The sequence below is a fragment of the Argiope bruennichi genome, chromosome X1 (assembly GCF_947563725.1).
Source record: "Argiope bruennichi chromosome X1, qqArgBrue1.1, whole genome shotgun sequence".
In the NCBI taxonomy this organism is placed as follows: domain Eukaryota; kingdom Metazoa; phylum Arthropoda; class Arachnida; order Araneae; family Araneidae; genus Argiope; species Argiope bruennichi.
In genome coordinates this window covers 117845205-117989383 of record NC_079162.1, presented here as the reverse complement: position 1 = coordinate 117989383, position 144179 = coordinate 117845205, and the positions used below count along the sequence as shown (strand labels likewise).

Sequence of the window (144179 nt, the reverse complement as noted above, 5' to 3'; positions counted from 1 at the left end):
TCAAATTTCTCACATGGATTTTTCAAAAACAGAGCAAGTTTCTAGAAATTACTTTCATTGTAGTTTGTTACGTTAAAGTTAATTATATACAATTAAGATTTATTCAGATTATTGCATTAAATATTATCTAAAGTGCAAATATATATTTAAAAGAATATTTTTTAACACTCGTTTGTCGACTAATTTTAACATGTTATTTTTTATGAGAGGCCTCAACCAGTTCTCTTCAGTTATTGATAAAAATATAATATGTCATAGCTAAACTGAAAGCGAGTATAAACAGTGAGAACTAATCTTCGTATTTTTATTTAACTTATAGGGATATTTTAGCTTATAGGATTTAATTTCAAAACGATACTCCCTCTTCCCTATCACCTCATTTAAAGTTATAAACAAAATCTTCCTACTTTATATATTGCCACACATTCTTATTTGAAGTCATAATTTTAATTGTTTATCTAATGTATGTACAATTTTTCTCCTAATAGTTAGCTTAATAACTGCTACACGAATATTAATTTAAAAATTTATTGCCTTGTATATTTAAAACCATGTTCAGAAAACAAAGCAAACAGATGTTCCTATGTATCATCGATATGAGAAATACTGAATTCAAGACTTGCTTACAATGAAAATTTTGTAACACTGTGCCTATTGATTGTAAACACACATAGCCATGACCTCCTTTCCCATATCAAATGATTTAAATAAAAAAAAAAGCGAATAAATAAAATCGAGTCATGTAGGTCACGAGAGCTCCGCGCTTTCTTTTTTTAACTAAGTAGCATCCGTTGAAAGTATTTTTACTATTTTCTTTTAATCTGCGGGAGAGATGAAAGCTTATGATTCCAGGATTTCTTATTCAATTTTTTTCTGAGATGAAAACAAATTTATTTTTTAACTACGAGTGATTTTTCTAAGTAAAAAGAAAAAAGTATTTAAAATTTTTGTTTGACAATTTTTTTTTCATTCAATATAAGCCAATATTGGTAGAGTTAAAAAAATTAATGGATTTATTCATCTTTATTTTCAGTTGAACACTTTTATTTAACATGTTTTGTTTCGTGTTTGTAAAGGCAGAATTTTCTAATTTATTTTTCCTCTCATTATTTCCACATTTTTCCTGTAGCACTAGAGTTTTTGAAATTGTACTTACTCGTGCATTCTCAATAACATTGTTTTATATTAATATTTTCAAAATTTATTTATCAGTTATCGATTAATTCAAGTTGAATTTTGATTCTATATACGGGGACACATTTAGAAGTGAATTCGAACAAAAAAAAAGCTGATTGATTTCTAGATTGTGTATTGTTTATAATGAAGAATAATAAATAAAAGATTAAACAGTCGAAAATAATTAAATTAAAAAGAAAAACCGATGGAATATTCTTAGTTTACTAAAACAGTGGAATTGCAAAATATTGCTGTAGTGCTAGAATTTGAAAGAATAAGACAGTACAAGAGGAATAAAAAGAAGGTTGTAAAATAGAAATGCGAAATATTTTTAACCCTTTCCTGTCGGTTGATTTAGCACTATCGGGATAATTAACAGTTGTGATCACTTAAACTCAGTTTGCACTTGCATGTTTTTTAATGAAATCATGATTCGGATAGAAATGAATAATAAATGATTTTTATTAATTAATCCAGATGAAATTAATTAATCTTTAATAAATGCTGACTCAATCTGGGTGAAATGAATAATTTTATGCACGGATTATATAATTGTTTTTTCAGTTCTTATTTTTTTTTCCTTTTAAAAACAAATAATTTGAGATGGAGAGAGTTGAAAATCAATTATACGCAGATGAATGAAGATAAAAGGATGCCGTTTACACAAAAAGAATGAGATAAAATCGGATTATTTTTATCATGAAACAGCAGTTAATTGGTAGCATAGTTCACAATTTAAATGATCATCCGATGATTCTGCAGCTCTGAGAGCGATTTATTGCATGATATAAGACAAAAATTGGAGGGATACTTTCTCACAGTAGTAACACAATATTTCTATGTGCTCATGCTCTATCACACTATCAGAAGAGTTACTTTATCCTTAGAACGATATGGCTTCTCGTCTGATAGCAGTGTTTCTTAATGGAGGATGACACATTAAACATTTGCAAGATGCTTTCTTATCCTTTGAAGCGTATTGTTCCACAAATCCCAAATCCATATGGTGATTTAGATGGTAAGCTAAGGGATCAATAAATTCTGATTTTGGGTCAAAATAAAATCCTATTCCTTTTCCACTCTTTTTGTGGAAATAACATCTTTCTATCTTGGTTCATTTATCCTTCCCACGGAGCATTTCAGACATGGAAAGGAGAGGTTTTCGGATAAGTAAGCAGGTTCTAGCTTGCCTGAAGGATATACTAATGGTAATGTGATTGCATTGGCCACATCTCGATGGCGGTCCATACCTCCTGCGAGAATATCTGATTCATGGACCGGTTATGGTAATTTCGTAACTGAGCCCAGTAATCGTGCTACTATTCGAAGCGGTGGGACGCGTGCTAGGATGGGATGAACACTGTAAATCTTCATTCACTTACGAATTATTGATTTTTAAATTTGTTCCAAATTTCTAAATCAGCAGTATAATTATGAGTATAAAGATGCTGAATTAACTTAGGGTTGTATTTGGAATTGAGAGTACAAACAACTTAAGAAATTCTAGCGAAATTGCGTATATACAGATGCTAAATTTACTCTTAGGGTTACATTTGGAATCAACTGAAGTATACTCAAATATTTTGAGTGCAAGAAAATATGTTTTTTCATATACAAGCAATGACTCTTTAATAGACTAATTCCATATGACAGCATATTTTTAAAATCTAGTTATTTATTCATGAAAGCTAAATATTAATAATTTTTTTTCTAACTTAGTAAGAAATTTTAATAAAATTATTGTTCTGCGGGTTTAACAGTTTAATTGGAGTCGCATATGAATTATTGTGACTAATGATTTTGCTATTTTAGAATACAAATCAAACGTTTAATCAAACTATCTTAAGAAGTGAGCTAAAATATTTTTTTTAAATTCAGATGATATTAAAGGATATGCTGTATCTCTTTAATCGCTGCTGTTGAAAAATTTTGATTAGAATCTGAAGTAGATCAGATAAGGAAATATGTTTTCACCTCCGGTTTCTCTGGTTGAAAGATCTTAGTGATAAAAGTAATGCATGTGTAATACAAAACTGATAGCTTTGCTGACTTGTGGTCCGATGTGCCAATTTTGAAACAAAAAAATTAAAAGGAATTAAAATAGATTCCTATTTAGTGTAATAAATGATTCACTAGTTAACTATTTTTATAAAATTATATATGGTATACACGACATTTATACTATATTTTGATATCGAATAAAAGTCAGTCTAGAATGCAATAACTTCAGACCCCATGCAGTATAATGCTAAGAGGTCTCCCCAAATATAATATACTCTCCAATAAAAGTCTTATCTCCCCCCCCCCGTAAAATATTGTAGACTTTAGGTAAGGCCACAAATGCCTTGCATGATATTGGTGAACCTTATTTAAGAAATATAGATGTTTGGCATGACTAATACTTTTACTGAATCTATCGTGCGAAAATGTATTTCGGATGCCTTCCCCTCCCCGACCGATTATAACCAAGATCTGACACGGAATTATAGTCGTAATCATAAGATTACATACCGAATTTCATTGATTTCAGTCGGAGTGTTTATGAGTTATTGCGTTTGCATACATACTAAAGTACAGACCAACAGCCGGTCAGATTTTGAACAGATTTTGTTCAAAAATTGATAACAGTTTAAAGTTCAGATGCTAAATCTGTATAGAGGATTCTATCTATCTAGCTCTATATGCTTTGAAGTTATCGCATTCATTTGTACTTGAATAGCCAAACAGATAGACTTCCTATGAATGGATTTCCTTTAAAATTTGACAGAAATTAACAAATTTGGTCTTAAGTCAATACGCCAAATTTTATCCGTCTGGCTCAAAACGTTTTGAAATAATAACGTTCATCGACAGACAGATTTGATACGAAAATTGTGTTTTTCAAACTCAAGGAGGTCTGAAATATAGAGATCCGGCAAAATCCGAGTTCGAATTTTTCAACGATTATAGTACTCTCTCATATACGAGAAAGTAAAACATTTCACAGTAATCGCAGTGTTGTGGTGATTTTTATTTTATATCATATTTCATTTGAATTCATTATGTAAAAAAATACTTAAAAAAATCATCTTTTGTTTGTTGCCAAAAAAAATTAGATTATATTTTCTTTCGCTTAACGCGCGCATTACATATTTAGACTGAAACTAACCCTCAAATATTTGTTGTAAAATAGGAAGAAACGGCTTCTGTTTAAATACTGGGTTTTGGAACATCCCAAACAAGAAACCCAAGCTTTATCACATATTATCTTGGTGTTTCAAGGGAAATCTGCCCACATTTGTGTACCAGTCAATAATTTTAGATCGATTCCTTAAAGGAAAAGTATCTATTACAAAGACTCTCATAAAGTGAATTCGGTAAAATCAGATAAGGTGGAAATGCCGTGTATAGAGATATAATAATTAAAGAATAGTAAAAATTTTATTATTGAAAATAGATGATTCAAATTAGGCAAGTTATCTCACCGTCATGATGAACAACTTTTGTATTAAAAATCTTTCGATAGTTGCAGTCTTTTAGATTCTAGGTTCAAAGAATAATTGATATTCAAAGCCCATCTTCGATTGCTTTTTAACCTAAGCATATGACACCTAGTTGAAAAATTTTCATGTAGGTATTTTCATGTTTCCGTTCCACCGTCTTTCATCCAATTTTGATGGTTTCTTAAACTTATTACTCGATTATCGTTATTTTTCGTTAAAAAAATTGTGATAATCTAATATTTTGAACAAAAAGAGTGCCATTCTTCTTCGATCAAAACTAACACTGAATATCACCCTTATGTCATAACGATAATCCGCCGATCAACAAGTGCGCCTAACTAGAGGAAGCAATTGGTTAATTAAAAAATTCAAAGGTTCATAACTTAGTCAAGTTCGGTCGCAAAAGAGTGGTTTTTTGTTCAAAATGTTAGAATGTCAAAAATACTCTACTAAATATGACTGATAATACAGAGTGGATTTTTAAAAATTTATTTGTAGTGTTTTCAACAACACATTTATTGAATAAAATAGCATGAAATATAAATCCTCGCGTTCTTTAAAGAATTTTCCTATTTAGAAGTATTTTATTATTTCTAACGGTTGAGAAATTAGCTACTGAGATACGTTTAGATTCCAGATTCTCTATATTTAACATAAGTATACTAATAAGCTATTCTTGTTTAAAATATAACGTTATGAAAATTATTTAAAAATACTCTATTATACTATACCTCTATATTATACCTCTTTATACTATATTTTATACTCTTTTTAATATAATTTAAATATTATTTCGCCAGTTAAAAAATCGATCATTTTTTAAACATTTTAGGTTATGCATGGCCGGCGTCCTGGCATAGGGGTAGCGCGTCTTCCACGTGATCTGGGCGTCCCGGGTTCGAGTCCCGGTTTGGGCATGGTTGTTCTTCTGTTGTTCTATCTGTGAGATGTGTGAATGTGCCCTCCTGTAAAAAGGGGTTGTGCAAGCGAATGAGTGATGCTTGAGTAGCAAAGTCGTACTCTTGGCCCTAGTTGGCGCTGCTATAAAAAATAAGAGACGTCCCCCTCAGGCTTAAATCGCTGTCTTCGTAACAGCGGGCTTGTCAGTGGCAAGTGCCATAAAAAACAAACAAACAGGTTATGCATGTGAATATCCAAGCATCGAATGTAGGAATTTTAATTTTCTTATAGTTTCAAAATCCTTGCATCACCCCTGAATTAGGAGGCAGTAAATTGTTTAAATAAAATATTAAAATTAAAGATTTTCGAAGCTAAATCTTTAGAACTACAAATTCTTGACGAATTTGATTTCTTTTTACACCAATAAGCCTCAAGTATATTTAATTCATATAATATGTAACCTAACTAGATTTCAGTCATGAAACCTATTTCAAGAAATTAAATTCAACATACTATACACAATTCTTTTTGCAATTCTTCTTCCTGTAGATGGACTGAATATAAGTAAGATAGTTCATTCGAATTAATGAAAAAAAAATCTATTTATAAAAATGATATTCAACAAGCTAATATTTTAGAATCGTTCCTAATTCTCAATATCTTTGAATTTAATCCTTTTATAAGAACTGCTACTTAGAAAGATCTTTTCGAGGATTTTTCGTCAATATTCGCTATTTGAAAAAGTTTTCTGTGATCAATTTTATTGAAATGACCTTGGAAGAATATTGAGCAAATTATATTTATTAGCAAATTATATGCTGTCGAAAATTAACTGAGTGTAATGAGATGTTTTCAAACAGCTTTTCCTGTAACGCAAAACCTAATGAATCGACTTATGCACAGTCAATAAGTCAAGACGTTAAATAAAAATGCATTAAATCTGTTAAAAACAGACAAAATACAGTGCAGACAGAGGAGGGAGATATTATAATTAATGCCAGTATTTTAACCAGTTAACTGTTTTTGACAAATATACTCGTCATGGAAAAAGTACAACATTTTGCTTTATCACGAGTTTATTCGTCAGTAGTCAGTAGTGACAATTTGCAGTTTGAATTGCAATATTAGTAAAAACAGAACATATTCTTAAATTTCAAGATGTTTAAAAATTTTGAGGCAGAGTCAAAATCAAAGGAGCAAATAAAAGATTATTAATAATTATTATAAGAAAAACCCACATATAATACGAACTGTTTTTCTTAAATGCATCGCTGTATTGTATAAGTCATCCCAGAAGCAATAAGCAACCATAAATTGTTTTAGACTATTCAATAAGTGGCGCATCTGGTAATAAAAACTGGAATGATGATCCTGTTGTATCCTTTTAACATGTTTTCAAGAGGCGGCATTTTTTATGGCTCATATAGAAAAAAAATGTACATTAGTTTAAATAAATAAATGTGATTATTGAAATTAAAAAATTAAAGTCATTTCATTACTACATATTTCATATTACGCATATTCTGTGTTTAACGAGTATACTCGTCATCGCTAAATTTTTGCGCCACAATTTAGATGCGCATTTTTCGAAGAGGTCGAAACAATTATCTGGTTAAGGAATTACTGAGGTTAATAAAGTTAACAAATAATTAGAAAATATAAAAATGTTCAATTCTCGAGTAATTGGTCTCTTTTCAAGATGATCATTTTTGGATTTTTTAAAAATTTATTTATAAATAATATAAATTAAAATTTGATAAATGTATTGCTAGAATTTTTGAGGAATAGAAATATTTCCGTAGACCAGAGTTTTTCCTCCTCATATTATTATTAAACACAACTGTTTGAACTGGTTCAACCAAATAAATATGATAAATTTCTTCAAGTTAAAATCTCAACATATTAGATGCACGATTAATCTGCATTTCTTCAAAATGAAAACGACCCAGAGTTTTTTAAACTACTATCATTCATAATTTGCTTAGAAAAGTGTCGCGTGTTTTATATAGACAGATGCTAACAGTTTTCATAAGCAGTAATATCTCTAAAAAATACATATATTGTCAATGAATGATGACTTGAATCTTACTTATATTAATAACTAGGTCTAATTTTTTATATTACCTCATGCGGAAATTAACAGTTAAGCTCTAATGCACCTAGATATCATACGCATGCGCAACTGTTTGTGCTCAATCTCTTGACAACATAGTTTTCGTTCTTTTCTTAAAATCAATATCTAGTAATAAAGTCTGGAAGATAGTAGTGCTTAACATGATTTTAAAATTGTAATTTATATACATGAGGTATTGAAATGAAGAGAAATTTAAAGTTTTATTTTAAAATTATTGCTGTGCTGGAATGTTTGTGACGCAGTGTACATTGCACATGAGTATTGGTTAATTTTCTTAATAGAAGCACAACTGTAGTTTTACCTAGTTTCCGTTTTATATTTTAAAAAATATAAATGATTTATTAAATAATCTAAAAATTATGTTCCTGAAATTCTAGATACTCCTATTTGCCGTACTTAATGACCTTAGTGGCCAATGATATTTTTTTCATTATTTACGCACATGTAAAGAGCACTTAGCGTAGCGATTAATGAGATCGAAACCTTATCTTGTTCGTGTTTATGTATTCAGATAAAAATTCCCGCCAAAAGATAAAGGATCATATTTATGGATCGAAACTGGATAAGATAATCCAACTCTTGAGAACTTCCTTATCTTGATATCATTACTAACCAGATTCAATTGCTGTTTCTTTCGTGAGCAACATAAAGTTACGAGTCAAAAACTTAGTAACATCCTTTATCTTATTTTACACTTTTTTTAAAATGAAGAAACCTTATTTTTTCCCTTTTACTTTCTCGTATAAGTATACAAAAAGAGCGTATTATAATTGGAAAATATATTTATCGTCCATTTTTAATTGAATCGCTACGTTTTAGATCTTATTTTTGAGAAACATTTTTGGAATTTTGTTATGTATTAGTCTGAGCACAGTAACTCAAAAATACAATAATCTAAACTAATGAAATTTGGTATGCAACCGTTACACCAAAAACTGTAGATGTCTCTCAAAATTCAGATGAAATTTGTTTATGATGAATCGTTATGTGTACTCAGAATTACACGAAATAAAGCAATGAAATCTGGCGTATTTTTTTATTACTAGAGTTTGTAAGTTTGCATCAGATTTTGAATCAAATGTTAACTGTATCAGCCAGTTCGTTCACGAGTTTGTGAATCATATAATTCACGAACAGAACGAATTGAATGAGTGAATTTTAATATGCGATCTCATAAAAATGATGTAGATGTGTGTCTAAAAGTGGACTAAATCTGTTAAACAGTCGATAGCATTTTGTGTCTGTCCGTTCGTATGAGAACACTGCAACACAGAAAGCAAAAAGCAAATTTTGACCTCGGTATCAATATCAAATTTTAACCCTAATGATGAGTTAAGAGGTTCAAAATGCATAATTACTATATCTATTATATTTTATATACACTATTACACTAAACATAAAACGTGCTGTATTGTGTAAATACACGAGAAAGTCAGGAGAGGAAGACACACTTTTGCAAGTTTATAACCCTTATTTTTTTACTTTTATCCATACAAAATATAGAGAAAGTAACGCAATCGTCAAAAAAAAAAAAAAAAATCGAACTCCAGATTTTGACGTATCTCCACGTTTTAGACCTTTGTCAATTCGAAGAACACATTTTTGGGAAATGTCTGTCTGTTTCTCTGTAAATACGATAAATCAAAAACGCTTTGAACTCGGTGGATGAAATTTTGTATATGGTCTTTACATCAAATGTGAAGATTTCTATCGAATTTTGAGCAAAATTTATTCAGAGGAAGTCTGTGTGTCCGGCTGTTTGAATATAAATTACAGATTAACTACAAAAGGAAGAGAGCTAACAGATTTAAGATCTATATAGTAGACACCTATCAAATGAGAGCGAAACCAAACACGGGGTTGAACGTCTGTCGGTCTGTACTTTCAGAAGCATGTAAACATAATAACTCAAAAACGCAATGACTTACATGTATAAAATGACCCCCTGGGGGCACCTCGAAATGAGGATGAGATGCTTCCTGCATGGTGGTTGGATCTCGCCACCCTGGAGGGTACACTAATAGGTGGGGGATCTGACTCCTCCCATCGATGACGGGACGTACTGCCATCGGGGAGGGTTATACCGTGGCCGGTGACGGCCCTTAGGACTCAACCACAGTTCCCGCCAATGTTGCTGTTGCGGCGGTCCGGTCATTCAGTTTTATGGTTTAAATCCGTGTGCCTTCGTGGCGGGTCGGAGAGTTAGATGGTTGACTTACATGTATAAAATTCAGTATGCAATTTTGAGACTGCAATTTTTGTTCTGTGTCAAATTTTGATTTCAGTTGGTTGGGAAAAAAACGCTTCTGAAACACAAATTCATCTTTATTAGAGAGTACGCGAGAAAGTTTTGTGGAGACCTCTCCTGCTGGTTTGTAAATACTTTTCGATTAATATATACTTATATATTTCTTTAAGATTCAAATGGTATAGATAACAAAAATTCGAATCTGAAATCTTAAAGATACCCCCATCAAATTAATTACTTGGAGATGGACCAAACAACTTCATTTTCTAATTAGATTTATTTTTACACATTTATTTATTTTGACTTGTTTCAAGTTTGTTAAGATGAAATGTCATAATCCATTTTTCATTCTTTGATATGCTAGAGCTTTAAACTTTATACACTTGTATTTTCTTGATGATAGTACATTATTTGATTATTTACAGAAATTAATTATCAGTTAATAGATTAATTAAAATTTTTATTCCATTCTATTTTCCTCCATCTAGTAGAGATTTTAAGAAAAGTAGTTTTCAAGAATTCATAACTTTTATAATAATGAACTATATATTAAAATAAATAATAATAATAATAATAATTCTTGTTTACGCAAACAAGAATACACATATTTCTAAAATACATTAATAAAAGAGCATGTTTAAAAATTGCATATTTATTATCACTATCACATATTTATTGAAACTTTATTTTTATTTTATTGAACCGCGTAAGTAATTTTCTTTCTTAATTAGGCACAAAAAAGTTAATTCATATAATAACCTTATTTATAAACATTTATTAGACAATAAGTAATAAGCCAACCAAAAAGATTTGGTAAAACAATTCATTAAAAAAACTATATCCCCATATACAATCAAGATAACTATATTGGCCAGTATACTAATTGAGAGTTCTTTGTCATCTGATATAGTGACGCATCGGCTGAAGCATAATGCACAAAGAATTATGTTCAACACTCAGTCGAAACTCATATGTGTGCACATGAGAATCGATTTCCATATTAATTTAATTGGTGCTGAATCCAAGAAAATCGACTTCCTCTCACATCGCTAGGTTGGCTAGTAAAGTTTAATGTAACAAAAACCTAATGGGAATATACTACAACAAATGCAATGAGACATAACAAAACGCCATCCTGCAACCCCAGTGCCTATAACACTGAGTTATCTAACCAGTTGGATGAGCACAAGATGGAAGAAAAAGGACAAAACAAAAATAAAAAAGAAGATGCGACAAACCATCTACGGGATCACCACAAAGAATCCCATCGGAGTCGCATCCTGGATAGCTATATTTAATGTTTCAACAAAGTAATAATTGAATGAAGGAAACAAAAATATGTAAAAGCACAAATGGTGACAATATGTTGAACTTACAGAGAAACGTTGATATTTGCAGACACAACCTCTATACTTTTTTCAGACCGTTAGCCGTGGGTAAACTAAATAGAGATTACTAATTCATAAACTGAAAAATGATAAAAATTGATAATTAACATTGTAAACATCTATATTACATATATAAACATAAATAAACATTGTATATAGAATCAGAACTCTGCAGCTATTATCTAGGTCATGTGGTTTTGATTTCTGTTTTCCTTTGTGTGAGAGAGATTAGTTGGTTTTGCGGGACATCACAGTTACGAGGGAAGAACTTAAACTGATATTGATGAGTGACATTTTGGTCTTAGCTATTCAATAGTCTTGAAGAGTTCTTGGCATTTGTAAATGATTTACTGTACTGAAATTTCATTTGAAATTTGAAATAAAGCGCAGGTATATGAGAAATAAATATTTTAAAAGAAGCAAGTATTCTTTAATTGGTGAATTATAAAGTCGACAACGATTTCATTTAAATAGAATTTAAAACAGACATATGGAAATTCAAAAATAAGTAAAATATCAAAACACGTGTTAAATTTGTCCGTTTAAATCGAATGCCTGAAGAAAATATTTGGACAAAATGTAAGAAACATAACATGAGTCGCCTCTTTTTAGGCGGAAGTTTTTGTTTCTCTTTGAGCAGTGTAAGAATTCTCGCTGTTTATTTCTAAGAATATTAATTAAACTTATATTGACTAAGCGTAGGTCCTTATACTGATGAATTATGACTAATTGATAATTGCTGTAGATTAATATCAGGTTGTAGAGCCATTTATTATTTAAACACTATTAAAAAAAATTGATAGTTATTCTATCTTCGATATCGCTGGAAAAATCACTTCTGGATCTGTGTTTATTAGATACAGATAATCTTTATTTTTTCTTTCATAAATTTTTCATCCTAGTAATACTACTGTGTTGAGAGAGTTATAACTATCAGAGTTGACAGAGTTATAATTAGTTTTATGAAGTTAGTGCATCATATCACTTTCTTTATTGGTTTTATTGTTATAGGGATAGAGTTTAACACGCTATAATTTGTGAACTATTGAAATGATTTTATATTGAAGGTTTGATCATTTGCGCAAAAATTTTATTGAAAAAAAGTGAAAGACTATCAAAAAGTAAGTTTCCAAGTGCCTTGAAATGATACATTCTGAAGATACTATAGACAAATGCGATGTTATTTTTTATTAAGAGTTTTGTTGTAGAGACAGTTGTTTGTAGGCATAACATGGCTATTGCTTTTAAAAAAAATAAAGAAATAAGTAAAAGAAAATGAATGATCCAGTAATACGAATTAATAATTTCGTATTTATAGACTTTAGGTTTCTTCCATTATCATAAATTCCTCACCCTCATTCCGGTTCCTAAATATCTACGATACGTTAAATGAAGCATGTGCTTGGATATAAGCAAGTCAAAACTTAAAAATTAAATGATTGAAGTTAGATTCCTGTAAATTCACTTTTTTTATTGATTAAAAATATTCCGCCATTAGAGTCTAGCAAAATATTCCATCATTAGAGTCTAGCAAAATATTCCATCATTAGAGTCTAGCAAAATATTCCATCATTACAATTTAGCAAAATATTCCATCATTACAATTTAGCAAAATATTCCATCATTACAATTTAGCAAAATATTCCATCATTACAATCTAGTAAAGTATTCCATCATTACAATTTAGCAAAATATTCCATCATTACAATTTAGCAAAATATTCCATCATTACAATCTAGCAAAATATTCATATCAGTGTCGTGGAAAAATTAAATACTTCAATACGACAGCTTCAATAATTTGAAAATCAAAAAAAATTTCTAACCTCGGATTATTTTTAATCGCTATTTAGATGTATCGATTGTTAATAGATCCAATTATTTCTGCAACAAAGCAAATTTCTTATATCCAGTTCTATAGAAGGATAATATAATTCAAATCAATCAATATTAATATAATAACATTGATTTCCACGGATATAAGTGGGACGTAATTTCTACATTGTCTAACGCAAGATGGTAAAGATAACACACTTTTTGTTTTAGTTTATATAAAATTATGAAAAATTATTTTAAGGCGATAAAAATTTTAAGGACACCCCCAGAGCAATACATTTTTTGTTAGATTGATAATGTAAATCGAAGATCGTAAATATTTTCACATTTTATTCACCTTTATTTCTATTATTATTACAAAGAACTGTAATGTACTAGAATATGGACTTTAATGATACTAGTATTATAAAGGAGTTCTAGTAGACGCAAACAAGTTAATAGTATTTAGGGTTCGAAAATTTTTGAGCTTGAGCAGTAAATTCCTCTAACTCAAAATTTTATATATTTATTATAAAGGCAAACATATACTGGACTTTTTATTTTTACAAAATTTCATCGTACCATTCCTGTAGCAATTCTTGGATATTTTTTGTTTAGTAAGATAAACGTCTCGTGTTGAAGCTACTAGAGATTTTTTTTGAGAAGGACCTACAAATTTAGATCCTTGGTTAGATGATGTTGTAATATATACATTTAATAATACATTTAAGTGTGTATATATACATTTACCTAATATACTGTGTAATATACATACCTAATAATGTATGCCTAATAATGTACATACCTAATTAATGTGTATATATACATACCTAATATATACATTTAAGTGTGAAGCCCATTTTCAAATCTTTCACGCCTTTCTAACGTGAAGATGTTTAACCCTTGATGAAAGAAGCAGTATGCCCTAGGCCCACATACATGGCAGACTTTCAGAGAAATTGGGCCTCTATTCCCCATCGTCTTTATTATATTTAGTTTCTGCAGTATAAATACATTTAGAAAATTTTTCTTTAACCTAAATAGGTTTCAGCTAATATTTGTCAGGGAAAAATTCATGAGAAAATTGGATTAGAATTTAGGAAAAAACTCAATTTAAACAAAGAAACACGATACTGCTGGTATTAGATGAAATATTGAAATAATTTTTTTTAAATTCTGTGTTGTGTGGGCAGTTTATTCCATTTTGAGAAATTGTATAGTTGACTCAGTCACTGTCGAACATACTGATCATATTTTGTAAAAGGGAAAGAAACAACATTCATTTGATATTTTTCCGATTGTTATCTGCAAAATTATCATAAAATAAACAGAAAAATATACTGGAAAAAAGTTAAGAAATACATAAAGATCCAAAAATTCTTAAATTCATTACAAATTAGAGATTAAAGTGAGTTGGGCGTGTATTCAGAATGGATGATTACAGAACCCCGAAGACGCTTTTTTCCGGGAGGGTAGACTAAACCAGCTGGTATCCGAAAAAGAGACAAGCCCAAAATTAGATACAGAGACCACCTGAAAAAGACCTGAAAATCTTAAAAAGTTATGAATAAGAAAGCTTAAGCGAAAAACGACAGAAAGTTCTGAAGAAGGCCAATGCCCCCTCCTCAAAGCTGTCGAGCCCGTGAAGAAAAATTATCTACGCTGTGATCGCTTAAAATTCTTTATTATGACTTAATTGTCAGTGAGGGGGGAAAAAAAAAGAGTAAAATGACATGCAAAAAATAAATAATAAAACACAAAGATTTTTTGATAGATGAAGTATTTTCTTACGAAGATTACGATAGATGAAGTATTTTTTAATTTTACAATACGTTACCATAAACAAAAATAAGTGAAGTTGATATCTTTTTGGACCTAAATAATCGTTTGCTATGCTTATTCTTCGGACATAATTTATCAATAAAATGATGTTTGAAGGTTATGGAGATAATTAGGATTAAAAACTGTACATTGAAGTAATACTTATTTTTTATTTAATTTGGAAGGAATGTGCGACCGGAACCTACGGACCTATTTTGCGAAAATGTATTTTTTAATCTTGAGAAACTGAGTACTTAATGCATAAGGCTGTAAGAAGCAGATAGTAAAAAATTTAAACATTTTAAAAGTTTATAAGAAAACAGTCGCTTTTCGCTACTTTTCTTAACCACTTTTAACCAGTTAACTGTTTTGATCTTTTCAGAAAATACGTATCTAAATTGTGTCGCAAGAATTTAGCGATGTCGCTACTTATTACTCCTGACGAATAAACTCGTCATAACGAAAATATTGCACTTTTTCCATGACGAGTATACTCGTCAAAAACAGTTAACTGGTTAAGAGTCGTTCTGAAGTGGAAGATATCGATCAATTTTATGAACTTTTTTTCCCTTATTATATTTCTCACCAACTAGCAACTTTTCTGTGGTATCGTACCATGAAAAAAAAAAATTTTTTTTCGGCCCACCCTAATATACACATAAAATTGAATAAATATTTTTGTTTACAGATGGGAAAGGAATATTTTTTCATAAGAAACTGGACAACGATCTAACAATAATAATAATAATAATAAAGCGCGAAAGTTAAAATTTGATAATAATTCAATAGGAGAAAATTGTTCTTTAAGTTAATGAACTCCGCGTTCAATTTCTAAGAATTTTATATCTATTTCTAATTCCGATCTCGATAATAATAATAAAAAAGACTAAAAAAAAAAAAAAAAAAAAAAACTGAAAACGAGCTTTACATTTCAAAGCAAATTCAGAACAACAATATAACAAGCGTGACAAATTTTGTAACGACAATTTAAGGAAGAATCTTCCAAAAACGACGAAAAGAAAGAGCCCATTCTGCGTTAAAATGCCAATGCCTTTTTAAGTTCCTTCGAGACGCTAATCCCAACCTTGTTAGTGCAGAGGGAAACCTGGTTCTTAGCGACTGAATGCAGTGATGCTTCCGCCCAAGAAGCCTTAAAAGGCAACTGATATCCAGGCTGTGGGCGACTTAACTTTCTAGGCAATCATTCGTAGGAGGCGAGATAGCAAGTGACCTCGAATTGCATAACGCTCGTTACACAACCGCCTTTCGACACCCTCATATCCGCTCCACTCCAGCCAATTTATCGCTCCCCGGGGTAATTAGACCTCCGAATTGAGACTCAGCAATTTCATTTACACTCACCAGGACAGAGGAAATTGCGAGTAATTCCTTCATGAGAACGCATTTACCCCCCTCCCCACCAGAATATCAACGGTATTTCCCCCCTTCCCTAGCATTTTTTTCTTAGAGTCAATTCATTGACAAATTTGGGTGTTTTTTCATAATAAAATTATTTAGTTTTATTATTGAATTGTAACGGCGGCTTTAATTTGAAATATTTCATTGAAATTTTACAAATATATTTATTGGTTTAAATACATTTCAGTTTGTCATGAATGAATGCTTACTATTCGTGGTTTGTTACTTTATAAAGATGCACCCTTAGTGTGTACGATTTTTTTTTTATTAACCTTTATTTACAGAATTATTTTACAATCAATTTTTTAAATTTATTTTTGAACCATGAATTAAATTTTGGTTCAAAATAAAGCCAGTAAGTAGAAAAAAACTTTAATCAAAATAATTTAATTAAATTAATATTAAAAGGTTTTTAATGTTATTTTTAGTTGATATCTAACTGCTTTCCGTTGGAAATATGTTCTTCGTGTTCTTTCAAATACTGTTAAAAAAAATAGTCATATTGTGAAGATACCAGCCGGATTTAAAGAGTACTTTAAAGTATCACCTGTAAATAAAGGGTTAAACATCGATAGAGTAGAAGGGGGGGGCAGAATATTTTTATAGCCGAAATGGATTAATGAACTGAAAAATATAAAAAAATTCAGTGATAAAGCACCTGTTGAGAAGCAAACCGTACAAGTACATTCATGCATAGAAACACCCTGAAAATTTAGCATTCAATAATGACAAACTAAAGTACACTAAAATCAAAATAATTTATTTGTAAAATTTCAATAAAATATATCAAATTAAGTTGACTGTTACTGTACAATAATCAACCCAAATTATTTTATAAGAAAAACAGTTTTATATAAAAGTTATTAAATGGCTTTCATACTTTTAACACGCTTTTGGATTGGCGGAGCCTGTGCAAATTAGATAAATAAATCGCATTGTAACATTTGAAGTATTAGACATATTAACCCAATATAATAAATGGGAGCTCTATATTTCGAAAGACACTTTACATCTGATTAAACCTTTCCTAAGTTTATCAGGGACATCAGTGAAACTCTAGGATACGAGTGATCCATAATTTTTATTTGAATACCAAGAGCACGTTTTCGTGATATGAATAAAATAACAAATATGGGTGATTTATGATGAAATTATTTAGGCTCAAAATCGTACTAGGATATCTCTGAACTTCAGTCAATTTAATTTAAATGACTTCACGGACTTTAGATCTAATATAACACTGTTTAATGTTGACATGGAGATTCTTGAAATACCAAGATATAGTTTGAGCATGTTTTCTTGATATGAATAAAATAAAAATCTGAGTATTTTAGGATGAAACTATTTGTGTTTACAGCCGTGAAGTCAGTATAACTATAACCATCTTCAGACGATTATATTATTTATTTTAATCAAGTATATCGTCTTAAAATAGTTACTTAGTTTCTTAACACGATTTACTTGATTAAGCTCAAAAAGTCTACGATTTCAAATAGGACTGTAAATATAATATAACCCTTATTAATGTTGTCACTGGAATCGTACAGTCCAAAGATTCAAAAGATGTTTTTTTAGTACATGATCATACATTTTTTTTTTTTTTTGTCTGATTCAAATGACATATTTGGATGCTTAGTAATAAACTTGTGCTCATTGTTGAATAAAAAAGAGTAGATTATGGATAGATACAACATTCCTAATGAGACCTGGTGTTTTCAAAAACAGCCTGTAAATGAGCGGTTCTACGCCTTTTACGAATCGTGATCACATTTTGTATGTGAGTTCTTATGATGATACTTTGTCAATGATTTTTTTGTAGAATTTTGACCCTCTGTTTAAGAATTCTAAAATTTTCTATAAATAATTTCAAAATTACTTTCTACTTTCAAAACATTTTGTCTATTTTTAAGGATTGTATTTTAATTTTGCATCAATATAATGCATCTTTTCTTATTTTGGTTTCAAATTTTTTTTTAACCTTTTACTGGTATCATCGATCACATCCTTTTGCTATTTTATGTCTTTCTAAATTGGCATACCCCGCACAAAAAAAATTATTCCTCTATTATATTCACTGGCAATAATTTATACCATTAATAATATTTTTTTTTTTGTATTAAGACATTCAATGCAAACTGAAATCTAGATTTTATCAGTGTTTCCAAAACAGTAATCCAAGAGAATTAGTATGTGAATTATTTCTGACAATAAATAATTTAAATAAAAATTGCACGATTTCAAGAATTAAGTAATCGCCATTATAAACTAATTATTCACTTTGAAATGGGTTTTTAATAATTATTTTAAAGATTAGTAATTTCACTTGTCTATATTGTATATTTCAGAGGTATATATAATATACCTCTAATATATCATTTGATATATACCAGTTGTGTTGTCATTTGATATATTACTGATATATACCAGTAATGTATCAAATGACAACACAAAATCTTTTTAATTAAATTCTTGGAATTATAGCACCTTTTTTAAAAATATTTTTTTCTTCTTTTCGGACCACATTAACGCACATACGGATAGGTAACTATTGTGACAAAAACCTAACGTACTATAAAATTAAAATCATGTCTAAATTTCTGAAAACAGTTCTAAAAAAAAAATTAGAGGTGGATGATAAAGTTAAAAAAATAATAATAAAAGAATTCTATCGATCAGATTTATTACAAAAATTTATCATGTTAAACAGGAAATGCTTTGGAACTTATTTAAGAAAACTGTAACAGGGACTTGTAAATTCTAATTCAATAGTTATACACGAATAGAAAGACAAACTATAGAATATCAAAGGGGAAATCTGTTTTTGCATTATTCATATAAAGTAATATTCATTTAAATTTTAATTTGATTTTCTTACTTTTTATTTATGTATAATTCATTAAAATTACATGGATAGAAATAGTAAATTAATTTAACCCAGCCATGTAACATCCCATTTAACGCAACAAGAGGGTTATTTTGGAAGGGTTATTTGGAACCCACATGAAGAGGTCGGCTCTTCTCCAAATTTCCACGCCACACGTGCGTGAGGAGGTTTGACCTTTATATATTTTTAAGATTTAATGTACTCCAGACCTACATACACAAAGTGCATTAAATTGAAATAGGTCTCGAATTCGTGGTCTTCGATCTCAAAGCCGATATCTTAATATTAGGTCACAGAAATTCCTATGTCCTATCCAAATCGTGCTATAGCAAGTATATGTTTGCCTAAATATATTTCAGAAATGTATTATACTATTTTAAAAATAACAATATTAGTGGAAGGAAAAAACCCAAGTCTCACGAATAATTTACTCTTTTGCACTAAGATGGTGAATCTGACTTATCATGCCTGAAAGTGCATTATTGCCAATTTTTCTCCAAAATTTTTATTAATTTTGAGAGAGCTGTAAACCAATACTGAGAAGTAGAAATAGCCTTTTATATGTTGTTGCTATAAAGTTAAAATATGTTGCCTATGGCAATTTTTGAGGTATTAACCCCTTCACATACAATGACGAGTTTGATTCGCAGATGAAATCGCTGCATTTTTAATTTTAAATCTGCAATTAAGTGAAAATATCGAGTCATTTAAAATTGAAAAAATCATTTAAAAGCGTTACAATAACTAATGTCACTATATTATTATAGGAATTAAAATAATAAATGTTCCAAATAAGATGTGTCATCTAATTAGTAAGTTAAGGAAATTCGTAGATTAAAGGTTAAGAAGCAAAGAATCAAACTTTGGAACTAAATCCAAACACAGATTTTAGAAGCGAAAGTTATCTTCATTTATGTCTCTAAATAAGAAGTTCGAAATAGAATATTGATGAGAAAGCATCCCAAACCAACGCTAATCCGAAAATGTGGAACCCGTCTGACTACGCCTCTCAGTCAGACAGACGAATTCCACATTTCCACATTTCTGTCATTAATGGGCGTCACTGGCGTGGGGGTAACGTCTCAATCCCAAATAAATTATGATGAATTCCTATGATGTATGACAGATACAGGTCTCCTTCAATATCTTAGATTAATCTGAAGAGCTTTTAATACTGATAAAAAGCTGGCGGAAGGTTTTAGTTTCTATAAAGTAGAAATTTTTAAAGTTCGAACACTTTTTTTTATTTTTTCGTAAACGAAGTATAGAGTAAAATAATCAAAAAATTATATCTCTAGATTTGACGAATCTCCACGTTTGACTTCCCAGATTTCGAAAAACAAATTTTTGGAATAAGTCTATCTGTTTGTCCGTCTGTTTGTGACAGATAACTCAAAAACACGCTTTCAGCTAGACAAAAGAAATTTGGTGTATTGTCTTTACCTCACATCTGGAGATTTTTATAAATTTTGAGAAAAATTTATTAAGTGACAGTCTCCCTGTCCAGCTGTTTGAATATGATTTAACACAATAGCTATGAATAAAGAGAGCTAGATGGATAAAATTCGGCGCACAGATTTAATATTTATATCGTAGACACCTATCAAATTTTGAGCCAAATCCAAAAAGGGGTGGAGCGTCTTGTCTATACTTTCAGGAGTATGTAAACGTGATAACTCAAAAACTCAATGACTTAAATATATCAAATATATGTGATTTTGTGACTTCAATTGTAGTTCTGTGTCAGATTTTGGTTTCAACCGTTTGGGAAAAAACACGTCTGAAATATAAATTCACCTTTGTCAGTGAGTATGAGAGAAAGTTTTCGGCAGATCACTCTCTCTGGGGTGTTTTGTTTTTTTTTAGTTAATATTAGCTTTTTTCTTTAAAGATGGACAAACGATTGATGTTTAAAAACAAAATTATCCATCACAGGAATACACTTTGTGAATGTTGAGATATCTTTGCTTCATTATAACTCATGGAAATGCATACTGGTGTGACGAATTTCTGCTGCTGACCTTGATTTGACTTAGTAGATAATGTTACATTTTCACCATAAAAAGAGAGGTTACTTTGAAATTCCGCCTTCTTTCAAACGCAAGCGTAAAGAAATCAGAATATTTCTTTACGCTTGAGGGGCCTAAAAGGGATTTTCTGTTCAAGATACCTCCTACCATAGGCTTAATTTTGTATCATATATTAACAAAAAATAATTGTGATTTTTACTGGTTTTGGAATATTTTCTGTTAGTCTTCTTAACAAACTAGTGCGAGTGGTTTCCCTATAACTTTATCGCATATTTTCTAAAAAAAAAGGTGTTATCTTCCTCCCTTCCCAAATAAAATTGCAGATCTTGTGCAAAGCCATGAATTCCAAGAGTGCTCCGATTTTTATTTTCAGAATCCCAAATATGACAGTTTTGTACTTCATAGTAAAGTACAGTAAAGAAAGCCGATACTTGTGTATTAATTGCTGGTATTGGCGAATTATGGTTACGAAATATAGATCTTTGGCATGAATCGAGCATTTTCACTGCATCTTTGCGATCTTTGGTGATCATGGCTGAAACTAAACACAAGCATTAATAAATAGAATATATATTTGGCCTCCTTTTTTTCCAGACCGAATGAAAACCAAAATTCAACACAGAAATACAGTCGTAATCACAAAACCGAATTTCACTTACTAAAGTTAGTGTTTTTGAGTTATTTTCTTAATATGCATGCAAAAATACATACCGACAAACGGTCAACCCTTCGATAGATTTGGTTCAAAATTGTGAGATTAAATTTTCATTTACCTAAGTTGCAGCATAGCCAAATATGGCTCTTGCGCCAGAATCCACCAAAAAAACCAAAAAAAAAAACCATTTACCTAAGTTTTTACGTTTTTGAATTATCGCATTTGCATGCATTTAAAAGTACAAGGTATGAGACGGTCAACCACTTGATGGATTTGGTACCAAATTTGATACGGTCTATATTACGGTTAGTTATGAACTTCCACACGAATTTCACTGAGTTAATTATTTAATTATTTCTTGGCAGCTCACTGTAAATTCTTCCCTCAGTCTCATCAAATTCATGACATTAATTCCTTTATTTAGAGACTCATTTTTGATGATATTCTTGAACATTTCTTGCAACAACAAAAAATGGCGATCAGTGTTGCTGCTGAGAATTTTTTTTTCTCTCCAGCTATATTCTAATAAAAGGGTTGCTTATGGCAATTTTCAGTGTCATGAACTACAACAAGTATACATGGAATTTACACACTAACATGGTCGATGCCCTTAGAATTATTACACACGACACTCTGACAATAACCACGATATCACGCTGTGTAAATGTAGATAAGAGTTTATTGCAATCCTTATATTGTTTCTATTAATTATTCCAGGTCATCTGGAGCACTCCCAGACTTTAAAGTTCAAACTCACAGTCAGGTTACACAAAAGAAGTAATGATATTGGCGCCCGACTAGGGCAAAGGTTGAGGGAAAGAGGAGCAAAAATATCCTTTTATAAAGAGTTAGATTGGTATGATCTGCTGTGTAAATAAAAAGGATTAAAAAATAAACTTTAAAGGGCTGAATAAAAATTTAGAATAAATCAAATCTTTTAGAAACTGCGCACAATTTGTAATTTATTTACTGTTGCGATGCGCTTAATTTGTTGTGTGCAGTATTTCCCATTAATATATTTCATTAAAGCATTAGCTTTCAAGAATATATCTTTTTTATTAACCTGTTTTCAAAGTAACAGAATTCTCACACCCATGTAACAAATAATTATACCAAATAATTTTCTGAGGAAAAAAATCACAAATAGAATGAAAATAAACAAAAATGTAACTTAGAGGGGGTGGTCAGTTGTGACAGTTTCCACCGAGTACTCAGAATCTCCTCGGTACGGCACTGACAGCGTTCTTGAATTGGGTATACAACATTTGCACGACATGATCGATGGCATAAAATGCTTTGTAAATATTACATATCTTTTTTTGACTGGAAATCTCTCTCCCTTTTTGGAAGTAATACAGCATAAGTTGTCAAATATTCTCATTTTGTCTCTGTATTTTATCCTACAGAAGACCGCAAAGATTGTTTGTAAATTACAGGTACTTTACACTGAAATGTAACCAAAACTGGTCACTAACTATTTGACATAGACTTGTTCCACATCTATCTAAGTCTTTCTCTTCCGCAATGTGGTAATTTGGATAGACTAAATAAGAAGGGATTTTTACTACTACTAAATTTGTTGCTCAAGACCTGAATAGATTTAATCAAGTCTTTTTCATCCATGCCTGAATTTATATCATACCCTAGTGATTTGGTAGAAGGTGTAAGGTTTTCATCCCAGTTTCAATACTCTCTGATGTGCAACAATGCTGAGCGCTATTCTTTAGCGAATAATGAATTCTTTGTAAAATTGATAAATCAAGGATAGAACTCTATAACTTGATGTAGCTGCATGATAATTATGTATAATTGGAGTTAAAATATTATACTGTAAGATTGTAAACAGTTCTTTTTTGGAATAACTGATGATTTTGTTTACAATAAAATGTCTTTCGTCACAAATTCTTGTTTTTAGGTATTATAATTTGGCATTGAAAGAAATATGTGAAAAAAATCTGCGTAAATATTATGCCACATACGGGTTAGATTTCGTTCAGAATAAAGTCATTAATAACCCCATTTAAAGCACTTTTTAAAGACTTTTAATGACTCTTTAATCATTAGAGATTTTATATTAACTAAATTAAAGATTAACATCAGAGATCTTATATTATCTAAATTAGAGTTAACATTAGGGATCTTATATTATCTAAATTAGAGATTACCATCAGACATTTTATATTAAATAGAACCCAGTTATCATCAGTGTAGGGCCGTTTACCATATTGACACCATTGACCGCCGACTCATGTAATAAATAGATTTGATATGATTTTAAAGAGCACGAAAAGGAAATGTTAAGGATTAAGGATTAAAAAGGATTAATTAGTGAGCGCTAATATTAAATGATGACAATTATATTAAAATAAAATGTAAAAAACAGTGGTTTCGTTAAAATAAAAAATTTTAGAATTCCTCAAGTGAATTCGTGGCATAGCATATAAAGGCGTCTAGTTATTATACTTTTCTTCGATCTCTCTTGCTGTTTGTCGTTTTAAGTACAATTGCAGTTAAATTAACATATTTTATGCTGCACATACTATTTACGTTATGCGGGGAAAGATTTTTATATGAAAAAATCTTATACAAGTTGACGTTCAGTTTTAAATATCATAATGGTTATTTTAGGACTAATTTTCTAACCTTGAATCGCGATTATACATATTTGGTAGCATAAAATGAAATAAAAATTTTGTTACTCTGTCTTCCCGGAATTCCTTAAGAATGTTATTTGAGCATCTACACTGCGTTGCATGCCTCATGATATTGAAGAGATAATAATGATATCTCTTATTCTTCCTAAAAGCGACAGAAAGATGTAAAAAAAAAAAAAAATCATTTTCATTTTCAAATTAGGAAAAAAACTGTTTCGATTTGCTTCATGAATAAAAAACAGCTGGAATGGTCTCACAAAACCTTTCTCCCATACTCTCTAATAAAAGTGCTATCTCAGGAAACGCCTTACATGGTATTGGTGTAAAATAGATCTGAAATATTAATCTTTGGCAGGAATTTAGCATTTTACTGAATATATCGTGCGATCTGTGGCGATTTTTTTCATGATTAATTCCTGGCATAGTATCCGAAAATCGAATTAGTGTTTTAGACGCGTTTTTTTTCCCCAACCGATTGAAATAAAACTTTGACACATAACTACACTTGTTGTCACAAAATCCCATACCAAATTTCATATATTTAAGTCAATGCGTTTTGAGTTACTATGTTTACATGTTTCTGAAAGTACAGACCGACAGACGATCAACCCTTTGTTGGATTTCACTCAAAATTTGAAAGATTTGAACACTATAGATGCTAAATCTGTTTACCGAATTTTATCCATCTAGCTCTCTTCGTTTTGCAGTCGTGTTAACTTAAATTTTAAAAATCGGACAGACACACTTCCATTGAATGGTATTTGATCAAAATTTGATAGAAATTTAAAAATTTAGTGTAAAAACAGTATAAGAATTTTCATCCGTCAAGCTCAAAGCGTTTTTGAGTTATCTTTGTCCCAGGCAGACATTTTCGAACAATGTGTTCTTCGAACTCTTGGAAGTCTAAAACGGGGAGATTCGTCACAATCTCGAGTTCGAAATTTTTGACGATTACAGTACTTTCTCTGTATTTCATATATGTGAAAGTAAAAATGCTCGATTCAAGCAAAAGATCCATATTTCTCAACTAGTGTTCGTCAGTGCTGGTAAGGCATTCGCAACCTTATCCGAGGTTCACACTTTTATGCAATTGAAGGGGATAAGACCTTTATATGAGAATATGCGAGAAAGTTTCTGGGTGATAACTCCAGCCGATGTCAGTGTTGTTTTCTAACGTATGCTTACTTTAACTACAACCGTATTTAAAAAAAAGTAAACCAAAATTTTTCAAAGTGTTACTATTTATTCCCTACATCGATTAGTTGCAAAGTGAGTTGCTAAGTTATATCATTCTTGAATCCGTAGAATGTAACGTTACGAGAAAGATTGTTTTCATTTTTAGACTTTTTTCAGAGAATCAGTAGTGTTCTCATTTATCCTTGACAGTTTCCCCTCACGGAACAATTAGAAACAAGCTTTTATAGTAATAAAAACCTATATTTTTTATGCATTTGGAATAATTTGTTATATGACAGAAAGAGGTAGAAAAAGGTAGAGGAAAAGAAAGAGGTAGAGACAGGAAAGAGGTAGCGTCTAGTCCCACCAATTATGCTCACTATTTTATGTCAACAACTGACATATTTAAAGAATCTATCCGATATACATGCGTATTACCTTTCATATATGAAAGTTAGTCTTTAATAAAGATTTGATGATGTTTGATGTTAAATATGGATGAGAACTGGTTTTGAGACAAAAAATAACCGATGATGAGAAAGGAGTCCGAGGAGGTTGATTTTGACTCTTTTCAATAATAAACGGAGGATGTGGAGAAGGAGGAAATAATCTGAGATCATTCATGATTGATTTTTCAAGAAGAATACCAGAATAAATAAACATTATCCATACATCTGAGAGATTGGTGGAGTTTACAATAATTAATTGAACGTGACAAGTTTGAAAATCACCAAACTGTCTAAATCAAAATTTGTTTTGATGATTAATAATAGTTTGAGATTTCCAAATATCAGATAAAAGCTATATAGCCAAGTCCTATTGCAGAAATATATTTTTCGAGGTAGAGTAAATGTCAGAGAAAATCAGGAATATGAAATTGAACGTTCTACTTGAAGTAAGAGCTCTACTTTCTATTATTAAGTTCGATTATTAGTCATTATTCATTTTAAATTGCATTTCTAAGATTTAAATACTTTCTTCACGTATTTTAAAATTTTCAGGCATTTTTGATTTTATACAGGTTTTTTCCCGACAAAATTGCTTATAAATCACTACTAATAAAAGATACTAAATAGTGTAATAAATTGCACGTAATATTCTATAAAATATTTTCTTACTGAAAAAAAGGCATTTTGGGATTGTTGGGAATGGGTGGTAGAATAAATTCTGGGACAATAAACTGTAGTTTTTTATCATTTCAAATAACATCTTCTTCAGATTAATTCATTACTGTGAACAGAAACCAAAAATGTACGTTTCTTTAATTTCCTTCCTTGGAATATAAAATCTCTTGAGTTGGATAAGGGAAACATTTTGGAATAATTCTGAACGTTGCAACTGATTGATAAATTAATAAAATTAATTAATTCTTTTAAAAAAAGGCATTGTTTAATTAGCCCTCTAGTACATGAGTATGCATGCACATAAATTATTGGTTTATTTTAGATATCATACGATCATTTTAAATCGGAGAAAATGATATTTGTGCAAAATTTGTTACCAATTACCTTAACTGATAAGAAATTTTTGGACACTTATATTGGGATGAAATTTCATTTTATTATATTTTTCTGTTTAGCTGCTAAGTTCAGAAAAAGAAAAAAAAATCCGTCTCTATCTACTTTATTTTTGTTCTTAAATCTTAATTGGGTTTTTTTCAACGCAATTCTCACTTTTTCCGACTTTTTCCTCCATTCTCGAAACACTTTCTTTCATTTGATAATTTAATGACCAGTTTTATTTTCTCAATTGTAGTTTTCTTTTAATCTCATTTTTTCCTAACAAATAACTAAAAACTGCAATCTTTCAAAAATTCTTAAAGAAGCACTTCTTTTTCAAATATTAAGGACGAAATATATTTATAAATTTAGTGATAGCTTTATAAATGCTTAGAACATGTTCTCTCAATTTTGTCACTTCCTATTTAAAGATGTTTTTCAAATCATAAATTATTTGCTTCGACTTTTATATCTTAATTTTCTTTGAAGTTTAAACAGAACAAAACAAGCAAAAAAAAAAAAAAAAAAAAAAAAAAACAACAACCCACGAATATTAATTTTTGTTCATAATTAGTTAAAGTTTAAATCAGAATTTAATGTGCATTCAATTTTGGGAAATACTAAATAAAACATTAAAACAGTTTAAAATTTTAATTTCTTTTTATAACACAAAAGGACCACATTTTATTTCCACCGAGTATTTATTTCTTCTGAGTGAGTTTTCATGCCCAGAAAAATGAATACATTTTGAAATATGATACTGAAATGACATTTGATGCTTAGGAGTAAACTGATAAATTTCTTTTAAAATATTGCAGTACTTCTAACTAATCATACATATTTGTCTAGCAAATGGCATGGCTACAGCATTTAGGTTTTAAATTTAAAAAAAAGTGCCTTACAATTCTCAATTCTTTTATTTTTCTTTATCCGATGAATTATTTTTTTTAGGTTCTGAATTGCAAACCATTTGTTGCGCAAGTATTCATATATTAGAAACCCATTTGCCGTAGCAATAACCGGTATTTTGTGCATATCTTTTGCCTCAATCTTTCTTTATAGCATTTTGATTTCTTTCAAATTATATGGTGTCAGATATGCCGTCATCAAAAAAAATACACAAGAACATTTTTCTTTTTACTACTTTTTCGGCATTTCCATCTTATATTTAAAGAATTTTATTTTTAAAAACGAATGTTTATTTGATCACTGAGTCACAAAATGACCAGTTTAATTTTTGCATGTATTTGATTAACATCGAAATTCGAAAATGAAATTCAGGTAATACAAAATAATATGACAGAACAAATACATGGAAATCAGAAATGCTTACTTATAACTGAATTTCATGTATTAAATTATTCCAACATTTCTATTTCAAGATATAATAAAGCTTTTCTTTCTTTATCTTAATGAGTGCCACTGTATTGGCAATAATTCAGCGATTTATATGCGCAACTTAATATATATAGTATCTCTGGTTGAAATACTAATACAGAGTGCCTCAGAATTCCTGGCCTAAATCTTAACATTTCAGAGGGTGTGCCCTCTGTACCAGCATGAAAGATCTTGCATATTTCCGAGATACGCTATTATAAAATATAAATTTTTAAGTGGTTAATTAAAATCAGGCTACAATTGAATAAAAAATTAATTACAATTATTTAAAAAAATATTTAGAAAGGAATGAAAACAATATAATCATAACACACAAAAACAATATAGAATTCGCTGAGTGTCGTGGAAATAAATGAAATTAATATTTCATTTGAAATATTTACATTTGTAATACCAAATAATAATAAACAGTTAAAGTTATGATTTCGTAACACCTTGTGGTAAAAAGATATCAAACGAAATTCTTCTCTAAAGTATTTCTCGCATATGCGTGCCCGCTAGAAGATTAATCTCATAACAAACTAAATCTAACAATATTCTGCATAAAGCATGCGATAGCATAGTAACAAGAACTGGAAGTCAAATACAATCTTGATATTAGAAGGAGTCGCCGATATTTCCCTCATTGAATCTAATAACTAGAGTGTCTTATTTCCAATCCTTGGCTTCTTTTCCGATCATATATTCTGTCCATAATAGTGCTTGCTTGTTTAATTACGTGCTACTTCCTTCTAATGTTTGATTCATGAATTCTGGGGCACCCTGACTAACATAAGTAGTTTAGCAACATTTCAGGTTTATTCAGTGTGGATTCATTTAAAAAAAAACACATTTTTTGTTGTGATGGCATTTTCTAATGGGTGCAATATGTTCTGATTATTTCTGTGATTAAATCTCATTTTGAAACTACAATATAGGCAAATGAAGACGAGTTTCGCAATCCCTGAATTACAGCTAGTGATGCCATCCGAGATATTTACCACTATCTAAATTTCTTCGTGAATCTCCATGGAAAAGTTGATTAAAAAATTAAATATTTACTAAACCCACGTAGTTAATTCGACAAAATTGAACTGGCCACTAAGACTTTGTCATCAGACTTCTGATTCTTAACCAATAAACACATCCTATTCAAAGTTGGGTATTCCTGATTAACAGAATGCTTAGAAAAAGATTTTGCAAGAGGATAAAATACTTAGGGATTACTAAAAATATTGTATTCAATAATTTGATTATAATTTTTATTTTTGATTCGTAATTCAATAAATTTTTATTCTGATATTTTCGCCAAAAGGTGGAACGAAAATTGAAAGGCAATAAGTTTACGAAAATCAAATGAAATAAATTATAGTTATTCATAACAAAGGTGGTTTCAAACTTTAGTGGGGAAAATTTAAATTAATTTCGGTTTATATGTTCCAAAAAAAATTTGGAAAATTTAAAAATGAATTTGATCTCAAATATTAATTTAATAATATTTCGATAGTCAACATCTGCATGAGGAAAAATTTAATTCTTTAAAGCAATTTAAAAATAAAAAAAAGATTCGACAAATTGACTAAATCAAAACATTGATGAACATTTGAAAGCTTATCGAATGGAAAAAAAAAATCGAAGTACCAATAAGAAAATTTTGAAAATTGTTAAATGATGTTGTGTTTCAAAATTACGTGCACTATAAAGAAATGCGTCTATTTCTCATGAAAAAGTAACAAATAATATTACAAACATGGGAATTATGAAATCATCATTTATAATTTCTGAACTAAAAACACACATAAAATTTCAAAAAAGTTTAAAAATAACGTCTCAAAATTCTATAAACACTGCATAAAAGTATAATTTAAAACAGAAAAATATTTCACTATTCAGCATTATTTTATCTCAATTATTTATTTCATGCATAAAATGTCGAACATTTTACTCTAATAAATAATATTCATAGCATCACTTTCTGAGTTACCAAAATTTAAATTGGATTTAACATTTTGATAAACAAATTAATGAGGCAAAATAGTTCCATGATAGAAATACTCGCATTTAATGATCAGTTTGCTAAGTAATAAACATTGAGTATAGATGAAATAAAATGCTAAATCATCATTAAAAAAAAAATTTTAATCTTGCGTTTTCATGGAATAATCTTAGCTTGGAAGGTAAAAAGCATTTTTTCATTGGTTTCTGAAATACAGAGCTATTTGATCTTGATTGATTGATTGATTTGAGAGGATTATTGGCTCAATGGCCATATTTAGCCATGATGCGCTAAGGAAATACTCTTAAGAAGAGGTAAAATACAAGCTCAAATAATAAATAACCAGTTAACTGTTTCGACCTCTTCGGAAAATGCGTATTTAAATTGTCATAAACATATTTATATTATACAAATATAATAATTAATTATAAATGTAATAATTAAACAATTATTATATAAATATAATTGTTATATAATAAACTCGTCATAACGCAAAATGTTGTACTTTTTCTATGACAAGTATACTCGCCAAAAACAGTTAACTAAATATACTGAAATATAAAAGCAAATAGATCGAAATAAAATGTTATAATATATGAAAATTCACCTATGAAATTTCAGTATAAAAAACAAAAGGGGATCAACAACAAAAGAATATGAGATCAATGATAAAACACTATTGATCACAGAGTTAAAACAGGTAGTAAATACTCTAAATGTAAGTATAAAAGTCAATAGCCATTAAAAATTAAAAAAATATTCGGATGCTATTTTTCACCAACCAAATCCTTCAAGGTTAGTGATGATGGTTGTAAAAATCAAGTATGATGAGAATTAGAAGCAGAGCACTCAATTAAAATATGATGAACAGTAAAATGAACTTGGCAGCCGTTGGAGGTATTTGATCTATTCATATAGTCATACAAACAGCTACTACGTTTTGAATTAAAAAGGAAATTTCTGCTCTTCCCTTTTTCATAATCAAACATTTTTAACCAAAATCATTGAGAAGTTAAAATAATGTGCTTAAAATCTTTCTTCCGATTCTTGCCATTTCTTTTGACCTATTCACTAATGACAGACAAATTATTCGATTTCAGTCCTGCAATAATATCTAAAACTGCTTCGATTCAGTTTTGATTCCAAAGAATAGCTCAAGTTATCTCTTCCAGTTTATAAGTAGTGCTGATCATGTCTTGGTTGCCTTGTCAATAAAAATGAAGATTTCTAAGAGTATTTTCATCAAACATGGTGTTTAGGGAAGACTATAAATGAAACTATCGCGATGATTTAAATATCTGTTCCGTGATAAAAAATTTCTCACTTTGTAGAATCTTTCGATATGATGATATAAATGAGAACAGATGAAGAGCCTTTCTGTATTTTGTGCATTATAAATCAATATGTATTTATAAATCAGTAATAAATAACTATATGGCAAAATTCTTTGCAGTTCTCTCATTTTTTATTCCACGGATACTGAAAAATTGTCTTCGAACGATTGATTAAATTAATCGCTTAATCATTATGGCCTTGCATCATACCAGCATCTGATAATCTCTTCTCAAACTTTTAAGTTGAAACTAAATCATTCTGTAATTCGATGCAAAAAAATACAATACATCGAGTATTCCTTAGATTCTTAAAGACAGCACATAAAGTAACCTGGAGGTGTCATCTAATTAAATATTTTTTTAAAAAAAGCAAATCAGTTCAGGGGTTTGAAAAAACACTTCAAAGCTTCAGCTGGATAAGAAGATTCAAAAGTATCTTAGAATACACTTCGACATGATGGCTTTTCGAACTAGTATAGAAATGATAGGAGTTCTCAAAAATATACATCAATTCAATTATGATAATTTGAAATAGTTCATTTCTAAAAAAAGGGAGTTCTGTCTTTTTTTAATGAATCCTTAAATAAATATTACCGAAAGAAAAAAAAACTGAAATTAAATAATTTATTAACATCATCTGAACTAATCTTGATTTTCGATTGGTTTGAATACTTTTCAAAAATTATAATACTGCTGTCAATAAAATATATTTTATTTTTGAAAACGAGATTCAAAATTTAAATTATTAAATTGCAAATTCGGATTGCTGCTAATTTATTTTAAACATTCTATTATTATTTTTTTTTTGTCAAAAACTTACCACATAATATTTAGATATTTAACTTTGTTTTATTTCCGTCCCGGGAGCCATGGTTTTTCGCACAAGCAGAAGCGACGAGCACAACACAGTACGACACAAAAAGAAATGAAAAAAAAAAAAAGCTAATGAAAACTTTATCCCTGTGAATATATACTGTGAGATTTTAATAGGGATTTCTAACATGTGTCAATCACAAGTAAAGGAAACACAGGGATCTTTTAGTGGAATTTGTTTATATCAGCAGTATTTTATCCCTTCACTCGGAATGTGGGAACGTGTCGGGCTTTTAGCCAATTCAGCAATTTTAGAACTCAAGTTGAGTTAATTAAATAGAAAAAGTGGAATGGGATCAGGAAATAAGAGAATATTTTAGAATGAAGTTAATATGGGCTAAATTAAGCTAAAAATCAGGAAATTAATTAAGTTTAAATTAAATTTTAAAATATCATTACACACACACACACATATATATATATATAGATATAGATATATAGATAGTCTTAAAGTAGAAAAAAAATAGAAGTCTGATATCCTTATAAAACTTTTAATTTTATTCGCAAAAAAGATTTTGAAATATTTAAGGTGCACAGAATGTAAAATAATTAATTATATTCATAAAAATTTTAGTTTCATCCTCAATAATACAGTTTGGTAACGTATTCATTTGATTCAGATACCTCAGAAAAGTAAGCATTTTTTTAACAAAATGGCAAATTGATTTATCTGCATTAGTACTATTACAATCGTATAATTCGTAATATAAGATCCATCGAACAGGCAGATTAACTCTTCAGCTATATATTCCTTGATTTACTCGGACTCGCATGTTTTCTGTTTATTCTCGGATTCTGAAACTCTCCGCTTTTTTATACATGTCTCAAGAGGAGTTTATTTCTTAAAAAAAAAGGGGGGGGGGGAGAAAATTGAAAGGAGGAAATATTTACATTTAACAATAGGGATGAAAGATTATTGCTGGAATTAGAATGCGTACCACCCTTTTGAGAAGTGCAAGCGTCGAATAGTACTAGTCTCGGAACCCTGAAATGAACAGTGCATCTTACTGCTATCCCATGAATTAAGCTATTTATATGCAAGACGTAATACAGGTAACTGGCGCAGGAAATCAGCATTTATTTTCTACCACTATCGCAGTCTTATTTGGCGATTTCTGGCTTTAAAATCATGAAATAACTTCCAAATATTCTCTCTTCGTAGCACCCAACAGAGGCGTCGGCAGAGATTTGCCGACGGGGGAGCAAGACAAAACCGATGGGGAGGGGGAGGAGGAAGCACATTATCTCTAATTTGGCTTCAAAATAACTCATAATAATTAATTTTACATTTAATTAAAGAAAATTATTATTTAACTTCTTTTTTATTCAGATGCTGATCATTTCTTTCACTGTTAAAACTTTACAAAAGTATTTGTAAAAAAAGTGTTCTCAGTTTCCTTTACTGACCATCAAGAAACTGTCAATATTTGAGTCTATTTCTTTATGAGACTCTTGAGATTTAATTTCTCTGAGATCTCTAATTTTAGAAAAAATATAGCTATTCCGTTCTAGATTGTAGTATATAGATAGAAACACAGATTACACCAGAATGACGTGTCATGCCAAATGAACAAATGCATGCTCTTACTATTTTATATCAGAAGATATAAAATGAATGTTGAAACAAAAAGTTTTATAAAAGAAACCTTTTCGGACATCTCGAATAATAAATCAAAAATATTCGATGTTTTCTCCAAAAAACCGTTTTTTCTACGTAGTCCCCTACCTAAAATATTTGTAGAGTAAGGATTGCAACAACGAGAAGGAATTAAGATGTGTTTCGAATCCGAGTGCACGTACTCAATAAAAATTTATTATAGTTCGATGACGAACAATATAGAATGCGGAAAAGATACAATAATTTTGTTTTTTTAGAAGGCCGGAGAAAATATTTTGTAAATATATGTACAAACTTGCTATTTTATGTAAGACATGAAAAATATTCTTATGAAAAATGGACTGCTTAAACGTTAGATCCCCCTTGTATTTATTTTTCTATATATATTTAGGCTTAAAAAACAATGCGCTTTATTAAAAAACTATTAGATCTTGGACATGGATTCACCTATTTTCATTTTTAAGCATGCGCTCTTATGGTTAAGTACTTTATTTTAATTCGAAGTTATTGCAAGCTAATATTCCTCCCAAAAGGTGAGTTTTATCCCCTCGGTTGCATGCATTGTGTTTTCTTAACCCCTTCGTATACAATGGAGATTCTGAATCGTTTATGGAATTATTGAATTTTAAATTTTAAATCTGCAATTAAGTGAAGGTATTAAGCGATTTAAAATGCAAAAATAACTTGAAATTTTCCCAAATAAGATCTGCTATCTAATTAGGAAGTTAAATAAATTCGTATGTCAAGGGGTCAATGTGTTATTTATGAATAACTATTTTAATCATCTTTTTATCAAGACATCTTTATACAAGTCTATTAAAAATTTAGGAGATCTGAAATTATATACTTTTTGCTGCGAATTTGCTGATAGAAAAATATATATAAACGATAACGATAACGATACGTTCTCCGATTACATATTCATAATATTGAATGCAGAGTCTGAAGAATTTGGGTAATAATTTATTTAACAAATTTAATGAATACATGGATAAACACTTTTAGTTTAGCTAAAAAGCTACCACACCACAGATATTTTTTTTGTCGTCAACTGCAATCGGTAATATTTCTTTAGTGTAATAATTATAGCCTGATAAATTATATTGCAAAAGAAAACAGATATTTTACTGTTAAATAAATTTAATTTACAATCATACAATTTACTTACTTACTCCAGTGATTTGTAATGAGTTTACATAATTTAGCTACAGCATAATAACTCTTTTTAGCATGCATACTCCAAATTTAAAAATACTCCCAAGAGTATTTTTAAATTTAGTTTAACTATTAATTAGATTTTAGTCTGGAAATTCTTATAATGAAAGGAATAAAATAAATTTATCAATTCGTTACAGAGGAAGTAACAATTATATCAATAAGATGGCGATTCATTTTAGAACTTGGATTTGAATGATGAATTATGGAAAACAACTCTATCGTCCCACTCATGAATAATATAAAAGTACCAACTTCTCTATTAATTCCACTGACAGGCAATCGAAGTGCCCAATGAAAATATTTTTGTCCATAATCTATGATAAAAATCTTAGCCATAGGGCAAAGATTAGTCGAGGTAAATGTGACGTCTTTTACATTTGCCAGATTATTAATTATTCTGCTAAATATAGTATAAATTATATACTGAATGGACATTATGACATTTGAATAAAATGACTGAGAATTTGGATTCGTCGCCATCCATTCGCACTGAATTCTTAGTCGACCGATCAAACCTTTTGGACAAAATGCAACATGTCTTACGTCTTATTCACATGTCGTCTTGTCGGTTATCTTACCAAAATTAGTGCAAATTAAAAGATTGATGAACAACATTTGAATCAAATGCCTGAAAATCTGTGGATATAATCTTCGACATTCATCACATTTAGTTCATAGTCGGCTGCCCACAAGTTATCGGCAGAAGGCGGTATCTTATTCACTTGTCGGATATATTGCCAAATCTAGTGGAAATTATAAGTTAAGTGAGCGATATTTCAATCGTCTAAAAATCTGCAGATTTAACATCTTCGGCACTCTTGTATGTAATAATTATGTGATCATTCTCAGTCTTGTCAATTTAGAGATTGCATTTCTATCTAGGAAACTTAATTTAAAAACGCGTGTATTAGCTGTACAACATACAATTAATTTTCATGAGTTACTTGACATTCGCTTTTACTTTTGGAATGCTAAAACAGCAAGCGTTAGAAACCTTTCGCATTATTTATATTGGAAAACTGAACAAGTATCACATATTTCTTCTTTGTTGCGCTAACGCATACTTTACGAATAAAAAATAGGATTTTGATAAATTAATTAATAAAAGAGTTATAGATTAATATGCAACATGTGGCGATTGTTCAATTGATGGAAACTTATTATTATACACTTTCAACCTTTGAGTGAAATCAAAAATAATTCCCCATCGTATTTCTTGCATATTTTCACAATATGAGTCCTTTTGTGTTTAGCTTCGCCCTGTTGTGAAGGAAAGTATTGAAGGAAGTATTTTTTTGAGAACAGTACTTCTCCCGTTAGGCTGTTTGAAGATATGGAGATCTACGATGCGTGAAAAGGCTATAATACTAAATTTCATTTGGCAAGCTGACTGTAGCTTTGAATCATCGCATTCACACACGAACAGATACAGCAAATAGAAAGAATTGGTCCAAAATTTGATACATTTCTACAATTTTGTTGTCAAGATCAAGTATCATATTTTATTAATGTAGATGCGTTTCTTGTAAGCATGCGCACAAACAGTCTTTCCCTGGAACAGATTTGGTCCAAAATTTGATACAGATCTGCATATATGGTGCCATTGCTGTACACCAAATCTTAACCAATATTTTTACACTTTTGAGTAATCACATTCACACAAACGCAGAAATATTCCCCAAAAAGGATTTTTCCATGTTGATTCCTGAATTCTATTCTTTTTGATGATCACAATACAAATAAAAAAAATAAATAAAGAAATTAGTTGGCAATATAGCAGTATCTAGTAAGGTTAAAAAGAGGTAACAAATCAAACAAAAAATATTTTAAATGTACTAATAAGTTTGCAACATATCGCAAAAAACAGGTAGAAATATTTTTTGCCCTATACAAAGAAAAAAAAAAAAACTAAAGTCACAACTACCATTGTTAGCAGTTTGCTTTAAGGAAGTTAGTTTTAATAGTTTTCAATTATATTTAATGGGAATTATTTTTATTGCTTCGTATACCTAGTTGATTAAAGTCTATAGCAGAAATTCTGGATATCTTTTTTTACTCTTTGAAATCCGAATTTCTGGATTTGAGGATTGTGAATGCATTATCTTTCCCCAATTTTGCTTTAGATTTAGAATTAGTTTGGTTATATAATGACAGAATATAGAACATGCTTGAAAATTTATTAAGTATTGTGTATAATGACACATATTATTTCATCTCTTTAACAAATATACATATGAAATTTTTAATTCACAAAATCTCTCTCGTAATTTCAATAATAAAAGTTTTAGCAGCAATTTACTGATGAAATGGAGTTTACTAAAATGTTTTACATTCCACAGTCTATTCACTTCCTGGTGCCAATTCTTTGTTTCCAGCACTTGTTAGCACGCATATTTCTAATTCTTATCTAATATAAGAAGGGTTTAGTAAAATACTTCTAATGAAACTAATTAAATATTTTGCAATAGTTTCTTCATCTTTATTGACGGTTACTATAATTATTGCCTACTTCTAACACCTCAAATTATTTATAGTTTGAAAGGGCGTTTATCAAATAGTGATAATTGAATAAATGATCTATTTGAATTTTTTCGAAATTTTCAATGTAATTGTATTATGGGTACTCATATTTTTATTTCTTTTTCTTTTCTACGTGCTTTAAAATGCCTGTATCTCATTGATAATTGAGAGCGCTAAGAGCTCCTATAACAGTACAGTTATTTTGTGACTATACTGTAAGAGAATTTCATGCTATACAAATATTTAATATCCCGTTTTTATTACCAAGTTCTATGCACCATTAACTCGGTAATACATATGATAACAAAGCTAAACTGATACACGATAATAACATGACTACAACCATATTGTAGATGGTTGGCTGGCTCTTGACTCTTCACAAAATGCATTTTTAAAAATTTAGACAGTGCATTTCAGCAAGAGGTGTTTGTGTGTGTGTTTTCAAAACATATATATAATATGAATGGTGCTAGTGTAGAGTATTCAAATTAAGTCCTTGGATTACAGATTTAAAACAAAGGAAACTTTCAAGAAAATTGTTAAAATCGTTAATGTTTTAAACTTGCAGGAAAATTCATATGCTATAATAATCACGACAGAAAATTTATAATTATCTTTTCTATTAGTTATTGAGTAGTAATTCAGGGTTAAACAAATTTTATTTCCACTTAAAATAGATATTATTTGGTATTAAATATTTACAAAACTAGAATGATGAAAGGGAAATAATCTCATTACACAAAAGCAATGAAATGTGTCAAGTATAAACAATGCATATTCTTCTCGAAGAAATGATAAACATAATAGATTTCATAGCTTGTATAAATAATTTGAGATAGTTCATACAAATTTTCCACTCGTAAAATGAATGGGCAAATAAGATATGAAAATTTCAGCACAATTTAATCATGGTTCACAAAAATAGTTCTTGGAATGCTATTTAAGGAATGCCCTCATACATGTTTTTGTACTTTTATCACATATTTTTATACACACTTACAATTTATGCATAATTTATTGAAATTCTACGTTAAATTTCAGAAATAATAATTTAAAAAATCTCAAATGTTTTTGGACAAGCAATTTTGCCCCTGTGACAATAAAGTAGTAAATACAAACTCATATTAAAACAAATATGAATACTATAAAATTATTTATTTATATATTAACACTTTCATCTAATGCTTGCACTTGCATGGTTCCAATTTTTCAGTGAACAGAAATCTGAGGACAACCTCCAAGACCTCCACAAGGTGGAAGAATTCTAGATTCATAGCGCTCAAACAATAAGGGCTTTTTGCAAAATTCACATTCCTATAAACGAAAAAATATATCAATGAAACAGAAAAATCAAAATTTCAAAAAATATGACTATGGTTATGCTCATAATATAGATGAGCAAATATTTTAACAAATAATAAAAGTTAAAAGTAAAAAATTTCAGAAATTAAAAATCGTTACTTTCCTTCTTAACAAATAAATTACATGCAAATAATATCAACTTCACAATAGCTTTGGAGATATAGATTTTTTTTCCATCGTAGTTTAGGTATACATGTATTAAACTGTAAATACTCTTTTTAAAAAAATAACAAAAAACAATCCTACAATCTGTTTACCTCATTACAGAAGTTTTCACACAAAGGTAGTCCTACAGACTTCCATGAATCTACAAGATCAGACACAAATTTGTCCATTAATAGTTTGGAATGAGAGGGAGTTGGAGCTATCCTTAACTTTTCTTGTCCAACCGGAACAGTCGGATAATTTATTGCTTGTACATAGTGCCCATATTTTGTAAGCAATTCATTAGATACCTGAGTATTTAAATAAGGATTTCCAACCTGAAATATTTTCAAATTTTAGAAATTTTAGAATTAATGAGTTGCTCTGTTTGCTCTTATTAAGATTATGTAATTTATATTGATTAGTTGATAATAGTACATTAAACAATACATATGACAGCAATTAATAAATAGCACTAGAGTCATTATATAAAAACATATTTTTAAACAGTTTTAGCAGATTTAGAAAACTACTTAGAAATATCAAAATACTTAAAAAATCTCGAAATTTCTGTAAGTAAGTAATTTTAACCTATACTAGAAATATACGAGTGCAATCAATCCTTTATATATGCACATAACACATCGAGTGAATAAACATTCAATGAAATGTAAAATACTGAAATAACTTACATGGACAGGAATTATATGGCTAGGGCAATGAACTACAGGAATGCCAGCATTTTTTAGAGCGTTTCTCAGATATTTTACATTATGCTGATGTTTCTCCCTTAGTTGCCTGCCTTCATCACTTTTTAAAATCTAATAACATCAAATAAGGAAATCAGACACAGATAGAAAAGTAAATGTTGCATGAAAGTTTCTGAGAGGAAAGATACTAATAATAATACAAACATATTTAATTTAATAAAAAAAAGCATTATATAAACAGGATTCATAAACTTTAATTTCACATTATAGTAACAAAAAAATCCTAGATAAAACTGTAAATTTTAACAGATGTTATAAACTACAGTATTGCAGAAGAAATTATCTAAAAATATGATTAAAAAGGCAAAATTTTAATTGTTAAGGAAACGACTGTCATTTTGCATTCAGTAAAAACTATTGATCTATTCGTACATCATAAGATTGTCAAGGAAAGCAGATTTCAATGCATATGAAGTACTTTGGAAAATACAGGCAGAATATTTTCGACCAGATGATTTTTTAATTAATTCATTCTTTGTCAACATTTAAAATTTACTTACAGAGAAAGAAATTGAAATTGTTTAAAAGTAAATTATGATAAATATTAAGGCGTTATTTGTTTTGTACATATTACCTCCAAATTTCTACAAATGCTACTTTTTGTAAAATGAACTAAAATCTCTTATTTATAGCTGGGAAGAAACTTAAAAAAAGTCTATTAGGACCACTGCTTGCAACTTATTTAACTACAAAAAAGCAGAACAATTATGAAATAAGAAATTCTGACGATAGAGCAAGAGTGATATATCTCGAGAAGATAGAACATTTATGAAATACAAGCATATCTCTAACCCTCTCCCATCACATTCGATTCAAAAAGATATATAAATGCAATAATATAAATCTTCATGATGTATCTGCATAATAATGAGTGTCAAAAAATTACTGAAATGGCTTAGCACATTTATATCATGGTGAATAAAACGGTACAACAATCATCTGATAAAATAAACAAAAGTCGTTGATAATATACAACAACACCAAGTTAATTTCATCCGAAATCAACTTGTGTTCTATGAATTACAATAGTTCATACTAGTTTTCTAGTAAATCATACTCTAATTACACTGGTATTAATTTGTCATTTAAAGAATGATGAAAGATAAAACCCACATTTCGATGAAAGAATTTTACACTAAAATGTATAAAGCTGTATGTACTGCATCATTCAAATTTAATAAGTACTTGATGGTTAATTCATACTTAACTAGAAGTGAAACAGAACACTTATCTCTAATACCAGCATTCAATAAAAACCAGTTCCTTCCCATCAGTGCAATAAAAATGTTAATATAACTTTTACCCTTTTAACATTTCTTATGTAATTACAGTAATATACATTTTTTATAGTACACACAAATCTTTCAACACTTAATAATAAAAAATTCGGTTTACACCTTAATCAGAAATTTAAATGGAGTGTATGACAGTTTAGCTTATTAAAAATAAATGCCTCAATGCATTAAAATATCACCTTGATAGACGCAAGAGATCCTTTTAATACTGTAGGTGGTAATGAAGTCGTAAATATAAAGCCGGCTGCATAACTTCTGATCATATCAACAATCACATCTGTAGATGCTATGTAACCACCAATGTTACCAAACGCTTTTCCTGAAATTACAAAAATATTTCATGCTATTAATTTTTTAAAGCAAGCAAGAAAGATCTGTGAAATAAATAAAAAAAAAACATACTTGCAACTTATATAAAATTTTAGTTTGTTACAAATTAAGGGTTATTTTCTGAAATAAGCATACTGTGTAATCGGTATGTTGTTTCTTCACACTCATTAGAGGAATTCATTCTTTCATTATTAGATGGAAGGAGAGTCAACATGGGGTACAAGCATTATTTTCTGAAACAAATATACTTTCGCTCGTAATGCTTTAATTCTTGCATGTTTATTCATACTCTCAGCTTAATGTCTTTAAATTAAGCTTAATGTGGTTGAAAAAGCACAAAAACTGTTTCAAATCTTTGATAAGCAATAATTAGGAAAATTCAAAGTGTTAACTATTCTTCTGGCAATTCGATATAGTAAGTTGTTCCAACGGCATGCAATAAGAACATTCTAACTAAAATTACTCATGCTCTATCCCCTGTGATGCATTTTTAAAAAATTGGAATTCTCATGATAAGTGATTAAGAGGTATGATAAAATAATATTTAAATAGCCATTTGATGAATATGAAGTACAAAACATTAAGAGTGCAAATGATATATTTGTTAGATTCTTATCATTCTGAAAAAACAAGGCTCAAGAAATGACACACAGGAAATCGATTAGAACAGCAAATGGGAAAAGGCACATTAGTAGCCCAAGACCAGGAAAAAATAGAATGCTAATAAACTGCAAAATCTTACACAGCACTTTGAACTGGTTGAGAGGGGAAAATTAAACTGGCTAAAAAAAAGCTGAATAGGAAAATCTTTAAAACATCTCTGGATCAACAATTCATCTTGATGTTTAATAATACTCCATTTAAATATCAACCACCTATGAGGCAAGATTTGAGAGAAAAATACCTTCAATATTATTACACTTTTTATTGAACTATATTAAAAAAATTTATAATTTTCCAATGAATAACTGCACATTAAAAAAAGGCCATGAAAACAAATAGTCTTCATTACTAATAAAAATATAATCATAATTATACTTTAATAAGGCTATTCCGATCCTTTCACATAATTACAATAATCTGAATGCTTATTTAATAGACACTAGTATGAATAAAGCATTTCCTTATGGATACTCATTTAACAGTGTAAATAGATTTTTTTAGAAAATAAGTCATTTTATTGCTTAGCTTTCATAGAATATTGATTAAACAAAAATAAAAACTCATTTAAATATCAGCAAATTCTTTTCTAACACAAATATATTTTTTACCAAGAGTTCCAGATATAATATCCATTTTTTGAAGCACACCATCTCTTTCTCCAATACCCGCTCCATTTCTCCCATACAAGCCAACAGCATGCACCTCATCAACAAATGTAAGTGCACCATATTTATGAGCAACATCACACAGTTCCTCTAAAGGACAAACAGCGCCTATAATATAAAATTACTATGAAATTCATATGAAAATAATTCAATAATAGTGTAAAAACTGCATTTAAATCTGTAATTATTCAGAAGTTTTAAAAATAAAAATTTAAAAAAAATCAGAAGCGACTGACAAAAATATTTAGAATTTTTCTGATTCTTAATAAATTTTTCAAAAACTCTTTTTGAATATAATTTGTTACAATATCTTTTCCAATAACAAATCATTCTGAATGTATAATTTAGCCCTTTAGTCATTAAGTGAATGTTTATATATAAGGTGTTCATTCTAATCATCATCATATTTGGCTAGACAGCCCAGGGGGGGGGGGCAGTGCCCTCCTCTGGATTCTATTCCACCGCATTCTATTTTGGACACTTGTGCACCAGTTCCTTTCCTGGATAGCCAGGAAGTATGTCTTCCCTGATTCCATCATCTCATTTGGGTCTACTCCTTTTCCTACTTGTTAGAGGTTTATGTAAAAGAATTTTTTTTTAAATATGGAATCATCATCCATTCTAAATATAAGAGCCACCCAGTTCATCCAATTTATTTTTATGAACTTTATAATATCTGGCTCTCTATAGATTTTATATAGCTCAAAGTTATATCTTCTTCTCTAAACAATATTGATTTCTGTCCCACCAAGAATGGTTCACAAAATTTTTTTGTCGAAAATAGCTATTTTATTTTCTCCAGCTTTGGTCAGGGTCCAGGTCTCTGAGCCATAGGTAAGTATTGGTCTAATTAATGTTTTATATAGTAAAAATTTTGCATTTCTTGATAGCAGTGAGGAATTAAAAAATCGTTTTAGTCCATAAAAGGCTTTATTTGCATTTATTAGATGACATTGAACCTCCTTAACTATGCTGTTGTCATCAATAACTATAGAACCAAGTTAAATAAAACTTTGGACAACCTGAAATTTGTGAGAACCAATTTCTAGATGGGATTCATCGGAGGTTCCATTACTTAGTACAGGCATATATTTGGCCTTTTCGCTGTTTATGATGTCCCATGCTATTAACTACATGCTCTAAAGAAAGAAAAGCATCTTTTAATGTGGAAACAGTTCTTGAAATGATGTCAATATCGCCTGCATAGGCCAAAATTTGTGTTCATTTTGGGAATATATTGTCTCTGAATGTTAATTCCTGAATCGCTTATGACTTTCTCTAAAGCAACGTTAAAAAGAAGACAGGATAAAGACTCTCCCTGCAAGACTCCATTATTGACACTAATTTCACCCTATAAAGATCCTAAGAATTTGACCCTGCAAGTGGTATTGGACATACTTGCAATTACGAGTCTAATTAGTTTAGATGGTGTTTAAAATTCAGCCAGAGCTTCATACAAGCGATTTCTATTAATACTATCAAAAGCTTCTTTGAAGTCTATAAAAAGGTGATGTGCAGTAATACCAAATTCTCTGGTCTTTTCCAGAATTTGCCTAAGTGCAAAAATCTGATGTTTAGTAGATTTTCCTTTACGAAAACCACATTGATAACTTCCAATTTGAGGGTCTATATACTGTGTAAATCTTTTCTATAAGATGTTAGACAAAAATTTTTAGTGGTACATAACAAATTGATGCCACTATAATTAGAACAATCCATTGTATCACCTTTTTTATATATTGGACATATAACGCTTGTGTTCCAATCAGAAGGCAGTATTTCATCATTCCAGATATCAGTAATAAGATTATAGATTAACTTTAGAAGTACTGGTCCATGACATTTCAACAGCTCAGCTGTGATGCAGTCATGCCCAGTTGCTTTGCTGTTTTTTTAAACTTTTTTATAGTCCATTTTAATCATGGTCCAATAACTAATTTCTAAACTTTTAGAGACAATCACACAGTTCAATTTGGAAACATGCTTTAAATGAAGTACATAATTATATATTTGATTGTTTCAGTAAATAAAATGCACTGTTGAAAAAATGACCAAATCTAAATTTTTAGATAGTTCTGTGATTCTTTTATTCATATTTAGTAAAATTTTCTTGGCATACTAACATTTTAAACAAAAAGCACCCATAAACGATCAAAGACTGACCAAGATATGAAGCTCTGAACTGCATTATCTTAGACCAGTCAAAGACATCTATTTGGAGGAGTCTATTGAATGGATGATTTTTCTTGAGGCAGTCAATAAGATATTTAAAAGAGTGGTATTCAAAGTTTCATAAAAAGATCGGTTTTGGTTGCAGAAGAATACTTAAGATGGTAGTGAGCAAAAAATATTCTATTAAATATGTCAACTAGAACAGAAAAACTAAGTAAAATTTAGATTTCGAAATGTTTTCAGTAGTATAGTTAGTAATTCAAACAACATATCTCATAATTCTTTACATCATTTAAAGCATTTTCCAAATTGGAATCATATGCCCTTCTCTATTAGTTTGGAAATAAACTACAAGGTTACGATCCCAGCAAACAGCTAGTGTATAAATATATATTATTTTTTAGGTTAAGATATGAAAGTATGTATTTCATTTCGACGTTGTCAAATGACCATCAAATTTTTTCTTCAGCTTATATATTTTATTACAATCGAGTTGCAAATTTTTTTTCCTGTTTCCAGCTCTTTGTTTTTTTATGGGTTTTTTTTCTGGAATAGATTAACAAAAAGTAACTTCACCTATTACTCAATTAAATCCTAACAGATTAATTTATTTTTCGGATATGTTCATTTTTGAATAAGGACAAAAACTTAGCAGTGTTGAGTTTGGAAAAAAAAAATGAAGTCAACTAATAGGTTTAAGCTACATGGCTGCTTAAGAAAAAGCATACCACAATTTTTATAAGCTACTTCTAAGTTTATACAAGAATGTAATCAATTGTTCATTCTGAAGGTTTCAATTTAGGCTTTACATAAGAAAACTTGATTTTTGATTGCATGGACTTATAATTTTAAATATCATTATATTTCCCAAACCTCATATTTTAAAAGAATAAAAATATGGTTAAAATTGGTATAATGCTATTGTGAGCCGGTAAAGCAAGAACCATAATAAAAAAAGTTTTAGAATAAAAGAAAAAAATTTCCGAAAATATTGAGTTACGAAAAAAATTCATTAATTATAGAAGGGAAATTCTCGTTTGGAATAATTATAATTGATATAATGTAGAGGAAGTCAACACTGAAACAAAATAACTTATTTGAAAAGACAAATACATTTACAACTAACATAATTTATCATCAATTTCTGATACCAACTCTTAAAAGAGAGAAAATATAACGATGCTTGTAATAATGCACTTATACTCACCAGTCATTGAATGCACAGTTTCAAATGCAACAATTTTGGGAATTCCACGATCAACAGCTTTCAATTTTTCCTCTAAGTCACGAGGATCATTGTGCTTGAAAATGTGTTTAGGACAATTTGAATTTCTTATTCCTTGAATCATGCTAGCATGATTTCCAGAATCAGAAAAAATATGGCAACCTGCAAAATGCAAATAAAATATTTCCTATATTTTTGTTCACTTTCGTTTAATTAAACAATAATTTCGAAATTTATTTCCAAACTGATTCTACTTCATACACCTTGTACTGGAAAGGAGAAAATGTGTACATTTCTAAATCAAGAGCAATGTTTATGCATCTTTTTTCATCTGCAAAGTTTAAGAAATGAAAGACCAGTTGGAAGAAAAATACTGTACACAAATTTCATGCTAGAAAATATTGCAATTGATTTGTTTAGTTGCAAATTCAACAACAATGCAAGAAATATGAACTTAAAAATTGTACACATTTTACAGCTATCTAATACATTTAGAAATATTTATAACAAAACGTTCAACTGTACAATCTAATACCATTTCTATTATCTAATACAGAGACAACCTTTCTATATTTGCTTTTAAAATATATTAGGTATAAGAGGAGGTAAGGAGGTATATAAATATATTAGGTAAGGAGGCTTTTCCATAAGAATTCTTGTTTTCCTGTTTCTGTAAAATAAATGATCAGTCACAAAAGTCAAATTTTCCCCTACGTAACAGGATGAAAACTAGTGTATTCTTAACTTAGATTTAAAATGAGAAAAAGTAAATTCTGAGATTGTATTTGAAATTTTTGAATCATGGAAAATAGCTATCTGATTACTGCAGAATTTTCTTTAACAGATTTTAAGTAATTTCTGGTAACTTAGCATCAATCTTATAGGCATAACTATTAGAATGATGTATTTAAATGCTTCTAAAATTGCTAGAAACATTTCGCAAATATCTAAAGTTCTTTTGAAAAATTAAGGAGGTAGGATAAAGTTTTAATATAGTATTTTCCATTTATGAACACCATTAAAATGCAGAAGTAATAGGAGCTTTTGAATAAGTAAATTGCTTAGTTGCAATTTAAAAAAAAGAGAACGAATTGAAATAAAAGACATTAATTCTATTATAAACATCAAACAACAATTCAACTTCAACTTCTGTTTGCAATATTAAAATTTGTTTTCCTTAAAATAAACATACTACTAACACAATTCTCTTCCTAGGAAAAAATGACTATGAAAGATTATGATCAAAATTGTAGGTTTTAAGTCAGAAGAGGCACAGATGTAACATTATTTTTCTTTGGCATAAAGACTAGTTTGGATCCAATAGTTTCAATATTTTGGAAGTTTTCGTACATAATAATCAAAAGCATTCTTTGGTCTAAAATGTTTTGTCATCTTTTTGAGTTCCAATAAATTATGCCTGTTACCTTTAACATATTAGAAACACACACTTTTATTGAAATAAAAAGTAACTGATGTAATCTTCCAAAAAATAAGAGTAAGACAAAAAGTTCAAAATATTTTTAAAGTAAGCAAAATGATACAAGAAACTTAAAATGTATCTTACAAATTTTACTTACAACCAAAACTATGCAACAGTCATAAGATATACAAATATTAAAAATAAAATTAAAAAAAAACACATAAAATATCTTTAAAAGACTAAAAATGATGTATATTTTTATATTTACTATGCGAAGATAATTTTTGTATATACTGAGGCATGTAATAACAAATAGAATATCAATCTCATAGCATTAACAATGTTCAATAATAAAATATGCCACCTCAATATTACTAATACTATAAAATAAAACAATCACACAGACACAAACAAAATGGAATTTAATTCTATATATTATAAATATATACATAGGTTTATATTTTAATCAATTATTTATTTTAAAATCTATGTAACATAAACTAAATTATTATAATTTTCACCATGTTTTCAGCTATAAAACAAAGCTTTCTCTCCTGAAATTAAGAAAATTATTTCAATTAACTTATTACCAGGTAAATGTTTTCCCAAAGTATAGAGGGTCGAATCATTGGCTACATAGCAGGAAGTAAAAAGTAGGGCTGCTCCTTTATGATGAAGTGATGCCAATTCTTTCTCCAATTCTTCATGGCATGTTGAATTTCCAGAAATATTTCTAGTTCCACCAGCACCAGCACCATACTCTTCAACAGCTTCTCTGTAAGGATTAATTTTAAATCTGTATAGCTAAATAACATAATTCATTGCAAACTAAAAAAAAAAAAAGAAAAAGAAAAACATACATATATTTGAAAAACAAAATATTAAACTTACATGACAGCTTTTCGAACAGATGGATGGCTACTCATACCTAAATAGTCATTTGAACACCAAATGAGAACTTTCTTTTCACCTTCACTATATTCATTTGCACAAGGAAAATTATCAGCCTTTCGGTTTACTTTTTTAAATATCCTGTATGAAAAATCCCTTTTCTTTTTAGCTATTTCTCCCAAAAAGAAATCTTCATATTGGAATTGCCCTTGGGAAAAAAACGAAACAAAAATTTTAAGATTATACATATAAATGCATATAATTAAAAGGGTTTACTACATTAGAATTAGAAAAAATCCTAAATTATAAATCGTATTTTTTAAGGGAAAAAAATCTATGGAGAAATACCAATTGCATTTACCAGAAATAATGATGTGAAACCAGAGAAAAATGACAAAAAATTAAAAAGGGGGCACAAAAAGGTCACATTTCAGTCAATAATTCAACCAGAACATCCACATTACATAGTGTCATTGTAAATTATTTTATTGCAATCAATTTTATTATTTGTAATATACAAAACTTTCAGAGTAAATTTTGTTCAGAATATTTTCAGGATTATTGAGGATAAATAATATTCAAATAAGTTTTTTAAAATCATTATTTTGTTTTATAAAAAGGTTGTTCAGTTTAGCATTACAGATTTTATATTATTATGATCAAAGTAATTAAAATCCAGTTCCTGATAATATATATTATTAAGTTAAGTAACTATAATAAGTAATCAAACAAAATGTAAACAATCTAAAACTTCCAAAGGAACAAATTATATTATCAAAATAAGTTTATAAATTCCAAAGAATTTATCACTGGATTGGAAAGAAAATAAAATTCTCTTTTTTAGTATTAACCATTTGCACTCCGAAAAGTAATTTTATGTATAATTACTCACCTAATAAAAAGACTTGTTTATTGTTTCGAAAAATAAATATATATAATTATTTTAAATGGAATTCTTCCAAAAAAAATAATTTACATCTTTTTACCACCTTGTAGGTATTACTGACAATCAAAATTTTAAATAAATGAAAAACCTCAAAATGATGCACTGTCTTGAATGGTGCCTGAGAAAAGCCATAGGAGTGCAAAGGGTTAATAAATGTTTTTATTAAAAAGGCACATTATCTAGCTAGTATCTTTTATTTATATTTGATTGTTGATAAAAAAATTAATATCAATAATGAGATAGTCCAAACTACCAATCAAATTTATCACAATCAGTATGCTTTTTAATGAAAAATATAAGTAATTTAAGATTTCATTGCAATAATTTTCTCCCTCAAAATGGCTGACAAACTTGACCAACTGATGTCTAAACTTCAAAATCAAAAATTCAACAAGTTCTCAAAATATGAACACTTAATTTCCTCAAAATAAAGCATCGAATGAATGGATTACATCTGCACAATTTGATATAATTTGGTGTAACTGTGTTGATTAGTTTTATACTAAGTGCTAAATTTTAATATATAGTTAAAGAAAGTAATGGATGTATTATTTTTTTTCATTCATATACCAGCCCTATAGAAATATTATTCAGTGAAATTTATTTGGATTGAATTTATTTTATATTGAAAATTATTTGGAAGAAACCCATAGAATGTTTAAAATTATAAAACCCTCTTCAATTAGTTATACTGAAAGCATAAAATGAAAATTAATTTAGATTTCAAACTACATTTTTTGAAAGAGGTAGTTAGTACATTCCATGCAAATTATCAGTTTCTGTATAAATTAAAAATTTAAATATCAATAGTAATCATTCTTATAAGGTAATTCATGTGATGAGTTGATACCTTATATAGTAAACAGAAAAGCACATAAACTTTAAAGTAGAAATTTGGCAATTTGAAAACATGACAATTTTAAATGCAAATTTCATGAGGTATTAATTTACAATAAAATTAATATGTAATTCCTGAAAAAAATTGTGGCCATTTGCAAACTAGAGAAAATTTTAAAATCATGTTTCTTACCAGTTGATTTTTTATTTGCAGTAAGGTCAATAACATCTTCTTGTATTTCTGTGCTTGCAACTTTAACAGATGGCTTTACTTGCTGGAGAAAAGGACACTTCATCTCGGGGACTTTTTCTAAAGATAAATAGCTCATATATCTTATTGAAATAAGATTTAAATAAATAAATATAGATGCATAAAATTAATAGTGCCATTACTCAATTTAATTTTGTATTTCAATTTATAAGTTAAAGCAAATGGGCATGACCTCTAAATGAACAATCAAGGAGTTCAACCATTTAAGCTGTAATGTGACTGATCCCTCTGAAATTTAATATTTACACATAAAATTTTATAAAATTATATTTTTAATACTTAACTCTGCTATAACGGAATATTTCTAAAATTCAATTGCAGTATCAATAATAAGATTCTTCACATATATATTAATTACCTGAATAGTTCCAATAGTCAAATTAAATTTTATTATTACACAAGCAAAGAACCAGTAAATTACTCAGTTGATGTTTTTTGGAAAAATGTTTCCTAGAAAAGGAAAGGAATTTAATTTTCAAATACTTGTCAAGAAAAAAATATAACATTAAAAAAGGATTTTGAAGATTCCCAAAAAAAATTTTTAATACAAAAAGATGCTGGTTTTTAAATATGATGAAACACTTTTTTTTTTTTTTTTTTTTTGACAAAATAATATAGTCTGAACTTGAAGAAGTATAAATAATTTTAAATATAAAAAGTAATAAGGTGACTTATAAAGATCAATTAGAACAGTTGAAAATATGTTCTCAACTGCACGATTAGAGCAGATGTAATTTCCCCCTCATACTAAAAGGCAAAGCAAAAGGATAACATAAAACAATGTGATAATAAAACTTTATACATTTGAAACTTAATGTATAAATTGAAAACTAAATACGGACCAATTTATTAATGAATTGTTAAAAAAACTTCAATAATTTTTTTTAAAATTCAAATAGATTTCTTATTATGTATTCCGCAATATTAATAAAATTTACTTCATATGCATATATGTCACTAAATTTTCTTTTTAAAACCAATTTGAAATCTTCTAATCTTAAAACATTAATTAATGTATTCTGGAAACTACAAGCATGATTTATAACACTAATCAAACAGAGCCTTATTTCATTAAGTTTTCAATCAAGTCAGCAAAACATCAATAGAAAACCAAATAGGGGAATAAATTAGAGTTATGTCCCATATCATGATGGTATATTTAAAAAGACATACTGAGTTTTATAACAGAAAAGTAGAAGATGAGAATGATCAATTAAGAAAGCAATTATTAATGGTTATCATTTAATAATTATCAACTGGTTATCAATTAATAACTGGCTCTACAGCAATAAAAAGAAAAATTCCTAAACTGGTGCAGTCAATTTTCTGTATATATATTTAGATTATACAGCATGAAATCTATAGACACTGTAAAAGAATTTATCCAATTTCTAGGGATAGAAAGTTGTCAAGAAAAAAGGAAATTTCATTAAGGTGTGCAATGCATAGTTTGAAAAAGACAGCAAATCCTGAAATAAAAAATGCATTAAAAACAACAATATAAAGAATTAAATTCCTAAATAATAAAATGCAGTCATGAAATGAAAATTAGTACTTTTAAGAAAAATGTGCAACAAAGAAAGATTTTTTTTAAAAAGGAAATTACAATGCTCTTCTAGATGATCAAGCTGCAATAAATCAATTCAGTTTAAAAATTACAAAGAAAGGTAGAAGAAACACATATGTAACAAATACAAAAAATTAAATATTAACAAAAATAACACATGTTTCAAGCAAACTTAAGATAATTGTATAAATATTTCTGGTTAATCTAATAACAGCAGTTTTGGCAGAAATCCAAATAAAACTATCACAAGAACAACAGACATGGTCAGTAAAAGTATTGAAATTTACAACAAGTCTATAAATTTTTTTTCTTTCTTTTTTAATCCTTTCACTCCTAACATGACTTTACTATGCAAAATTTACATATTCAAATGAATTCAATTTTTAAAGTTGAAATGGTTAATCAGGATGGTTGCTGATTTTCATACATATCTTATGAAACACTACATAAAATATTCATATATTAAATTTACCTACCAACATTTTCAGAATTTTTAATTGATGATGCATAGTGCCTCATGAATGGACACTGATCAGAATACAGTTTCATCATAGACGCTCCATAGTTCTTCAGAAATTTTGGGTTTAAACTGGATACAAAAGGACAATGGCGGGCAGACAAATTTGCAATTTGACGAACTCCACCTATAACAAAAATAATAATTTCTCTGACACTTTCTTCATTCTCAGAGTCTGCAGAGATATTTTTATATAATATATAAATGTTTTAATAAGAATTCATAATAAATCAAACTCAATTAAAAACTATGAAATATCTCCTTTCTTTTCCTTTAGAAATTTTAGAAGAATTTTTCCTTTAGAAATGAAAAGAATAGACGATTCTTTTTTTACATTACTCTGAATTATGAAAACCAAGACGATTAAAGAAACAAAAGAACCATGGTAATCTAATATAAAGAAGTGTCTTATAAAATCTCAAGTTAATTGATATATTCATAAGCAAAAAAATGAAATACATACCAAATACAAAAATAATACAAATCAATACATAATCTGAAATCATTAAGAACATAATGTGGCAGTAAAGTAATAAAAATTTTCTTTGACAAAAAAATGTCTTTTCATGCTCAGTATAAATCATATTTTTGGAGTTTTAGAAATATAAAATTAAAAGTTTTGCAAATCAGAAGAAATTATACTCATTATTTATAATTTAAAATATATTACACATAAAATAATTCTATAACAAATCCTAATCATATAACTATGAGATATGAAATTGATATCATATCATAAACTACCAGCAATTCAAACATGTTACAATGTTTTAAAGAATAGTAATATTTCGCCATAAAATATAAACACTATAATTTTTCATGAAAATGCAATCCATCAAAAGATAACAAGTGAATATAGAGTACTTTATACAATTTTAAATAGAATCAAACATATTATTTCTTTTCTACCTCTTTCTAAGAACAATATTTAGTTAATAATAAATAGAATATTTTTTTTGAAATTTGCTTGGGGTCATTCAAAAATCTCCATTTTAAATCAAAAACCATTGAGACAAAAGCCAACAGCACTTAACTAAACACAAAATATGTTTCGAAAGACTTTTTTAAAATGAAACAAACATAAACAAAGATTTTAGGTAAAATTTTATACTTGAAAAGAAAATGGAGGAATCAATAATAGTAAATTTTATAAACATATGTTACACATCATTTACAATTTGGTTTCATAATTTTTACTTAATTATCATTTAAGGGCACATTTTCGTATACAAAAAATACTTTAGTTAAAAATTCAATGAAACAAAATTCATAATCTTTAAATTCTTCACTTTAAAAAAAAAAAATGAATTTATCATATTCAGATAAAGAATGTTTACTGTCTTAATAAACTGATTTAAACAATGCTGCATATAAAAAATTTACCTGCAGTAGCAAACACTGAAGAATTAGCCATGATAAATATAAATCTAAAAGGAATTAAGAAATAAATTTGTTGACTAGTTGCATAAGTTCAAGACTAAAGACCGTCCCGGGTGATCTTGAAAGTGCGTCTACCGGTCACTTCCGCAGCGTCATGTGACAATGTTTTCCAAAACGGGCATTTGCAAAGGGATTGCGATAAATAAGCCCAGATAACGAAACTAAAGTATGTTGCCATCCTATTACCGATGAACAAGTGACTTTTTTTTTTCTTTTTTTACCTTTACCTTCTTAAATATTTCTGCTTAAACTTTTATAAAAGCACAGAAATGACTACGTTTCTACGTCAAATAACTGAAAACGGATCAGACGGCAAAAGATAACAAATGTATAAAAAATCTTTTAACTGAATATTAAAGAAAGTGATAAATATCGAAAATTAAAAACGTTTGTATTGATACAAATAATCACGTTAGAATGGTTTGCCGTGGTTATGCCAGAGCAATTGAACAGAATATCTAATAACATTCATAACGAGAGAATTCTTTCATAATATCATTATATTAAATAACATTGTCATAGCCGCAAAATTTTTTTAGGAAACCATCGTTATTCCACCCGATTCTGTTAAGCATGCCAACGTTCTACTCTGTCTAGACAGCTGCATTTAAATTTCTGGAACCGATTGCTTTAAATCTTTCATTCAGTTTATAAAATCATTTTTCTAGAGCTTAATTCTAGTGTAAAGTGAATTTATAAATAAAAGAGATAAGAAATTTTTAAAAAGTTGCTGTAGAAGAAGAAAAAGCTTGTTGAAACCTTCATTATGTTAATCGAAGAGAAACTCTGATGATGAACATTTTTTGAATCAGAAAAATGTGTTATGTTAATAATTAAATATTAAATAGGATTGAATAAGATAAAGATGATTCTGGAACTTTGCAAATTAGTTATCTTACTCTTTCTTTCCTCTCTTTTCAATTAATTTTCTTATATTTATTTGATCAGTCTTATTGTAATTTAATATTGTTGCGAAAGGATTATTTCGGCTCATTACTCGTAATTATTTAATTTTCTTTATTTTTTTTACTGTTTTATTTAACACTTTTTATTAACATTTGACACTGCCTGTAATCTTTTAGGCCAATAAAAGGTAAATGAGTCTGCTTTGCAATTTAATTTGCTGAGAAATATCCATTAAGGCTTGTTTCTGAATTTTAACTCTTTCTGATGAACTACCACTACTTGATTTTTTATTTTTTCTAAATGATCTGAACGGGCTTGCAGGAAACCAATTATTTTTTTAATGGTTTAATTTTAAAAAGCGTGGCACTTTTTTAGAAAATAAATTCTGTTTCATTATACATTATGTTGCTTAACAGTTTTCAGCGAAAAGTAATATTTCATAATAATTAACTGAACTGTGATAATTTTAGATATGAATAGGGGCTTTTTAAAAATATTTATGTTTTTCTTTCTTGTAATTTTTAAAAAAATGATCTGTAAACAGATTATTTTTAGATTCTCAATTTTTGCGTCAAAAATCTGCTACAGGAAATTTAAATACCATCATTTTGTTTTTAAATACTAAGAAATTCTAATAATTGACTACATAGAAAAGTCGTATTGGTTAGGCTGCCAAGGTAGAAATAGAAATACAAAACAAATCAAAGAAATAGAAAATACAAATACGAATAGTAAGAAATAGAAGAATACAAAAGAATAAAGTAGTTAAAATAGAAATATTTGCTATTTGAACTTGAAGGAATGTGAATGGCTCAGTTCATAACAATGTACTGAAAAACATGGGAATGAATAAAAATTAAAGAATGATTAAAGCAATACTATGCTGGCAAGAAAAATTTAATTGGTATAGATAATTCTAAAATTCTAGCTAATTCAAGCTAATTCTTAAATTCTAAAATTCTTTTTTCAAATTAAAAGATTTCGTGTTTCTATTCTCAGTCAACTTTTTACTGAAATCGTAAAAAATTGTCAATAGTAAAATATTTTATTTCGGTTCGAACTTTGTGAAAATTCTTTTTATTTATATATTTCTTGCATTTAATATTCTTTATTCAAATAGGAAAATCTAAAGAAAAAATTTAAAATAGATTCAAGTATTTACTTCGATTAAATAAGTATATTTCTCAGGGTATTTTTTTCTCAGTCATCATCTGATTAATGCATTTATCTTATTACAGATTGGATTTTTTTGTAATTCATAAACGAATGCAACAAATAGTTTTGGAGACTTGGGATTATTCATACCAAGAATGCTATTTTTTCTCCTTGCAATTGATCAATACATTTAAAAATTTCTGTTGCCTAGAGTTTAGTAAAAGTAAATTAAATTAATTTAAAACATTTAAAATAAATCAGTAAATACCACAGGTTTTGGATTAGAATTTATATTTTAATGTTAAAATAATAAAAAAAAATAATGAATAAAACGAAAGGAAGTATTCTTTTTATAACTTCGTGCCAAAAAATACATAATGAAAAAAAAAATGTTAACATTTTAGTTATTTAATTCATTTGAATTTCCATTCCTATAATCACAAAATACAAATTAATTTTTCTGCATCACTTAAACTATCAATTAAAAGCGAACGTGTTTCCAAAGTTTAAAATATAAAAATAGTAATTCATTTTAAATTCACCTTGGGAAAAAAGCAATGCACATCAATAAATTTTTAATATTTTTTTATGGTGAACAATACTTTCTCATGGAAAATGTCAAAAGGAGAGCATATAAAATAAATAAAATTTAACAACAGAAAATAAATCTAAAATAAGATCTTGGTTTCTTTTCGAACAGTTAACCTTCTTTAGTTTCTCTCTTTCCAGAATATCAAAAATGACAAAGGAGTTTAGAAAAGAAAAAATATTCGAGATTTGTGTAAAAGAAGCGTTAAAAAGAATATATCATTAAATATAATTAATCTGATCTTAATGTTTCAACGAATTTTGCTTTCGAAATACGATTGCATTAAAATAGCATGTTACAGAATAGTAGCATCTTTAAAATGTAATACAGTTTCAAATGAATTATATGATATGACTCAACGCACTCGTCAAAATTTTGAAATAAGACAAATCTTTCGTTTTTCACTAAGACCAAATATATATATTATATATATTTATTTAATTAATTTTTTCGTATATGAAGTATACTATAAGAAAGTATTGTAATTGTCAAAAAGTTCGACCGGAATAATTTTGATAAATCTCCATGTTTTAGGTCGTCATGAGTTCCTTTCCACCTCTCTGAAAATACGTTATTGTGTCTCATTGAGAATACGATAATTTAAAAATGCAACAAAATAGACAAATCAAATTTGATATGGAGTCTTTGCTCCATACCGAATTTGATTTGTTTATTTTGTCTATTTTCAATTTTGCCTATTTTGTCTATTTTGTCATGTCAAATTTGATTTGTCTATTTGTCTATTTGACCCATACCACAGTTGGAGATATTTATCAAATTTTACACGAAATCCGACAACATGATTTTTTGATGCCTACTCATTCATTTGCGGGTTAACACGACAGCTAAACATCGCAATGAGCCAGGCTGATGAAATTTAGCATCAAGTTTTTTCGGTAGAATGTGAAAAAATCTTCCGTTGGATAAAATCCGTCAACGGATTAACTATCTTTCTGTTCGTGTGTATGTGAATAAAAATAAACGTTTTTGAAGAACTGCTTTTGACAACATATTAAAAAGGAAAGATAATGCTTTCATGAAAAATATGGTGATCGAAATAAAACTCGCAATAGAGTGAGACGCGTACAGAAATACACTGGAATTGTAATCATATTTATAAATTTTTTACGATTTTATGTTATGAATATTTAGGATTTTTTTAATATCTTATGATGTTCATCGTTTCCATAGGCTATTATTTTCTTGCACTTTTACGATTTTTGTTTTGAGCCTCAGATTTTTTTAAAAACATTTTTTTTTTTCTTTTTAATACAATGATAAACGCATTTCTTAAAAAAGATTTTTATACTTATTATTTTCCAGCTTTTAATTATCATTATTTATAATATTCATAGTAGTTTTTTAAAAAGGCATAGAACATCTAAACCTTATGAGAAAATCGAACGTGATCATGATGGTGCTGTAACGCTCTGTGAAAACTAAATATCAAACTGGTGTCTTTCTTTAAGTTTACAGTCATATTCTAAATAGTCATACATTTTCACCATGAAGAAAATTACCATCTATTAATATTGTAGATTTCTAAGTATGAATATTTCGATTTGCATATAATTTATATGTTTAGTATGCTACTATAATGATAAATATGCTAGCTCATATAGTAATAGTTCTATTCTAAGAATATATTTTTTTTTAAATTCGTACAGTTTTGTAATATTCTTAATTTTTTCCTTTAATTCAAAAATATTGAAGTTAAAACAAAATCGCAAAAGCTCGAAATGGATAGAAATACTCCAAGTAAATGGAGTAAACTCCAAGTAATGACATTTATAATATAATTGAACTTTCGATGAATATTCAAGAATTACTTCAGTATGATAACACTGTCTTTATTTCTTTATGAAATTACTCCATTTGAGATTTAAAAAAAAATATTTCTGACTTTTTATACCAGCTAACGGAAAAAGGTTCTGACCGTACATTCAATTATCTCTACTATGCTACGAAGTTCAACGCAAAATGAGCCGCAATTTCTAAGCATATAAGAAAACGAAGTTAGAGCACTCCTGCTCGTTGACATATAAAGGGCGCCGCAATGAAACGGATGAATTTTCTGCCTTAAAAATGGAAAATTATGTAAAAATGAAATAATAATAATAATATCATCTAAGATATAAAGCATTTACCATTTACTCTATTAAGTTGTTGAAATATGGCTAGTCTTGAGCCGATGACCAATACTCATTTGCTCTGCACACTTTACACAAGACCAGTGACAGTTACTTAACTTTGCAGTGCTGAATGTATTTCGAGCTCATGTTAATCTCGTAATAAGTTTAATTTAGTTATATTAACATCCCGTTTTAAAGTAGTTTTGAACCGCTGTCAGATGAGGAGGACAACATCTGAGCTGGCACTCCCCTCTCCAAGCTTCCACACCACACCAGCGGGAGGACGTTTGATTCAGTGGGATTTAGCTTGCACTAGACCTGCTTACACGAGTGTTCTTCGGTGGAATCGGGTCTTGAACTTAAAAACCTTCCGGATCCGAGGTCGAGACTTTACTACTAGCCCACCGCGACCCCAATCTCGTTATAAGAATATAACTCTTCACTTAATTTATCAAAGCGCGAAAAACAAAGTTGATAAAACAAAATAATGTTATAAGAGGGAAATGTGAAAGTCAAAAAAAAAAAAAAAAAAATGTTGGCATATGAGAAAATATAGCAAGTCTTTGCCCAAAGTACCGTTTTCAAGTAATGGGACGTTTGACGTCGTTATATATACGTGCACGCTATATATCAACCATCATGAACAGCCAATATCGTTATACTTTTATTTTATATTTATTCCCTGCTGTAATAAATATGTAGTTTTATCAGCGTTTTTAAACCAACTCATGTCGTTTCTGTCCCCTATATTTGGGATACCTTTGACATAATTAATTTGTCATCTTTAGAAAAACCTTTCCAAACCTAAATAAATCTTAATTCTTAATTAATCTACCGGGGTTTAATGCTAAGAGCAAAAATGCATTCCAGTGATAACTACAAATATATATCTATTTTTAATGCTCAAATGGTAATTGTTAAAAAATCTGAAATATGGATTTTATCACGTAACCCATAGATGCCAGCTTGTTTTGCCATTCGGTAGTCAACACACTATTTAGCCATTTTTTTCCCTCTCGTTCAGCTCTGTTGCGTGATCATTCTTCCAAGAAACGACACGTGCGCCCTGCTCCATCGGACGTATCCAGTCGGGCTTCTTTGAGATGTCAAAACAATGAGCACTTCCGTCGAATTTACATTCGACCGGGGCGTTTGTTTCGAGTGAGAATTGGCAGCTGAAATAACAGCTTTCGTTATGGTATCTGAAACATTGCACTTTGTAAGCTTAGCGAATTCAGCAGCAGTGGTATCAGGGCAGAAACGTGATAAATAATGCATTCGTTTAAATGAAGCATTATTACCAAAATAACGAAATATTTCATTTGCTGTGAAATTCAGTTCACTCACTTTAAAATGGATCTACATGACTTTGTAAATGTAGTTGAAAATCTGAGGAATTCAATTTAGCAAATTATGAATATTCTTTAAAATATTGTAAAGTTTAACCAACAGTAACCCATCTCAAAACATGCTGTTATTGTGAAAGACAGAGTACTACATCAAATTTAAAAACGCATCACTTAAAATGATGATTCGTCTTTTTAAGAATAGCCTATATATCAGTCAGTGTGGCATAGCAGTTTTTTAGAAATAAAACTATTTTAATATTTCAGAACACAAATTTCTAATATTTCCTTAACTTTTAAATGCTCTAAGTTTCAAATTTGATACCGGACTTTTAAATCGAATTGTATACTTGCAATTGATTTGTTTTAAATATTTGGCTGTATGTATGTTACCATTGTCTAATATTCTTTTGAGCAAAAGTTAAAACAAAATAAAAGTCAGCTGTCAAAATTGCTCAAATAATGTGACATTTTGTTTCCCCGCCATATTGAAAGAGTAATATATTTTTAGAAAAAGTTTAGCGGTATAAATCTTTGATGTATTTCATTTTTCCGAACAATAAAAATGTTTTTGAAGTAGGTGAGTGTCTTATTTTTACTATAATTTAATTATTTTTAGCAAAGGCATATTTTGTTTAAAGAAAATCTTCCTATTTTTGTGAGTATCAATTTTTATACTTCAGGCTAAAATATACTAAAATATGTATTGTAATTTTTTCTTCTTATTATTATTTTCCTTTATTTGACTACTGCAATGAACACATTGGTATTTTTTAAAAATTTAATTTGGAAAATCAGACTTCTAAGGGTTTAAAGAGGTGATTTTTTAAAAATTTAAGTTCCTTTCCTCTGTTTCTTCTGCTGCGATGAGAAAAGGCCGCGGTGGCCTGGTGGTAAGGTCTCAGCTTGTGAGCCGTAGAGTTTCAAGTTCAAGACCCGATTCCACCGAAGAACCGTCGTGTAAGGGGGTCTGTTGCACGTTAAATCCGTCACGCCAAACGTCCTCCTGCTGATGTGGTGTGGAGAGGGGGTGTCAGCTCAAGTGCCGTCCTCGTGATCTGACCGCGGTTCGAAATTACGAGGTCCGTCCCAAAAATAGCCCTAGTGTTGTTTTTCAGCGGGATGTTAATGTAACTAAACTAAACTAAACTGTGATGAGAAAAAAATATATTTTCTAACCTGAGAATGAAGTTAGAGAACAAATAGTTTTCAAGGGTTAAAAAAGAAATTTCAATATTGTATTTAAATGATCACGAATCACTCACCTGAGCTCATTATAGAACTAAGAAACTGTGCCATTGGTTCGACTTGATTAGTTGAAAGATTTCTTGAATATATAATCTGGAAAAAACATTAAAATTCAATAAAAATCACTAATTGCAAAAGATACCGACTAAATTTTAAAAAACAATTTTAATGCCATATTTGAAACTTTTTTACGCTAAAAATAGAATTAAAAAAAGAGAAGAAAAATCCACGAAGAAAGGAAAGAAGTAGCTTCATAGCACTGTGATATTACTAATTTTATTCTCAAGAAAAAAAATTGATTAAATGAATTATTTGATGAATGAACCGTTTTTTCCCCTTTCCTTAACAACACTAATTAGAAGTATTCAAAATGCAATTTTTAAGACATATTTCAGAAATAAAACATAGAAATAAAATGGAATTACTAAAGATAAGAAATAATTTACGTGAAATAATAAATAAATTCAAGCTAAACAGACATCACTAAAATTGTTCTACGACTATTCGACTACTTCTATTGATTATATTTTCCTTGTTATTTTATCAGAATTCAATTTATAGACAAAGAGCAAAATAACTTAATTTTAAAAGGATTTTTTCAAATTATCATAAACGTTAATTAGAAAAAAGAATTCAATTGAAGCATCTGATTAATTGTTTTAAAGAATTATTCGTGGCATTTTGAAATCTAAAATTTTATTTGCTTGTCATTAATTAATAGCTGAACATCGATTTTCATCTATAAGATAATGATCTGTGAATCGAATTTCTACCACTTGAGTAGGTAAAGAAAAATTTTACAGGAAAAAAAGTTGCAGAATTTTTTTTATAAAAAGTGCATAACAATGAAATCTTAAGGAAAATCATTTGTCGCATAAAATAACGCATTTCAAATACTGATAGAAATTAAATACTGTTGAACTCCTGAATTCTATTAAAATTCACTCTTTTGAAAGATATTATGCTATTGCGAACTTATCATGAATATTCATATTATTGATGAAATAATTTTAAATGTCTTATAATTACAACTTAGTATCAACCTTTCAAACACATCCCGAAGAATTTAACAGTACCTTAAATTCCATGTAATTGATTTTCTAATTCTTAGTCACAACATGTAAACCTAAATTTGATAGATTAATTGTATTTATTGCTTTTCTTTATAATACGGAGTAAATCGTTTGGCATGATTGTTTTTTATTTGCCAAAAGATACCACTGGACTGACGTATTACTCACTTTGCTAATCATACTTTAGATGTGCATTATCTTTTAGAATTCTTAGTTCCTTTTCTTGAGCCCATACTTTTCAATAATTATTCGTATGAAATAATTGAATAGTATTTATAAGTAGGATAAAATAAGTTCGATTTTATAATAATATTTAAGAATAGAAGAAACGCTTGAACTATTTTGAATTTTTTAAAAACTAGCAAAACAATCTGATGTTCAGTTAGGAGATTTCACAAACACTTTTCAAAATATATTTTCAGCCACATTTGGAAAAATAATGTATGCATTACAAAAAAAAATAATTAATTAATAAAAAAATGTAATTTTTTTCAAGCATAGAGTCAATATCAGAATTACCTGATCAAAAACTTCAGAAACAGATTATGACGATATTCTATCATGGGTCCTTTTATCGCCTTTCAAGAAATTTTTCTTTAATGAAAAATTGTTAAGAAACATAAATGTATTTGTCATCGCAGACACTTTGTTAATATTAAATGATGACAAAGATTTTTTTTTCTGTTTAGTCACTAAGTGCACTACATTACTTCATGAAATTTCACAGTCAATCATATGGTAAACTTAATATAGTTTACCATGTGACTGTATTAGGCTGTGCTGTGATGTGGTGACTTCTTTTAAAATAAAATGTGTAATGAATTTCAGAATCTTGCTTGCAAAAGCGCATTTGACCTGTATCACGTGAGCATGGATTGACTCCTCTATGATAATCTCACAATTTGAATAAAATGAAACAAAAATTACTAAAATACCAAAAATAATAATCAATAAATTTTTTTACATTGTTTTGAATAGAAATGTATTTAATTTGCTCAAACAATTAAAATAACACAAAAATTCATACAGATTGCGTGATTTTGACACATAGTATGAGAAATATTATCTTACCATGCATAAGAGTATTTATGTTATTTTGATGGGCTAAAGTTACTGTGGAGTAAGTTGTGTTTTCTTTATTTTTCAAAAATTTAAAAAAAAAAAAGGTATTGTATGAAATTTGGGGACAAAGATATTGAAATTTTATAATTTTAGGGGGTGTCACTTGGATCCAAATTTAAAATAAGAGGTCTCAGAAGAATAGAATTTGTACAGCGGTTACAATTTGAAACTAATTTTTTTCCTTTGAGACTTGCAACGCTTTATATTTAATTTTCCACTTATTAGTGGCCAATAAGTAAGGAAGCGCAGCTGCCAATAAGAAATGCTTATTTTTTTAGGTGCCAAGTGAAAGGATAAAAAAAAATTTCTCATAAATAAGTGAACGAATACTATGCTTATCAATTCATATTAGCATTTCACTTCCTGTATTCTTCCGTATTGTCATTCAATCCCACATTGTTGAAATGAAACATTTGTTTTAAAATTCTCATTTTGCTCAATTTATATGCAACTCAGATAAAGCAGTTATATACTACTCTAGTTTACATAATCTAACTTCAGTTCAGAATTCATCTCTTTAAATTCAATTTAAAAACAAAATCTATATCTTAGTATGCTTTGTATAAAAAAGAAGGAAATAACGTATAGTAGATAATAATCAAATGGTCAAGGACATTTTTAATTTAAAATTGTTAGTTTGAGGTTGCACTTTTACCAAAGAACGGTATGATGTGATGTTATTAACATAAATTCATCAACGCTTTACGAATAATATTCATAAAACATACATCGTATCATTCTATCGTTACTTGTTATATTATTATGAAGCAGAAGTTTACAAACATCGTAAACGATTGAAAGCCGGTTTTGAGGACTGAATAAACAAAAGAAATTAAAGTTTTTGTTATATTCAATATCCCCACGTGGAGAAGTCGTTAATTAATTCTATCACTGTTGAATAGTTTCACGTAATATTTTTGGGAGGTAACTTATAAACAGCCAGTCAGTTCAGTTGAATTGAACTTTTGACCGCTGTGCGTAAGTTGGCTTTTGAGTCGGCCAAAAATGGGAATATTGTTTCAGAAACTTGACAAGAAAGCTGTTGCATCCGATATGTTTACTAATATCTCAAGTAAAGTCAAGAATTATACAACTACATAAACCTACTTAGAGTAATTAATTAGAAATATATTTTTATCCACTTACAGACTGAATTAATTTTTATTATCATATATATATATATATATATATATATATATATATATATATATATATATATATACAAACGTACAACGAGTTAACTCGTGTTATGTCCTTAAGAAGTTAATGCATTCATATTTGCTGTTTTTTTATTTGCAAACAATATGCGTAATATAAAGTGTACATAAAATAATGTTAAATTTTAAAATATCTGTGCTTTGAGACAATAATAAATCACTTATAAAATGGAAGATCAATATATTTCATAAGTATCAAGAATTGTACTAATCATTGCCGACAAATAAGAGATATTTACTACTGTTATTATACATAAATAAATAAGAGATCATAAATATTCTTTTTATTATATTCATCATCAATCTGAATTAATTAAACTTTCATATAAAGTTAGGATATATCGACAATCGCTCCATTAACCCCTTAATTGTGGTGTCAGAATATGGTTCATGTATCGAAAAGCCATATTTTTCATGTAATAATTATCTAAAATTAAATTATTCATAGACGTAATTTGACAAATAACTTACATTGAATCCATAAAAATCTCAGATTTTCCAGGGACTGTCAGTTGAATCATTGAGAAAATATCTTTCCAAACCCAAAGATGTCATCTAATTTGATAGCGTAGAAAATTATATAGATTTGACCGCTTAATAATCGTTATTTGTTAGTTCACTGTATAAGTTTTAGAGTTATATCGGAAAGTGGCAAAAATGAATAATAAAATAGAATAAAACTTCCTCCTGATTAAAAAGAGTTACTCCAATAAGGTTTCAGAAGGAGAAAAATTTTTTTACGTTAAGCTGGTACAAACTTATCACGTTTAAAAGTTCCAGCGTATTTCAAAAGTTATGAATATAAATGTGCAGAGGAGGAGTTTTCCTTTGTCGGAAAGAGGTGGAGATTTTTGAAACTGATATCATCTCACAATCATGAATATGAAATAATATATCTACAAGAAAAGATGAAAAGTTTGATGCCTTTTTTAAGGTTTCAGTGAGAGAACAGTTTTTTCTTTATTTTTCAATACAGTTAATTCATAGAAACCAGATAACACTGCATAAAAATTAAAAAGTGTTTAAAGTAAGATCCATTCTGAAGTGCACATTATTTAAAAAGTAACAGATTATGTTTCATAACAAAGATTTTTAAAAGGCGGCTTTTACGCTCCTATAGGGAAGGTAAACTTTCATTTGCATCAAAAATTTATGTAATTACAATTTTTTGAAATAAGGAGACATTTTTCAATAATAAATCGAATATTGAAAGAAGTTGAATGAAAAATTCTTGAGTTTAACTCAATAATATATTAATTCAATGTTATAGTAATTGAAACAACTTCTAGTGGTCTAATAAATTTAGTTTTAAAAGTTAAACTTCTAAAACAAACTTTTTTTAAAATTAGAATTATCGTATCACAAATATATGAATTACAATTAGAGTTAAAATGACGCTTAGATCAAGACAAATATGATTCATCAGAAAAAGATATGATGTCCTTAAAAAAATTGTATAAAATTCTAAAAAAATGTTTTTAAAAATATGCTAAACTCTTTCCAGGTCGCTCTGAAACTCGAGATGCTGTTTGAATGCCGGAGGAGAGGGGATTAGGTGTTTAAAAAAATCTAATAAATAAAATCAAGAAACCATGAAATAATTAATAAATAAAACATATTTAAAAAACAAAAAGAGATAAAGAAGCATTTATAATATGTAATGCTATTTAGGCTTTCTGCCGGCATCCTGGCATAGGGATAGCGCGTCTTCCCCGTGATCTGGGTGCCCTGGGCTCGACTCCCGGTTCGGGCATGGTTGTTCTTCATCTGTTCTATCTGTGAGATGTGTGAATGTGCCCCCCTGTGAAAAGGGATTGTGCAAGCGAATGTGATGCGTGAGTAGCTAAGAGTTACTCTTGGCCCTAATTGGCGCTACTAAAACAAGAGACGCTCCCTTGGCTTAAAATCGCTGACTTCATCAGCGAGCTTGTCCATGGCAAGTGCCATTAGAAACAACAACATATGCTTTCTTTATATATGTTTTCTATTAATTTAATTCCTTTTTTTATCAGATTGATTCTTTAACATTAGACATATGTTGTATATCTATGGTGATCATATTTTGTTTAGTAAAAGTTGGGAAAGAGGGTCTTCAAGAATAAATTTCTTAAAAATTTAAATTTGCTAATTTTTTTTAAATATTACTAGTAAAAAACAAAACTATTATTAGTAGTAAAAAATAAGATGATTCGAGCATTTAAGTTGGAACCCGATCAGAACAAAGAATGAAAATCCGATGCTGACTAATCCGCGATACCTATTAATTTATTTAATGTCATATCCTTAATATTTACATGCAAAACCATTACCAAAATATGCGAACAGACTGAAAAAATAATAGATAAAAAAAATCAATGGCAGATTATAGTATTTGAATTTACATGAAATGACTTGTATACACTAGTAAGACTTGTATTATCCCATTAAAAAACCAGGAAATATTATTTTTATAGTAATTCATAAATAAAATTTTATTTTTATAGTAATGCATAAATGTAATGTTATTTTTATAGTAATGCATCATTTATAGAAATGCATATTGTGACCAGATTGTTTCGAATCACAATCTGGGACAACAGCTAGGGAAAGAGTTTAGAAATATTGGACAAATCTTAATAAATAAATAAATAAAATAAGAAACTGCGAAATAGTGAATAACAAAAATTCTCAAAAAAATAAAATAAATCAAGACGTTTTAAAGAAATTAAAATAAAGTATATTAGTTGTTACTTTTATTATTTTTTTTCTTCTGGTGATTCCTTTTCTTGGTCAATATCTTATTTCTATGTAATTTAAAACTGAAAAATATTCAGAATTCAAAAAAATTAATCTAGTTATTGTTTTTAAATGTGAACAATTTATGTTTGTAAGTATCAAATGGATGCATTCAGGACATTTAACCCTTTGCACTCGGATGGTACCTCTCACTCACCATTCAAGACGATGCATCATTTTGTCGTTTTGTTTATTTATTTTTTAATTTTGATTGTTAAAAACGTCTATAGAATAGTAAAAAGACGTGAATTCATTTTTCAGAGAAATTCAACTTAAAACAATTATATATATTTATTTTTCGGAACAATAAACAAGCCCTTTATTAGATGAATAATTATGCATTGAATTACTTTTCCGAGTGTAAAAGGTTAATTCTATTTTGAGGTATTTTATCTCGCCTAAAAATAGTCCTGGACTGAAAAAGAGTCACACCAGCAATATTCCTCCTATTCTGAAATTGAAGAAATGAATTCACTCTTATACTTTTATAAAAAATAATTTACCTTTACAAATTTCTTAAAATTAAATCCGATTAATCTTTAATACGAATTATTTAATTACAAAAATTTAATTCAAATAATTTAATTCAAAAATTTAATTCATTTAAACAAAAATTTAATTCATTTAATTCAAATAAGGGGTAAATCGCACACATTTTTTTAACCAGGGACAAACAATTGAAATTTGAGATTGTCCCGAGCCTGGCCACCTTAGCAACCCATCAACAATAATAAGTAAAATATCATTAAGTTAAGCCTTGTTTAAGTTATTACAAATGCAAAATCTCTCTAACACTCTAGACAAGACAAAGAATAAAATCAGTGACGAATGGCGCCCGTGACCAGTTTCTTTTATTTTGACCTAAAAAACAGAACTCCAGACATGAGTCCCTTGAATGCACTACCACTACGAGACGTGCATAATCCTTGTTAGACCACCATCAATCAACGAATGCTCAGACAGTTTTGAAAGAATAAAACACTACACGTGTTTGAAAAGACTTGATAATTTTCTTCAGCTTGACTTTCATATGGATAGAGCAATTTAGAAATGAGCATTTACTTCTACATGTTTCCGAAAGCTCTAATATCGTGCATAATACACATCCCCTTGGAATAACATAGTAACGGTTTTTTTTTCTTTTGTTTTTATCTCCTCACAGTACTTGCAAATCTTAAGTCAACCTTAAAACTGAACTGATAAAATCCAAGTGAACAAACAGCAAACACACATCACTATCAGCTAAACTGACGCTTTTCAGTTTCCTGATAGTCTCCCCCCCCCTCCTCTCCCACCTGAATGCAGATAATAAAGAGAAAAAAACGAGTCTGTGAACTGCTGTATGTTTCTTTACGAGCTCAATGTCAAAGGTAATGCCTCTTTGTACACGTCAAGTGAAATGAAAGATCTTCAGATTAGGAGGCCCAATAAGGACATTCTTTTAGGAGGCCCTTATGGTAACTTTTCACCGACAGAAATGGCAGAAAAACCTGCTTGTCCACGAGTACAGGATAATTTCATCCTCAGGCTTTATGTACGAATACAAATCAAATACTTTTTAAGTCAAAAGATTAATTACTTTTAAATTTAATTGATTTATCCGAGAAGATAAGTTTGTTTTTAGGCTGGCATATTTTTTATAATTTGTGTGATAGTAAAATAGTACAAATAAATGCGAGATGCGCAGAATATATTTCTCTGTAGGGCAGACTCTGTAGACTTTAGACTAGATGAGCTCATTTGAACTCAGAGCTTTGATTGAACTTTGATTCTTTGTAGATTAGATGAACTAGGAGCTGCCGCTTTCGGCAAGTAGTTAACTGTGTAGTGGATATTCATCAAGAAAGAGTTTTCTAAAATTTTAATTAGATAATTAAATAAAATTAATCGAAATTTTATCGGGGTTTTTTTGTCATTAACTTCGGAGTATATTAAATCACAAAAATTTTAAATGACTTTAAAATTTTTTAAAAATTGGTTTTTTAGTCCTACTAGTTTTATTTTTCTGCAATTTTTCTCTTTAATTTTAATGAATTTTTGGAAATTAACTCTAAAAATAATTTTCAATTTATTATTTTTTTATTTTTGTAATAAAAATCCACTTTGCCGGCGTCCTGGCCTAGGGATAGCGCGTCTTCCCTGTGATCGGGGCGTCCCGGGTTCAAGTCTTGATTCGGGCATGTTTGTTCTTCCTCTGTGTCCTATCTGTGAGGTGTGTGAAAGAGCCCCCCTGTAAAAAGGAATTTTGCAAGCGAATGTGTGAGTGTCATCTTCGTATGAGTCAGACTTCTGCCCTCGGGTGCTCAGGGGTCTTTACCCTCAGAAGCTCATCAGAAGATTTCACCATCAATGTATTTTAAATGACTTTAAATTTTTTAAAAAATGGTTTTTAAGTCATACTAATATTATTTACCTGCAATTTTTCTCTAATTTTAATTCATTTTTGAAAATAAACTCTAAACACAAGTTATAAAAATGTTTTTCTTTTTTATTGTTATAATAAAATTCAAACGAATTTTATTGTTCCTTTAAATTTTTCACTGAATGCTTCTACCATTGTTAATGCTATGATTTAAAAAAAAAAAAGCTTTTTTGGGCGGTATTATTTTTTACTTTCGCATTTAAACACAATGATATTTTTAGGCTTGCATTCTTTCTTTAAATTATGTTATCTAAAAGCTGTTGTTCTCAGAATGCAGAGACTGTTACAATCAAGTCAGAAGAACTATTTCTTGAAATATTATCATGCTACGATATTTCGGAATAGAGGTTCGAAATTTTAAATTTCGAAGAGTCCCCCCCCCCCATTCTATTACAGGAGGCAGTGATGTATATTAGAATCTTTTACATTTTTGTCTTTAAGTTCTGCGATTAAAATTATTAATTTATTCAGAAATTAATAATTAATCACTATAATAATATATTGATTACAAAAGTTTCGGCATTTCAATTACCAAATTCCGTGGTGGGCTAAAGAAAATCCTAAGTATCTGCACATCATATTTGAAACAGCCCTTTAACGGCACTTTTCCAAATAATTTTAACATTTAAACTTAATTATTTGATTTTAATTTTAGGAGCGCAATTTTGCGTGTTTAAACTAAATTGATTAAATACATTTTTTTCGCTAATATTTACATTATTTCGCTTCAGGTAGCATAATTTACAAGCAAGAAAATTTTGATTAAATCACTAAAACTTATAATTAATCAAATTTAATTAAAATTTAAATTGTAAACAAATTTTCATAATTATTTTTCCGCGATTCCTTAATAGATTTACAACGACGGCCATTAAAAATTAAAAAATCGTGCAGAGAAAAGTTAGTTTATAAACCCGCTTCCATCTTTTACAAACCTGCTTCCATACCTCTTCAGTTCCTATAACCTTTATTTATTTTAGCTGCAGTATTATAGCCTGGCTCTGACTAGCTGGCGACAAACAGGAATCTCAGAACATATTTGTTGAAAGACAAAAGATTCAAATGGAGAGTGGGTAGAGGAGAAATAACAAAACTGTTATAAATGTGCCTGTTTTGAACTCGGCATCTCCCTCCCAATTCTCATTATTGGTATATCTTCAATCGCGTGTTGTGACGGAGAAAAATGCAGCCCATCTGTCAATCTTCGATTCTTTTACGTTTGAATGAGATTGTTCAGAGAAGTAAAAAGAAATATTTACACTCAATCTTGGTTTCTCTTGATATAAAAGGTGCTTTTGATAATGCATGGTGGCCTTGCATTCTGAATCCCCTTAAAAAAGCGGAAGTTTCGAATAACATTTTTTCATTTGTTGACTGAATTGTTGCTGACAGAATGGCCAAAATGCAACTGGGTTCGACTTCGGCATTCCTTCGTCTTGAAAGGGGTCGCCCTCAATGATCTCCTATTTAAACTTAAAAATCTGGCCTGCTGTGACAACATAGATTTTGCTGATGACATCCTAGTTTGTTTCCAAGGTAGGGATCTTCCAGCGACTTTGACTATGGTAAAACAAATTAAATATCTTGGGGTTCTTCTTGACAGTAAATTTTCTTGGAAGCAACACTTGTATCAGAGAAATGTGACAAATTGCAGCTTGGATTAAATAGGATCGCATGCAACACGTTTGGTATAAATTTCAACGTACATTCGCTCATTTATAAATAGGGAATCGAACCTTTCATAATGTATGGCTCTAGAGTTTGGGGTGCGGCGCTTAAAAGGAAGATGAATTCTAAATATCTGCGATGCATACAAAGAAGGATCGTATCATAAGTTACGGGTCAGTTTATGCAATTTCTGGCTTCCCTCCAATCGATATTGCTATTCTTCATAATATTGCCTATAGGGAAAATCTCTCTGCTTTTTTCATCTCTAATTATGATTATATTATGCCTCCATCTTTTTTCCCTCATCCACTCAGAGAGAACCGCAATATTATTCAATTTAGTGATAAAACCAAGGATGATTTCCCTGTTATTTGCTATACTGATGGCAGAGTTGGTTTCGCATTTGTTGTTTTCAAAAGTAGTATTGAATCCGAGTATTTTCAATTCAAAATTCGTGATGACTGCATAGTTTTTGTAGGTGAACTTTTATGTTTAAACTTCGCCATGAAATAGATTACTGAACAAAATAATGTAATCTCAGACTATCTCATTCGTACCGATTCTCTTTCATCCTTGAATTCTCTGAAGTGAATTTCTTCATCTAACAATATAATCATCGAGATCCAAAAGCAAATTAAAAGCCTAAAAGATAAAAAAAATATCTCGATAGTTTTTGCATTTGTTTGTGGACACACGGGCATTATGGAAATGAGCGGGCCGATTGGCTTGCAAAGGCTGCCACTAAGCTCAAAATTGACATTGTCGTTAATATTCCTAAATCCTTTTACAAGAAGGTTACGAAAGAAAAAACGGTGGAGTCTTGGAATCAAGAATATCTCATTTCAAATAAAAGGAACTTAACAAAGAAATTTTTTCCATTCATTAATAAGAGACTGTCATGCCATAATTTTTACACTAATTACAAAATAACCCAATTTCTCACTGCTCATGGTAACTTTAAAAGTTATTTGTACAAATTTAATTTGTTTCCGTCATCTTCCTGCGTTTATAATATTGGTGGCGAGGAAAATGTTGAACATGTGCTCCTTAGAAAGACAGATCCTAAGGCTGGCTCTCAAGGGCATTAATATAAATTGATCTCCAGATTTTCCCCAACTTATTTCCACCAGAAGTGCTTTTGAAAATTTCTGTAAATTTATTGTTGACATCTGTAATCCTTCATGACTGTTAAATTTTCTTCTTTTTCTTTACGTAATGTGTTGCATACTTACTTCTGTAAGCCCCGTGTGATACTTTGTGGTGCACGGGGTTTTTATAAATGTTTCAATAATAAAAGTAAAAAAAATCTTCGATTCATTTCCTAGCGCATCAAAATAGACTCCTCTTATACCACACAATTTTAAAGTCATATGCATCAATTCGTCAGAGTCGGGACCTATATCACTTTTACATTTTTCAAGAAGAATAGAGGTGAAGAATAGGCCAGAAGAATTGAGGTGAATCCCAAGGGAACATGTAAATCGTGGAGAAGAAGCACTCACAAAGCATGGAATTGCTCTAAAAATCAGAGGGGATCGATTAGAACAGGTTATAAAGAATGAAGAATCTAAAACACAGAAATGTAAATATAGGTTAATGTATTTTTAAATGCTGACACTTTTGTTTAATGCCTATTTTGATGCAAGATAATGCATGAACACCAATTAACTGAGAAAACGCAATTACTTCCATGAAAGTAAAAATCACTATTTTAATTTTAGATCATTTGTATTACAGAATTAATTATAAATATCACATTAAATAATATTACGGTATCATATTAAATAATATGACTGTAAAGTATATAATAAATCCTTTATTTATTAATATTGAAACTATTTTATTTTACGAGGGCAATTCAGAAACTAACCTCCGATTGGTCACAGTGCGGGTAGTGGGGGGAGTAGCGCGCCATCTGTGCATTCACACGCTCAGCAGGTCAGTCGGCATCAAGCCGTAGTCGAGTGAACATCGTACCTGCGCTAGTTTAGTTTTTGTGGCAGTTTGAAATGTGTGCTGCAATAGAAAATCCCGCCAAATGTGAAGTGCGTGCTGTTATAAGGTTTTTTACAGCCAAAGGATACTCTGCAACAGCTATTCATCGTGAGCTTTGTGCCGTGTACGGACCAAAAGTTATGAGTGAAGGAGTTGTCCGTGAATGGGTACGTTTATTTAAAAGTGGACGAGAAAACGTTCATGATGAAGAGAGGAGTGGTAGACCATCCTTGGTGACTGACGAACTCGTTCAGACAGTTGATGCAAAAGTTCGTGAAAATCGACGTTTCACAATGGCGGAGTTGTCTACTGATTTTCCACAGATTTCTAAGACTCTTTTGTACGAGATAGTGACAGCAAGATTGGGTTACCGTAAGTTCTGTGCACGATGGATGCCCAAAATTCTTACCGACCACCACAAAAGTCAAAGAATGGCCTCTGCATTAGACTTTCTGTCACGTTATGAGGACGAAGGAGAACCATTGTTAAACAGAATCGTGACCGGTGACGAAACCTGGATTAAGTACGTGAACCCTGAGACAAAAGAACAATCAAAGATGTGGGCACATTCAGATTCGCCTACCAAACCAAAAAAAGCCCGGCAAGATTTTTCTGCCAGAAAACTGATGGCAACGGTGTTTTGGGATGCCAAAGGGGTGTTGTTGGTTGAATTCATGGAACGTGGGACGACCATTAATCAAGACGTGTACTGTGAAACACTAAAAACATTACGACGGGCTATACAGAACAAACGCCGTGGTATGCTGACTTCCGGTATCGTTTTTTTGCACGATAACGCCCGTCCTCACTCTGCTAGCAGAACAACAGCCCTTCTTGAGTCCTTCAAGTGGGACGTTTTCAACCATCCACCTTACAACCCAGATCTGGCGCCAAGCGATTATCACCTCTTCATGCGTATGAAGAAATGGCTCGGGTCCCAGCGGTTTGATGACGACGAAGAGCTCAAAGATGCGGTCACAGGCTGGCTCAAGGCACAAGCGGGTGATTTTTATGCAGAAGGAATTTCAAAGCTTGTGAAGAGATACGATAAGTGCCTCAATCGTTATGGAGACTATGTCGAAAAATAGTGCAAAGATGTAGTTGTAAGATGTATATATTAAAATATTTTTACTTAACTTGGTGTATTTTTTTCAATCAACCGGAGGTTAGTTTCTGAATTGCCCTCGTATAAGAGTAATTTAATTTTTAATTATCTAATTGTAACATAAATAACTAGCCATTTAAAAAGTATGGGTCTCATATTTAATAATAGTAATAAGGATCAAGGGTATAACAAACCCTTAATTTATTATTATTGATAATATTTTAGGATATTATTTTATAATGATAATATTTGATATTTAAATAATTGTTATACAGATAACTATATTTTTAAATATTGTTACACAAAAATCTTGTTTTGATTAGTTGAATTTCTTGATATCTAGTCCATAAGATGAAAGACATAACTTTACTTTACATTAAGGTATTTTATAGAATATGTAAAAAATTATTTTCATTTGTTAATTATTACTGAATATCTCCACAATCAGGAAATCAAGTAACCAGATTTTCCGAAAATCAACCTGGGACGAGCTAGATATTGCTGACACCGGTATCAAATTGAGGTAGTAAGTCGAAATCCTAGACTGTTCCATCTAATTTGAGAAGTCTGGTAATTACTACTGATATTTATAATATCGTAAGTAAGATACAGAATTAAGCAAATGAAATATATATTCTAACGTATTAAGGTATGGAACTGACATTATTCACTAAATCAGGAGACTGTTAAAATCTGGAAGGAGAATCCTTAGGAACTAAAATCTAAAAATTAAATCTAGCTAATATTTTCAAAAAATTTGTCTGTAAAATATCTAATTTTAAATTAAAAAAAAAAGAAACAGTTAGTGATATTTTATACAAAATCGGGCATCTCAGGGATAAAAAGTCTCAAACGGGACTGTCCCAGCTAAATCGAGATGTCTGATCATTTAAACATTGGAGCACGACTAGAGATATTCGAATCTGTTCTCATTATGTCAGTCTTTCTCACGGCATTTACTTTGACATGATTTGAAAACGCTTCATAGTCACGCTCAAACCAATCATTCCAACTGACGTAAGCTACTTTTTATAAGTCTACATTTAATGTAACTCAAATTTCACATCCGGTGTGCCACAGCTAACTTTGTATTTCTTCAATTAACCGGTATTGATCCAAATTTGAATTAAATGTATAGGTTTGTGACAGATTTATCTTATAAGCCCTTGTATAATAATAGTTTTTTTAAAAAAAAGTTAATCAAATTTTATTTCTAAAAAGTTAGTTAAAATAACTAGCTCTAAATAAAAGTAAATGAAAGTGAATTTCATTTTCCAACATTTATAAAACATATAAAGCGATCAGATGTCGTGGATTAACCTGGATAGTTTCAATTTTCGATTCTTTGTCTTAAAAATAGTCTTGGATTTGTCTTTCAATTTTCAAGTTTAGAAAAATAATCTTGGATTGAAAAAAATGTTTTGGTATCCTACATGTCCCGTTTTATACTTCATAGCTTGTATTATAAAATATTAAACACATTTTTAAATTCTTAACTTCAAAGGAATCCTCTTTTCCAGCTTTTATATAAATGCAATAGTGTATCCTTCTTATGAAAATAATTGTAAAATGAATTGCAAAATATTTTATTTCTATTCTAGAATTGTTATTTACTTTTAAAAATGTCTGCTATAAGCTGCTTCACTGTTTCTGATTTTTTAAAAATTGCTTTATTTATTTATTTAGATTTTGGTTATCCTCTCTCCCTCTACCCAGTGTCGTGACTTGTACGTTACTATTTGCAAGAGAATTGAATCCATTTTGAATTTAATGTCTTGACTTAAGCAGGATTTTGCTTCTAAATTAATATACCAGGTTCCCATAGAGGTATTCAAAACGTCTGGTCATTTTAAATTTAACCAATTGCATTGACTCAACTTTGTCGTCATGTAGCCGTTTGCTTGATGTGAGAACAATCTGAACATAAGCAACGAATTCTGAACTATTTCTTATGCAATACAGCAACGTTAACAGAAACGTCATGTGTCATACCATCCCCCCTTACTGAAAATGAATTTCAATTTGTTTCAAACGTAGACCTGAGGTAATCAGAATTTAAATTAGAATTTAAATAGCCGTTTCGCCTTCCAATACAAAGGACAACTTTATGTTGTCTGAGAGAATTGTTGATTAATTCATTCTCTGAAATATTAAAGCTGGTCAAAAAGTGTAGAGTTGGTCATTTATTTGAAAGCTGATTAAATGCAGGAGGCTTAATTTTAATGGGATGACAGACAGGCGTTACTGAAAGAGTGACCTGTGACTTTTAATTCAAATTTATATTTAGATCGTCGAAAACTGACCTTAACTCACTCTGCATGTGATGTCAATTTAATAAAATCTGGCTCATTAAACATAATAGTATGTTTTATGGATTGCTTACAAACATACGATTTTGAGTCGCAAGTGGTTTCGCTACTTTTTTTCCAAACAGATAATACCATTAAAATTTAGTTCATTCTTTTTGTTGATATTTTCTTTTAATTTCTTTTGTTGTGGCAACTTCTTCCTAAGGATCTGTCTAGGCTTACATTAAATTTTTAAAATTTAGTACTAAAAAAATATGTTCTTTGATATGTTCTTTTTATTTCGTTTGATTGTTTCTACAGATTCTGAAAAATTTAACCTTTTAAATTATTCCTCCCAGTCGGCGAAATTTGCATATTATTGATTACTAATTGTTTTAAAACTGTACATTAAAAGGAATTCAGTAATATCTTGCAAATATTATGTAAAATTAATTTTGAAATTGAAGACTAAAAGTGGTAAATGTTTGAAAAGTACTAAAAAAGAAAATGTTAGAAAACTTTTTAAAAAAAAATCTTTTTATGCTAGCTCAAGGAACGCCCACGCTAACTTTCTTTACGCGCTCTTTTAAGCTACATCGAGTACTATCATTCATTTTTAGGGCTTACCACATTAAAAATCATTGTTCATTTATAACTTTAACATGAAAAACAGTATCTGAATTTCTTTTTTCTCTTTGGCTGGGGGCATTTTCATCCTTTACCACTTATTATCATCAATTAGCATCAAATACTTATGTCAGTTTAGTCTTAGCAAAAACAAACTAAAAAAAAAAAAAAAAACTAAACAAAAAACAAAAAAACAAAAAAAAAAACGAAATTTTATTGCAATTTACTAGTTTTTTTTTTTTTTTCACTTTTGAATCAAATTCTCTCGGAGTTTTGCTCATTTATTTTCACAGATTCTAAAAAATTCCCTTTTGTGCTATTTCTTTCTCCTTAGGCCCGATTTATAATAATTCTGTTATCTTAATACAAAAAAAAAAAAGCCACTGCGACTATGTATATTTCGCATCTCCTAAATAACTCGGCAGAAATAACCAAATTTTGTATATTTATTGTTTAAGATAAGAGGAAGAATTTTGTCTACTTTTCAAAATACAAAAATTAGCTAAATTTTCTATTTTTTCTATAGAAACTTCGGAGCAAATTATTCCAGAAAAAATATTTTTACACCAACTTAAACTTCAGAATTTTGCTACTCAACGATACCAGTTTCATTTCTGTAGAATTTTTCCATCAATTGTTATTTTTTTAAAAAATTTAACGCAAGCGATTTTGAAGTAAGGAAATATATGGCTACTTCTTTGCTATGCAATGAAGTGTTTAGACATTTCTTATATAACAACTTCAGTAGGTACTATTCATAATATCTAGTTACAGCGAAATACCTACATATGGGGCATTAGAACTGCTTTTCTTGTTATTTCTATTATTTATTACGTATATTTTGGCAATATTTTGATTGTCATTAAAGTAGTGGTTTAACGTCACCTAAAAACAAGTGTAAGTCTACCACTCAAATTGAAACGAAGGCAATGATAGTAATGTTTTCGTGAGTAAATGATTTTTTTGTTTCGAAGAATAAGAACTGCTGCCTGAACTCGAATTCTAAAAGAAAACTTTAACAATTTGTATCAAAAGCAATCATTGATTTGATTTATTTCTGTTTTTTAATGAAAAATTATTTAATTAAATGTCTCAAAATGTTTTTTTTAAAATCATTCTTATAATTCAACATTTGTGAGTAAAATATATAGCACTTATACAATAAATATAAGTACTGTAACTTATTGAGAAAATCAACTATATACCATTTTTAAAAGTCGTCTGATTCAATTATTGCTCTCACTTTAGTAAAAAGAATTTCAGATGATAAAAGGATTTTATATATTTTAATATTTTATTAAAAAGTAGTTTTTAAGCTAAAAGAATTATACACGAAAGGGCTTTAACCCTGAGCAACGCTAGGGTATATAAATTGTACCAAAGAGTACCTATAGAGCGACTATAAATTGTACCTAAGAAAAAAAGAACCTAGAAATATAGCGCAAACATTAAACAAAATCATTTTCGACTGATCTTGAGTGTTCTTGATGACGATTATCCCTTTTAATATTTTCATAACTTTATTATCAGAAGATACGAATTAATTTAAATAAATTTTGTTCCCAAATTAGCGGTGACAGCTATTGATAAATATGAGAAAAATTGATATCAATATTTCGTAATATTTAAAATAAGGAACCATAAATTAAAAATAAAGAAAATAACTATAAATATTTTTAGCACACTAATAAAAGTTGTTTTTAAAAAATAATTTTAATAAAGTGATTTAATATTTAGCGCGAACCTACTAAGTGAATATATTAGAAATTTTAAAGAAGGGCAACTCTCTAATAGAATAGAATATTTCAAACATTGATTACAGATTGATTAGAGATCGAATCTGTGTCTGCGAGACACTGACACGTTGATATAAAATAATTATAAACTGTCTGCAATTAGTTAAGTAGTATTAATTACCCATGCTGAAGCAAGATCAGAATGAAATTGGGGCAAACTTTGTAATTTTGAGCTGCTTTCAGACGACGAGGATGACATCTGCAGTGGTACCTCCTCTCCAAACTGTCACGTCATATCAGAAGGAGAATTTTCACCCTTAGTGTTTGTTTTAGAGTTTACCGAGTCAGAGTAAATTAAGGTTTTGAAATTGGATACGGAAAACTACGGCTAAAAATATTTCTTAATTGCTAAATATCAGATATTATGGCCAGGATTTTTTTCAGTTTCTGTCTTTTATAGCATTTTCAATCGTCTGATATCAAGTAGAAGACCAGACATCCCGAAACTGGCTAGGAAAATCCCGATTTTATTCCTCTTATATTTGAATAAAATTATCTTTATCGAAATTATCTTTTGAAGATTTTTTCTACCTGTCTTCCTTGAAATACAACCCCTCCACTATAACCAAAAGGAGTGAATAAACTTGAAAGAAAAATATTAAAAGCAATATATCAAAATTGTGTTATTTATGTTTCTTTGTCTCTTTATGTCTTATTTATGTTTTTTTAAAAATATTTTATTAATAAAACTTCAATATTTCTTAGTAATTACTTAAATTTTTTTTAGCATTTTTTTGTGCATAATCAAACTTTAGAGTTATAAATGAAATAATGAGAAAGGGACGCTTAATTGGTATTCAGCTTGATTTCTAAAGTCATGAATAAATAATTAAAAATCAACATTTAAATGGAAAAAAAAAACCAAAGGTATCAAAACAGTTGTGACAGTTTTTTTAATCAAATGAAATAAGAATAATTAACAAAAATAAAAAATGAACATATTTCACTTTAAAAATATTTTGAAGAAAAAAAATAATACATAAAAAAGTGAAAATGAGTGTTTGGTTATTGGTATCGTTTTATAAGCCTCGATTGTTTTTCTACCATCATTTTTTTATCTTCCAGTTAGTGATTTTACAATGGACAAAAACATAACGAAACAAACGGGCAAAAAATAGAACAAATATCAACTAAAAATGCTTTTAATGATTAACACTAATGCAATTTCAAGTGTATCTATTCCATTACTTTTATTTATCAATTAATATTTTAAATCTATCAAAAAATGCTCGAAAAATCCCATTAGTGCGTTACTTATCATTACCAGTCAATGAAGTTTCGTAAATTCTCTCCCATGCCATTTGAGTTGTTGCAACACATACTGGCAGATGAATTTCCAGAAGAAAAATAAATAAAAACGATTTTTTTTTAAAGAAAATGTTCTCTGTCTAACCTGTCTCGTTCTCTTCACCTGTCAGGAAACTTAACACAAGGAAGTAACAACCGATTTTGCAATTACTTCTCTGAAGAAATTTCCACTACTTCCTTCCGTATTTTAGAATAAGAAGTGAGGTAACATAAAAGTAATTTTACAGTAATTTTTTTGTATTAGTTGTACAAAAATTGCAAATTAAGTCTTACCCACGAATGGTTGCTGAGAATGGCCAGACGTACAATCATCCACTCTTACTCTGTTCGATGAATACTTTGCAATTGAAATCGCGAGTAAGTCAATTAATGATAAACGAAGAAAAATAGATAGAAAAAATAAACAAAAGACAAATCTTGAGGTGAACTGAAGTCAAGTTTTAGAAACTGTAGACATTTTAGAGGAAAGGCTGTTGTGAAAGACCTTTTGGTGGGACGTTCACTTCTTTGCTGACCTCATTCATCGGCGACCGAAAAGCTACTAGTGACGTAGACTGAAACAGTTTCTTTTAAAATAGCACAATAGAAAAAGGATATTATAAAAATATGTGCCCATTCCTAGGCTTATTTCGGAAATATCCATTATTTTCAGAACAATCGTCAAATTCATTATTAACAATTATATTATTTACTGAGAAATTGTAATCCCAACAACTGAACGGGAGGTATTTGCTTCGGATTGAAAGTAAATAAAAATTTTACAATCTAAAGAAATAAAAAAAAATTGTCCTGGAAATATAGAAAAGCAGATTTTATATTTTGCGAAAACAGACTGCATATTATAAAAATATATTGAAATTCCTAGGATTATTTCGGAAAAATCCCTTATTTTCAGATCAATCGTCAAATTCTTTATTAATAATTATTTTATTTACTGAGAAATTTTAATCTCAACAACTTAACGGGAGATACTTGCTTTCGATTGAAAATAAATAAAGTTTTTAATATCTAAAGAAATTAAAAAAAGAGTTCACCTGGAAATATAGAATACCGTATTTTACATTTTATGGAAACAGACTGGAATTTTTCTGAGAAATAATTAAAATGAAAATTTTAAACAAGATTTCCAAGTATAAAAAATCGTAAGTAACTTTAACTTTTAATCTGTCTTGGATTATTCATTTAAAATCGTTCATCGTAGTTAGAATTAAAATAACTCTGTTCTAAATCGCTAAATAATGTATGAATGTAATTTGAGTTGTATCGGAAACAAACGACAAGGGAATAAAGACATATTTTTTAATAAGTCTAAACAAAAGACAAATTTTGAAATGAACTGATGTTTCAGAAACTATACATTTTAGAAGAAACACTTTTTCGAAATATGATAATTGGTCACAATGTTGTTGTTTTGCTGAAGTTGAAGAGTGTTTTTACTTTACCTGTGACCTTTTGAACTCCTCTGATATATTTATTTTACAAAATTTATCATTTTTATAGTGGGAAAGGAAAAAGCAGAACCACAGAGAGAGGTAATTTTCAGTAGACTAAGTCAGTGGTCCACATTTTTTTTTTTTTTTTTTTTTTTTTTTATTCTCGGCTGCTTTAGTAAATATAGATTTTTCCCAAAGCATCATACTGTATAAAATTCTAACAAGCACTTTTTGTAAAATAGTCAGCAATTTTTGTTTATTTTAGGTAAAAATTCATAATTTTTTTTTACTTTACATGAAAATTCATTGAGGCATTTTAATAAAAATAGGAATTCCTGAGATGGATAAGCCTATTGATCACTACATGTTTTTTCATACAATTATACTGGACACGGCTTTTTTTTATGATAATAACTGCCGAAAACCAAGCTTCGCACAAATAAGTAAAAAATGGGATTAAAATACGCTCAGACAACACTTAAGAGTAGACATTCATATTTTAATGACAGCCAAAACTTAGATCAATTCCACACTACTAAATTTTCTTTAATGAAATGTCGCAAGACAATTCAATCATATTATCTTCTTCAGCAATAGATCTGTATGAAGCAATGGAACTTGAATATTTTCAAAATCATCGATATCATCATTTTAATACATGTTTTTCAATACAAATAAGCTTTTTGCTAAAGCTAATCGATTTATGAAATCATATTAAACGTATAGATAAAATTATTAAAATCATTTATCTCGCAGTATTTCTGTGAAGAAACTTTTCAGGGAATCATTGTTGTAAACTAATGTGTGTTCTATCCTTTTGTGATCACTGTAGAGCAATAATTAATAATAAATATGCCTTTAATTTTTAGAATCACTGTAGAGCAATAATTAATAATAAATATGCCTTTAATTTTTAGAATCACTGTAGAGCAATAATTAATAATAAATATGCCTTTAATTTTTAGAATCACTGTAGAGCAATAATTAATAATAAATGTGCCTTTAATTTTTAGAATCACTGTAGAGCAATAATTAATAATAAATGTGCCTTTAATTTTTAGAATCACTGTAGAGCAATAATTTTCATTAATATACTTTTAATTTTTAATGCATATAAAATTTTCATTCTCTTAATTCTTGAATTATAATTTAATTTTTAAAAGAAAAATAATTATAAATTTATATTCGTTTTTTAAAAAGAGAAATAATATTTAAACTGGATTAACATCTTACAAATATTTCAATTTAATATGATACTAATTTTAATATATTTATGTTAATTTAATATGTTTTCATTTTTTATGCAAAAATAAATATTTATTATCTTACTTCTTGAATTATTATTTAATTTTTAAACGGAAAATAATTATAAATTTAAATGTGTTTTTTAAATATTCAAAATTATTTAAATTAAATTATCAATTTATCGATAGTTTCAATTAATATGTTATTCAATTTTGCATTTAAAAATTCACGTTTTTCTCTTAATACTCGAACTATAACCTAATTCTTAAAAGGAAAATAATTAGAAATATAGATGCGTTTTTTAAAAAAAATTATGAAACGTACTCAAATTAAATTAACAACTTACAAATAATATCAATTACTATATTACTCTTTTTTTCCATCAAAAATATAAGTTCATTTACCTACTTCAATAATAATTCAATTTTTCAGCCGAAAAATAATTACAAATATAACTTAAGTGATGATAAATATTAGTTATAATTACTAAGATAAAATATTTTACTCAACATTTCTAGAAATTTATTCCACATTCCTTAATTTTCAAGGACATAAAAGAGCTATAAGGGTAGAATCACAGGGGAAAAAAAATTCAACATCCTGCGCATTTGATAATAAATGATGATTAAAAAAAGCAACATTAAATGGAACTATTGGGAAACAGGTTTCGTTTACATACGAAAATATTTGTATTTCATCAGAAAGTTAGGCAATGCACCGAAGCATTCCGTATTTTGATATAAAAAATTTTGGACTAATTGCCTGTGAATTCATTAACTTGACACGTGCCTTCTGTTTCTTTTCGATTTTAATATGGGAAACGATTGCTGACATTTTTAATAAATTATCAGCTGCTCCCTTTAATTTCCATTATAAATACGGTTTCATTGAATTAAAAAAAATCCAAGATTTTTCATATTTTAAAATTATAATAACTGTTTAAATTATTTATCGCCTTTAAAGTTACATTTATATTTGAACGCTTGAAAATTTAATTATAATTATAATTCAAGTACCTTGTGATTCATCATAATTTTGCATAAAAAATTGTAATTGAAAATTAATGATATATTAAATTAAAATAACTAATATCAAAATTAATAATATACTAAGTTAAAATAAATAATATTAAAATTAGTAATATATTAAGTTGAAATATCTGTAAGTTATTAATTCAATTTAAACATTTTTTTCTATTTTTTTTTAAACACACATTTAATTTTAAAATTATTTTTCTCTTAAAAATTAAATTATAATTCAAGAATTAAGAGAATTAACATTTTATATGCATTAAAAATTAAAAGCATATTAACTAAAATTATTTGTAAATTGTGAATTTGAAATTTTTTTGGAAGAGAATGAAAAAAAAAAAAAAAAATGTTCATGCTTGAATTTTGACCTTGCGAACTCGAAACGAATACTTTCCTGATAGCGTCGTCAGTACTTTCAGAGATGGTTACAGATTGCAAGTATATAAGCTATGCTCAAAACTTCAGGGTCATTTTCTCGGAACTAGCTGGCAATTGTGCTTTAAAATTTTACTAAATGAATACCGTAAAGGTGTATAATCATTATATAAAATTTCCTCTTGAACTAAATCTTCCAATTCGTGCCCTCCCCTTGTAAGGCGAAACAACTGTGTGCCCGAAATTACCATCCCCTCAGGCCGCTTTCTTGCTCACAGCAGTTAGTCCTCAGTCACAAGCATTAGGCGAACCCCCGGCATCATCATTTCACCTATCCCACTGGGGAGGGGGACCTCGAGAAGCTTCCGGCATGGTGGTTGGTTCTCGCCACCCTGGTGGATACACAAAAAGGTGGGGGTTTGGCACCTCCCATCGATGGCGGAACATACTTTCTAAGGGAAGGGTTGTACCGCGGCCGGTGATGGTCCTTAGAACTCAACCACAGTTCCCGCCAATGTTGCTGTTGTGGCGGTTTAGTATGTTCAGATTTTTCCTTGTCCGTTCCGGTGAGTCGGAATAGCCAGTTTGTGGTTTCTCATCTCACCAGCACCTAGCGTTCCCGAGAACCAAGACCCAGGCACCTACCTAATTACTCTTGTATACCGTCCCACTACTCCAGATGGTTCCCACCAAGCCTTTCAGATGTTAACCAACCAACTTTAAGATCTAACGCTTGGACAACCGCCAAACTAGGTTTCTATTTTTCTTTCGTTCCTGCCTACTTGCAGATCTTAGTCAATTAATTTGACAAGCGGGAAATGGTCAATCTTGTCAAAGTAATCTATTGCCTGATACCCTCTTTCCTATTTTTCAGCTAAGGAAAATTCTTAAATAGGAATCAAAAATTTTTTCATCTGGAATAATGTATAATTTATGTAAATTTCCTTTTTTACTCATTATATTTACTATTAATATAAATAAAAACTCTTAATTTACAGCGACAGTATTAAAATAGAACGTGGATTCTCGTTCGAGTTTTTTCATCCTGCAGAGTTAAAAAATTTCATCAGAAAATCATTTGTAATGCAAAAATTTCTGATATGTTTTTGATCTGCTAAATCTACTTTTTATACTTATTCATATACCGAATTCTCAGATGGAACATTTTATACTGAATATCTTCAAAGGTATCTCAAAAACTTTGATGGTAGGTGCAGCATTCAGAAACAAATCATTTTTGCAATAAAGCATGAGGCCGGAAATGTAAAATGACCACTCAAGAGAGCTTCTGGTCTATGAATTAAATAAAAGAAAAAGATACTCCAGATAAAATACAAAACGGCAATTTAATCGAATATAATTCTAAAATAGTACAACAATCCAGATGCATAGATAACAACATTACAAGTCATATACAGCAGGATAAACATAATAATGGCAACAAGATGTACATTGCGAACCTCCGAAATAGTGTACCCCGCTGTTGTGGTGTGGTAATTTGGAGAGGGGGTGCCAGATCAGATGTCGTCCTCGTCATCTGACCGCAGTTCAAAGTTACGAGGTCCGTCCCAAAATAGCCCTAGTGTTGCTTTAAAACGGGACGTTAATATAACTAAACTAAACTGAAATAGTTTGCTTAAAGAACTTGCTTTCTCAGACTATATACTGTTCACATATATTGAAGCTATATACTGTTCCTGTTCACTCTTCCTATGAACAAGCTGCTATGATATTCGGCAATTGTACATTATTATTTCATTAAATCTGTAATGCATATTTTATGTGGTACATCCTGTTGTTTTAGTTAATTCATTAACTAAAACAACAGGATGTTTATCCAGTGTCCATGTTTATCCAGTTTACCGACAATTTGTCGGTAAACTAGACATTCATCAAAGCACCCCAGAAATCCGCAAGAGGGGCTCAAGAGGGGAACGCGCGGCCCGCCTGCCGTCTGGACCGGTCGTGGGACCGTCGCTTTATCGGCAGTACACCAATCATGAATAGGGGGTACCATCCAATTCTTCTTATTTAGGAATTTCGCCTGAGAGAAGAGTTCTAAGTATGTGAGTTCAGCAGAAGATGAAGTCGTTAGGCTGCTTCTCTTCTTTGCAAGCCTATCTGCTATTTCGTTACCAAGTAGAACCACATGAGATGGGGTCCACTGGAAATGAATATCATGTTGGAGTGAAATCAGCTTCAACTTCTGAAGAATAGACAAACTTGCTTTATCTCCAACATAGGTCCAATTGTTAAGGAATTCCATTGAGCTGCGGCTATCAGTAAGAATCCAAAGGTTCTTATAATTATTTTCGTGTAAAATGGTCTTAAGTCCCTCATCGATTGCTAGAAGTTCGCTTCTAAAAACGGAACAGAAGTCTGGATTTCGTTGGCATTGAGAAAAACTAGACTAAGGAGTTACAATATAGATGCCACTACCTGCAGAATTGTCGATTTTGCTGCCATCAGTATACAGTATCAGTATTTTCTTTAGTAATCAGAGGGAATGGTCTCCCTGAAACTTTCTCCCACACTCTCTAATAAAAGGGAATTTGTGTTTTAGAGGCGCTTTTATCCAACCGAAATTAAAATTTAATAAAGAACTACAATTGCAGTCAAAAAATTACATACCAAATTTGATATATTTAAGTCATTGCGTTTTTGAGTTACCGCGTTTACATGCTCCGAAAGTATAGAAACCGACAGGCGTTCACCCCTCATTGGGTTTCGAGTAAAATTTGGTAGGTGCCTACAATATAAATGTTAAATCTGTTTACCAAATTTTATCCATCTAGCTCTCTTTGTTTGAAGTTATCGTATTAACTTATATTCGAACAGTAGGAGAGAAAGACTTTATCTCAATAGATTTTGCTCAAAATTTGATAAAAATCTACAAATATAAAGACCATGTACCAAATTTCATCCGTCTAGCTCAAACGGTTTTTGAGTTATCTTTGTCAAACAGACGAGTGGAAGATGGATAGAAAGATTAGACATTTTCCAAAAATGTTTATTTCAAACTCAGGGAAGTCTAGATTCAGGAAGTCAAACTCAGGGAACTCGAGATTCGTCAAAGTCTCGAGTTCGAATTTTTTGACGATTGCAATACTTTACTCGTATGCTTCGTATTCAAGAAAGTAAAAATGATTTGTTACTGCATGCATCGGCAACTTTTTTTTTACTTTCAGTTCACTAAACATAATTATCACATATTTTTTCAAAAATCTTAATCATTCTAGCATGATTTTAACGCTCGATGGGGTTTAAAAAAAAAAAAAAAAAAAAAAAACGAAACGTGTTTCCGAATAATATTTTATAATAATTATTATAATCCACAAACTTATAAATACCATAATTCATAAACTATGCATTTTTCTATTGCGATGCCTGTCCATAGATGATGGATCTATTTCTTCGTGATGAGGCAAATTTATAATAACTGAAACACTCTCCGACAATCTTAATTATAATTGATTATTGATTATAATCTGTGTTATTTAATGATATTTTCTTTTATAACTCACCCAGCGATCAAAGGATATTAATGATGATGATATTTTTTTCATTAATCTTAATCATTTTCTTAATTATTCTTTCAAGCTCTCGACAGTTTTTTTACACAAAAACAAACAAACAAGCATAAAACCAAGACGCAGCTCTGAATAATATTTTATAATAATTATAAAAATTCACAAGCTTATAAATATCATAATTCATAAACTCGCATTTTTCCATTGCGATGCCTGTCCATAGATGATGGAATTATTTATTTAGCTTCGTGATGAAGCAAATTTACAATAATTAAAGCATCCTCCGATAATCTTTTTTCAAGCTTCAAGCGTATTAATTATTGATATTTTCCTTAATTGTTGTCTCCTTATGATGTTAGTATGATACTTTGTGAGGTTATGTGTGTAAAATTCAATTAACATAAATCAATATTTTTAATCTATCGTATGCGTAAAATAACAGTCGAGTTTCTTAAAAATATATTATTCAAGACGCGATTGTGATTTTAAGGAAGTTTAGAATGTCTTTTGAATTAAAATTATTATATTTATTTATTTATTTTTAATTCATGTTTGAGTTAATCAATTTCTTTCATTGATATTTTAAACAACAAAGACTTACACACCTCTTCAATAGAGAGAAAAATCAATAGTCAATAGCCTTTGTTCTTGAATAAATATATTACAATAGCCATTCAACCTTCAAAAGACAATCCTTTATTTCCTTTTCAGAAGTTGATTTATTATTTTCTGAAAAACAATGTATTGGTGCTATTTTTTATTGCAGGTAAATACAATATTCAGGACAATTGTAAAAATTATAAATATTTATTTTGAAAATAGCGTGTGGCATCAGGGATAAAATATTTTGAAGTTCAGTCCTTGAATTCTATAACTATATATACAGGGTGGTTATAATTAAACTTTTCCTACAAACACCATCCTACAGTGCAAACGGATTGCAACGAAATTTGGTCTATAGACTATACACGAGATGCGCTCACCGAATTTCGTGGAAAAAGTTAGCTCAAAAATACCCACTAGAGGGCGCCTTTTCCCGAAAAACATGAAATTTTGCACAATAAACGACCAAAACGGAATACTGAAACAAAATTAACATTTATTAACTAGTTTCTGATTACCTTGTCATCGAACCACATTAAGTAAAGGCAAGGAAAAAATAACAGTACGCTGCTTGAGAGAAGAAAAAAAAGTTCAGTTTGCAGAAACAAGAACAGATTAGGACGAAATTGCACAAGAGGAGCAGTTGTTAATTGTGTCCAGGACGATGTAGAGAAAGGTGCTCCATGTGGTCACCTTCATTCACCTGCAGAATTTCAAGTCCATGGACAGTGTGTTCAACAGCAGATCGTAACTGATTAGTTGTGATGCTTCGCACAAGAAGTGTTATGGGGTTTCCAGCTTTTCCTGGTTTTTCATTTTATTATTCATAATTCTTGTTCTGGATTATTAATATTGTTTCTGTAATCTGTTTTGGTCTTTTATTGTGTAAATGTTTCTGGAAATTTAATGTTTTTCTGGAAAAGGCGCCCTTTGGTGGACATTTTGGAACTATTTTTTTTTTCTTTCGAAATTCCGTGAGCGCATCTCGTAATATATAAAATTTCGTTGCAATCCGTTCACCCGTTTGCGTTGTAGGATGCTGTTTATAGGGCAAGTTTAATTATAACCACCCTGTATATGCATTGATCATTAAGAATACAATTATGCTATCATATTTCTTAATTTAATGTATGTAATATAACACTTTAATTGCCTTGCAGTGGGACGGTTTTGATTATAAAGAAAATAATGAGCCGACGTCCTGGCATAGGGGTAGCACGTCTTCCCCGAGATATGGCGTCCCGGGTTCGAGTCCCTGTTCGGGCATGCTTGTTCTTCTGTATTCGATCTGTGAGGTGTGTGAATGTGTCCTCCTGTAAAAAGGTGGTGTGCAAGCTAATATGACACGTGAAGTAGCTTAGTCGTACTCTTAGTCCTAATTGGCACTACTGAAAAAACAAACTCTCGAAACAAAAAAATCCACTTGCGGTTCCGTCGAATTCGGAGAGATCTAAACTGTGGAGATTCATCAAAATCTGCAGGGTAAATTTTTGATGATAAAAAACTTCGAACTTGAAAAAGCAATGAAAAAAACACCCTATATACATGCATAAGGCATATGCAACAGTTGTTATAACAAGAAGTTTAATTTTAATTGAGAAATTTGAATTTCACAGACTGAAATACTGAATATCTGCAGAAATCCTGATAATTGCATTATGATGGTAACCAGTTTTAATATCTTTTTTCAAATGATTCCGAAATACGGTCGATGCTACCAAATAAACCTGCTTAAGGTATCCGACTGGGTTGTAAAAATGCTTTTTCCAGAAAAATTTGAATTTTTTTTTCTTCTGAAAATAAAGTCCAATCTTCGTAGATTCTAAAACATACTTTTTTTTTAATAAATATAAAATAGACCTATAGATACAATAGTTTCATTAATACACAACAAATTTTAAAAAATAGGAAACAGTGGTATTTTTAACAGAAAATGAGTGATTTATTTTATTTTTACAGTAAAATTCACCGAAATAATATTGGATATGTTTATATTGATTCTCTACCTACTCAGCCGTAGTTTGTTTATTTTTGACATTTTTGTTAAAAAAGCGTGAAAACTACATTTATTTCCAGAGAATTTGTATGAACTAATTTACAAGTACCATATCTAAGCTCATTTTCTGTGAATATTTCACTGTGATTGATTCACGGAAAATGTGATATCTCAAAATGATTTCAATAACATTTTATGAAATTTAATATGCATGTATCCAAAACCTTGAGGGTGTGATAGACCTAGGATTTTAGGATAGCTTCATTTAGACATGTTTTACCGACACTTTAAGTTAAAAACATAGATACATTTTGCAAAAAAAAAAAAAAAAAAAAACATTAAGGTAACTTCAAATGCTCATAAAACTTTTATTTATTAAAACACTCTTTATCTTGTGGTCTGTTACATTTTATGTAATTTGAGCTATATATTGGTGAAATAAAAATTAATTATTTCCATTATTTTTAATTTACTCGTTTTACCTTTGCTAAATTTTCATTAAATAAGCAATTTTTTTCAAAAACTGAGGACAATGAGTGTATTTTTATTCTTTTAATGGTGACCTTTCAAATCTGTTTTAGCTTTTGGTACAATAAAAAAAAATTATGTATCATTTTTTAAAAATTTTTCCTCGGATACCATAAAAAAATTAGCGAGTTTGGATGATTTTCTTTTTTATTTAACTGTACTATATACAAGTTAAACGCTTTAATTGATTGTAGACGATAATAAATGTTGATCCTCACTATGCCGTGTTCAGAGTTCAAGCTTAGCAGATTGTTTCGGCTGTTTGTTGAGAGTTATGACCTCACACCTCAAGAATTTGAATGATGATAAATTGATAATAACTCTTTTTAACTGCCCAAAATTGTCATCTAAAATAACTGTTTTAAGAAAATGCTGTTAGAATTTTTTTTATAACAGAATAAATTTCTCTCTCTTCGAATTTGACTATCATATACCTATACTATGTTTACAAAGCATATTTAAATAAATGGAATTAATTTCAATTAATTAACAAGAGTTTTCTGTTTTTAAAAATAACAAGTATTAATAAATTTTAAAGTTCTAAAATTATCGCTTTTCATACCTTAACTAAAATTTTACAAATCTGATGAATCTGGTTGTTTTAAATTAGTATAAAAACTGACTAAATCGTTAATAAAAGTACTACAGCTATCAATGAAAAGAAATTTATTAGAAAAGACAACACTCTTTTGAATATAGGCCGGTACTATTTTCTTTTTAAGCATGTTTTGTTAACAACTATTTAATATCTTTTTTGCGAATAATTATAATTTAAGCTAATATAAAATAACATAAAAAAATAAAAAGTGGTTACTAGATATTTATAGATAATTAATGGTCAATATGATGATAGCCTATAGCGGCTTAATATCATTTATAATTTTTAAGAATTGGCAGTAATTTATTTAATAAGAAAGAGAAGACACAAAAGGGCAGTTTTGAAATTGCCCTCTAAAAATGTTGTACATTTCATTTTGATTATCTATTTTATTGTTCTTCAAATGTTAACTTTTCTGGACCTTTGACATATCAAATTCTCTGGTTTGTCTCTCGCGTAGAACTTTGTAATTTTTATATATTTTGAACTTCGGACGTACCAAATTTCCAGATCCATTTTTTGCATATAATTCTCTAATTTTTAAATATTTTACTCTTTGGAGATGCCAAATTCCTTTGGCCTGTATTTTGCATATAATTCCCTATAATGTAATTTAGTTACGGATGTGAAGAAAAAAAATTAGCTTATTTATCCAGTTATGTTGCTCTAAAATCGATACCACTTAGTTCAGTTAGACAAACGTCAGGGAAATTAATCCAGCGGCAAATGCAAGTTAATAAAATTTGTAACGGGAAATAGTCTAACAACTTCGAATACTCTTCCTGTATCTCTGCGCCTCAAATTTCCAATCAGCATGGGTAAACTAGTTCGAGAATCGCTGGCCTTCATTAAATACAATCAGGATTTGAAAATAAATGTATTAAAGCTCTGGTAGTATTTCAGTTTTCTTATATATATATATATATATATATATATATATATATATATATTAAAGGCAGTTTTGATTTCAAACTGTTTCGTTGTACCATATTTACAAAGTCAAATAAAGTTTTCAGGTATGCAAGAAAATGTTTTTTTTTCTGTTTAATTTCCAAAATAACATTTGAATTTAAAACAGGAAAAAAGGAGTATTCTTTTCAGATGAATAAAATCGTATTTTTATAAGATTCTTTTCCGGTAAAAAAAAAAAAAAAAAAAAAGCGCATTGTACTTTCAGGATAATCTTCAATACTAAGATTTTACAAAATCGAGCGATAAAATAAAAGCTAATTTTAAAGTAATGGAGCAGAAACTTTTTAAAGGGATCTTTTTTTCCATGAAATGTTTTTATATGGAACAGAAATTCTTAAATAAATACTGATTCTTTTAACTCTCAATATTCTACTTCATACTGCCAGTTAATAAAACGAACAACATTAGATTCGGAAATTTCCAAAACAGTCTTGAAATAATGTAAATTTTCGATTTTTTTTTTTTTTTTTTTTTTTTTTTTTACTGTAAGTACCCATTTCACTAATTGTTCCAGCTGTGATGTCGGCGTTACTTTACGATGCAAGTTATCGAAAATTACAGTGTGTTAGAACTCATTGATCACGAGATCTGTCAAACAATGCATTTTTATATTTTTGACAACCATCTATTAATATGGATATCTGTTTTTCCAGTTCTTCAACGAACAGCTGTCAGACGTGCCAGATGGTTTGAATGTGCTTTTATGGATTTCTTTCGTGACTTTCATGTACATCTTGTTTTTATGTAGTCAGGTTTTATCGGGATAGTTTTTATGAATTCCTTTTATAAGTGTATAAAAATGTTATACAATAACTAACATTGTTACTTCAGCTTGTAAAATAAGAAATGGAATTGATCTAAGAAAAGGAGCAGAATTTATGAAATATTTTTTCTTCTACATAATCAGTATATGTGAAGTATAATAATAATTATAATAAGAAGGTGATACACATTATTATTATTAATATAAAGTATCACATGTAACAGATTTGTATTCGTTACACTTTTTTTATGTAAATGTTAGTATTAGTGATATCCTTTTATCAATCTTCGAATATACGAATCTCGTCACAACCTTCTAATTAGTGGAATAAATGCTGGATGAAATATAGATTAAATCAGGTTTTTGTTAGATAGACAAAAATTATAATAATGCAAGGAAAAAGAATAATCAGATCATATAAAAGGATATATAAAAAGAAACATTTAAAAAAAATCAACCCGATTTCAATTTTTTCAGTTTAATATGTGCAGAAATAGTTTTTTGAATAACTGTTTCAAAACTGCCATTCAATTTAACAAGAAAAAAAATATGAATATGATGCGGCTTTTAATGCATAATGAATTAAACTTGGATAATAGCACTTTTATTTCAATATTAAAACTTTTTTGTCTAATGAGGATATTGAATGAAGTATGAAAAGGAATTTCGTCTTGAAATCCATATTTAAATTGAATCCAACACATTAAAAGTAGCTGAGGAAGCTAATGATGTCCTAAGTCAACAGCTAGCACAAAATTATGATCAGACATTTCATTTTTCATATCATAATCTGGAATAAGTTATGAAGAAAAATCCCCTTTTGTAAAAAAGTATTTATAAATGTCGTTTTTTTTATGCAACTATCAGCTTAAAAAACTACTCTTCATAAAACCGATCAAATTAAATTCATCATAAAAAATATATTCACTGATTTTTCCGTACACCAACTTAAACATTTATAGCAAAGAGAACAACTTTAATTATGAATTTAAATTTCAAACAGAAACCGTTTATAAAGTGTAATAATCATATGCTTTAGGAAGGAATAAATTTTTAAATAAAAGGCTGTTGAATTGTAAATTGTATTCTAATCCTGAAAGAGATGATATGAGATTTAATAGTATGTACATATGTATAGAATAATCAAAGATTGAACAGTAACGTTTTGTAACATTTTTTATATAAAGCAGAAGATTATTCTATGAAAATATAATAATATTAAATTTCTCTCTTAGTTAATGATTTTTTTTTTTTTGTGATTTAATGACAGTTACTATTTAAACTTTTGCTTTATCAAATCTGTTCTTTTAAATGAAACAAAAAGAGTCAAATGATCGGTGAATTGAAAATTTTTTTTAGCCGTATTTGTAAAAGTTTACATTGTGTTGTATTTTTAAAAAAATCATTTTTAAGAAAAATTCTTCAGAGCGCGCAGACCCTGATTGGAAAAATGGAGAAGATTTAGGAGACTCCAAAGATTTTGATATTGTTTGATTTAGAGCTGAAACTGAATTTCATGTACAATAATGGCGAATCCATTAGAAGTACAGAGCTTCAATCTTCCTTGAGATTATTTCTGAAACTTGACATTTTACTTTTAATTTTCTTTTCGCTAGCAAAATGAAAATGAATTCCTTATGAAAACGAAGAAAAAAAATGCAGTAAAGGAATTAACATGTAGGAGACACACTGGCAGGGGCTGCATGGCAATCTGCTCTCAGAAGTATCAAAATTCGTTCTTTGCGCATCGCGAAGTGACAAATCGGAAAGCAACTTTCTCCCCTTCGAATTTAGCATTGGCTATAATAGATCTCTGCAGTTCTGGTTTGGTGCTCTGCCAAATGTTCTCTCATATCCAAATCTTTCGCTTTCCCTCATTCGTTATTTTAGGGTTACGGTTCTACTTTCCTATTTTTTAAACAGAATCATATTTGTTTAGTATCTATTCGTTTTCTTTTGCTATAAGTCCCTCTCTGAAAACAATTCATTTTTTTAAAAATACCGTTCAAATGTTAAAATTTTTGGCTATTCAAAGGTGAAGATATATTTTTAAAAAATGTACTTCAATTATATTCTTTTGAGAAAATGTATATGCAGCACTGCTCGTTTCTGAGTTTATGTGCCACCATACGCCAACTTTTTTTTTCTTTTTTCAAAAAATTCTATTTTAATTCTGATTATCAGTTAACAGTACTTGCGTACAGTACATTCCAGAGTGCTCAAATCGTGACTATCTGGCTTCCGTACTATCCGGTCTACTTTTCTTTATTGTAATTAATTGAGGAAAGCAAAGCATTGCATTGGCAACATTGCCAAGACATTGGGAGCGGGCGCTTGCTACGATCCTCCTACGCGTCGTGTGGAAAATACCAGTTATGACAGGAAACGAGCAGCGTTCTGCTCGTTGTTCATTGTTTCGTCAGCGTATAAAGGACCTCAATTGTTACCGCTGTTCCTGATCATGACTGCACAGTACATACAGGATTCGTAAATTGTTCTTGGGGTATGATGCTTAATGTTTTAAGTATACCACAGTGAAGTGCACAGAATTCATGTTAAAATGTGAACAGTTTATATCCTTTTACTTATTTTTTCTCTTATAAATTCTTGAAACGTGCAGTGCTGTATATAAATATATATGAACTACCAGTGCAAAGCCTTCTATTTTAACTCGACATGTTACCGGTGACTTCTATGTTTTACCGAGCCGCGGGCACGTTCACATTCTACGTGGCTTGAGATAAATGGAGGGCTTAGTACTCAAAAAAATCTTTGTATTCTGGTATTGGTGGGCAAAGAAATGAGTTCATAGAACTCCGGCTTATGCGGCTTTATTGTTATCCGGACTGTATTGCATTCAATTTTGAGGACAAAATTGAAATCATTAAGAAATAAATGAATTCACTGGAGCTTAATAGCAATAAGTATCTTCATAATATCTTTTCTTTAATTTACCTGATTGGGCTAACAGCTGTTAACTTCATTGCATTATACAATAAAGAAAAATTCTATACATATATAGTTGATGCTCTCCACAGTGGTTCAAATTGCTCATAGATGTTAACTCGAAACAATTTTTCGATACGGAAAATTTTACAATTGGTGGTGCTCAGCTGACGTATAACAATTAAATTCTACATGCAAGACAGGTGAGAATAATGTCAAAAAATTGAAGAAATGAGTAGAAAATTGCAACACAGTTTGTTGGAAAAGTCTTTTGAAAGGAAATGTCACAGTCTTATTTCAATCATTTTAAAAGGTCCCAAATTTTATAGACAACATTGTGAAAGTCACATTAATCGAGTAATAAAATGTGACGACTTTCTGCATATTCTCCAGAATTTTATTACAAAATTACTGTCGCATTCCGACATCCTTAATACCTTTCGCAAGGAAACCCTACCTTTTTGTTTTCTTTGGAAGTTGCAAATCTTACTGTGAAGGAGCAGATACATTTGAATTTCTTGTTGAGAAATGAATAGTTTTTAATTATTTTTGCAATGATTAATAAAGAATATAGTCATTCAAATATAGTATATCCTATTTAATTAACACAGGGCATATGGTGTTTAGCACATTGGCGGAGATATTATAAATGTAAGCCCGAAAACAAATCCTTCAAAAATCTTCTTAAATGCAATTTAGATACTCACAATTAAAAATTATTTATCTAATTATTATCTATTTTTTAATCTATTTAGAGGGTTATCTATTTTGTATAATTTTTTTAAAATTTAATTTCAATTATATTCGATTGAAAATGCTTTTTGCAGCATTGCTGGCTTCTGAGCTAACGAGGAGCCATTACCGTTAATCTGATTTTTTTTTTTCAAAAAGTTTCAATTTAATGCCGGGTTTACACTCGGCCAGTTATAAGACGGCCGGTAGGCAGTTGCATGCGTAGAAAGACTGAAAAATGCTGTTCGGCCGATGGCAAGTAATTGTACCGACGGGACAACAATATGCCGCTGTATTGTATTTTTTTCTTACTGCGCATGCGTGAGTAGAATTTGGCGGTTTTATTGGCGTGAAAAAATTGATCACTTATCATAGATTAATTCCGACATTTCATTTACTCTTTGTTCTTTCTGATGCAAAGTTGTGGGTTTTTTTTTTTTTTTTTTTGCCATCGATTTTATTTGCTATTTTTTTATATTTTTCCAAATTTAGGTATGTTATTCAGTATTTGTCCATCATTTTAATACGATACGCAGTGAAAAAGAAAAACTTAGGGACGCCGAAACGGCAATTTATAGCCAAACATGGAATGCCTGAAATTCTGACAAACATAAATGTCCCTTTCTGCGCATGTGCTGCCTACTGGCCGTTTTATAACTGCCCGAGTGTAAACCCGGCATAATTTTTATAATCTATTAACAAAAATTAAAGAATAAAACAGAAATCGTAAAAGAAGTAAATTGACTCGTAAGAGCTTAATGAATAACAAATTCAAATAAATACGTGACATTTAATATTCAAGCTCTATCTCATTTTTTCATGATTCTGATAATAGCAGCTGATTGTTTCTTTTTCTGACTGCAACTTTAAGTGAATACTATAATTTTTTTTAAAAATAAATGTTACTTTATTTATTTATTCGTTATTTGAATTGTTTTAAGGTGAGATACAAAGATTCTGGAAAGATAAATTGCTGATTAAAATTGAAGAAATTCGCTGTTGCTTAGAAGATATAATTTGGAGGCGTAAACATACAAAACATTTCTCTTTAAAAATTTCGAATATAAAATTCTTTTGAGAGCTAAAAAATGATTTTGATAGTCTTTATTTGTTTTGTATTCTCTTCTTTTTTCATGCATAATACCATTCGTATTCATTTCATGGGACGAGTTATTGTGGCAGCGCAGTTACAAGATAAGCTTAATTACGCATGGCATCTAATATCTAATTTCTATATCCGCTGTTTTCTGCTGTGATTGTGCCCTCACGCCCTTCTATTCTCTAGCAGGATGCCTCATTGTTTCCTGGACTGAACTGGCTCATCACATTGAATATATCTCACATAAGCATGATTTGACTCCATTCTTTATTATATAATTATGAACAGAATTATATTAGAATAATATAATTCTATGTCTATTTTCTTTAAAAAGACAATTTTTACGACCATTTAAAAAAATAAAACCACCGTTTTTACGTCCTTTTTTATAAACACAGTTTTTATGTCCATTTTTTAAAAAACACAGTTTTTACGTTCATTTAAAAAAAAAAACACAGTTTTTACGTTCATTTAAAAAAAAACACACAGTTTTTACGTCCATTTTATAAAAAAACACAGTTTTTAACGTCCATTTTCTTTTAAAACAAAGTTTCTGATACTCTAAATTTATTGCAGAATTTGAGTTTTTTATATGAATATATTAAATATATATAGAGAGAAAAACCACTTCCTCTGATTCTTCTATGTAAACAAAAGCGACTAAATGCATCGTTTTAATTTAAATTGATTCAATAGAGGTTTCAAAATGAATTGATTAACGCAATTTTCATTCCGTTTATAATTGTATATTTATACACGTGTATATTTTGTACATAGTCGGAGGCTCTGGAAGCTTAACATAAAACTCAATTGCAAAATAAATAATTTTTTAGTCTAAATGTTGTAAAACTTAATGCAAATTAACTCTGCAAATTTCGAAATAAAAGGTATTCAAACAATTTTCTTTCTTCTTAACATAATTTACATTATTTAACATGTATATATCCAAGTATGGGGACGTTAGAAAACTCTTAATATAAAAATGAGGCTGCGAAAACTTTTTCCATGAAAATGGGGATCGAATGAAAAAAAGATAAAGATCCTTTTCAGATATGTCATAAGTATACATAAATAACAGTAAAAAAAAGAAATAAGAATAGTTTATAACAAATGATTTTTACTTACATATTAAATTAGTCAGCTAAAACTAAAACATAGCTATGCTTTCGGGCAAAGGAAATATACCAAACCGGATGAGTGAATTAAGATGTCGAAATTCCGTTCTCTTTCTGATTGCCGCTAACCATTCATAGCATTCAATTATGCGTACGTGTTACAGACCATCCAATTACACACCACTTACACGAAACAGATTATTTCCCTCGATTTAAAGCTCTGTGTCTATTAACACGTCTCGATATAGTTGCACCCATTATTTGTTTGAAGTCTGAAGGCAGGATTTAATTACGTCACAGAAAGCCATTTCAGCTGTTGTTTTTATTTTAGCTTTGATTTGCTACTACTTATTTCATTTGTTACTAGAAGACTATTTTCCTTGCATTTTGTGGATTTTTTAAGAATTTATTTCTTTGCTAGCAATTTCTTTTGATGGTATTGGGCAATTTGGAATTACCGTTTTTTATTTATTATATCTCAAATAAAAATTATCCGAAAAAAACAACTCCACCATATTTTTTTAGTAGGTTCGTAATATAAACCTTGTCATAAAAATAAATTTTTCGACTGATGGTCAAATAAAATGCTTCCATTACAAATGAAAACAGGCATTTTACAATATGAAAAAAATATCTAATTAAGAGCATAGGTTGAAGATGTTAGTGACAGTAAATGTAATTATTAATTAGACTAATGATGTAAATTATAATTACACGCACCATCTCCTTGACTTACGGCCTTCCACACTTACCACAGCAAAAACATTTCTAATGAAAAGTAATTTCAGATTTATTTTTTACTGCACGTACAATATAGTACAAATTAGGCATTTTTCATATTAGACACATTAATTATATGCACATCAATCAAATTTTTTTATGAATAATTTTTACGACAATTTTGAATGAAATTAATGTTTAAAAATATAAAATCGTCTTCGATTTGTTGATCGCAATAGGACTATGAGTCTATGAGTCGCTGAATTAGAAAATATTAAGCTAGAACAAATGATTTACAGAAAATGTAGTCCCAAACATTCCTCAGTAGAGTTACAACAATCTGCCTTTAGATAACATGATCACATTTGAATAAATTCATTTGATCATGAGTCAATGTAAATTGTTTATGTTTAAAACGTTGACTGTCGCTCTGAATTTCTCACAATGCAATTCATATGGCCCCGCCGGTCACCGGTGACCCCGACGACAGTCGAGTGTTAAACTGTAGTTGTATACTATAAAAATCTTCTGAAAATATTTCTACTACTGAAGACGAAGGCATCTAGTGTGTTATAACATGCAACATTAGTTATAAAACGATTTACATGTTTTTATTTAGGCTTAATTGCAGTTTTAATGTTAGCTCTACCTGTCGTATTATTTCATTGGTAAATATGCTGTAACATTCCCCCTTTTCCCTTACATGGTTAAAAGCATCCAGAACAGATGTGACGTATCACGCTTACCCATATATAGTTAAATGTATACGGATCTCCAGAAGTGGATCCTTTTCACTAGGATAATCATTGTGTCTGGTCAATTGTTATTATATCCAGGTGTGGGAAAACATATGTGTATCCCGTCGTTTCAAATAGATCCAACATATCTTCAAGGGAGAGGAACGTCAAAACATTCAGATGCTATTTTTTTCCTTTATGAAGAACCGATTAATCACCAGCTACCATGTCCTTAATTGTTAAACCCAAGTGCATTTAGCCGGCGTTAGCTGCGAATTGATTGTAATTGACAAGTACTCAAGAGGCAGTCAGCCACAAAAATCGTTCCTTAACAAACACTCACTCGATCAGGTTTAGATTATTGAGGAAGTGTTGCTGAGCAGCTTTGGGTGATAGGGATCTCAAGTTCAGCAATGGGAAACCGGAGGCAGGTATCTGATGAAAATAGAATGCGTTTTTATTTATTTTCTTTCCAGAGAAAAGAACACAGAAATGCTCCATTATATATAATAAGCTTCTCATTTTAGCTTTCCTTAGTAAACATACAAAATATATTTTTAAAAATATTTATATATAAATTCAGATATTTTTCTCAGAGATTGAAAAGATTTAATAGAAGAGAAAATAAAAATTTCAGACTTAAAAAAGTTCAATTTTTTTGTAGAAATACTAATTTTTGCTTTCTCATATGCGAATGAATAAAGTGAAGATATTATAATCGTCAAAAAATTCGAACCCGAGATTTTGACGAATCTTCACGTTTCAGACCTCCTTGAATTTGAAACACACATTTTTGGTATTATATCTGTCTGTCACTCTGTCTATCTGTTTACTAGCTCGATAACTCAAAAACGTCTTGAATTAGACAAATGAAATTGGCATATGACCTTTACGACAAATTTGTCAATTTTTATCAAATTTTGAAAGAAATCCATTTTGAGGTAATCTATCTGTCCAGTTATCTTAATACAACTCAATACGATGTCAACAAAACAAAAAGAGCAAGTTAGATGAAATTTGGCATACCGATTTACCATCTAGAGAATAGATTCGCTTTAAATTTTGAACCAAATCCGATTAGAAATTGACCGTTTATCGATCTGTACTTTAACATGCGTGCGAAAGCGTTAACTCGAATCGCAGTGACTTAAATAAATGAAATTTGGTACGTTATTATGTGGCTACAATTGTGTCAAAATTTAGTTTCAGGAAAGACTGAATGTTCGTACATTTATATTCGATTTTTTGGTACTTGTATAAGAAATCGCCAAAGATTGCACGCTAATGGACTCTTTAGTAACCGTAATTTGCCAATTTCAATGGCTTGAGACTAATAATACACAAATACTAGTTTCCTACGCTATACTATGAAGCACACATTTTCATGTGCCTGGCTCTGAAAATAAAAATCTGAGCACTCGTGATGTTCACGGCCTTGCTCCTGATTCACACTTTTTTGTGGTATGGGGAAGGGAATAGCATCTTTGAAGAGAGTATGTGGGAATATTTCGGGGGGGGGGGCTAATCCCACTGATTCTTTGTTATAGATTCCTGTTAAAAGAAGTAGTTATTTCTAGAATTATAGAAGTTTATTATAGAAGTAGTAGAAGGCTGGTTATTTTAATTACTGCTGATTTATCCTAGCATTTAAAAACACAGAAAATGTCTACCATGCACAGTGTATTTCAATTCCATATTTAATATTAAACCTCAAATTAATTTCTTGAACGGTAACAGAAAAATATTACATTAAGGGAACAGAAATCTTTACAAATGCCTCGCCCTTATAACTGAGTATGATCATAATTTTCAGACATCCCTCTACGTTAAAAATCGATTTTCAGCCCAAATTTATAAAATGTTTTATTATTTTATTTGAAAGTTTCATACTTTCTAGTTTACAAAACTGTTTTCATTTTATTTCTACGACATCTAGAAAGAAAACTAATACCTTTTTATGTAAACGACGAAATCTGAAAACGAAACTGGAAGTTCCTTTAAACTAATCGGAAGTGGAACAATTGGGAGGGATTTAATAACATTTTCAACCATATAATTGAATATTAATTTAAATTTTTTGTTTATTATAATTATTTTTGTTTATTTATTATCTTTAATGTCTACATATTCATCCGTTTATAAGCTTAGACACAAGTCTGGGAGAGAAAGGAAAGCTGACAGAAAATTTCATTGATAAACTTCAAAATTGCTATGGGATGCCCAAAAGAAACAACATAAAGAATATTCAATGCAAAACACTGTATTGGCAGCTTTATTTCACATCTTTGCTCTATTAAATCTCAACCATTGCATGGACAAAGGACAATGACAGTGGGTGCTAGTTTCAACGTGCACTTGCCAACGGTATAAAATACCAAGATAAATCCAAAAGATCATCAGAAGTCATTATGAATATATTAAAAACTGCATATATCAAATTATGTACAAGGCAGTTATAATTAAACTTCTCATATACACAACACCCTACAATTCAAACGGATGAACGGATTGCAACGAAATTTGATCTATAGACTATACACGAGATGCCCTCACGGAATTTCGAAAAAAAAAAAAAATGTCCACTAGAGGGTGTTTTTACTGGAAAAACATTAAATTTAACACAATAAACGACCAAAACGGAATACAGAAACAATATTAACATTTATTAACTAGTTTCACATCACCTTGTCTTCGAACCACATTAAGTAAAGGTAAGGAAAAAATAACAGTACGTTGTTTAAACAGTTGTTGTTAGAAAAAAACAAGTTCAGTTTGTAGAAACAAGAACAGATTAGGACGAAATTGCACAAGAGGAGCAGTTGTTAATCGTGTCCAGGACGATGTAGGGAAAGGTGCTCCATGTGGCCACCCTCATTCATCTGCAGAATTTCAATTTGATGGACAATGTGTTGAACAGCTGATCGTAACTGATTAGTTGAGATGCTTCGCACATGAAGTGTTATGGAGTTTCCAGCTTTTCCCTATTTTTTACTTTATTACTCCTAATTCTTGTTCTGGATTGTTAATATTGTTTCTGTAATCCGTTTTGGCATTTTATTGTATTAAATTTAATGTTTTTCTGGAAAAAGCGCCATCTGGTGGACATTTCGAAACTTTTTTTTTTTTTTTTTTTTGAAATTCCGTGAGTGCATCTCTTGTATAGTCTATATATAAAATTTCGTTGCTATCCGTTCACCCGTTTGCGTTGTAGGATGCTGTTTATAGGGGAAGTTTAATTATAACCTCCCTGTATATGATCGGGAACTTCTAAAAGGTATTTATAAGAGTAAGCATTGCATAATGCAAATGATGGGCTCATTTGTAAATAAATGAGCCCATCATTTGTAAATGATGGGCTCATTTCTAAGGAAGGTTTGCGAAATTGCAAATTCAGACAACAGTGTAAAAGGGCTGTTATACAACTTAACAAAGGCTTTAGTGGTTTTAAAGTTATATTTTCAGAGTTAAATACGTCAAAAATGTAAAGAAAACTATATGCACAGAACTGCTAACGAATTATTGTTTTTGATCAGGAGCGAGTAAAAAAAATCGAAGTATCCCTTCGTTACCTGTATTAAAATTGATCCAGAAATAAATAAATAAATAAATGAACTTAAGAGAGTAAAATCACCCAAGTGAAGAGGAAATATGTTGAAATGTATAAATACGATGAATTTTAAGTAAATTAGTGCATTACTTTATATAAAAAAAATTATGTATTTTTTTACTTTAAATGGTTTTTCTCAAAATTGATAACAAAAGATTCCCATATCCATGACATAATTTTTAAAATTATTTATATGCTACAACTTAGTATGTTGATATTACATATCATTCTCTGAGAATTGTACAAGAAAATCACAAATGTATCACAATTCTGAATTTTATAGCCCGTTATTGAGTTGACAGTTGTGAAAATATTAAAAATATTCTATATTATTCCCTTTAAAAATTAAAAAAATATTTTTGATAATTTTTATCATATAATAGTACATTCTGTAGGTAAGCGTGTTTAAAATATCCTAAAATTCTTTATTTGCAATTTTATCGTTTTAATTTTATTTTAATGCGTTACAGGTTTTTGTGAATTTTTATTAAATTTTACTATATAATGTAACTTTCTAAAATATCTGTGATAACAATTTTTATTTCTTAAATTGAAGTTTTCATGCAATAAAGATCACAGCATGTTATTACAATATTTATTTTAATTATATTTATCAAAATGATTTCCCAAAATATGTGGATACCTTAACTTTTCAAATCTAATACCAGAAGTTCTAATTGTAAAATTATATTGAAGAAAGTTGCTTAATTTGGGCTGTTGCCTAGATTGAACCATTATGAAACTATATTCTAAAACCAATTCTATTAAATATTTGAGTCGCAAAGCAAGTAACATTTATAGCAACAATGTAAATGCAGTTTGTGGGGTCTGTTTTATGAGAAAGCATTATATAACTGCAACTACAAAACGAGTGTTTATAATTAGATACCGTCAATTAAATTTCCTAACAAAAGACTGGTAGATCTTATCCTATATTGAAATAAGAACCAAAATATGTTATTGCATCCTGAGAAATGAACTTTGTTTGGTTAAAATTTATTAAGATATTTATATTAAAACAATTTAAAGATGAGTTTAGACCTTTTTTTTTCTCCTTTAATTATAAAAGTTGCTCTGAATGGATCCCAAATAATTCTCTAAAATAGAATAATTAATAATAATAGTTATAGTTACTGGTAATCCTCATAAATTGGAACTGGAATTATCTAAAGAAACAAAAAAAAAAAACACTATAAAGGAACATTAAAAATAACAGATGTTAGTTCAAAAGGGACGAAAATACGCTAGTGGTTTTGTATCACAAACGAGAAAATAAAATTAAAAAAAAAAAAAAAAAAAAAACGAGTTGATGCATAAAATGTCATATTGGGTTCATTCATTACGTGGTAGTGTGAATTTGTGAACTTTTTTTACTTTAACCGTATTGAAAGAAATTTGTGGTCTAATTTCGGAAGCTAGCTTCTTTGATTCAACCAATGACATAGTTTTATATTCTTTAAAGCATATTTCTTTAAAAAATAAATTACAATATTTTGAAAATAAATAAATAATATTTTTTTTTGTTTAAAATTACTTAACATTAAAAAATGTTTGGGGAGTCAAAGTAACTTAACCCTGAGACAATTTCTTCCATTAATAAAAATTAAAAAATAATAATAAAGAAGTTTGAATTTATATTGCTTGCTTCGTTTTAATAACGAAAGTCGAACATATTTTAAATCTTCTTTCTCCTAATATTCATTATATTATTAAAAGTAGTAAAAATAACATTCAAAGTTTTCTTTCCTTTCTCAAAATTCAGTCACAAAATTTCCGGCACTATAAAAGATGAAATGTTTATTTTAATATACCTAATTTTCATTTTTTATTTTCATATGCAGATTGCAAAGTGAAAGCAAATGAATGTTTAAAATAAATTATTAAGTCTAAGCACAGTTTGAGAACAAGTATTTCCTGCTTTGCTTTATCTGTTTGAAAAATTGTATAAAGTAACTTGCAGATTGCATAGCTATCTTGTAGATTTTTTTATAATTTATAATATTCAAGTATCATCCGAGCTGATATCTAACATGATATTTAGATGACTGATGCTTTCAATTTTTCTTTCGTGTAAGCTTAGATAAGATTGTACTCACTCTAAATACCATTAAATGATAAGATTTTCGTCATACCTACCAATATTATCGTCAAAACATAACAGTAGCGATAATAGCTTTCAGTTTAAAACTTCAGTTAGTCAATCAGATCTAGGCATAAAATTCAGAACTAACTACCATTTTATGAAATTTGTATTCACATCGAAAACGATAACCAAGTACGTATAAACCTACAGCTCTATATCAAAATGCAACATTTGAACAACGGACTATTCAGAATGTAATAATTAATACTATGGGAAAGCTATGTTAAACAATTTTTATGTTGAAAAAATGTAACTCCAAACGCTGTTTTAAATGCATAACTGCATCCTATTTTCATAATGCATAACTGCGTTCAGTTGTCCTTATTTAAATTCGGGATTGTAAATTTTTAGCAATTTTTTCATATATAAAAATGTAAGCTTCTTAAATTTAATTAATATTTGCATGAAGAATATGATATTGAAATCGTACAAACTACAAACGAAAAGAAAATTTTGATAGTGTAAGCAATGAGTTATAAAAAAATAAGAATAGATTGCATTAAAGGTGCATGAAATTCTCAAAATTAAATCCGTAGTGGTAGAGAGTTTCCATTGTTTAAGAATATAAACTATTAAAAATCGAAATTTCGTCAGAAGATAAATGTTATGCGTGTGAAAATATATTCACAGATAATCGAATTCTTGAGTTTCTGAATCTCATTTATTTCTGAAAAAGGAAAACAATAAATAAATAACTTAAAATAATTTAAAACGTGTTATCGAATCTGAAATACATGATGAACTAAAAATATTTTTATCTTTCAAATAAAAAAATAACTGAAACAAAGGGCTAATTTCGATTGAATAAGTAATACAAGAAACAGCAAAAGATTGTATTAATGATGCATAAAATTCTTAAAGGCAGAACAATCATTAAATGCGTGAATAATTTTTTTTTTCCTTTATGGAAGAATTTAAACAATAAAACTTGAAAGTTCATTAGAAGAGCAATATTTCTCATGAGAAATTTTCGAGTAAGTGTACAAATAATTAAAAAAATAAAAATTTATGACCAAATTTAAAATGTGCTGAAAGCTAACAAAAAAAATCGTTTTCGCAGATAAAGAAATAATAATTAAAAAAAACTGAACAAACTCGCCTGACTATGTATAGCTTTCTTTTAAGCATGTAATAAAATTGCTTTTATAAGCTTTCAAGTTGAACTATCAGCTCTAGCTTAGCCTCTTAGAACGATGCTTCAATGAACATTTATTTTCTGATACCAGCGAAAACCGGTCGCTGTGACCTCTGTTTTGAAATGGTGGGCCTCTTTCACCTAATCCAGCTGCTCATATCATTCCCCTATTTGTTACTTTCATAGCGTACTTGCCCTCATTGTTATAAAAGACCGACCGTTGCATCGGGTCAACGTTCAATTTATATTATGGATCTCTACTTTTTCTTTGATGTTCTTTTACTATGAAACCTAAAAAGCAGATAGAAAACGAAGCAGTGGAAATTCATAGTTATTTTTTCGAATAGAATGCATTTAAACAAAACAGACCTTTGAGTATTTTGACTTGCAAAACATGTATTTAATTCTTTTATAATATAAATATTTAAACGTATCTCGTAGCTGTAATGCAAATGACAATACTTACTTCTATATATAATTTCTTTATTTGACAATTTATTCTTTACCACAAATATTTGAATTTGACACAGCGGAACTTGTCTAATTCGAAGTTCTGAAGAACCACAATAAAAATTGGATTTATCCGAAAATTCGAATCAAGAAAAACCGGGTCTAAAAATGAGCACATCAAAAAAAGAACATTTTTTAACTTCAGATGGCAACAAGGATTTCCTTTAAAACTTCACAGTTTTAATAAATAATGATTAAAAAATAAAAATTTTACAAAGCAACAACAATAAACAATAATGATATCAATTATTACTAAAGTTTTTTTAACAAGTTTATTGGTAATAACTGTTATTAAATTTTTTAAGAAGTTCAGTGATAATAATTATCACTAAAGATTTTTAACAATTTTAAAAATTATAATTACAATAAGCAAGAAAGTAATCTTGATAAACTGTACACAACAATTTCAATATAACACTTTCACAGAAAAAAAACTGAAAAATAAACAGAACACTTGACATCTAAGGGGTTCAGAATTATTAAAAGATGAAAGAAAAAAAATGTCTCTTTGATTGAATACTTATACAGTAGTAAAGTCTTCAAATGAATTAAGGGTCTTAAAAATTATTCACAGACGATTACTGAGGAAACACGGTATGAAATATTTAACTAGAGAAAAAAAAATCTGAAATAAAAAGCAGAAAGCGTTAAGAAGAAACTTTTAATTTTGAATTCGAATTAAACAAAATAAATTTGAATCATGAAGGTTATTTTAACGAAATGTAAAGTGGGAATTCAAGGAAACAATGAAAATTCGAACTCGAAATTAAAAAACTCGAATTATCCTAATATCACAGTATCTTAATATTAGTTTAAGATTTATTTTACATGGTCTGAGCGCATCAAAAGAAAATGACAGGATTTTTGAGGGTTTCCGAATAAATGAGCCACGAAAATAGAAAAACCATAAGAGGAATAAAATGTTGTAAAAAAAAAATCAAATTTTAAAGGATTTTTTAATTTGAAATCTAGAATAGTTGCATTGATTAATACAACTAATATAAAGTTCTAATATCGGTTTTTGTGTTCCGTATCTATTAACTTATATCGCAACCGAATGGAATAAAATAAGATAAAACGTGAGATTTTCCTCTACTAATAAAAGAAAAAAAACTTTAAACTTATGAATTTTTAATGAATATTCTGGATACAAATGATCAAAACTGAAAATATATAATAACTTGAAATTATTTTTAAAAAAACCCAAAAAACAAAGACTAATTAAAGAAAATAAAATGGCTGTTTATTAAGACAAGTGTCTGTATTTTTCATAATACAATTTTATAACCTCTACAGAGACAAATTATTCAAGATAAATAAATTTTTTTTCGTTTAATTGTATTTCACTTGCATTATCTGTACATTCTTTCAGTAAGGAAACAGAGGAACTCATTTGTGTGAATTTCTTTCAACAAATTTAAATTTTTTTTCATTTAAAATAATTTCAATTAAAAAAAATCTAAGCGTGCGCTTTTTTGTCTGTGACCTTGCAGAGGCTAAATACGCCTTTGCAACCTTCTCTTACTAAAAATACGCAATATATTTGGTAATTTTAATGCCGAGTGTTCTTGCGAAAGAACTTCTGAATCCCTGTTATGTCTACACGTGTTTTCGAATAATTAATCTTCTGTTTCTCTCCCAAAAGATTCCATGTGAAGAAACTCTACGGTGTTTCAACTTTTTGAACATCTGCCAAAGTAACAGGCATCTATTTACAGTAACACAGCCCAGCTTTCACTCAAACACTGACCTCATTCAATGAGTAAATGTTGTGTGTGAAATTGTGTTTGTAACGTAATTTTTCTCTCTTTACTTTGGCTTCACGATATGTTTGAAAAACAGTAAAATCGTCATGATTAATGCGGAAAATAACGACATGGATTTCTTCAGGAGACGAGGTTTCCTTACTCTGGACTCTACTTCTCGAACGGTGATTTGGGTGGTGGAAAATTATCATTCAGTTTTGGCATCGGAACATTCTATATGCAGTAATACTTTTCGAGTTCCTACCCTCTCAAATTTCTTATTTTATATGTCTCTATCTCTCAATGAAGATTTATATTCCTTAAATGTGATAAGAACTGTTAAAAATTCATTTACGTTCTTGAGGACCAACACGAACTCCGTCATTAAAGTAAGCCTTATTCTTACAGACACACTAAATCGGATCTCAAATGAGTTTATGATGACAAAAGACAATGTATCTGCTCCTATAAATTTCAGCAAGAAAGTAAATTCTGAAAAGTCCATAAGCGAAGTGAATTTGGAGGTAAGATGCACGATGACAGTAACTGATTTTGAAAGTTTTCAAATTTGTCAAAAAAAGGAAATGATTCAAAAATTTGAAAAAACTTATGTTCCTTCTCTATCGACAGCTGAATTGAGAAGCCACTTAGAAGTGATACTAGAGGGTGAGAAGGACAATCATGTGACGATATGTGCTCAAGGAGAAGTTTTTCAAGTACATCGGACTATGCTGTGTTCCAGTTCATCAGTCTTTGCGGCTATGTTCAAGCATGACACTTCGGAAAGAACTACCAATCGAATTGAAATTACTGACGTATCTGTTGAAACCGTTGGAGAAATGCTTTCATTTATGTATTTTGGTAGCACAAGTAAGCTTTGCCCTCAGACGGCTGTAGATGTTTATGCGGCGGCAGATAAATATGATATAATGAGGTTGAAAAAGAAATGCTCAGATTTTTTAATCAGTAACTTATCTAAAGAAACAGTACTCGATATTATGATTTTGGCCGACCGACATGGTGATGAAGAGTTGAAAGAATCAACAGTAAAATTTTTAGTGAATAGTGCAGCTGATATTATAGAATCAGACGAGTTCCTTTTGTTTATAGAAAATGAAACTGAGTTAGTCAGGTGCATTATTTTACATATGTTGAAGAATACTTCAAAATAATTTTTATAATATCATATTTTGCACAATCCTTTATTTATAAATGCATTTGAAATCTACATTTTGCCGACGATGTAAACTCAATTTACTGCCCAGACTATTTAGATCTTGAAAACCATCTAAAAAGAACTTTTCTTTTTTTTAAGCTTATCAGATAGTTTTCGCTGATATTAAGTAAAATTAATCAATTTTTTTATATTAATAAAAATTATTAAAATTTACGAATAAACAAAACAATAAAGAAATGAATTTATTGTATGTCAAATGAATTCTATTTCACAATGACAATTTTTTGATAGAAATGAAACAGGTAAGTGTTAAAATTAATACTTACTCGATGCATTAACTTTAGAAATATTATATTTACTGAACAAAGTTGAAGTACTAATAAAAGTTTTCAATGTTTCAATGACAGAAAAGGTATTAAAAGAAAGTTGACTTAATAGTGCATATTAAAGAAATGCCTTTGGATAAGGTTATCGAATGATTTCTATAAAAGGAATTTGTTGGTAACATTTTTGAAGTATATTTCTTTTTCGGCATGTAATATTTTTTAATCTTTCTCATATATTTGTATTTAATCTATTTTACATTTAATTTCTTACTTGAAAATTTGGGAATTATATGTAAATAAAAATGTTATATTTCCTAATATCTGTAAAATAATTAGCTTCTTAAATTAACATAAATGGTTGCGTATATTTTATATTTTATAATCGTATCGTATATTTTATAATCGTAATCGTATATTTTATAATAATATTTGTTTAGATTATGATTCATTAACATTAACCTTTGAATACGAATAATTTATTCTAAGCTGTGCGATAATGTGGTATCCTAGTTCTGTTTGGAGAAGTTGAATTCAAAAATAATTAAATACGATCTCCTGAATCTTAAGAAAACCTTTTCACGTAAAAATGGTTCCATTAAAAATATTTAAATGTAACATTTTTTACATTTGCTTCACTTTTTCTCTCTAAATACCCATGAAAGGATATAGATTAGTAAAATAAATATGTAGGTAAATTATCTGAAGAATTTTCTACATATTTCAGGCAACGGATCTACATATTTACTATCAACTGCATAAATATTGGACTCAGATGCTATATCATAGTTAGATAAGAATTTCTCTTTTCTTGGAGCTTCAATTACTATAAAAGTTATTTTTTATTACAAGTATAATTTTTTAATTATCTATAAATCAATATTCTTTAATTTCTGTGAAAATGAAATGCAATGTTTTTGCATGCGATCGAATCTTCATTTCTATGAATTCGTGAATCTTGAAATAATTGTTTGTTTGGTCAAAATTTGCTCAAAAGATGAATCTCTAAAATAAAAATCTGTGGTAAAAAAAAAAAGACAAACTGTGCATAAAAAAATTCCTAATTTATGAATAATAATGAAATAATTAGCAATTTTGTTTTGTTTTTTAAGAAGTGCAATTAAATTTTCTACAGATCTCTTTCATATTTCTTTTTCCAGATCAACTAAATTTAATAAAAAATTTCTATTATTTAATGAAGAGAGCAGTACAATGGAAAAATATTGCTGGTATATATATAATTTATTGCCATTTGAAATTGTTGTAAATTGAAAGCAACAAGATGTATTAAAAACTGTAACCCTAAATTCCCTGCAGTAACAGTTTAAATATCTTGTTTCAAGTAAAGTAACAATTATAATAAAATTTTACACTTCGGTAAATGCATAGCATACCAGATTTCTGTAAAATTACTGTCAGCAACATAAAATTAAAAAATAAAATGAATACAATCAGAGTTTTAATTAAAATGCTAATTGTATTTTTTATTCGAAATTCCAGCCCTTAAGTTTTGATTGTAGATTATAAAATTTAAATTTTAAATTCAAAATTCCTTCGACGAATTCATTGGGTACTCTTACTTTAACTGATATTGTGAAACAATAGTTTATATCAATAACGTTTATATGAATCTGTCCATTATTATTATTATTTTATAATGTTATCAAAATTGCTTAAGGTCGGGAAAGAAAAAAGAAAATTAATGAAGTCAAACTATTTTTGCGAAGACCTGAGAATAAGAATTAAGTAAAACATAAAAATTCAGCGCAATTGAAATAAATTTTTATAGCTAAGCATTTATTATCAACATCAACTTCTTTTTCTTTTACAAACCGCTTGGTTTGTAAAAGAAAACGTGTATGAGAAAAACGTGTATGAAAATATCTGCTGGCAACCGAGCGATGTTAATAGTACTGTTAATATGCATTCAAGTATAAATATTTTTTTAAAAAAAATCAAAGGACACATTCGTTTTATTAACAGACAAAGTAGTTATGAAATGCAACGGATGTTGCCAAATTTGAATTTCCATCTAAATAAATCCATTCATTATCCATTATATCCTTCCTAAATAATAACAAATTAGCACATGAATGTTTGCTTTGAATTTTTTCTTGTTTTAAATCCTTTTCTTAAGAAAATTATGCACCAAGTGTCCCAAAACTACAAACGCCGCTAATAATTAATAAATAATTTAAATTTGAAAAAATAAATATGTCCGCCTTCTCTTGGAAACTATAATTGCAGAGAAATTTTTATTTTGAAATCTAGCTTTTTCTTTCAGATCTTTAACAACTTCATTCTCATTAATGTTTATAATAAAAGTCAAGTTTGTTCTATTTCGAAGACAAGAAATCAGGAAAAGACAATTACTTTAACTAAGAAAATGAGAAAAGTATTTCCTTACAGTAAGGAATGTTAATTACATGCGTTAAGGAATATTTTTCCATTCTCTTCATTAAAAACAATCACATGAAAAGCAGCTGAAGCAACTGCCAGTGTCTCATAATAAATTTTCCTCTAAGCTTTCATTCAACACAAAAAATTAAAAACAGTTATCGCTCTTCTCATGAAAAAAAAAAAAAAAAAGTGTGTAAAAATATCCTGATTACCCAATCTTCGCTTATAAGATTGTTTTTCCCCCTCTAAAACACGTTGGAAATAAAACAAAGGTCAACTACCGAAAATAGAAAAGATTTAAAAAAAAAATATCGTTTGGCAAATAAACCTCAAATACGAAACGAACCTTTCCCGGAAATGACCTTATAAGTGCGATTTATGAGAGAAATTTATGGTTGTGTCAATGAATGTCACCCTCAAGTTAAACTTTCACAGGATAGGATTTTTTCTAAATAGCTGAAGCGGATGAACTTGCACTTAAAAAATGAAGCTGTCTTCTGACTCCTGCATTCTATTTTGAGCTACTGCAGTTAACTTGCATTGAGACTTTATTCTGTTCGCACTTCTAGTAATATTTCAAAATCAAAAGAGCACAAATAAATGAAACAGAAAAAAGCAAATCTTTTGACTTCAGTTTTTTCAAATAAATAATCTCAAATACGGTAGCTCTAAGCATGTAAAATTGTATTTTTAGATTTAGAATGAATGAAGTAATCAACTTCCTCGGCTGAACTGGGATAGACTGGATTTTTAATAGCCTACCGTTGTATTAAATAAAGCACCTACATTTATACAGATTGCATACAAAATATCACACATCGTTTTAGTGTTAATTTATGATTAAATTGCAGATATTCAAAATTTTTTTACAAAGATCAATGCGAATTAATTTTTCAAATTATTTTGTGAAGAATTCTTCCCTAATTTTACTATATACAGAATTCCACATCCTAATAAATCTAATGTCAATGTATTAATTCTTTGCATTTCGTTCTCTAAAGCATCTCAAGATGGTGTGCTATTTTTTTAAAAAAAATGTGATTGTTAAAAATATCTACAGAGTTATAAGAAGATACATATTGATATCTCGAAGAAATCCAACTAGAAAAATGATATAGTTTCTTTTATTTTTGGAATAATAAACAAGCCCTTGCATTAGGTGAATAGTTATTACTTTTCTGTGTGCAGTGAGTTAATTTGGAGAAAAGGTAGTGAGAACATTAATAAGGTATATTGGTAATGTTTCTTCGTCTCTTCATGCTTTCTTTTAATGAAACCTTTTAATAAGTAAATTGTTCCTCTTGTTTTTAAAAGATAATATATATTTTTAATTTTGTCCTGCTCCATAATTTATATTCCGTAATACATTCCTTACTAGCTTATATTTTGGATTTTTGAGTGTTCTGGATTGAAATTCTGAAAACCTGACCATTTTAGTAATGAATAAGTTATTGTTGAAAGTGTTATTATTATATATATTTATTTGTGTTTGACTTTTGAATGAGGAAAGACAAAGTATTTGGAATATGTTTCGAAAAATTATAAAGTTTGTATAGTAATAGAGATTTTCGAAGATACGTTATATATACCGTTTCAAAGCAATCGCACGCTGCGTAAAAAACATTTAAAGCAGACAGATTAATAAACATTATTCAATGTAACTGTGTTTATATTTCCACTACCTAGACATGTACTTCCTGTTTCAAAGTTATCAAAAAAAGTAGGCAATTGTATGAAACTACTTTGTCTTTTGATAGTAAAAAGTTAACACATTAAATTTTTATATTGCCCCCATAATATAAAAGTGATAATTAGTAAAATATTTTTCTTGCATTTATCTAAGCAGCCTCAAAACTACACAGTCCTTGCAACAAAATTTGCAGAGATATGCTTCTTTTAAAATTTAGAGGGGATTATCATAGATTTTGGTAGGAATATTTATTTTGCACAAATTTTGATAAAAAATTCTTTGTATCGAATTCTTTGAAATTGAACATTTAAGATATATCAGAGAAGCAGTGAATTATCAGGAAAAAATGCTCTGCTTGCAATTCTGTGTGTAATATTAAGCATTCCAAAAAAAAAAAAAAATGATATATTTTAGTAACGAGGAGTATTTTGAAATGTTGATGATTTATATCGTATCTTATATAATTATATTATTGCTATATTATCTTATATAATTATATTATTGTTATATTATCTTATATAATTATATTATTGTTATATTATTATATTAATGTATGTAATCGTAATGTTTGCCTAGTTATAGAAGAACATTTGCTGTTTCTAGCACCCTTCAAGGAACTGAATTTACAGAATAGTTCTGCTTTTTCGAATTACGAGATAATTATTTCTGTGGGGAGGATGATGTATTATACAAATGATACACACATTGACATTTTGGCGTATTTATTCTTCAAGTTACCTTCATGCTAGTATATGAGTAATCAGTTCAGAAGCTCCTTATTCCAAAAAACATTGTTCAATGAATACGCCAGCCTAATTACTGATGATCAAATATCATTTGTGAACTCCATGGACTCTATAATCATATCATGGTCAGCACTTAGAATTTTACAGTTGAACTCCACTTTAAGTGGAATTAAATTTTGTTTCCACAGAAATGTACTTTGAACAGGCGAATGTCCTTTAATAGAGGTAAAGCATAAATCGTCAAAACGAACATTTTTTTAACGAAAGAATCCATTCTTCGTACAGGAGACTCATCATCAGTAAAAATTTCTATAAACGTTTCCAGGCACTTTTAGAAACTTTTTGGTTGGCCCTATTTTGTACAACAGCATGCTGACAGATGACTCTATGGCCTTTGACAGTACTTCTACATATGTCGCAATGGAGTACTTCGACAGATGTATCAAATAGATAGTGCTACTCCTCTTCGCATGTCAGCTATAAGACGATGGTTGGATGCTGAATTCCTTGATAAGTGGACTGGTTTACAAGGAATTGTTGAATTCCCTCTTATATCACCTGAATGGACGCCTATTGACTTTTACTTATGGATTGCTTACGTCGTCTCTCGTAGACGCAACAAATATTTGCCGTTCAAAAGTCTGTTTGATTCCACAATTGATGACCTAAATTGGATGTAAGCAAATATTTTTACAAGAAAACAGATTTGTATAGACGTCTACGATGTTCATTTTGAACTAGTTTTATAACATTTCACTTAATGTATTATTTTATTATTTTTCAAAAGTTAATTGTGGAATAAATTAACATAATTTAAAGAGAGTTTTTTTTTTATCCTTTTTCTCAAAACTAGAATAAAACTTCTTAAAAATAAAAAATGAATAAAATATTAATAGTTTTTATAATCTTAATATTTTTATATATTCAGTAATCTCGATTGATTCCCAAATTCAAATCATGGAATGGAGAGACTAATAAATAATTTGAACAAAGTTTCTTTTAATTCAAGTTTTGATATTTTAAGGAAGAATATTACATAATACTTTTATTATTCCCTGGCAATTTGAAAATAAGATAACATTTTGTATAATATCACCCAACATGCGATGTCATGATTTTTTTAATGAATTTAATATTTAAGCCGTTCGCTAGCATTAACAGTTTTTGTTTCTATTGAAAATTTCAATTAATTTTCAAACTAGTTTTGAATAATATACTGTAAAGCTAGGAAAAAATAGAACTATTTTTCATACTCATTTCAGCGGATGAATTATGCATGACGTTCTTTGATTTATATATGTGCAGCAAAGTATTAGAATTTAATTATTTCTGGGTATCAAAATGTTTAATTTACTAAAATAAAAAATATCAAAAAAATATTCAAAATTATGTAATCAAAATTAAAATACCTTATTAAACATTGTGTGAAAATTATGCCAGATGCAAATTTTTCTGTACTATTTGACTGCTTGTTGTAATTTTGAAAATAAATTTCCTTTTATAATTTGAGTTTATTTCCTCTGTTGAATTTTATTTTTTAATTCTTAAGACAAGGACATAAATAAATTTGAAAGACTTATTAAGATTTGTCTGCGATGAAATTTGGCTAAAATAAAAAGGGAAACCTCTATCTAAGAAATGCTTCATAAAAATCTCGGCATTATAAGTGCAACGTTTGAATTTATTCTTAATCACTTTATTTTAATAACTTACATTTTTTTTCTTAATTTTTCCCCAACCTAATTGTTTTAAAAGTTGAATTACAGCAGATTCTGTAATAGAATAAGAAGTCAGTAAATATATCTGTTTTTTTTTTTTTTTTAAGGAACTACATCGCAATGAAAAGAATTATTAAACTATCGAGATAAAACACAGTACATGCAATTATATGATCTTTTGTTACAAAATTATACTAATTTTTACAAAAATAATTTATAGATTGCAAAAATGGCCAAATTAGGGGCAAATTTCCTTTTTTTTAATAATATTAATTAAACGAAGTTATTTAAGAGTACATTTTGTTTAATTCCTGGATTTTTCGCGATGGCATGAAGTACAAGAAAGGCATTTCTTCTACGATAAAGAAAAGAAAACTACGAAAATTTCTCATAGTCATTATATAAATCGGAAACAAGTATATATTACTTTGGTCCACACAACTCAAGATATTGATTGAATATTTAGATTGTTGAAGTAGAAAAGAAGGAAAGAGCTACTTTCTTTTCCACTATTCTTTGAAAATGTAATGTTTTAATTCTATCGCAACTCTCTTATTTATTGTTAAATCTTTAACGATAGATGATGTGGGTATTTTTCACAATATAAACCCTCATCATTTTTGTGGAAACAGTGACATAATCAGCAACAGTTAAGTGCAGGTGATCATGAAATTAAAACATTACCCAAAACGTACAGCCACAAAAAGAAAAACAGATTATATTACAAACAAAACAACTTAGCAAACTTATGACTGACATCGCAGCTCTATGTTTATTTATCTTGCAGATGTTTTCTTGGCGTCGAATTTTAGGGGTAAAAGATTATCCTATTTTGAAAATGGAGCATAATAGTCATACTAATATTTAATATAATATTTTAAAGCTTTCAGTTCGCTATAAATGTTTGAAAAATTTTGAATTAAAACTAATTTCCATTTTTTTTTAGGATTAATTAATACCCAAAATTAATCCTGATGTCATAAGATCTATGAAACATTATTTATTAAGATAAATTTTAAATAAAGTAATCATATGAAATTAGGCAATATGGCTTACAATAAATTTTAAATAAAGTAATCATATGAAATTAGGCAATATGGCTTACAATAAATTTTAAATAAAGTAATCATATGAAATTAGGCAATATGGCTTACAATAAATTTTAAATAAAGTAATCATATGAAATTAGGCAATATGGCTTACAATAAATTTTAAATAAAGTAATCATATGAAATTAGGCAATATGGTTTACAATTTCTATAAAAGAAAAACCAAAAATGTGAGAATCTTAAGTGTTTCTCTCTAGAACAACTAATATCTATAAACCTTTCTTGTGAGGGCTTCTCTTCAGGCAAGGGTAGTGAAATCCACTAAATTTTATTAGAGTTAAGAAATAATCTGCAAAGCGACAAACATAGATAAGCATTAGATATGTCTTTTCGTCTTCCTCTAACAAGAAAGTGCAGTTGACTTTTAATTCTAATGAAGAATTAAATCCTTAAATCCATTAGAAGACTTGCTTTGAATATTATGGAATTTGTAAAATTATGGAAGAATACATGCAATTTTAACATTATTTCACTATAGTCGAATTTTAGTTATTCAAATACGTCAATTGTACAAATCGATGAATATGAGTTAAATATTGAGGCTACAAAATAAAACTCAAGGAAAAAAATATAAAAAAAATATTTATGAAAAAAATTTTTAGGTTAAAATTTTCAAAGTTATCGACTTATTTCTCAACATTTTTATAATTATTTTTTTTTGTTCTGCTTGATACAAATAAAAAAATCGCAATTATTTTATTTGAAAAATCGTGTTGAACTTTTCAAAAACGAACAATAATCCTAGTTTTTGATCTTATGAGAAAAATAGATGATTTTTAAAACAGCAAAAATTATGTTTCTTTCAAAATTTCTTGAAAGCAAAAGTTAAGAAATTTTTTAACAATTCAACTTGTTCAGGAAGAATTCATTTCCGTTTTGCGTTAGCGGGTAAAGAGGAATCCATGCGGTTCGATCTAAATGAAATTTTGAAGGCTTTCATATTCCACGCATTCCTTTTGTTATACCAACGATTTCAAATTATAATTTCAATTAACTGCTTTTAAAAACATTGGACACTGATGTTTAATAAACCGTGAAATATTTTAACCAATATCTCACACCATTATACTATATATATCTTCACCAATATTATATCTCACATCAAGCTGGCTTTGTACTTTTCTGAATAAAATTTCGGGCTATTTTACTTTTTAATTTACAGTCAACGATGGTTAATCAATTAATATATTTTTGCACATTTGTTACACAATAAAAGCGCAGCATGCCAAATTATAAAAATAATTAAGATACAATATCACCAAAGTCCGAAGCAAGGGAACAAAAATAAATAAATAAATAAAAATAAACAAGGAAGGGCTTACTGTAAAAACACATGCATTTTTAGGGTACAAAGTATTAGGGTATAAGAAAATGATTCCTGAAGTGTTGTGATCGTAATAGTATAAAATCGAAATATAACGTTATAAATACGTGCACCAACTTTAACAAAAAATTATTCCCTTCTAACTTTTGAAATACTTATTCTTGTGAATTTTAAATAAAAGCATTCTTTGAAGATGCATGAAAGGAAAATCGTTGACGAAATAAATGAACAAGGTAATTTAATTTCTTATCACAGTTAATTTTCCATTATCTTGAAATTTGCTCATTATTGAATCAAAGATTTACCGATCATTTGAATGGACTTGGTTAATATTAGAAAGGTATAAAATTTCATCCATTATACGAAAGAAATGAAAATTTTCCATTAAAAAAAAGCTGGATATTTCGCAAAATTCTTCATTGTTTTTTTTTTAATATCGTCATTTTTATATCAAAATTTATTACGTTAAATTTGCCATAAGTTTTATAAATTAGCTACATCTGCTCTCAAATTATCAAGTGATACTATGTGATATAGGCTCAAAGAGCTATATATCTCTAGTGGTTCCCGCTGTTTATCGAAATTTCTTATCTTCTTCTATGTGGAATTTTTGAAGTACAATATTTTATTATAACATTTTCGATAAACTAAATAAAAATAAAATATACAAAAAATAATGTTTTGATATCTTACTTTAAACTACTTTCCTACAAATTTGAAGATATTAAATCAATCATAGCAAAGGATGATAGCGTTGAGATTTTTCAAAAGCCAGTGGTATGAATTTGTGTGATTCATTTCCATTAAAAAAAGATAATATTAATAAACAAAGGTAACTTTTAAATTAAAGAAGCGTTTCAACCTGAAATGATTCCCAAAATTAAACCAAAAGTAAAGTAGATGCGAGTAATTTTTTTATCGTATTTTAACAATTTTATTGAATAAAAATCTGAAAATTAAAGGAAGTTAACATTAGTTATTTACATCTGAAAAATAATAATGAATCATTTGCTAAGACATTAATTGCTGTTTGCAAAAAAATAAAACATGTCATTCTTTTTTGCACATTTTAGTGAAGGGATATTTAGATAGCTTATAAGACGTATTTTGAATTGCTACCATAAAGATAATTTCGATTACATTGTTCAAATAATTCAATAATAGAAACATTATTGAAGTTCTAATTTTAAATGTAGAATAAAATATGGATTTAACTAAATATATACTGATAGACTCGAGCTTTATGGTACATTTGGCGTACCTGTACATGCTGTATATATATTGATGGAATTTCTTTCTGTTAGAGATGACATCTTAAAACATTAAGAACACATTAACTTCTTTTTCTCTTTAGCGTACTTTTTGTTTTATACCGAAGATATAAGAAAGGTATTTCGGAAAATTAATATATTAATGATTAATTAACTTAATGACACATACTTAGCTGAGTTTTCCCTTCCAGCTGTGCATTCTTAATAATATCTTGTCAACTGTCAGTCCAAACTAGTATGTTATCTGCAAGATTTGGAAGAACAAGATTGGCTAGTGTCGATACAATAGCCAATTATTGTCAATGTTACTATGTATGTATACACATAACAACTCAATAATATTGAATTATAAATTAATAATTTTACAAAAACCATTTTTACGTTTGGTCCAAAAATTACATTGGGAACAGAAGATAAATTTATAAAATATAGGTTTTCTTTATAAATTTCAGTTTTCTGCAAGTACAAATTTCAAGATAGGACAATTAATAAAGCCGATTCGATCATATTTTATGAAAATCATTTCCCTAACAATTATAATACCGATATATAAATGATAAATAATGAAGATGCAAATAAAATATATTTTGAATAAAGAAATTAATGGACGAAGAAATTATTTGAATTAGTGAATGAGAAAGCTTCATTTTTAAATGATTCGACGTTTTCACTTACATCGTCCCTTTATTACTTTTATTGAGAAAAAAATCTTTTGATTAATTTCAAATTGTGTAGCGTAGATACAAAACGACATTTCATGCTCCAAGAGTGATTGTAGTCAGATATATCTAGAATTCTGGATTTTTTAAAAAAACTTTTATACACTTTACAGAAAAAGTCTGTTTACAAACAAATAAGAAATATATAAGAATAAAAAAGAAAATATAAGAATTATTATTATTTCATTGTTATTTCTTGTATTCCTGAACAGTTCATTATATCTTAATAATAATTTCACAAATATTGTACAAGTAACTCTATCTTCCGTATGGAAACTTTTTACCCACTGTATGAGAGAAATATGTTTGTTTGATTTACTTAAGGTATCCGACTAAGTTGTCAAGATACTTTTACCAGAAAAATTTTACATTTTTTTTATGACCTGAAAATAAAGTCCAAACTTCGTAGATTCTAAAATAGACTTTGTTTTTAATATATGTAAGATAGAACTATAAACTAGAATTATATTTACAATAGTTTTAATAATACACAACAAATAAATATTGACCTTTCTGTTAAAAAAGCGTGAAAACCACATTTGTGTCTAGCGCATTTAGATGAACTAAATTACAAGTACAATATTTAATCGCATTTTCTGAAGAATGAATATTTTATTGTGAAAAATCACGGAAAACATGGAATGAATATTTTATTGTGAAAATTCACGGAAAATATGATATCTCAAAATCAATTCAATAAAATTCATGAAAGATGGTATGCATGTATCCAAAATCTTTGAAGGTGTAATAGACCACAGATTTTAAGATAGCTTTATTTAAAATTGTTTTACAGACATTTTAAGTTCAAAACATAGACCAATTTTGCCAAAAATCATTCACGGCAACTTCAAATGCTCATAAAATTTTTATTTATTAAAATAATTTTATCTTGTGGTCTATTACATTTTAAATAGTTTGGGCTATAAAAATTTAATATCTCCATTATTTTTTTATTTACTCAGTTTTTCCTAACACTGAAAATTTTGCTAAATTTTCACTGAATAAGCAGGTTTTTTTTTTTTTCAAAACCTAAAGGCAATAAGTGTATTTTTTTCTTCTAATAGTGACCTTTCAAGCCTGATTTAGCTATCAGGTACTATAAAAAATATTTATGTATCATATTTTTTAAAATTTCGTCTCCTAACTTAGTCTGATATCTTAAAGAAATATTAAAAAGCCTGAACTTTATTTACTGCAACAACAGCAATGTTGTGATCACCCCAAAAATATTTCCTTTTCGTAAATAGTATTTTCTTATTTATTAGGCAATAAAAGCACTCGCATACTTTGGGATAAAAATTTAGTCATGATGCCATTAATTCGCTTCATTCCGGTGATACCTTTTAAGGTTTCAATGAATCTAAGATTAACCTGCATTCCATCTTAATTTATTTCGCAACGTAACTACTTACTCTTAGCCTTCAGAGTTTCGACCTTCGTGTGCTAATTGGAAGCACATTCATACACGTGCCCCTAAAAAATTTTTGCAATAAAGGTGCTGTGATTATTTTTTTATTTTATATTCGTATGTGGAAAACATGCACGTAACTTAATGTCCTGTAGTTGAAAACAGGAAACACATTTTTTTATTTTGCCATTAAAATTTTAACGGATTTGTGGCATTTTGATCCATCTGTTCTCATCGCGTCTTCAAAATCAAAGTTCAAGAACATTTTATTCTTTTGAATCTAAAATTACGTTATTAGACACTGTGAGCGCTAAAACTTAGTATAGTGCACTCCTAATGTGCGGAAGGACTGGCCGAATATCAAAAAAGCCGAATAGGCCGGAATTCTATGAAATCATTTCTTTACCCACCAATACCAGAAGACAAAGTTTTATACCAAAACTCACTGATATAATACGTATTTTCTCACTTTTATTGAGTACTAAACCCTCCATTTATCTCAAGCCACGTAGAATGTGAACGCGGCCGTAGCCCGGTGAAATATAGTAGAAGCAGTAGCCGGTAACATGTCGAGTTAAAATAGAAGGCTCTGTACTGGTAGTTTATATATGTTTATATACTGCAAAGGCAAGAATTTATTAGAGAAAAAGTAAGTTAAAGGATATAAACTGTTCATATTTTAACATGAATTCTATACACTTCACTGTGGTATACTTAAAAAAAAAACACACATTAAGCATACCCCAAGAACGATTTACAAATCATGCACATACCATGCAGCTATAATCAGGAACAGCGGCAACAACTGAGCACACCGACGAAAAAATGAACAATGAGCAGAACGCTGTTCTTTTCCTGTCCCAACTTGTATTTTGCATAACAGACGCCCGCTTCCAATTCCTTGGCAATGTTGCATATGCAATGCCTTGCTTTCTTTAATTAATTACAATTAAGAAAACTAGGCCGGACAGTACGGTAGCCGAATACTCCCGAAACAGATACTCAGGAGTGTATTGTAAACGTTTTGAAAAATATTTCATGAATAATGAGCTGCATTTCACTTAAAAATGGCGCAGTTTTCTACGCTTCAAACTGCTGTAAACCCTTTGCTGTGGGGAAAAAATAATTTAATTTATTTTTCTATTCGGTAAACAATACCATAAAATTGAGTATGCATTTAATGAATATATCAGTTTTATCGCCAGATATTTTTTTTATTGAATATTTTCTTTAAACCATTTTAATATTGTTTAAAGTATATCAATGCATTAACAGTTTTCAATAGTATAATTATTTTTTCATCCTTTAAAACTCGTAAAACAATTTACAGAAAAGAAACTCATGAGAATGAGTATAGTTTAAAGTTCTAACGGCTAGAAGATGACAAATCAAGTCAAGGTATAAGAAAAAGGTTTGGGAAAAGACACGACTGCGTCTAAAAATCTACAGAAGTATCGGAAAACTACGCTTATAGCCATTAATCCAGAAAGAGGGTGTCAATAAATGTTAAGCTCTACAGCAAAAAGATTACGCACTCAACAAAGAAAATTCTGAAGTCAAAACTTGAATCGTCGATATTGTAATATCTTGGTCAAGGCCGATCACATAAGAGAATAGCGTAACAAAAAAAAATTCTTTTATTTACAGCTTTATATATTTACAAAGCACAACTTTTTCTCATCTAGGTTAATATTATTTACAAAAATCAAATAACAGTTCAATCACGAAATAGTTCTTCGATCAAATCGGAGAATAAGTCACCAAAAAACCGCTAATAGGCTGTTAGCTTTAAATAGCTCCAAGGAAGCTCCAAAATCCATTAAACGGCTTCCAGGGAGGCTCCAAAAAATCCACCGATCTTATCGGGTGGTCTTTAACACAGAAGTCCGAATCACATGGAGTTTCTCAAATAATGAGGGACAACTTTTCCGCACTCCGAAGTCTCTCTCTAGTCTCTCCTTCGAAAACCCTTCTCTTTTTTCTAATAATAGTAATAATAAATAAACGCATTTGATTTTCATTAAATCGATTCCAGTTTCTCACTGGTGAACATGAGTTCCTTATCATTCAATAGCTGCTCAGCAACGTTATTTCATTGATCAAAACTGTTAAGGAACCATCTTTGTATCCGACCGCTTCTTGAGCACATGTCAATTACAAGCAAGTTTATTTTATTGACAATGGTTGCTGGTAATCAATTGGTTCTTGATGGCTTGAGGAGCCTCATCATAAAGGAAAAAAGTGTAGCATCTGGATGACGTTCCTCTCCCTTGAAGACATTATGGATCTATTTGAAACGACGGATCCATATCTGTTTTCCTACACCTGGATATAGTAACAATTGACCCGACATAAAGACTCTCCTAGTGAAAACGACCCACATTTGGAAGTCCGTATGCACTTAACTATGTGAAGAAAAACGAGAGACGCTACAATATCCTTAGAAATTGAAAGAAGGGAATCGGCTGAAATCATGCATGGTGTTACTCATAATGCAGGATCTCAAGTCAGATACAAAAGTCGCTCATTAAACTTTCAATCGTCATGCCTGAGCGTTCTCTGGGTATCGAATTATGGCTTCTCAAATTTATAACTTGAAATTAAATCATTCAAAGACGCTATAATTCGATGCAAAAATTGCATATAATCTATAAACACTTCAATTATTCTATGGGCTCTTAAATGAATTAGTAACACAGCATATTCCCTAAACAGGTATTAATTTCATAATAAAATTAGATAATTAATTTAATTAGATAATAAAAAGCAAAAATGTAAGGGATTAATTATGTCACTTAAAAAAGCCCACAAAAACATATTTCAAAATCAGAATTGTTTTCGAAATCTGTTTTTTCAGATAATGACAGTGAATTGATTTTGCAAAAGGACTATATTTTGCATAGAACAATATACTTTGGCAAAAACTATACTTAGTTACAAAAGTATACAAATGCTTCAAAAAAGATTTAAAAAAAAAAAAGAAAAATATTATTAATAATCAGTTCTCTTCCTAGAAATATTTATTTAGCATATTAAGGTTTCATACCATACATACATAGATTTGCAAAATATTGATTTCAAATATTAAAACTTTAATAAATTTCAAATTACATTCTGGTATTCTTCTGCAAAATTTTACATTCAGATAACTAAAATGAAGTTATTTTCCAAAAACCAAAAAGCTCATATCATCTTTTATTAGCTTATTGTAATTAGAGTACTTTATTTCGGACATGAAAACTTAAATATTTCAGTTGTTGTGAATATAAGCAGTAACAGAACATAAGCGCCGATTGTTATGCAGAAAAAGGTAATTAAGTTACAAAATGAAAAATGCAGATAAGAAACTGGAAAACACTTTGATTGGCCAATTCTTCGGTACAAACAACGATAAGAAATTTTAAAAAGAGAGGTGCTTTTGGGAGCATGCCTCATAGTGTCGAAAAGGAGGTCCTTCATAAGGTAGATTATCTTAAAATCTATTTAAATGAAAATTATTTACAATTGATCTTCAAGAGAAAACGGAAATTGATTCTAAAACTGTTCATCAAACTTTCACAAAGGGATTATTTTAAAAAAACATATGAAAAGGAATTCTTTATTAATTTTCAAAAACTATTTACGAAAACAAGATTTATTCTTTACATAAATTTAAAAAATAAATAAATTTACAAATAGGATTGGTTCATTAACACAACCAATTAGGCAAAAAAGTTAGATTTTACAAATTCATGGTGTTCTGAAAGGAGACATTGAGTTTTAGAGCAATACAAGAGCTGAAATGTGGCAGAATTGGAATGAAGATCTGAAAATGAAAACACAATACCTGTTTTAAAACATGGAAGGGGCATAATTCAGTTACGCTCTGGGGACGCATGGCTGCTAATGGTGTTGGAAATTAGCACTCTATAAACATAATAATAGAAAATTATGTATATATAAACATAACGAAAAGTTTTCTCTGCAATTTCAGAGATCGAGAATTATCCATATTTAAACATTCCAACAAGATAACGAGTTCAGATTTAAATCAGATTGAATGTATGGGTGAAGCACTAAAAACGAAGAGTGTCCAAAAGATCAATTTCTAGAACAACAGAGTCGCTAGATGATTTATCCGCAGAAGGGCAGAAAACTAACAGAAATTAAACAGAAAAACTTGTGAATTCTACGTCAGTAAAGCCATCTGTAGTCGTAGAAGTTAATGGAGGAACAACTTACTATTAAAATTTACTAATTATTTTCAAAGTATAAAATGCATGCAAATGTTTGCTGAAAATCACAACATTGAAACATGAACTTTTCTTTTGTTCAAAGAAATATGTTTATTTTTCAGTGATTTTTTTTTAAATTATAATGTTTAGCTGTTAAAAATCAAATAAACATGATGTTATTTTAAATGAGGAGAAGCAAAAACAGTCACGGTGTCGCACCCATCTTTTGAGTGGATTGCTGTTGAAGATTTAATCTTTTATCATCAAAAAACCTTGCTCCAAAAAATGCAGCAAATTTATCGACACAGCAAGTACCAATAAGTTCTAGGCGATATTCCATCTATTTTTTTTCTCACCTCATGGCTTAAAAATAGAAAAGCAGATGTGCAACAGCAAGCTTAATTACCCGGCTGATAATCACCCCAGCTCTACTGAATAAATTTAGACTTTATAGCAATCCAGACTGTCTCTCCTGTAACTAAGAAAATGACATTCAACATATTCTCGTGAATCTATGAAGTATTAAACTCAAAGAACATTCCTTTGAAACAAGCTCTCTTTCAATCATTAAGAAATTCCGTCTCTTAAAATTCTGATCCAAAAAATCTGTTTTTCATAAGCCCTTTCTACAAATTTTTCTTCATTTACTGAAATCTTTTGATATTTATTAAATCTGACTCTCTGGCATTAGGGGAGGACAGCCTTTGATGCTATAAAATCCAGATTTTCCAATTCAGTCAATCAAAGGAGAAAAAGTATTAATAAACTAGGACTTTTCTCAAACTTCCTCTCCTAACAGAAAGAACTCAAATATGGAGATGGCTATCAAATTATATTTGATGCAGCATTAAAAGCAACCGCTACGCATTCCATAAAAGATCTAAATGTCATAGAAAATTTATGGCCCAATTGGAGAAATCCGTTCGTGAACATGACGTGTCAAGTAAATAAGAACTGAAGAAGATTTTAAAATGGCCCGATTTTAGTTGAAATAAAACAGTTGGAATCGGTGCTTAAAAGATTGCCAGTTAAAAAATCAAACGAAAGATTTCGTTTTTCATTAAAGTGTCTTATTTATTCCCTTTAAGGAAAAAAAACTGTTTACATAATTTTTTCGACGAATTGGAGGAGATGCTCAAGAATATCAACAATAAAAAAATAATTTAAAAAAAACATTAAAAAATTTAGCTTAAGTAAAACCGTACTTGAAACGTTTAGATGTTTACTCAGTTTTGAGATTGACAATATTTAGTTCTTTCTGCCAAGTAATTTAAAACACTTAACGTAGCATAATCTGTAGGCAAAGCTGTATCTTGTGCACAGAGAGTTACTTACATAGAAATCACGGATCAAAAAATGGTCACAAAAAAAAATCCATATCTTTTTTTCTAAATAAAAACTGTCCAGTCGGCTTAGCTTACAATTTAATTTCTGAAGGAACTTTTCATTTTGAAGCTGCATGATGGCTATTTTCTAATGTGATGCGTAATACAAATCAGATAATATTATGAAAAATCTCAGTGTGGCTATATACTTTTGGTGCAAAATTCAGATCTGGACCATACTACACCTAAAAAAAGATAATGAAAAGTGTATAATATGTGAGAATTTTTAGAAGCAACTCCTGTAGGACTGTTATTTGTAACTAGGATTAACCATTATTAAGGTTATGATTCATAGTGACATGAATTTCGAAAGAAATTATCGAAGCATCAATTTTTAAATAAATACTTCAATTTTTCTACTAAAGATAATGACTTATAAATCAATGATAATACTGTAATATTTGTTTTGACTTCGGAACATTCAAAAGTTTTTCCTTATTTAAGCATCTGTAGTTATAACTCATTAAAGAAATGAATGTTAGCATTTAAATATCTTGAGGTATTTCTTGTCTGAGTCATTCAAACAATCATAGAAATCTAGTTACTTGTTGTTGTTGAAATGCCTCTGAATGATTAATAATTCACAAAAAAGAAGTGTTTTTGATTTTTGAATTCGTAGAGATAATTTCATAATACAATAATTTAAAAGAATACTGACAACTGTTGTCAATTCATAGTGATAGTAACTCTTGCTATCTCACCTAAATTTAAAATCTTGAAATCCTTCGTAATCAGAGGTGCAGTTAGAGAACTTTTCATTGATTTTCCAAACCAAATAGGCTCCTTGTATATAACTTAGATTTTACAGATCATTCGAATCCAAGTTCATAAGTTTGCCACTTTCAATAATAGAACTTCTCTGCTTTCTAATTGAGAAATGTGACCCCTGAAAATTGTTACAAGCATGCATACTGTTAAGATTTATGATACACGTGGAAACAAAATTTGCACAGTTCAAAGTAAAATCAGCAGAAAAAGAAGTTTACTAAGCTAAAATAATGATGGATTTGATTGTCTATGCTTGGGATGAATGTAGAAGTTATAATTAAGAGAAACAAAGGGCAAGGAAATATTGAAGCGTTCACTTCTGACAATTTATGATTTATATAAAAAGTTTTTTTTTTTAATATGAACTCTGCAGTTGAAGAGTTCAAATTGCTAAACTCGAAATGTTGAAATTAGATATTTTTCGCTAATATTATTTTTAAGCTATAAAATAACACGAAGTGAATTTTTGTATGGTACTGTAATTACTTGCCAAAAAAAAATGCGTTTTCATCAAAATATTGAGGAAAGCACGTCATTCTTTGAGTATATATCCCTTTCAGATCTGGCAAAACATGGAATGGTATATCTGCCTTTCACATATACCAATAGCCGGCATCCTGGCATAGGGGTAGCGCGTCTTCCCCGTGTTCTGGGCGTCCTGGGTTCGAGTCCCGGTACGGGCATGGTTGTTCTTCCTCCGTTCTATCTGTGAGATGTGTGAATGTGCCCCCCTGTAAAAAGGGGTTGTGCAAGCGAATGAGATGTGTGAGTAGCTAAGACGTACTCTTGGCCCTAGTTGGCGCTACTAAAAACAAGAGAAGCTCCCTTGGCTTAAAATCGCTGACTTCGTCAGCGAGCTTGTGCATGGCAAGTGCCATTATAAACAACAACAACATATACCAATTAAATAAGCCATTCTCTGAGCTACGAGTTCTATTTTTCATTATTTGCTTTGTACATACTGTGTATGGTACTGTTGATTATAATTTATGTCGAGGGGGAAATTAAATAAATTATTCATATTATAAATAATTTTATGAAATAAATTACGAGTAAATGCTAGTAAAAAAAATAAATTTTACTCTCTTAGACAAATTTTGAAAACTGTATATTTTTGATTTTTTTCAAGATATATAACATGCAATTAATTAATGAATTAAATACAAATAAATATAATATAACAATATATTATCCTATTGCTAGCATCATTAAGAATTCCAAGCATCTCCGTACAACATAATTATAAAATATGTAGCAGAGATACGGAACTCTGTATTGTCATTTTACTAAGTAACTACCACACATAAGAACACTGCGATTAAAATCATATATTTCCGTTTTACTCTTATGGTAAAACAAGGCAAATCTAATTATCTCTATTATTTAAAAAAAAAAGAAAAAAGTAAAGAAAAGAGAGAGAGAGAAAAAAAAAGAAAGCGTAGAATTTTCAATGAAAAAGTACATTCAGATTTACTACTATTACTACGTCATTTCACATCTCTGATCTTAGAGCATAGATTGTAGTCAGACTAATTGGAGATAATGATTTTTGAAATTTTATGATCACAATATTCAAAGTACCTGATGTACAACACAACATCACATCTTACGATCACAACTTCAAAATACCAGTATGATTACAGAGAAAAAAGATGAGATGACAATGCTGTAATGCGTTTTTTAACCTTCTGTGGAGGGATTATCCAATAACTGGATGCTATCCAATAAAGCATGAAGCAAGACTACTCTAAAATGAGCAACAATGCTTTTTACCCAAGGAAAATGTCTGAACTGTCTGAGATAAGGAGGAGCGAAAATTCAGTAAAAGCCTTTTGAAAGTTGTTAGAATCTCATCAATACTCAAAATATTTGTTAACAATTATTCTATCATGAAATTCTTAACTCAAGTTAGTTATTTCCGTTTATATGCTTGAAATCACTTTAAAATTATCTTAATTTAATTTTAAGGTCTGAAATCTGAATGTTAACAAATCTTAATATTGTCTTTTGCTTTATAAGTGATCCATTAATTGAAAGTCAGATATGTGAGTATTTCTGGCAATCAATTTAGCACTTTTCATAGTCTATTTTTCTTAGTTCAGCGTTCCTTTGATACGGTTTTAATATCGATTCTCATCTTTCAAGATCCTTGTGAAGTGCATATATATTTTAAAACAACTGATAAACTTCTTGTAGTAAGAGCAATAGCTATTTACTTTGATTTATTTTTGTTAAAATATAGGTCGGAGAAAGAGGATTTCTCTTTTAAATTTAATTCCTCCGTTATTTCAAGGTTTAATTCATCTTTACAATAAATTTGTATAAAGACAAACAAATTCTTCGATAAAACTGGCGAGTTTTTAGCTTTTGACTGTCTATGGAAAAGTGGAGACTTGTATGAATTTTAGGCTCTTATTCTAAATAGTGTTTTTAATTAGACGTTGACAGCAGTGGGTTGAAAACTACTCATGCACCAGAAGTTCTGAAACGAGTTTTATTTAAGTTGGTGATGCCGATTTAATTATTCTTAGAACTATAAAATTGCGTTCTCAGCTATCTAAATGTATATATTTTAGTTGAGATTAAATTATTTCTAATCAATTCCTTATTACCAGATAGATTTTCTGGCGTTGAGGAATAAACCACTCAATATGAAAAAAATATTTCCTCATAAAGCTAACATTTCAATGATTAAAAGGACGTAAAATTTTTTTTAATGATCATCAATTATATCAGTAATTCTTAGTAGTAACATAAATAATTTGGTAAAAATACCAGTCGGTAACAAAATTGCATTGTATTCAATTGGCTATTCGAACAATGACTATGTAGAGAAAGGTAAATCAGTTTCCCGATTTTCCAACCGTTTCTGCTCAAACTCCTGTTGGAAGTCTATTAACTACTTAATTGTTTTGCCCGAGTGCCAGACGTGCGTCAATTTATTGAATTTTGATAGTTGTAAGCAAAAAAAACCATTCATAACGATTATAATTCAATATTAAAATTACTTCGAATACATAGATAAGTCAAGTATTCAATGGATTTCCATTTGAATCAAGATAAGAAAATATTCCCAAAATAGAAGGTGTCATCTTATTAGATAGTAAAGAAAATAAAACAGTTAACAGTGGTTAAGTGCCCTTTGAAAAAGCATTCATCAGCATCGTTTTCAATCGCTTTTATAATACTTAATCCTTCTCAAGTTACGTGCCTGAAACTGAGAGTTCTATACTTTAAAAAAATGAAATATCCTGATACCTCTGAATTATGTTGCCAAAAAAAACCCTTCTACTTACAGAAATAGCACAGCACATATGAATAAAACGCACAAGGTTATACATTTGAATGAATGCACTAGAGAATTTACATTGTTCTGAGTTAGACAAAAGTCTTGGCACATTTTTGGCTCATATTCTAAGAGGAAAATTGTTTCCTATGAGTTTTTGAAAGGGAATTCTTAATTTGTGGGGTAACAGATTCGATTCTAATAACCTGATTTATTTGAAAAAAGAAGATTTGATGGTCATTATTTAACACGTTCGTGTTAAATAATGACTATAAGGCTATAACATTCATTTTATGCTATAGCATTCATGACATTTTGTTTCGTAATGAAATGAACGCTATAGCCTTCATTTTCATTACGAAATAAAATGACACGAATGATATAACATTCAAATTCATATGCCAGATCATGTTTTCAATTCAATGTAACCTTAATTTTTGTCAATTATTATGCTCATTAAAATAAGGGTTAACTAGCGCACTAAGGGGTGTTTTTTTTTTTTTCGTTTTTTTTTTTTTTTCGTTTTGTAATTTCTTTTTTTATTTTTCTGCGAACGTCCATTTTTAAAATTTTGTTAATACAGAATATATTGTTACATATAATAATAAATATTTTACCGAACATCTAAACTACATTCAAAACTTTACTGAAGCGTTTGCATTTCATAATTTGATTTAATGGAGCACAACATTCTATTCTGGTTGTCTCCATTCCATTCCAAGGCAGAATTTTTGAATCTCTAAAATTTTCTTGGAATTCCTTCAATGTTTTTATTACTCAGCATTTAGTTAAGTTTAAATCAGTATTCTATTCTAATGTGTTATGTTCCCAATGTTTGTTATATTCGATTATTGAATTATTTCCAAGGATTTAGTTTCCTAAAAATGAAACGTCGAATCCGTGAAGGAATTTTTCTGGTACAAAGGTTACCTGAAACGGTCCTGTGAAAGTATATCCCAGGTCATAGCTTCAATTCAATGTTAGAGTAAAAAATAATTAGAAATATTTATTTTAAATTTTTATATTTTGAACAGTTAACTAAGATTATATAAAAATATTTTTGAAGCGTTTATCGCATTAGAGATTTGCTCTTAAACTAGAATTTCTTTTATTTTCATTTTTAAAAATTAAAATCAAAATTAAATATTCAGAGTTTTATTGGGAAGAGTTTTAAATTTTGATATGTAATACATATGTTTAGAATTAAGTTCCAATTTCTAGAATTAAATCGACCCGTTTTTCCTAAACTCCTAAAAAACTGCCAAAGTAGTCCGAATGAACCTTTGGTTTTTGTTTATAAACCATATAGTATGAAACATTGCTTTTTAATTACATTTTTTAGCATTTAATGTAATGCGTTAGAAAATTTTAAAAAATCGAGGGAGATTACAAAACAAAACTAGAGTAAAACCTGTTTTTGTGCGGTCTTTTTTTATGCGATATATGAATTTCAACGGCGTTGGCACCATTGCAATGTTTTCTATCAGTGTACATATACATGTACATTTGAAGACCCTCTGTTCATTTGTTTTAAACAGTCTTTCGACAATGCACATTCAATTATTTTCGCTCGACGCGATAGTAACATACGCTTTGTATTCCTAGTTTTACCCACGATTCACGTGAATAAGCATTCATTTTATAGTGAGATTAAAGGTAAATAAATCAATAACTTTTGTATATATTTTATGATTTTATTTTTAGACATAAGTATTCCCTTAAAATGAATAATTGTAGCCAAAAAAAAAAAAAATGTGGAAAGAAAGACAATTCCATTAGAAACAAAAATTCTAACATTGAATAGACTAGCAGTCCATCTCCGTTTCGGATTACAACGAGTCACAGTGAACTATGTAATGTGCATTTTGAAAACTTCTCCGTGTATGCAATGGGAAATTAAATGTTTTAAAATGTGAAATTGAATTATTAATTTTATTTGGATGCACCTTCTTATGTATTTCGTAAATAATTGACACATTTTCTAAGTGTAACTTTTTTATGCCGTCCCTGTCCGCCGCATAAAAAAATTTTTTTCTCTAGTATGTCGTAAAATAATTGTTTATTATATGTAAGTATTTATGAAACTTTCGAATATTTTTTGTACGTTTTCCTTTATGCAGTCGATATCTACCGCATAAAAACATGTTTTACTATACATAAATATGATCCTTTATTATGAAACAAGGGGAATTCCGCTGCCTAAACAAGTTGCATTCTGAAGCGATTGAGCTCGTCGGTTTTTACAGCTCGAGTAATTTTATTTTAAAATGCAACAACATTTTGAAAGACCTACAGTATTACCGTAATATTGGATAAAATCTGAAAAGAAATACCTCAAAGATTTATATGAAGGTTTTAAGATAAATTCGATATAATTTTCATAAATAAAAAATCCAATTTCATATTTATATATAAAAGGACGAGTTGATGAAACGTATTACTAATTTTGAACAATATCGCGCTTTTAATATCTTTATATAATTAATAGAAGCAATATTTACTCAATGAATTTATCATCTAACATATGCATGATTTAATTATGTGTCATTAATAAACTCATTATAAAAATCAATTACTGTTTTGTTTCGGATACATGTGAAACTAATTAAACCATATATTACACACTTGCTAAATATTGCATTTATTAACTCTTCTTTGCATGATGATGGAAATTTCCATCATAACATTTATTGAACAAAATATTGTACTCACAACAGGTGTATTGTAGAAGTAGCAGTTGTGCAGGAACCTAGATGTCAAAAAAAAAAAAAAAAAATCAAATGTCACGATTATTATAGCGGGTTTGAACTTGTCATTCCGCTGTTTGTTGTGGTTAGAAGAAACGTGTGGTTTCTTGAATATTTTTATAACTATTCTGAGATTTTTTTGCAAATAAAAGTGATAATGAATGCAGAAATTTAGAAGAGAGCGTCACTTAAGATTTTGTACTGAGCTTAACATGTAAATTCGCATGATGATGGATGCTTTCATCCTACTGTTTTTTAATTATTTTATATTATATATTTACACTAAGATTTTTTTTAACATTTTTCCTTTCATCTAGAACACGGATTATATCACCCTGAATTTAATTCTGAAAAAAAGAAGAAATATATGGAAAGAAGGGTTAAAACCAATTCATTTATTCTATAAGAATGAAATTATTTTATTAATATATTATTAAATAGGTCAAGCTGAGATTAATATTTTTAAGCAAAACAAATTCGCACCAATTTTTATAATAAAAAGCAATTATAAAGCGCTATTATTAATAATAAAATACAAATTCAACCATAAAAAATTATTATAATCCAAAATGAAACTCACAAATTGAAATGTAGACATACACACTTGTAATTCTTTCAAAGAATAAGAAAAAAAATTCTGTGCTAAGGGCCTCATGCAAGCTTAATCTACTGTTAATTTGAAAATCTTTCTTTGGCTAATTTTCTTTTATTTATCATCTTTTATTATGAAACAAGGGGGATTCCGCTGTCTGAATAAGTTGCAGTTATTTATCGTCCTTTTCCCCACTCCCAACTCTCTGAATTACTACTGTCAAAATAACTGACAGAAGATTTCCGACTTCCAAAATAGTCTCATCTGAGCTCCCTCTTCAGAAAAATCGTGTGGAATGCTGTCACTTTACTCCATCCGAGTTTTTCATGCAAATCCTATATTTAACTCTACCTATTGATATATATAGAGTTTCCAAAGCTTTAAAATAAAGTTTTTAAAAATAAGCCGTTCTATTCATCTAATATATAAAAATTATGGGGTTTTTTTTGTTCGTATTTTGTGCGTTACCGTACCATTCATCCAATTGCGATAAAATTTTGCCCACTTATTGCTTGCACTTGTGTGAAGGTTATAGGCATAATACAATTGTTAGTATTTATTTTAAGCGTCATAAAATTCACAAACAAATCGTTTCCTGCGTTTCTTTTATTTAACATTATTTTAAAATTGATAATCTACAAAAGATAAACAGTAAACGGCACATGCCATTCGGAGTTAGTCGCAAATATATCAAACAAAATAAAATTATTATCATCGATTCCAATAAATGTGAGTGAAGTGAAATCAAAAATATTCAGCACAAGCGCTAATTTTTCTTTTAGTTAATGAATAGTTATCTACACAAGATATTGTCATTCAGGGTGCACAATATTTTGCTTGCTGCGAACCACACATATTATTCAGAATTAACCTCGCACAAGCAAAATAGAATTATTATTATTAATGCTGATCAAGGTAAATTATATATAATGGAAATTTTCGAGTGCAAACAGTAATTTTTCTATTTATTCAGTGAATCGACAACGATATTTCGGTTACACAAACGCATATCGTGTTAATTGCTTCGTCAAAAAATTCTTCCCAAACGTTCGTTATTTAATAAATCTACCAGCGCAGCACGTAGAAATAAGCGGATTCGAGCTTCTCAAACAAACGAGGAACGGCAAGCGAGCAATGAAGCAGATCGTTTACGAATTGCAAAGGCACATGCTTCAGAGTCTCAAGATCACCATGCGGCAAGAATCGAAATACAGCGTTTATGTCTAACCTATTATGTGCATCAGAATCAGAATACCAACATGCGTTTGCAACAAGATAGTAGCAGACAATGGTGGACATCATAGTGAGCATATTTTGTCAACAGGAAAATGTTTCATTTTGTAAATTCTTGTTATGTTCTCTATAAAGCAATTATACGCCATCTAGTGGTAGTTTTGAACTTTTTGTTTTGCTAGATAAATTTCCCATCGTTTCATTATGCCATTGCCCAATTTTCGTCTACTGCATAATATTTGAAAAAGATCTCTCGAAAATGTAAATGTTGGACATCTATATTTTGACATCATAAGGAGATTTATTTTTGCTGAAAAATTCAAAGATTGCGATTTACATTTGAACACCGCCATTGAAATGCTTCCTTCTTTTCAAAAGGCTGGACATTTACCCTATCAAATCTGCTTAATTATATTCAACGGATGAAATAAACTTGAAACAAAACTATTAGAGCAAGAGTTGGATTACTTTAAGGAAACAGGATTCTTCACTGACAGGCGAAAAGACATTGGTCAGGAACACGGAGTGATATGTGGGTACAGTAAAGCCTCATGTTTCCAATGTAATCAATGGAAGGTCTAACTCGCAGACGAGGTATAACGGATAACGCTCTTTCGAAATGAAGCCTTGGATTGGACTCCATTCTCCATCGAAGAATATGCAGTGTTTGCAGACTTTCTTCGGAACAAAATACAACGAGAGAGTCAGGAAAACAATTTTGACTTATTAAAGTCGAAGTTTACCACGTGATTACGACAGTACAATCCGTTCATCAAACTTTCTAGAGAACTGGTGTTTGAAATCTGGTTTTCTATGTGACGATTTAGTAAATTGTGATCAGAAATAGGAAATGGTCTTAAAGGTACTGCGAATATCAAAGAGAAACATTTTGAAGAACTCTAATTCCGCAGGATAGATATGGGAAATGTCTAAGCACAGCAAAAATCAGTTAAAGTTAGTCCAAAAGGAACTATCGTTTATTCCCAAAGGTTCCTCCGCAATATTTCATATGTCTGTGATAGCTCCAGCAAATAGAGACTATATCTGAAATATGAATAGTCATCATGCCTACATTCTAAACATGTGGTGTATCTTTTCGGAAGAATTCAAAATTTCTTTCGATGGAGATGTTTGAGGAAGGCATTGTCGAATAGCATAACATAAATGATATTGCTTATGTTTTTGAAGGTGGATTCCTAACATTCCACATACCAAATAATTGTGCACATATAGATATCCTAGAAAGATACCGTGGAGACATTCTTAATAAATATGGAAAAATGCGGTCGTTGTTTCTGACGGACATTCTGAAGAGTTTATAACTAAGAATGAAGAGCAGAACATGACTGTAAGACATACATCTTGCGATATTACGTTTAAAAGAGATTGAAGAGATCTGATTATGTTTCAACAACAAAAGCAATTAAAAAAACTAACAGCAACTCTGGGATCAGAACTTCGATAGAGAAGTGTTAATAGCTAATAAAGATGCAGATGTTGACACAGCAACAATATCAATTAGCAAAATTGCCATTAGTTCTAATGTTGTAATTGTGGGTTCAAATACAAATTCAGTTGGTAATTGCCTTTTCCAATAAACGAAAAAATATATTTTTTCATGAAGAGAAATTTGGTGCTGTTTTTTCAACAGTCATATTGACAATAGTCAATAGAAATATTGATTCAAAGTGCAAGAGAAGTACTCCAGGATAATTTTTTGAGACTGTTGCAAAAAATCTCCACCATTAGTGATCTATGAATAAGGTGAGTTTTACGCTACTTCTTTCTCATTCAAAACCTTTATTGACTTCCTTCAAGTCCAGCAAGCTAATCTCAGCTCGTGAAGCTTAAACCTTGGTTGCAAATGGTTCGGATCAAGATGAGCGGGTAATTTTTAAGCGTACAAAAATAAACCTTTCCAATTAAATATATTCATGAAATACGAAAATGCAAAAGATTTCAGGTTAGTTAATTTTTTCCATTCAAATTCATATTCTCATCTTTTTCCCATAATATATATTAACGTATACTAATTTTTATACATGCATTTCTTAAGTAAAGTGATACATTCTTTTATTACTAATATACAGCTTTATATATAATAACTTTCTAATGGATCTCATTATCATACTTCATTCTTGTAATATCTGCAGCAGTTTATAGAGGTTTCCTTCCGATGTTTTATCGGGCTCTTCATCAATAGACAAAATTGTTGATACAGCATATGCTTCGGAAACTGTTAAATAAATCTGCATATGAACTTACTAAAATTCAGAATTTGCCTTAAAGTAAGTACAGTGTCTGTATCGTAATAAGATTAAATTAACTTCTAGGTTAACAGACTGAAATTCAATTTGATTTGCCTTAAATTAAATTTATTTCAGTTTCGGTCATTTTCGATTTTTTTATACTTCATATCATTTGTAATATACTCTAACGTAGACGTTATTTGTTGATTAGTCTTAATAGTTTCTGCTAATTATTACAGAATGTTTATTTAATCATTGCATTGATTAGAACTATTAATAACTGACACTTTTCCATTTTAATATCTTGCCATTCTAACGGAATTCTTTGCGATTTGTTGTTCTTTTCATGGCTTTCCTGGATTATTCGATTAATCTGTAAGTATCCAATAATATGATAGTATTCAATAATTAGATAAAACAATCGTTATGTATAAATCTCATAATTTTAATAAAAATGGTGGATAACTGTAAGTATTGAACTTGAATATAGACAGTGAGGGATATTGCGACAATGGCTGTTATCCCCCAACAGTAAGTGTTTCACAGTATTGTTTATATGGTCAGCCATCTTGATTGGCGGCTTTGTATTGTTGGCATCCTTGGCGAAATTAGGAGCACATTAAGCTAGTATTTTACCACATAATAAACGAATATGTATAAATATATATATGTATATGGTTCATGTTTCAGATTTGTATACATGGTTGATGTCTTCATTTTACAAAAGCTTATAACTGTTTATTTCAATTCTTCGCACAGAGTGGTCACAAGAAATGAATGTGTATTGAATTTGTTGTACTTTGTTAGCAAGAAGGGTGATGCTTTGTTGTATGTATCCACAGAATGTTGATATCTTTTATACAGATAACGATTATACGTCTAGTTCTAATAATAGAATGAATAGCGAGTCTACTTAGGTATAGTTAATCTACATCATGGAATAAATAAATTTTAATGCTTCTATCTTAATATCATAATTTATCATTATAAAATGAATGAAATTATTGACGATAGTTGAATTGATTATTTCAGAAAAGAAAGCTTTTTATGGTGGATTTATGTTCTTGATTGATAAAAGGTGAAAGATGGATTTAGTCAGCCAATAAAGAAATTAATTTTTGAATTTGAACCCATTTTTTATAAATAATTATCGAATTATAATGTTATTTCCGAGAAATCCATGTAGTGTATAATTAAATATCTTTGAATGTCAATAAAGGTACATATAATCAATGCAGTTTCGCAATTCAGAACAATTATAGCATATTACAACATTTTTCAGTTTGAATTTAGTACCAATTTGTTAAAAATTGCTTTCAATTGGGTACTTTTCCTTATAATAATTGTACCTAAAGCATCGGAAACGAAACAAAAAATTTTAATTTAATTTAACCAATGTTATTGTGTAAGTGAAATTTGACAATCGTGAGATTATTTTATGGCCTCCAATTTGTTTTGAATAAATTTTGAAAGTGGTCATGATGTTTTGTCATTTTTATTTTTAAATTTTTTTTACGATTGTTTGCCGTCTAGACTTGATCAAAATCAAATCAATTTTAATCATTGACGTCAAAGAATTGATGGAGTCTGGTTGTTGAAACTGCTTCTTTACGTAATACAATCATAATGAATTGCTTAGAAATTGAGGTAACTGAAGGATTCAGAATTTCTTCATTTTGATGAAATTAAAATAAAAGTGTATATAAAATTAGTCATTGACGAACAGTATTTCACGATTTTCAGTGGATGTAATAGCATTTCTAAATTTTTCTGAAACTGGAATATTACTAAGCTGGTTTTAAAAACTGTTGAATACTCTTCTTTGCTTGCTTTACGTCATAAATATCGGCTGCCAGTTACTGAGCAGTTTTGCATGAATTTTCTTTATGGTATTGTTTGGGTTTATTTTGGGGATTTTTGCTTAAATTTGGGTTTTAAAAAATGCAAAGAATCTCCTTTAGCACTTCATTCAAAAGCCCACTCCCGAATGAGGTACATAGAAAACGAAGTACTATCCGATCTTAATTTAACCCTTGGCATTCAGGAAATTAATTCGATGCATATTCACATAATACAGGGAATTATCTATTGCACCAACAAATAAAGATATATAATTGTGGGAAAAGGCAACGACCAGCACTAATATTTGAAATATATTTGTTAAGATTAAAGTACAAAGGACAAAACATTACTACATAGAACATAAAAGATACATGAGCGTGAGCTGCACGTCTTGCAGTCTCACTCCCCAACTCTCGTCTGCTAATAATGGCGGGAAAGCATTACGTGATTAATGACGTGACGCAACATGGCCAGCATGGCGCCATACAGGATACGGGATCTGTCAGCGCTTCCCACATAATTATTTTAAGTTGAATTTCCCCTAAAATCTAATCTACATCTTCTTGCTCCTCTGAAATATTTATAACAATCAGAATTGGAAAATAAATAAAACTTCAAAATGGTGTACCGTCTTAAATGATGCCCGAGAAGAGATATCCGAGTGCAAAAGGGTAAATAAGATAAATTTCTTTCTTTTGTTATAAAAGATAATGATGCATATCTATTATTTATAAGATTCTATAGTCATTTTAGTATATTATGCTTATTATGTCAGACATAAATTTTAAAATGTTGTAAAATTCTAAAAAATCCAATCCTTTTTATTAATTAAACAAAATTTAAAAATAATTGCAGTGCTTCTATTATAATAACCTTTTGAACAACCATATATACATATTTTTTTTTAAATTT

At 29.2% G+C, this 144179-nt stretch overlaps 2 protein-coding genes across 6 annotated transcripts; one reads left to right on the top strand and one right to left on the bottom strand.

Moving 5' to 3' along the window:
- Nucleotides 1–39356: 39356 nt before the first annotated feature.
- LOC129958675 (5-aminolevulinate synthase, non-specific, mitochondrial-like) lies at nucleotides 39357–100496 on the bottom strand. Of its 3 annotated transcripts, none has more exons than XM_056071315.1 (12): nucleotides 100480–100496; nucleotides 62125–62200; nucleotides 53251–53418; nucleotides 51130–51246; nucleotides 49154–49361; nucleotides 48853–49037; nucleotides 46825–47004; nucleotides 43389–43553; nucleotides 41967–42106; nucleotides 40415–40543; nucleotides 39836–40060; nucleotides 39357–39530 (listed from the first exon to the last, which is right to left on the bottom strand). In XM_056071315.1, the coding sequence occupies exons 2-12, from the start codon at nucleotides 62156–62158 to the stop codon at nucleotides 39426–39428; spliced, it is 1656 nt and encodes a 551-aa protein (XP_055927290.1). In that variant the 5' UTR covers nucleotides 62159–62200; nucleotides 100480–100496; the 3' UTR covers nucleotides 39357–39425. The 3 variants fall into 3 exon arrangements, with proteins under 3 accessions (XP_055927290.1, XP_055927288.1, XP_055927291.1); XM_056071313.1 differs by lacking the exon at nucleotides 100480–100496 and adding an exon at nucleotides 81777–81864; XM_056071316.1 differs by lacking the exons at nucleotides 62125–62200; nucleotides 100480–100496 and adding an exon at nucleotides 54675–54854.
- Nucleotides 100497–107755: 7259 nt separating this feature from the next.
- Nucleotides 107756–112888, top strand: LOC129958830 (speckle-type POZ protein-like). Of its 3 annotated transcripts, none has more exons than XM_056071530.1 (2): nucleotides 107756–107808; nucleotides 111475–112887. In XM_056071530.1, exon 2 carries the CDS (start codon nucleotides 111504–111506, stop codon nucleotides 112236–112238), a length of 735 nt encoding a protein of 244 aa, XP_055927505.1. In that variant the 5' UTR covers nucleotides 107756–107808; nucleotides 111475–111503; the 3' UTR covers nucleotides 112239–112887. The 3 variants fall into 3 exon arrangements, with proteins under 3 accessions (XP_055927505.1, XP_055927504.1, XP_055927506.1); XM_056071529.1 differs by lacking the exon at nucleotides 107756–107808 and adding an exon at nucleotides 111071–111309 and having other exon boundaries at nucleotides 111475–112888; XM_056071531.1 differs by lacking the exon at nucleotides 107756–107808 and having other exon boundaries at nucleotides 111071–111590; nucleotides 111697–112881.
- The last annotated feature ends 31291 nt before the right edge of the window (nucleotides 112889–144179 follow it).

What these genes read in the sequence shown, in the direction of transcription:
- LOC129958675 (XM_056071313.1), bottom strand. Translation starts at nt 81,815, where the DNA reads ATGATTGTACGTCTGGCCATTCTCAGCAACCATTCGTGG. An exon ending in TTTGGGAAAACATTTACCTG is followed by an intron (nt 47,005 to 48,852) that starts GTAATAAGTTAA and finishes TGCATTTTGCAG; the next exon opens with GTTGCCATATTTTTTCTGAT. An exon ending in AACTGTGCATTCAATGACTG is followed by an intron (nt 43,554 to 46,824) that starts GTGAGTATAAGT and finishes TTTATATTATAG; the next exon opens with GCGCTGTTTGTCCTTTAGAG.
- LOC129958830 (XM_056071529.1), top strand. Translation starts at nt 111,174, where the DNA reads ATGATTAATGCGGAAAATAACGACATGGATTTCTTCAGGAGACGAGGT. An exon ending in ATCGGAACATTCTATATGCA is followed by an intron (nt 111,310 to 111,474) that starts GTAATACTTTTC and finishes TTATTCTTACAG; the next exon opens with ACACACTAAATCGGATCTCA.